This window comes from Ochotona princeps, chromosome 16 (assembly GCF_030435755.1).
Source record: "Ochotona princeps isolate mOchPri1 chromosome 16, mOchPri1.hap1, whole genome shotgun sequence".
Lineage (NCBI taxonomy): Eukaryota > Metazoa > Chordata > Mammalia > Lagomorpha > Ochotonidae > Ochotona > Ochotona princeps.
This window is the reverse complement of record NC_080847.1, coordinates 56863876-56981982: the sequence shown is the minus strand read 5'-3', so window position 1 is coordinate 56981982 and position 118107 is coordinate 56863876. Positions and strand designations below refer to the sequence as shown.

At 54.0% G+C, this 118107-nt stretch overlaps 3 protein-coding genes across 3 annotated transcripts; 2 read left to right on the top strand and 1 right to left on the bottom strand.

Moving 5' to 3' along the window:
• Positions 1–1442: 1442 nt before the first annotated feature.
• Positions 1443–38650, top strand: LOC101528355 (NACHT, LRR and PYD domains-containing protein 9). Its single transcript, XM_036492716.2, has 9 exons — positions 1443–1722; positions 25092–26637; positions 27276–27434; positions 28194–28361; positions 31251–31421; positions 33559–33729; positions 35328–35498; positions 35910–36080; positions 38500–38650. The coding sequence occupies exons 1-9, from the start codon at positions 1443–1445 to the stop codon at positions 38648–38650; spliced, it is 2988 nt and encodes a 995-aa protein (XP_036348609.2).
• Positions 38651–46099: 7449 nt separating this feature from the next.
• NLRP9 (NLR family pyrin domain containing 9) lies at positions 46100–71179 on the bottom strand. The gene is made up of 11 exons (XM_058673966.1): positions 70851–71179; positions 65588–67136; positions 64401–64562; positions 63437–63604; positions 58071–58241; positions 56608–56778; positions 55227–55397; positions 54847–55017; positions 50217–50317; positions 48421–48552; positions 46100–46158 (listed from the first exon to the last, which is right to left on the bottom strand). Exons 1-11 carry the CDS (start codon positions 71128–71130, stop codon positions 46100–46102), a joined length of 3135 nt encoding a protein of 1044 aa, XP_058529949.1. The 5' UTR covers positions 71131–71179.
• A 31818-nt stretch (positions 71180–102997) lies between these two features.
• On the top strand, positions 102998–108502 carry LOC131482171 (ret finger protein-like 4A). The gene is made up of 4 exons (XM_058673965.1): positions 102998–103069; positions 103158–103241; positions 106912–107206; positions 107925–108502. Exons 1-4 carry the CDS (start codon positions 102998–103000, stop codon positions 108500–108502), a joined length of 1029 nt encoding a protein of 342 aa, XP_058529948.1.
• The last annotated feature ends 9605 nt before the right edge of the window (positions 108503–118107 follow it).

The window sequence follows — 118107 nt, the reverse complement described above, 5'->3', positions numbered from 1 at the left end:
ACTTGTTACCTTGTGGTGGATAACTCCCATCCTGATGGACGTGAAGCTGTGTCTTGCTCGAGTTCCAACCTGCATCTTCCAATGAGTGTTGTGCGTGTTTTCATGGCTGTACCAGACACTTCATTATCACCACTGGAGAAAGACGGGTCTTTGAGACGGGTCTTTGTGGAGTGTTACAAATTCTCTTTAATCTGGGTATGTCAGGTGTATGATTTGCAAATATCTCCTCCCACTTCATGGGTTGCCTCTTCGTCCCGGTATGGTCGTTTGCACAAAATTGAATTGTTTTTCCCCACCAAACCCAGTCTATCATTTCGTTCTGTTGACCATGCAGGTGACCTTGGCACCATACCCAAGGATTACACTAAGAAATCTAACAACTTAAAGTCTGGCCCCTGTGTTGCAGAATGTTTCCTCGCCTCAGCCCTCACGTTTAGATCTTTGATACACTGGGCTTTTGCATCTAGGCTTCAGGAAGAGCACTGTCGCTCCTTCTGCGCGTGGCTGTGGACGGCAGCGTTGCAGGCTTGTTTTATCTGCAAGGTGTAAGCTGTGACTTGCTGTGTGGAAGCTGGTGTGGGGGCGTAGGCCTGGGACTTGAGCCAAATGCCTGATGTCGGTGGATTCTGTGACTGGGCGGGTCTCCCAGTGAAGATGCTGGGGAGGACTCTGATTTGGTGCCAGTGTTGGCATTTTAGGGGGCTCTGAGAGTTGGGTCACTTTCTGATGTGCTCTCTGTGTGTCCTGGGAGTCTCACATCCCAACATGGAAGAACTGTGGTTTACTCGACACGGATCTTCAAGTGATACATACTGACTACAACCAATATTTTTTGCCACCTGTTGCCATTTAGCACCTACACTTACTTCATATCCTGCCACTCATTGAATTGTAATGATTCCTTGGAGGGTTTCTCCTTGTATGGAAGTTAAAGAATGGTCTAGCTGCATCTGTAAGTTGCAAGGTGACCTGATAAAACTCCCACAGCAGAACAGTCATGGTGTCCTGGGACAGTCGTGTTCCGAGCAAGGGCCATGTGAGCTGTGGCTTCCTTGTCTGGTCTGTGATTGCAGTAGAGTTGCAGTAACACAATGACCTATTGAAAACTACAAAGTTTAACCATAGTTTTCCTGTTTGCCAACATTCCATTATCTTATTTGAAACAGATTTCGATCTGTTGGTTCATTCCCCAAATGCTGGAAACAGCCAGAGCTGTGTCCGGTTAAAGCCAGCGGCCTGGAATTCAAGCCAGGTCTTTGTGGGTGGAGGACCCCAGTACTGGCAACTAGGGTTGTCAGCTCCAGGATGAAGCTGGGCAGAGATGTTCAACTGTGTGCCCTTTATTTCTGTGGTAACTAGGCCATCTTGTTTCTCCCCAGGTGTCACACCTTGATATTTTTGGGGGGCAAGACTGAAGTCCAAGCTCGCCATCCTGGGGCAAGATGGATGAACCCTCCACCTCCAGCTTGAGCCTGATGTGGTGCCTGGAGCAACTCCAAGCTGAGCAGTTAGGACAGTTCAAGGAGCTCCTCACCAGGAATTCTGAGGAGCATGGTCTTGAGACGATTCCCGGGAACGAAGTCAGTGGGGCCTCCAAGGGCGAGCTGGCCCTGCTGCTGGAGAAGTGCTACCCAAGCCATCAGGTGTGGGAGCTGACAATGAGCGTACTCCAACAGCTCAACCGGACAGACATCTGCATGATGGTGGAGGAGGAGCTGAGGAGTGAGTGTGGGGCGGGGGAGGGGCAGGGATGGGGCAATGTGGAGGGTGGGGGCCTGGGGGAGGGGGAAGCTGGTGGAGGACTTGGCTTGCTAGAGGCTTCTGATCACAGAGGGACACGTTTGGTGATGCGGCGGGCACTGCTTCTGTCCCCCGCTTGGTAACAAGGTCGCGCCTCGACACCCCAGCTGCACACAGCCATGCACCAGGCGACTGTCCTGCCATGATGCTGGGGATGCCTGTGGCACACCGTGTACACTCTGAGCGTTGGTATTTGTGTGGCTGGGGACTTGTGAATGACACACTCGACTGCAAACACTGACCCAGACCAATGCTTGAACGAGATGGGTTTCTCCATGTGGCACAGTCATAGGTCTCCAGCCCATTTTTTTAATATCTTTAGTGGAAAGCCAGACTCGGAGAGGAGAGACAGAAGATCTTCCATCCGATGATTCACTCCCCAAGTGGCCTCAATGGCTGGAGCCAAGCCGATCCAAAGCCAGAAGCCTCTTCCAGGTCTCCCACTTGAGTGCAGGGTCCCAAAGGTTTGGGCTGCCCTTGACTGTTTTTCCCAGGCCACAAGCAGGGAGCTGGATGGGAAGCCGGGCTGCCGGGATTAGAACCAGTGCCTATATGGGTCCTGGCGTGCTCAAGGCGAGGACTTTAGCCACTAGGCTACTATGCCAGGCCCCCCTGCCCATCATTTGTAAAAGACTAATTTTTATTGGAAAGGCAGATTTTAGAGTAGAAGAGACAGATCTCCAAAGATCTTCCATCTTGTGTACTGCACAGCACAGCCAGAGCTGAGCTGATCAGAAGCCAGGAGCTTCTTCAGGTCTCCCACATGTGTGCAGGTCCCAGGGCTTCCAGCCATCCTTTACTGCTTTCCCAAGCCACAAGCAGGGAGCTGGATGGAAAGTGGAGCAGCCGGGACGTGAACTGGTGCCCATATGGGCTTCTGACGCTTGCAGGTGGAGGATTAGCCTGTGAGTCATCACACCAGCTCCTCTCCAGCCCACCTTGATTAAGCACAGTGAGCCTGAGCCCACTGGCCTGGCTTGGACAAGAACTGCCCGACGGAGCCTAGATGACTCGGGCCAGGGTGTCAGTAGTGGTGGTGCTGGCCAGGCCAGTAGTTGACCAGATGATGTGCTGGGCTGCCGGCTCGGAGGTCTGGCCCTGCCTGTGCTGGCTGAGGCCTTCCAGAGAAGGCTGCTTGACCACAGCTCTTGGTGGGGCCGCTGGGTGAGCCGCCATCATGTGGAAGGAGGATGGAGGGAGAGGGCTGAGGGAGTGGGCTTCTCTGACATGGGTATAACTGGGAGAGTGAGGGGGGGAGTCGGGTGGGTGAGCTGGCTGTGCTGTGGGCAGGGGGGAGTCGGGTGGGCGAGCTGGCTGTGCCGTTGGTGTCGAAGGCCTCAGCACGTGGCAGGGGACCAAGACGGTCTCTTGGCACTAAAGCCTGAGCAGGGACAGTGTTGGCTTTGGCCCAGAGGTGCGGTCCTGTTTGAGCATGCTTGCTGCGACGGGCTCGGACCCCTTGGGCTTGAGTTCTGCTGCAGTGTGTGCGCGGCACTGCCACGTTGTCTCGCCCCGGGTCTTTGTTGCATGGACACCTGCAGTGGTCACATCTTCTCCCTGAAGGGTGGTTCTCCGTGGCCCGGAATGACGCTTTCCTTCCAGTGTGGGTCTCGTGGAGTAAGGCTGCTACTCCTGCGTCTGTGGGGCTCCTGCTTGTCTGGCCTCCCACACTTAACCCTTGCTCTGTTCCTTCCAACAGACTGAATGCAAGTGGAAACCAATGGTAAGATAAGCCCGTCCCCAGAGGACAAACATGAGTTCTGTTGTGGTAATAACCACACCCCTGGGACTTGTTTTTGGCCCAGAGTACGGTCTTGTCCATTGTCCCGTGTGCCTGTCTCAGTTTAGATCTACCATCAGGCCCAGGGTCACTGAGGGTGAGCCAATGGTGCTCTTCGGCCGTAAGAAGCACCAGAGACAAGCTGGTGAGGAATGTCTGTTTATTCAGTACAGATGCCAGGGTTATAAAGCTCCAGGAAGGGGTGGGCAGGAGGATGTCTTCGGGCCGACCCACCCATCATCCTCCCTAGGCCACGCACGTGGCGGGGTCATGCAGTGTTGGTCTGTTTGTGACTGGCTTATCTCTGATCTACAGTGTCCTGTTACAGAAAACGTTAGTAATTGCTAGCAGGGTTCCCCTGCTCAACTCTGCTTTTCCCTCTCGGCTTGCTCACTGACGGGCAGACAGCGTGGGTGCTGCTGCTTGGATAGTGTGAGACACACATGTGTTCTGTGTACTGAACTCAATGTCCTTGGTCACACACATTTAGAACTTGGACTGCTGATGATACGGTAGCCTAGCTTCATGAGGAACCTCCACACTAACTATTGTGCTATCCTGCACTCCAGCAGCGTGCTGGTTTCACTCTCGACGCCCTTGTCAGCATCTTCTGTCTTCATAGTCCATAAAGCTGGAGTGGTTTTGCTTGTTAGGACTCCTTTTCATTGGAAAGGCAGCTCGGAGAGGATGGACAGAATGATCTGCTCACTCCCAGTGGCCACAGTGGTGGGAACTGAGCCGACCTGCAGCGAGGAGCCAGTGGACTCCTCCGTCTCCCACACGGGTGCAGGGTACTTGGGTACCAGGGCTTTGGGCTGCTTTTCCAGCCACAAGCAGGGAGTTGGACGGGAATTGGAGCAGCTGGGATTAGAACCAGCGCCGTATGGGATCCCGGCACGCAAGGCGGGGATGTAGTTGTGGAGCCATTATTCTATGCTTGTGGTTTTGCTGCTTATTTTCCTCATGATGAAGAATGCTGAGCTTTTTCCCATGTACCCAACCCGTGGGCGTGCCATCCTCCGAGAAATGATTGGGTTTACTGCCCATTCAGATCAGGTGTGCGTGTGTGTTTGAGTATAATTCCCTTCCGTTTCTAGGTATTAGCTGCTTGTCCGGTATAACCTCGCATGATTTCTGTGGTCTAACTGGTGCCTTTCCTTGGAGATCCCGTGTCTGCAGTGTTGCCAAGCTCCAAACACCCCCGGCTGCCGCAGCGTCTTGACATGCTTCTCCCTGGGGCTTGCGTGGCCGGATCTCTCTTGTTCCTGTGCATCGTGAGTTGGCTGGTGGGTGTGCTCTGGGATGAGCACTCGGTCCTCATACCAAGTCTCCGACTGTCTAAGCACCAGCAGCTGACCTTCGAGGCGCTTTCACATCATTGTCGGAAGTCAGCGGGACACACCGGATTACTCCTGGGCTCTCTGTTCTTGCTGCTGGACTGTTTTCATGCCAATGTCCCACTGTTCTAGTATAACTTGGCCATATATTTTAAATCGGCATAATGCCCCCTGTTTGTTCTTGTCCAAGGTAATTTGATTGTCCTGGGCTTTTTGTGCTGCTTCTAGACCTGTGAAAATAGGTTGTACTGATTCAGCATTGTGCTTGCCAGTTCCTTTGGATAGCAGGACCATTTTAGTAGTCAATTCTATCAACATGGAATGCCTTCTCCCATCATTTTTTCCCAATTATCACTAAATCTTTGACATACTGGTCAAATTTATTCCTAGAATTTCACTTTCAAATTTTATTTAGTTGAGAGGATGCCCTCCCCCCACACACGTCGGTTGGGGTTGGGTCAAGCTGAAACCAGAAGTTTCTTTTGGGTCTCAGATTAGGTGCAGGAGCACAGCACATGGCCCATCCCCCACTGCTCTGCGGGGTGCATTAGCAGGGAGTAGGATCGGAAGCCGAGCATCCAGGACGCGAATTGGTGCCCACATGGGATCACAGTGTTGCAGGTGGTGGCTTTATGTGCTAAGCCACCGTGTTAGCCCCTAAATGTCTTTTTTCTTCAAGACATTTACTCAAAATCGAGTTAGATAGACGAAGATCTTGCACCCCTTCATTCCTGGTTCAAGCCTCAAGTGGCCACAGTGGCTGAGCTGGGCTGATGTGTCGCAGGAACCAGGAGCTCCTTCCAGATCTCCCACGTGGGTGCAAAGGCCCATGCCCTGAGTCAGTTTGCACTGCTGGAATGTCCAGGGGACATAGTGTAGCCCAGGGCCCAGCACAGTGGCCTAGCAGCTAAAGTCCTTGCCTTGAGCACGCCGGAATCCCATATGGGTGCCGGTTCTAATCCTGGCAGCCCCACTTCCCATCCAGCTCCCTGCCTGTGGCCTGGGAAAGCAGTCGAGGACGGCCCAGAGCACTGGGACCCTGCACCTGCGTGGGAGACCTGGAGGAAGTTCCTGGCTCCTGGCTTCGGATCGGCTCAGCACCAGCCGTTGAAGTCACTTAGAGTGAATCTTCAGATGGAAGATCTTCCTCTGTCTCTCCTCTCTGTATATCTGATTTTGTAATAAAAAAATCTTAAAAGTGTAGCCCAGACTCCAACCTGTGGCAATACAGGTTGTGAGCTTTATTTTTTAAAGATTTCTTTTTATCACAAAGTCGGATGTGCAGAGGAAGAGACGGAGAGGAAGATCTTCTGTCCATTAATTCACTCCCCAAGTGACTGCAATGGCTAGAACTGAGCCCGTCCGAAGCCAGGTGCTTCCTGTGGGTTGACCACGCAGGTGCAGGGTCCCAAGGCTTTTGAGGCATCCTTGAATCCTGGATATTAATTCCACTTGAGCACCGTGAAGAACAGCTAAAACTTGGTGTTGGACTTGGGTCCGCTGTGGTATTGTACGTTTGTTCATGGAGGATGCTGACCTTACAGTTTGCTCACGTGTCCTTGCCTGGACGTCCGATTCAGGCCTCCTAGACTGAATGTGGAAGGAATTGGCTACTTTGCAATTAACAACAGTGGCTATTCTTGAGTGTTGTAGCATTCAGTACTGGAATCATGTGTTCTTTGTTTTTTTTTTTTTAATTAATGGTTTATTTCAAACTCTTGGCTAAAATAAATGAATGTAACTTTTAATGTTACTTTCATAAATGATAAATTTGTTAATTTGTTAATTGGGCCTGGCGAGGTAGCCTGGTGGCTAAAGCCCTCACCTTGTATAAGCCAGGATCCAATACAGTTGCCACTCGTGTTCAGGCAGCTCTAATTCCCATCAGCTCCCTGTTTCTGGCCTTGGAAGCAGTACAAGATGACCTAAAGGCTTGGGATCATGTACATACCTGGGAGACCCGGAAGAAGCTCTGGGCGCCTCGCTTGGGATCAGCTAAGCTCTGGCCGTTGCAGTCGCTTAGGGAGTCAATCAGTGGATGGAAGATCTTCTCTGTTTCTCCTCCTTTCTGTATATCTGATTTTTCCATAAAAATAAATATATCTTTTTTAAAGAAGAAAGATAGGTGAGTCCATCAGATAACTAGCATGTGTCCATTCATTTATTTGACAGACTGACAGACAGAGAGATATAGAGAGACTGGAAAAAGAGGAGTTGGAGAGAAAAAAAGAGAGAGAGGGAAAAGGTAAGGGAGAGGGAGAGAGAGAGAGAGAATCTTCTATCAACTAATTCACTTCCCAAATGGCCACAGAAGCCTGTGCTGAGTCAGTTTGAAGCCGGTAGCCAGGAGCTTCTGGGCCTCTCTCATGCATATAGCCGTCCAGGAATTGGCCCATCCTCTCCTGCTTTCCCAGGTACATTATCAGGGAACTGGGTCAGAAATGGAACAGCCAGGACTTGAACTCGCGGAATCATGTGTTCTTAAGCGGTCTCCTCCCCGTAAAGATTCAGTATTGTGCTGACATCCTCATGACTTGATCTTTAAGACCAAGGGGGTGTTTGGGAATTCACCCCTCCTTTCAGGTTGTCAATGTTTGTAGTGTCAATGTCTCTGTGGTCAGTTGTGATGTTTTCCTTTAAATTTCTGGACTTGCCTTCTGGGCCCGGCACAGTAGCCTAGTGACTAAAGTCCTTGCTTTGTGTGCCCCAGGATTCTATATGGGTGCCAGTTCATGTCCTGGCTGACCCCCATCCCATCCAGCTCCCTGCTTGTGCCTGTGGCCTGGGAAAGAAGCAGAGGATGGCCCAAAGCCTTGGGACCCTGTAGCTGCGTAAGAGACATGAAGGAAGCTCTTGGATCCTGGCTCCGGATTGGCTCAGTTCTAGCATTTGAGGCCCCTTGGAGTGAATCTGGAGGAAGATCTTTTCTGTCTTCTGTAAATCTGCCTTTCCAATAAAATAAGTCTTTAAAAAAAGCTTGCCTTTTTCCTCCTCAAGAACAGATTCATGGACTTTTTTCTAACTAGTATGTTTCTCACTTTTCTGGACTTGATCACCGCTTTAGCTGGACTTGGTGTATTGGTTTCCCAGCTGCTTGGGGTGTAGTACAGGTGGCTTGGTGTTTTTATTTGTGTAAGCCTTGACTGGTGAAACATTCCCTCTTCCTACTGCATTGCCTGTATGTTATAGGTTTTGGCACAGCTTCAGTTTTCAAGAGTAAGACTGCATAATGTCCTGAGTAGTTGGCAGAGTTTCCCTGGCTGTGTGCGGTTTCATTGGACCGTGTTCAGAAAAGACTGTCGGTTGTAAAAACTCGTGATCTGTCGTGTCCCCTACAGGACAGAACTTACCCTGCAGTACTGAAATCTTTCTGTTCTGTCAAGGGGCGCCCTGTGGGCGTCAGGTCCTGCTGAGCTTAGGAAATGGACTGTGGTGGTTCTAGCTGTCGCTTGTCGAATGCTTCATTGAGCCGAGGGTTCTGCTTGCGATGGCTGAGCAAGTTGAACGTGTCATCCTGGGATCAAGAAGTCGGGAGGGGGCGTGGCGGGAGGCAAGGAGGCGGAGTGAGAAGTGTCACTGAGCTCTTCAACTTGTTTCTCATTCTGTCCTAACTTCACCATTTCACTTACTGTGTGTTGCAACCTTCCCTTGCAAGTTTGAAATGAAGTCTGTTTCTGTTGCGGGCTTGTGCTCTTAAGAAATAAGTACTTGGCACGTGTGCATTCCAGTTTTGTCAGCACCGTTCAGTGAAGATTCTTCCCAGGGCATGTTCTTGACGCTATTGTCAAACCCGGATGTACGTGTTCAGTTCCTTGCTGGGCTTCCACTGTGTTCCATTGGCGCATACGCCAGTTTTTCTGCAGGTCTCGTGCTGTTGGCATGACCACAGCTTTGCGCCGTGCTCTGGAACTGGGTATTGTGAGCCCTCCGGCTGGAACACCATCCCTGCACTATCCACCCCCCGCGCTATCCACCCCCAAGATGGCTTTGGCTAATCTGGGTGTTTTATCAGTATTACAGGAACTTCAGTGTTACTGGTATGAAGATGGTCACTGATGTTGGAAAGGATTTTGTCATTTTCTACAGGCAATGTAAACACCTTATTGGTAGCTTTTTAAAAGATGTATTTATTGGAAAGTCACACAGGAGGAGAGATGGGAAAAAGTTCCGTCCACGGCCACTTGGGGAGTGAATCGGCAATGGCCAGAGCTGAGCTGATCCAAAGCCAGAAAGTGGGAACCAGGAACTTCCTCCGGGTCTCCCACGCAGGTGCAGGGTCCCAAAGCCTTGGGCCGTCCTCGACTGCTTTCCCAGGCCACAGGCAGGGAGCTGGATGGGAAGTGGAGCAGCCGGGACAAAACTGGCACCTTTTTGGGAATCCAGGAATGGAAGGAGAAGGATTAACAAATCAAGACATCACACTGGGCCTAATGATCTGTTTTTTAAATTTTGAATTTTATGGTACAACTGCATAAGGTCTTGGATTTCTCCTAAACCCTTCACCAAATTCCCTCCCCCCAGTGATTTTCCCCGTATCACAGTAGCATAGTCCTTCAGGAGCAGTCGGGAGTCCACCATGGTGGTGTTGCGTCCTGACATTGCTGGGAATGTTATTAAAATCTGTGAGCACGTTTATGTCCTTGATTTCTTTCATTAGTGGCTTACAGTTTTTTATTATGAATCTTGGGTTAAATTGAATGCTAAATTTTTGTAGCTGTGTAAGTAGGATTTCTTTTTCAGTAAGATGACTTGGTGCATGAAATAGCTATGTTGGTTCTTTCTAAATTTCTATTTGAAATTTGTCATACAATTATGTATTGTCTGGGATTCCCCTCCCCCCACTTTCCGCTCCCCAACTGACTTTTCCCATACTGTCTCACTGCTCATAAGGAGTCACTATTCCAGTGTGCCCCAACGTTGCTGGTACACTGTCGGACAGCCCATCATCCCATTGTCTAGACACATCCAACACGTTCACTGGGAGTCCATCTCTTGTTTGCAAGTAGAGACGCATGTTGCGTTGTGTCTTCACTTCTGGGTATGGTAGTCTCCATGACTCCACCATACATTCCAGTTTGCATGATGGTTTCCTTGCGTAGAACATATGGTATTTGTCTTTGGGGGACTGACTTGTTTCATTGAGCAGAATGGTCTCTAATTGGGACCATCTAGTTGCAAATGGTATAATTTCATTCTTTTTGATGGCTGAGGAATATTTAATGGCTGAGTAATTCATGGAGTAGATGTGTCAGTTTCTTTAACCGCTCCTCTTTGGATGGGCATCTGGGTTGTTTCCATGTCTTTGCTATTGTAAATGTAGGATTACAGATCCCCTTCTCACATGTAGTTTCTATTGGGTATATTCCTAGGAGCGGGATAGCTGGATCATATGGCAGGTTTATTTGCAATTCTCTAAGCATTCTCCATACTGATTTCCATAGAGGTTAAAGTAGCCTGCACTCCCACCAGCAGTGAGGGAGGGTGCCTTTCTCGCCATACCCACGCCAGCAGCAGATGTTAGCGTTTTGAGTGTAGACCAATCTCACTGGAGTTGGGCGGAGTCTCAGTGTGATTTTCATCTGAATCTCTCTGATGGCTGGGGAGCCTCAGCGTCTTTTCCAATGTCTATTAGCCATTTGGATCTGGTTTTTTGGAAAACGTCTTCACTTCCTTCTCCCATTTTTATTGCCCATTTTTTTCACTGGATTTTTTCCTCTTCCCTGGGTTTCTGAAGCTCTTTGTAAATCTTGGGTGTTAGTCCCCATCCCTTGTGTAGTGTGCAAAAATTTCTCCCATTCTGTTGGTTGCTTCTTCACTTTGTTAATCGTTTCCTTTGCTGTGCAGAAGCTTTCAGTTTGATGTAGACCATTTGTTCATTTTGTCTTGGAAAAGTTGCCAAAAGCACAGGTGGTCAAAGAAGTCTTTCCCCATTCCTATTTCTTGGAGTGTGCTTCCTATGTTTGATGGTTTCTGGGTGTAGATTTAGGCCCTTGGACCATTTAGAGCTGAGTCTTGTATGATGTGACACATGTGGGTCTTGCTTCTTAATTCTACAGGCTGTGATCCAATTGTCCCAACAGCATTTGTTAGACCAGGCTTTTTTTGCCTGGATTGTTTTCCGTTTTCTGGTCAAAGATTAGTTGGCTGTGTATGTGTGGGCTCCCTTCTGGGGTTGCTATTCTGTTGCATTCATCTCTGCTTCAGTACCAGTCCAGACTGTGTTGATAATCACCGCTCTGCAGGACGTCTTGACGTCTGGAATTGATTCCTCAAGCTTGAGTTTTATCAGGATAGCTTTGGCTATTTGTGGTCTTTTGTGTTTCCAGATGAACTTATTTTCTATTTTTGAGAAGAATGTTGGGATTTTGATTGGGAGTGCATTGAATCTGTGTATTACTTTTGGTAATATGGACATTTCGATGTTGATCCTGCCAATGCAGGAACATGGTACATTCCTCCATTTTTCAATATCTTCTATTTCCTGTTTAAATATTTCATAGTTTTCATCAGTTCTTCCACATAGTTTAATTCCTAGGTATTGAAGGTTCCTCTGCAGTATTTTGAAGGGGACTGCACTTAACCATCTCTTAGCCATGAAATTATTTCTGTACAGTAGTGTCATTGATTTAATTTTGTATCTTGCTACCTTGCCAAAGTCCCTTGTGAGTTCCAGTGGTCTCTTGACTGAGTTTTTGGTTTTCCTATGTAGAGAATCCTATAATCTGCAAATACAGATCATTTTAGTTCCTTGTTTCCAATTTAGATTCCTTTTAATTCCTTTTCCTTGCCTAATAGCTCTGGGAAGGACTTCCAATACTATATTGAAGAGTAGTGGTGACAGTGGACATCCCGTCTAGTTCCAGATTTTAGTGGAAAGGCTTTCAGTCTTCATTTAGTATGATGCTGGCGTTGGGTTTGTTGTAAATTGTTTTGTGCTGTAGAATGTTCTTTCTCTGCCTATCTTGCTTAGCGTTTACAGCAAGAAGTGGTGTTGGATTTTATCATGCCTTCTCTGCATCTATTGAGGATCATATGATTTTATTTTTAATTTTATTGATGTGATGTATCACATTTATTGTTTTGCGAATGTTGAACCATCCCTGCACGTCTGGGAGGAATCCCACCTGGTCCGGGTGAATGGTCTGCCTGATGTACTGTTGGATCCTGTTGGCTAGTATTTTATTGAGGATCTTTGCATCTGTGTTCATCAAGGATATCGGTCTGTAGTTCTCTTTTTCTGTTGTTTCTCCATCTGGCTCTGGTATTAAGGTGATACTGGCTTCCTAGAAAGAGTTTGGAAGAATTGCCTTATTCTACTGTTTGGAAACACTTGTGGAGGATTGGGGTAAGTTCCTCTTGAAATGTTTGGTAGAATTCAGTGAAGCCGTCTGGGTCAGGACTCTTCTTGGTTGGGAGGGCTTTCACTTCTGATTCAATCTCAAGTGCATGTTATTGGTCTAGTTAGATTGTTAATTGCTGCTTGGTTCAATTTTTGTGGGTTTTATGTGTCAAAGTCCATTCATCCCATCTAGGTCTTCTGATTTGTTGGCATATAGTTGCTTACAAAAGTTCCTAATAATTCTCTGTATGTCTGACGTATCTGTTTTCTTTCTCGTCTCTGCTATTGATATGTATTTTTTCCCTCCTGTTTTTGATTAGTTGGGCTAGTAGTCTGTTTTGTTGATTTTCTCAAAGAACCAGCTCTTTGAGTCATTGATCTTAAAGATTTATTTATTTTTATTACAAAGTCAGATATACAGAGAGGAGAGAGTACAAGATCTTCCATCCGATGATTCACTCCCCAAGTGACTTCAATGGCTGGTACTGCGCTGATCCAAAGCCAGGAGCCAGGAACCTCCTCCAGGTCTACCACACAGGTGCAGGGTCCCACAGCTTTGGGCCATTCTCAACTGCTTTCCCAGGCCACAAGCAGGGAGCTGGATGGGAAGTGGAACTGCCGGGCTAGAACCGGTGCCCATATGGGATCCCAGCTTGTTCAAGGCGAAAACTTCAGCTGCTAGGCCACCGTGCTGGGCCCTGATTCATTGATCTTATGTACAGTTCTCTTGGTCTCTATTTTTTAATTTCCTCCCTGATTTTAATGATTCGTTTTTCCTGCTAACTTGGCATTTCTTTGCTGTTTTTCTAGGTCCTTCAACTGTAAGGTTAGCTGACTCACTTGATGCCTTCCTAATTTCTTGACATGAGCAATGACTAAGATGAGCTTTCCTCTTAACACTGCCTTAATTGTGTCCCATAAGTTTTGATATCTTGTGCTGATGCCTTCATTTGTTTCAAACAATTTTTTAATTTCCCCTTTGATTTCCTCTGTATTCGTTTGTTCATTTAGTAACATTCAGTCTTCATGTGTTTGCAAGTCTTCTTGGGTGTTTTGACTTCTTGGTCTCTCACTCACTCCATGATGGTCTGAGAAGATGCATGGTATAATTTTTTTTAAATTTGCTGAGGCTTGTTGTGTGACCTATAACATGGCCAGTTCTGGAGAAGGGTCCATGCACTGATGAAAAAAAGTGTATTCTCTGTCTGTAGGATGAAAGCTTCGGTAGATATCAACTAAGTCCATTAGATCTAGAGTTTCGGTGAGTTCTGTTTCTTTGACTTTTTTTTTAATCTGTCCATTGATGTTAATAGGGTATTAAAGTGGCCCACTATGATTGTATTGGAATCTTTCTTCGTTTAGGTTCGTTAATGTTTGTTTCATGCAGCTAAATGCCTTGGTGTTTGGCACACATATCTTATGGTGATCTTGTTGAATGGATCCCTTGAGCATTACATGGTATCCTTCATCTTTTAATGTTTTTCACACTGATGTCTAAATCAGCTAAGAATGGCCACCCCCACACGTTTTCCCTTACCATTAGCTTGGAATATCTTTTTCCATCCTTTCACTTGCAATGTCCTCTGATCTTTATTAGTGAGATGTGTCTCCTATAAGCAGCAGATAGATGGGTTTTGGTTTTTAATCCAGTCCTCTAATCTATGGTATTTGAATCTAAACCATTTACATTCAATGTTAATATGGATAGGTGGCAATTTGGTCCTGTCACGTTAGCAATGGGTTGTTCCTTGAGTCTTCTGTTGGCCTGTTAGTGAGATGTTCTCCACGTCTGCCTGTGGCTTTGGTAGCTGCTGTTCCTTTTCTCTTTCACAAGAACATCTTTGAGTATTAGCTGTAAGGCAGGTTTGGAAGACACATTCTTGGAGTTTTCTTTGCTGTGGAAGAATTTTCCTTTTCAGAGACAAAGGAGAGCTTTGCAGGATACGTTATTCTGGGCTGAAAATGTTTCCTTTTAGAGTCTGGACTATGTCACTCCATTGTCTCCAGGCCTGCAGTGTTTCCTCTGAGAGGTCAGCTGTGAGTTTGGGGGTTCTTCTATATGTCACTTGATTTTTCTCACGTGCGCATATAAGGGTTTTTTCCTTATGTTCAACCGAGGAGAGCTTGATTATCATGTGTCTTGGTGAAGATCATTTTGTCAACCCTGGTGAAGGTTCTGTGCCCTTCTTGGATGTTTCCCAATTCTTTAGGGAAGTTTTTATTTCATTGAATATACCTTTAATCCCAGTTGCTCTTTCTGCGCCTTCTGGAACTCCCATAATTCTTATGTTGGGCCTTTTAATTGTATCTTTTAATTCCTGGATACTTCTTTAGCTTGACCTAGCTCTGCTTCCAGCTTTTTGTTTCCCCCTGGTGACAGGAAAGATCTTCCAATTCTAATCTGTCTTCATTCATTCTAGTTTTTAGATTCTCCACTGGATTTTTAATTTGCTCCACTGAATCAACTTCTGAAATGTCACCTTTCATTTGATTAATTTCCTGTGTAACATTCTTAATTCTTTGAACTCTTTAAAAAATTTTTCTATTACAAAGTCAGATATACAGAGAGGAGGAGAGACAGAGAGGGAGATCTTCCGTCCGATGATTCACTCCCCAAGTGAGCCGCAATGGCCAGTGCTGCACCGATCCAAAGCCAGGAGCCAGGAAATTCTCCCGGGTCTCCCACGCGGGTGCAGGGTCCCAATGCATTGGGCCGTCCTCGACTGCTTTCCCAGGCCACAAGCAGGGAGCTGGATGGGAAGTGGAGCTGCCGGGATTAGAACCGTCGCCCATATGGGATCCTGGTGTGTGCAAGGCGAGGACTTTAGCCTCTAGGCCACGCTGCCGGGCCCTTGAACTCTTGTATTATGTGCTTCTCATTGTTGATCAGAAGCATTATAACGAGTTTTCTGAATTCTTTGTCCCCCATTTTTTCAGTGTCTTCCTCAGTTAACTCTGAGGGTGGTGGAGGCTTTTCTTGCTTCACCAGAGTCCTCAGTAACATTCACTGTGCCTCTGTCTCTCTAACTTTGACATTGCAATCCTGTTTGGTGTAGTTTTCTCCTTAGTGCAGTGTTTTAAGATATATTACCTACAGGTCTACAAGTCAACTTTTCTATGTAATCAGTGTCCTGGGGTAGGAAGACGCCAACTGTCCCAGATAACTGATTGGTCGGCGGCACTAATCTTTCTAGACACACAGGATGGCGCCTGGTCAGGCACTGCCGGAGACCCGGGGCCCACACAGATCCTGCAGGACGACGAAGCTGGTGCTGTCCTCCCCGTGGGATGAGCCGGGTGTGACTAGCCAGAAACGTGCCCACTCCGAGCTTTGATCCCTGTTCCGACCTGCCACCAGTCAGCCCCTTGGAGTCTGCAGCTCCCTTTTCGTTGGTTGCTGAGCCAAAGTGTTGGGCAGGATTGGCCAGTCCTGGCCTGCCATCACCTCCCGAGTTCCCTGCATGAACCCAAGCTGCCACCTGGCTGCCGCAAGGGCTGGTCTGTGGCCGCTGCTGGCCCCCTGTCGCTGGTCTGTGGCCGCTGCTGGCCCCATGTCGCTGGTCTGTGGCCACTGCTGGCCCCCTGTCGCTGGTCTGTGGCCACTGCTGGCCCCCTGCTTGTCGCCAGAGCCGGGCTCACAGCTCACAGGTGGCTGCTGTGGTTTCTGTTCCCTGTAACACCGCTCGGCCGTTGTCGCCTCTGAGGGAAGAGGATTTTAGTTTTTCATCCTGCAGGGAGATGCTGGCTGTGGAGTCATCTACAGTTGAGGAGCTCACCTTCTGGAACTCACCGAGTCTGTGGTTTTCGCTGTGGAAGTCTGTTGTATCACATGAAGCACTCGCTCGGTCCTGTGGCCTTCACCCAGGGTGTTGGTGAGCCTCTGGACTTGATGTTGACACACCCTTGCATCCTGGCTTAGACCCCGACCTCTGGGGTTTCGTCTTGATGTAGCGTTGGGCCCGTTGGCTGATCGCTCAGCCAGGATGCTAGGCTGCGGCTTCCTGTTGCGTCTTTAGCAGCATGCTGGTGACAGTCCTGCAGTCTCAATATCTTGGACACTGTCGTTATTTGAGGTAATTCGCTAAGTATTTCAGGCGACTCGGGTGTGAAGTCATGAGACCCTGGACGACTCTGAGGTTTTTTTCAGTTTGTTCACATAAACCTTATGGCCCGCTCCGTTAATGTTGCATGAAAGCCTCCACTCGGAGTCGTGCTTGGCGGCTAATGGTGTGCCTGTTGATGCTTTCATAAAGCAACTTCTCACTTTGTTTCCGTTTTTTGCTTAACTCTGTGCCTACTCTGGCTGTTTTTAAATCTGGTTTAATTTCTAAGTCCTTGGTGCTGTCCGCACACTCCTCCTGTCGCTTGATGCTGCCTTTGTGGGGTCCGAGCCATGTCCAGGCAATACTGTAGCTCCCCTGAACTCTTTCAAAGTTCTCACTGGCTTCTAGCTTGTCTGCTGAGACCACGGATGGTTAAACTTCCAGTATTTAGAAAGTTTGGTGGGGTTTGTGGCCTAGTTGTAGTTATTGCAGTAAATAACTGGTAAGAGGAGTGTGTTCCGTAGCTGTAGGCATAATGTTCTGTAAAGGTTGGGGCGTTGCTGTGGCGTGTGGTTCAGCTCCGCAGCGTCTCTGGTTTTGGGGGCGGCCGGAGGGGAGGTATGAATGCCCACTGACAACAGTAACATGCCCACATTCCCCGCTGCTGAGTTGAGGTCTGGCTCAACTTCAACACGTTCCTGGGAGGTGTGTGCCTGTTTGCTTGCCGGCCTGATCCTCTTACGGCGTATGATGTCTTCACTTTGTGCACCTCCTGTCAGCGCCATTCCGGGAGTGTAGCTGCAATGGCCCATCTTGTCTTTGGCTTTCCGTGTTTGTTTTTGCAACCCTTCACTTGCAGTGTGTGAGCAAGTGAACCTGCGAGGTGAGTGGCCAACAGCAGCATGCCGTCAGGTTTGAGAATTGGCAGACGGGCCCAACACAATGGCATGGCAGCTAAAGTCCTCGCCTTGAACGCACCGGGATCTCCTACGACGCCAGTTCTAATCCCGGCAGCCTGCTTCTAGGAAAGCAGTCAAGGACGGCCCAAAACCTTGGGACCCTGCACCCGTGTGGGAGACCCAGAAGAGGCTTGTGGCTCCTGGCTTCGGGTTGGTGCAGCTCTGACCATTGGTGCCACTTGGAGTGAACCATGAGACAGAAGACCATCCTGTCTGTCCTCTCTGCCTTTCCAATGAAAATCAGTCTCAAAGGTTTGCCAATTTTCTTTTATCTTCTGGAGTTCAATCCGTTTGCGCTCAAAGCTGATATTCACAGGTAATGATTCCTGCTTGCCATCTGACGTATTGTTAGATTCTGCCTCTGCTTTGTTGGCTTAGCTGTGCTGAAGGCCTCTGCGTTGGTGAATTCCGACTGTGCAGCTCTGCTTGGACTGCAGCACCCTGCTCAGGACCTGCTGGCCTGGAGCTGATGCAGCCCCTTGGCTGGGCGAGGACTCCTCCCTCACCTCTGGCGCAGGTTGCAGTTGGAGCTGCAGTGCCCGCCGCGGCCTTGTGGGCCTTCAGGACAGGCTGCCTCAGTGCCCTGACCGACCTGCACGTGGAGGAGCGGTGTCGTCACTGTCACTGGCGCTCGCTTGGATGTTTGGCAACTTGTAATGTGCCCATGGAAGGTCTTCCTTGGTGGAGTCTGGCCGGGGTCCTGGGACTTCGTGTGTGTGAAATCTTGTAGTAAATTTTTCAGCTCTTGAGTGATTTCTCAATGTCTCTTCCCTGCTATGCTCCCTCACACATCCCTATAGTGCAAACATCTGTCTAATGGTACTTCCTGCATCTCCTAGGCTTTCTTCATTTCTTTAATTCATTCTGTCATCTCTGCGCGTCCCTCTCTGCACCCAGTCCCCCTTTCTCCCTGAAGCCCCCATCCCTCTCCGTGTCTGTGTGTCTGGTCGGTGTGTGTGTCTGTCTCTGGTCTGTTGCACGGTGTCAACCCCTTCTCTCTGTCTGTTAAAGGTAGAACGAAACATTACCTGAGTGATGGAGTGATGGAGGCATGACCTTCTAACAAGTCGCGCCCCAGCTCACCAGCTCTGTGCACCAAGAGCAAGTTGGTGAATCGGATGGTGTGTTTCGGGGCACGTGGCTTCCTGGAGTCGGTCCAGCTTTGGTGTGGTACTTGTTACCAGTGAAGCCCAGTGGGTTCTTTCCCAGCTTAGCACAAGAGTGAAAAGCCAGGAAACAGGTGCAATGGTAACAGACTTTTCTTTTTCAACCAAAAACCAGATTGATTTGAACGGGGAGAGGGAGTGCTTGCCTGCTCTCGTTGGCTCCCTAAGTGGCGCAGTGGCTGAGCCTGGAATGGGCTAACGTCACGAGCCTCCACGCCATCTCGCTCGTCCGCGCGGGGGACGGGCTCCCACGTGTTGGTCGTCACGCATTGGCTTCCCAGGCGCATTCACGGCCAACTGGAACAGAATCCGCACAGCGCGCCCAGTGCGGTGGCCTAGCAGCTAAAGTCCTCACCTTGATTTCATAAAGACGCTGGTTCTAATCCCAGCAGCCCCGCTTCCCGTCCAGCTCCCTGCTTGTGGCCTGGGAAAGCAGTCGAGGACGGCCCAAAGCCTTTGGGACCCTGCACCTGCTTGGAAGACCCGGAAGAGGCTCCTGGCTTCAGCTCGGCTCCAACCATTGCAGCCACTTGGGGAGCGAATCATTGCACACATGATCTTCTGTGTCTCCTCCTGTCTGTGTATCTGACTGTCCAACAAAAATATTACAAAGCAGACCAGTCAGAACCGAACCATCACTTGAGTATGGGATGTTTATCTCAAGTGAAGGCTTCACGAGCAGTGCTACAAACACCAGCCTCCTCAAATGGAGCTGTTTTTCTTAAGGCACATTTTGAATGTCAGAATTACTCCAGCTATTGAGTGAAAAATGTTCAGAACAGAAAGACTAATATTCTCCCTGTTTTTCCTATGTGAGTTGTCTTACCTTTTTGCTTACTTTATGATATCAGTTCCATAGGCCCTGGGATTTCCCTTCCTCCCCAAGGCCCCTCTACCCCCCGCCCCATGGAGTTCCCCTATAGTACTGCAGTATAGTTCTTGATAAACAGTCAGTCATATGTCCACTGTGGGCATGGACAATGGCAGAGAGTCCAGCATCCTACTGTCCAGATACAGTAAGCAGTTTCACAGGGAGTCCATCTTTGTCTGGAAGTAGAGAGGCAGCTTGCATTGTATCCTCACATCTGGATAGGATAGCCTGCATCACAGTTACTGTACATCCCTTAAAAGCCACAAAGCAAAATTAACAGGAAGAAAAATTAATATTTATTTTTATTGGAAAGTCAAATATACAGAGAAGAGGAGAGAAAAGATCTTCCGTCCGATGGTTCACTCCCCAAGTGACTTCAATGGCTACAGCTGAGCCAATCCGAAGCCAGGAGTCAGGAGCTCTTCCTGGTCTCCCAAGTGGGTGCAAGGTCCTAAGGCTTTGGGCCGTCCTTGACTGCTTTCCCAGGCCACAGAGAGCTGGATGGGAAGCAGGGCTACTGGGGTTAGAACTGGTGACCATATGGGATCCCGGGCATGCAAGGCGAGGACTTTAACCACTATGCTATCGCATCGGGCCCGGAAGAAAAATTAAAAATGCCATGAAGTTAAATAACCTGCTACTGAATGACTAATGTGTCACTAAAGAAATGAAAAAAATCAAGAACCTTCTTGAAGAAAATGCCACTGTATGATCTGTATGTCAGTAGAGAATTTAATGAGTTTTGCAGAGATGAAACTAAAAATCAAATCCATGGGTTTACGCTGATCTTGGAGAAGTGTAGGCAACACATACATGGATTTAGCTTTTAATCCAGTCTACTAAACTATGACGTTTGAGTTTCAAACATTCACATCCGGCGCTAATAAGAATGGGTGGTAATTTGGTCCTGTCGTTTTAACAATGGGTTAATTGATTTAGTCTTCTGTTTTACTGGGATGCTCTTTATATTTCCCTCTGGTTTTGGTGGGCGTTCTTCCTCTTCTCTGTCAAGAGAATATCTTGAAGTATCCTTTGCAGGGCAGGTTTGGAAGAGGCATATTCTTCTAACTTTTCTTGAAATAGTTTTTGCACATTAATTTTCAAAGACAAAACTTGCTGGGTACATTATCCTGGCTGACAATTTTTTTGCTTTTAAAATCTGGAATGTGTCACTCCATTCTCTTCGGGCCTGTAGTGTTTCCCCTGAGAGGTCAGCTGTGAGTTGAACTGGCATTCTTTTATATGTCAATTGATTATTTTCACGTTCCCATTTAACAAACTTGATTACCATATGTCTCGGTGAAGATCGCTTTTGGTCAGCCCTGTTGGGAGTTCTGTGCCCCTCTGGGATGTTGTTTCCCAATTCTTTCTCTAGATTAGGGAAATTTTCCCTTATTTCATTGAATACACCTTTAATCTTTCTCTTTTTGCACCTTCTGGGACTCCCGTAACTCTTATATTGGGCCTTTTAATAGTGTCTTTGAATACTTTATTGAGCTTGACCCATCTCTGCTGCCAGCTTTTTGTTGGTTTCCCCCTGGTGACAGGAAAGATCTTCCAATTCTGAAGTTCTTTTTTCTGCGTTACTCTATTTTGGAGACTCTCCACTGTACTTCTGCTGCGCTGTGTTCTTCATTTCTGGTAAATCAGCTTTCATTTGGTTCATTTCCTGTGTGACATATGCCTTGAATTCCTTGAACACCTGCTTTACATGCTTCTCGTTTTTTTTTTTTAAAAAAAGATTTATTTATCTTTATTACAAAGTCAGATGTACAGAAAGGAGAGACAGAGGAAGATCTTCTGTCTGATGAGTCACTCCCCAAGTGGCCGCAACGGCTGGTGTTCCGCAGATCTGAAGCCAGGAGCTTCTTCCGGGTCTCTCATACGGGTGCAGGGTCCCAAGGCTTTGGGCCACCCTCGACTGCTTTCCCAGGCCACAAGCAGAGAGCTGGATGGGAAGTGGAGCTGCTGGGATTAGAACCAGCGCCCATATGGAATCCCCACGCGTTCAAGGCGAGGACTTAAGCTGCTAGGCCACGCCGCTGGGCCCATTTTCGTGTTTTTGATTGTTGGTTGTGCTGCTATGAACATAGGAGTACATGTTGCTTTGTCAAGTAAAAGGTCTTTTGGATTTATTCCTAGAAGTGGTGTTGCTGGCCCAAATGGTAGGTGGATTTTCAGTCGCCTGAGTGTTCTCCATTCTGACTTCCACTGTGGCTGTACCAGCCTCAACCCCACCAGCAGTGGAGGAGGATTCCTTTTCCCCACAGCCTTGCCAGCAGGTGGTGCTAGTCCTCTGGATTTGTGCCATCCTTGCTGGGGTTACGTGCAACCTTGGTGTTCTCGTTTGAATTTCCCTAAGGAACTTGAGCCCCTTTTCATGTGTCTGCTAGACATTGGAATTTTGTTCCTTTGTAAAGCGTCTGCCCGTCTCCCTGGCACATCTCGACTGGTTTGTTCTGTGGTTTTTCTGGAGTTGATATTCTGTGAATTAGCCCCTTGTCTCCTGTGGAGTGTGCGGACTTTCTCCCGTCCTGTGCTTGCCCTTCTGCTTTGTCTGCTTTGCTAAGCAGAAGCTTCTTTTTGATGTAGTCCCATTTGTTTATTTCGATCTTGACGTCCCTTGCTTTTGGTGATTTTCCTGAGAAGTCTCTGCCGATGCCTATGTCTTGCAGCGTTTTCAACTTTTTCTTCCGGAAGTCTGGTTTCTGGGTGTAGGTTTCGATCTTTTCTCCATTTGGATTTGATCTTTGTGTACGGTGAAAGGTGTGGGTCTCGCTGCTCACTTGTGCAGGTCATTAACCAATTGCTCCAACAGCGTTTACTGCAGTCTTCCCTCTCCCCCTGGGTTCTTTCCTGTTTTCTTGTCCAGGATTGGATGACTGAACATGTGAGTATCCTGATGCTTCTGTTTACCGTTGGCCGTCCTGTTTCTGTGCCAGTACCAGCTGTTTTCGTAGTCGCCACCCTACAGTATGCCCGAAGGTCTGGTGTTGGATCCCGCCCATTAGAGGCTTACTGTTCAGGGTGTTTCTGGCTATTCATGTTTGTTTGTTTGTTTGTTTGTTTGTTTCCAGATGAGTCATTGCATCCTTTTCCCAGCTCTATAAATGTTCTTGGAATGTTATCCACCTCATGTGACGCCTTTCTCCCACTTAGGGTTGGAGCAGTCCCAGGATTAGGGAGACACCGGGTGTCCTATATAGCTAGGGTGTTGGTGGTGCTGAACTTGCCAGAACCTGTTGGCTGTTAGGTCTGAGTGCCGCATGGGCCTATTTTGACTCGTATGATGCCATAGTGGGTATTTTCCAGTGGGACCAGTGTAATGCACTGAACTCAGTGAGTTTTCGCAGGCTCGGTGCATGCGCGGTTCACTGTTGTCCCTGCAGTCTAAAAGCCTTCACCACACTGTACAAAACTGTACCCGATGGCCAGCAGATCAAGAACTCTAGCAGTGGCACATCAGGTCTGAGGGCTACCTGGACCTGTCTTGGGTGGAGCCTTTAGGATGCCATGTTGTTGCAGTCTGAGGCAGAAATGAGTTCACTCCCAGCTCAGTACATGCGCAGTATTATCCATAACCATTGCCTCCTTTGAACAACTTGGCACCCGATTCGGCTCTAGGAAGTGGACTGGGCTATGAAATCAACCCTCTGTCTCTGCTCCTGGTCAAATGAAACAGACCAGCAGGACGGGCAGGTCTTTTTCTGGGTTCACCTCCTGAGCTCCCAGTGAAAGTCCCTTCCCATCTGGTTGCTGGTGGAGTTCAGATCACCGCTTGCTGAAGGCTGCTGGGCTATCAGTCGCTGCAACACCACCCCGCTGTGTCCGCTGCTTTCCCGTGTCAGTCTCCACGTACCCCTCTGCTGCCATCCTGTTCTGTTTCCTGGAGTGTTCCCTCTCTGCTTCACACTGGCTGATGTTTTGCCATCTGCTTAAATGTGTTCTTACCTTATTCCGCCATCTCGATTCCCTTGTAACACTCTTGATTCAAAGCAAAGGTGTAAAAAAGCAAGAAGTGGCATAGTGAAATGTCAGACTAGACACTGGCTTTTGGGGGAAACGGCTTGAGCGTTTTCAGGTTTTTTCTTTGAATGTAGGGAGGGGATAAGGGGACCCAGAAGCAAGGGCTGATAGTGCCTTGAAAGAGCATCAGGGGATCTCTGGTCCCGTTTCGGAGCATGGGCTACACTGTCCCATTCCCTAGGGCTGGGCAGAACAGGGAAACTCCCCTCGCCTTGGTTGCGTGGGCAACTCCAGTACAAGCAGACTGAACTGAGATGGAGTCCAAGAATTAGGCACCCCGTCTTCCGCTCCAGGGCTCTGGACTCGGCCTCAGAGCTTCCCTCCAGGAGGGGCCTAGGGACACCGCCTGCCTTCGTGCTCCTGTTTCCCCGTTGTCAGCCGTGACTTAGGCTGGCCATTGAGGTGTCTGCACTGAGCTGGGCTGAGGGGTGCACGGGGCACCCTGACAGGCAAGGTCTGAGGGTGCCGTGTCCTGTGTGCCTTGGCCAGTGGTAATGAGCACGAGGCTTTCTCACAAGAAACAGGAGTTGCACCCAGGCAGAGAGGAAAGCGGGTTTGGGGACCTTGATGCTCTGGGAGAGTCATCAGGGACCCGTGTCTCCACCTCCGGGGAGACAAGGACCGGGCAGTTGGCTCAGGTCTGTGTAACAACGCGTGAGTCCCGGAGAGCCACTGGGGGTAGTGGAGCCCACCTTGACCCTCTAGGACCAGTTTCTGATTGGAGTAACTCTCATGTGGGGTCAGCTGGGGACTAAAGGACTGACCGACACTGTCCACGTCCATTGCCGCCCGTGCAGGGCCCAAAGCCCCGCTCGCCCCAGGACCACAGGTCAGACGCTCCTCGGGGCGTCCTTGCTCTGTGGTGCCAAGAGCACTGTAGCTCTTCTCCTGGGGTAAGTGTCTTGGAGCTGGATCTTACACGCCTGTAGATCGTCCCCGGCGCATCTATTGTGGGGCGTTACAACTTCAGGGCCGGGTATCGTCTGTATGCGGAGCTCAGTGTAACCTCCCTTGAGATAAGCCGGGTGTGAAATGGACGCAGCAAAGCCCACTGGACAACACAATGGTCCAGGCGTGCACTGCAGTGGGCACCATGGGCCAGGTGGAACCGAGACCTTCTGGTCTCAAGTCGGTGTAGACGCATGATCATGGCCATCCGCCAGACTGAACGAAGGTTTCACAAGCAGTGCGAGAGAGGCTGCACAGAGCGTGCGTGCTTGCGTGTGCGGAGAGTTCGCATAGTGAAGCTTCCTGTCCTGCTGGCCAGTGCTCAGTGCTGTCACCTGCCGGGGACACCAGGGAGCAGCCGTGCTGGCGGCCCCGCGGTGCGGCCATGTCCGCGAGCACTCCCCAGGTCCGTGTCTGCACTTCGCTTCGGCCTCTGGCTTCCAAGTGAGCCTGCTGGTTCTGGGCAGGACTTCTAGCCACTGCGCATTATGTCTGTTTGGGGCTGACATGGTGGAGTAGCAGGCCAAGCTTCTGACTGTGGCCCTACGGCATCAGTTCTCTGCTTGTGGCCTGGGAAAGCAGGACAGGACGGCGCGGGTCCTTGGACCCTGCATCTGTATGGGAGACCTGGAAGTTCAGATCGGCTCAGCTCTAGCTGTTGTCGCTGCTTGGGGAATTAACCAATGGATGGAAAAATCTGTCTCTCCTCCCCTCCCCTCCTTAGCTATTTCCAAAAAAAAAAAAAAAAAAAAAGGGTATCAAAGTTCTGAAGACTAAAAGGATGAGGCTGTGTGTTTCACACGTCTTGTTTTGTTAACTCAGGGAGATCAGAGGCACACAAAGCCCAGATGAGGGAGAAGTTCGAGTTGATCTGGACCCAGGAGACCTGCCTCCCAATCCCGGATTGGCACTACAAACATTCTGTGGAGAAGGATTGCAATGCACTGCTCGCGGCCGTTGGCCACTTCCCGGGGCCCTGCACTGTGGTTGTAACCGGCCGCGAGGGAGCCGGCAAAACCACCCTCCTGAGAAGAATCACGCTGGAGTGGGCCAAGGGAACCATCTGGAACAACGTGTTCACACATGTCTTCTTCATCCATGTCTTTGAATTGAATGGCCTGGAGGAGACCAGCCTGCTGGAGCTGCTTTCGGGAGACTGGCCCCTGGAAGCCGAGGCCCTCGAAGATATCTTCTTCAGGCCAGACAAAGTGCTCTTCATCTTGGATGGCTTTGAGCAGCTCAAGTTTGACCTGAAGCTCAGGACAGACGCATGCGGTGACTGGAGGCGGCGATGGCCTACGGCCGTGCTCCTGAGCAGCCTGCTGCAGAAAACCATGCTTCCAGAATGCTCGCTGCTGCTGGGCTTCGGAGAGCAGAGCATGGCCAGGCACGGCTCCCTGTTGCAGCATCCGATCCAGCTGCGGCTCCTGCCGCTCACAGACATCCACAGAGAGCAGTACTTCTCCCACTTCTTTGAGGACAGGGACCAGGGCAGTCGGGCCTTACTCTTTGTGAGGAGCAGTCGGCCTTTCTGGATCATCTGCAACAACCCCTTAACCACCTGGCTGGTATGTACTGCTCTGAAGTGGCAGATGGAGCGCGGAACAAACCTGCAATTCTACCCTCAATCGTGTGCCTACCTGTACTCGAGCTTCTTGAGCTCGGCCCTCCAGACAGCAGAGGCAGCCGGAGTCCCACCGAAAACGAACAGAGCGCGCCTCAAGGGGCTGTGCAGGCTGGCCGCAGAAGGCATGTGGACTCAGACGTATGTGTACAGCCGGGCAGACATGATATGGCACGGGGTCTCTGAGGAGGACATGGCCATGTGGTTGAGGCTGAAGTTCCTGCGGCCCAGAGGGGAGCGCTTCACGTTCAACAACAGGTCCCTGCAAAGTTACTGTGCTGCTCTGTTCTACTTCCTCAGGCAGCCCAGAGACCCACCCGTGGGCAACATCGGCACAGTGCCCCACCTGGTGGCGGCGAGTATGGGGCGTGCACACACGAACCTGTACCTCACAGGGATGTTGCTTTTGGACCTCTCGGTCCGGGAGATCCTCGGCTGGCTGGAGTCCTGCCTGGGCTTCCCGCTGTCCAAGGCCATCAGGACGGAGATCCTGGAGACCCTGAGGCGCCTGAGCGCAGTAGCTGCCCAAGACATCAGTTACCTGGAGCTGTTCTTGGCACTGTTCGAAAGCCAGGATGAGCAGTTTGTCCTCAGGGTGATGAGTTTCTTCGAGGACCTCTTCCTCAACATCCAAAACACTGACGAGATGGTCATCGCGTCCTTCTGCCTGAGGTATTGCCGCAACCTGAAAACGATGCAGCTGTGCGTTAACAACGTGTTCCCCTACCACAAGACGGACTTCAGGTGAGGCCACCCCCACGCAGTGCCTGCACCCCTCTGACTTTGGGGACCCGGGAGTATTCTGTGCATCCTTATGCTTAGATGAGTAGCACTGTGGGTAGCAGTCGGCTTTTGAGCCCCGTGGCTGCCACCTGCTACACGTGGGACCCTGAGCAACCACTCAGTGATCTCCCATCTAAAGAGAAGGAAGCTTTGTGCACTCAGGGTTCTGGTATGAGGGTGAAAGTGGGCGGTTCTTACTGTCCCTTGGTGCCACGCCTCCTGGCCTGTGCCTGTCTGTCTGCCTCTGGATTTTCCCCTCGTCCCCTGCTCTTGTCCCTCCCCCACATCCTGCTGACCTGCTCTGCAGTTTAGCTCTTGGATCCCTAGCCCCAGGCACCGTGTTTCTGGAAACTGTCCATTGAGGAGTCAGCAAATATGAACCTGGTTTGCACTACAACCATATCTCCTCCCAACAAGTGTAGAGTAACCTTGAACTGCGTGTCCAGGGTCACCCAGCAAGTAAGGGGTTAAACGCCAACACAATGCAAGCTCCTCACCCCAGCCTGCGTTGGTGGGTTTCGAGGGGCCTCAGTGTCCATGTCGAGGGGGTCTTGGCTGGACTCCAGAGGCTGAGCGTCACGACATTTTGCTCTCTGTAGTGAAGCGGAAACCATCCAATACTGGAAGGAATTTTGCACAGCATTCCAGGGAGAAAAGTTCCAGGTGCTGAAACTGGACAGCAGCACGCTCGACCACGTGTCCCTGTCAGTCCTGTTCAAAGCCGTGGCCCAGCCCACGTGCCGACTCAACAGCCTGTCGTGAGTCTGACGCTGGCGCGTCTGGGGAGCCGGGAGTTGAGCCCTGCCCCTGGGGGCACCCACGCACGGCGGCAGTGCAACCCTGTGTGGGCAGGCAGTGGGAGTTATGGGTGCAAACACATTACTGTGGTAGGAAAAAGTGTCTCCACACTTCTTACACCAGAATCGGTCGAGTTTTAATTCCATTTCCCCGGACCTTTAGAAATCATGCATATTAACTTTTATTTCATTTATATTTGCATAGAACTAGTTTATAAATATAGACCTGGTTTATAAAACTGAAAACAAAGCTAACAGGATTGACGTATTTTAGGTACCAAATATTTTTTTGAATTACTGGAAAGTCAGGGTTAGAGAAGAAACATGTCTTCGCCCCACGGATTCCCTCCCCAGACGGCCATGATGCTGCAGCTGAGCCAGTCCAGAGCCAGGAGCTTCTCCCGGTCTCTTCCAGGTGCCCAGGCCCTTAAGCCGTCCTCTGCTGCTTTCCCAGGCCACGTGCAGGGAGCTGGCCCGGAAGTGGAGTGGCCAGTACTTGCCTTGTGTACAATATATAGTATGTCAAGTAAAGTGGAGGGATTGTGTAAGCCGTAGGCAGCGCGATGCTCTGTTGGTGCTGTCTACACAACTTGGCCAAAAATAACCCACAGGCAAGAGTTACGTAGAGAGAACATGGTGTGGGTGTGTGTGGGTGTGTGGGTGTGTGTGGGTGTGTGTGTGTACACCCTGCTGCCTAATGCCACTCCTCGCCACTTGCAGGTGTAATTTTGTCAATAACTTCGGACTCGGGTTGGAGTTCTGTAAGGCGGTGCTTCACAGCTCCCACCTCCGATACCTGAGCCTGTACGGCACCAGCCTCTGCCACGCGGCCGTCTACTTCCTGTGTGAGGCACTGAGGGCCCCGTCCTGCCGAGTGGATGTGCTCATGTGAGTCACGGCCCCTGTGCGTGGGCTGCTTTTCTCCCCGAGGGGGATGTCACCTTTGCTTTCTTAACCTGGAGCCCTCAGCTTCAGCTTAGGTTTGTCCTCTATCTTGGGAGAGGTGGGGTGGGGGGCCTCCGGGTCCTGCGGGAGGTGGCAGGAGGGTAGGGTGCAATCCAAAGGGAGGGCTTCCTCCAGGGTTCATTGGCTGTTCCCTGTCTCTGCTGCTTGGCTTCTCCTGGATGTCTTAGCCGTCTCCAGATTGTGCCCTCAGCAACACGTGCACCCCATTTGCTCCCAAAGCTATTCGGAGGACTTTGGATTGAGGGTGACGTTGAAGGTGTCCAGGGTGGTCTTGGAAACCAGGGAACAAGACTGGCCTGGAGTGATTTCTTCCCCTTGAAGAGTTGTCACCCCAGCGGGTGACTTCACACAGGTCCGTCTGATGTCCAGAAGGAGCAGAGGGGAGCCGGACAGCTGCTGGGGCGGTTGGCTGTCCTCTAGGGTGCTCTGTCTGCAGATGGTGAAGATATGGACGGAGTTGGAGTTCACCCAGGAAGCTGTGCGGACGCTGACCCGTTGCGCAGGCATCGAGTTCCTAAGCTACAAGGCTTGTCCTTCAGTCTCTGGATTAGAGCCAGCTTGCTTGTCTTTCTACTCAAACACTTGCCAGGAGAATGTGGAAGACTCGTGGTTTTTCTGTCGCATAGTTGGCGGCATTTAGCTAGTTTTCACTGTATGTGAACGTCAGTTGGGTAACAGACATAAGGATAGCCAGGATCAATTCCTTCTTGAGAATTATTTGAAAGGTGGAGTCAGTCAGAGAGCAAACTCTTCCGTCTGCTCCTTCACTCCTCAGATGGCCACAACAGTTGGAGTTATGCTGATCTGAAGCCAGAACTGCTTTGGGTCTCCCACATGAGTGCCAGGGCCCAAGCACTTGTCCCATCTTCCACTGCCTGCCCAGGATATCAGCAGGGAGCCAGGACTCGAACCAGCACCCATAATGCCAGCAGAGGCTTGACTTCCTATGGCACAGTGCCAGTCCAGCCAGGATCAGTTTTGGACGTTGGGAAGCTGGAAGTGTTACTTGGTTCAGACTTCAGCTTGCGGTTGGGATTAAGGTCTTTAGTCAGCTCTCTGTAACTCAGCAGTTGGCACCGGGCTGGGGTGAGGGATGGGGGCTTGGTCCTCGAAGGGTCAGTGTCAGCAGACGTCTTGGTGGTCAGACTTCCTTGGTGACGGCTCTTAGCACCTAGGAGGTAGAGCCGGAGACGCTGACCAGCATGCTAAGTCACAGTGACACCTGTAGCGAGAAGAGACTTTCCCCCAGTGTCCCTGCGGGGGGAGAAGCCTGTCCTCACCCACAGCCCCGTTCCAGGGTCAGTCGGTCGGCTCTGGCCAGGGAGGGCCAGACTTGACTAGTTCAAGGGGCTGGGATTTGCCTGGCAGCCTCGCGTGGGCGGTACTGGCCACTCCCATTTGGCACTGTGCTGTGGCTGCAAACACACGATGAACATTCCACTCTATTTCCTGCACAATTGATCAAGCTTTTGACCCACACCTGTTTTCCTAAGAGTCATTGTATTTTATAATTACCTCTAGGACTGTACACTCAATAGTACAGAAAGGGCACATGCCTAAGGAAAGCATCTTCTAGAATGAAAGCCAGGAAAATCCACCAACATGATACGAGGTGTCTGCTTTTTAACGAATATGATTTTGAGATTTCCAGTGGATAGATCCTATTGCTGTTCTCAAGTTTCATAAATTGCAACTGAATATAAATCCTGCATTTTCTTCTGTCTTTAGGCAATAGTCTTTACAGAAGTTCTAAACTTTACATCTAATACTGCCTGCCAGTGTCCTTGTGTCTTGGGGCAGATCTGCTCCCAGTGGGTGCTTCTCAATTCAAGGACGGACATGGTGACTGAAACATACGATTGTCCCATCTTATCTCCATAACCCAATATACAACTTCAGAACGAAGCAACTTAATAGATAAATCCGGACCAGTAATATAGATGCTTAACATTTTAACATTAGTAATGGAAATAATTATAGCAGAAAAGCCAGTGGGTAAGTTAAGTCGACCAATTCCCTGCCACTCCACTGCCTACAAAACCTTAACTCCTTTGTTAAGGAAAATAAAGCAAAATTGAAGAGCCCTTGCCTGACCAAAACAGTATCTTGTTGGGCAGAATTTGGCATTGACAGATTGTGAAATGAGCCATTCCAGCGGGTCGGGAGTGCAGGGCTCGCTGCACACTTGGCTACACGGGGCTCCTGCTGCTCCTGTGCTGCGTGTTAGGGGTCTTCCCAGGAATTACACAACTGCTCTCTCCATTTTAACACTTGCTTCTTGGTAAGTAACCCACCAGTTTCTCGGAGTTTGTTCGCAGAATGCGTATGGGGAAGTGTAGATTTGACTTCCGGAAATAGTGTGAGATTGTGCCGAGGTACACTGGTGCCCCGCTCGTACCACTCCTGCCACTCCTGCCAGCTAATGCTGATGTGGAACTTCTAGATTCTAGCCATTCTTGCTGGGCAGAGCTGTTGGGATGGACATGATTTTTATTTTCCCAGGACTCTGGGCCTCCTGTTGTGCTGTGCTGTCCAGATGGACCAGTGAGGCCCCTCGGTGGGTCTGTTGTCTGGTTCTAGTTGAATCTGTGTTAGCATCCTGGACTGGGTCTCCCATCTCTGCATCAAACAATAGGAATGTGGCTGGGAACGTGTTGCCTGGTCACGGGGGAAAGCCCTAAGTGATCAATGGGGACAGTCTGGTCTGATTATGCTTCCACAAAGTTGGGGGTGTAGACAGGAGTTGTAGATCGGAAGCGTGGCTGTTACTGCATGCCTCTGGTCACATCCTACCCTGTGTCTCCCATGTAGACTGGGCAAGTGTGACATTCAAAGCCAAGCTTGTACAGACATCAGCTCCCTGCTCAGCTACAACACTAGGCTCAAGTGCCTCTCCCTGATGGAAAACGCACTGAACAACGAGGGAGCGACCACGCTGTGCAGGAACCTGGGGAAGCGCCAGTGCGCCCTGCAGAGGCTCATGTGAGTTGCGCTGGGGGTAGGGCTGGGGCACAGCTCAGCAGCCTACGTGTAGGGGCGTGGATGCCTGGGAGGTGACGCTGACCATGGAGCATGTGGGTGGAGCTGAGCCGCATCTGCGGTCCTCAGCTGTCTCCACGGTGAAACGGAGCCAGTGCCCACAGGGGAGCTCGTTGTGCAGGGCTGGCCCCGAGATGTCGCCTCTGCCTTGGCTCCTTGTGCATCTGTTACGAATGCCAGTGTTGTGGTAGCAGAGGGGGCAGGTCAGCAGAAGGAAGTCGGTTGTCTTCTAGCTGGGTCATTCTAGGGTCCCGCAGTGTCTGCTCCACTTCTCCTGGGGGTGCCTTACCAGGGCAGCCATGGTGCTGAGGGTCTGTTTTCCCCAGGGGTGGGGGCGCCAAGGTTGGAAACCTAGTTGAAGTAAAATAATAATAATAATAATAATCCTGCAGTGTCCTAACATAAGGTCGTAGTAGAAGTCACATGGCAGACGACTAAGTTCGGGGGGCACTGTGCCCGTACACGTCTCTGGGTTTGCATTTGCCCAATTATCTGAAATTAGCGGCTGTTGGATTGCTCTTGGGATTGTAAGTGAATGCCAGGGTGGGTCAGATAGTCCTTGTCCAAAACCCCGGGGCCCGAAAGCCTGTGACATGGGGATATTTGATACTGAAGTATTGACGTGGACATACTAAGTAGCTTGGGAATGGAGCCAGCCAGGCACTCGTGACAGCTTGAGGTCACACACCATTTCTTTAGCGTGCCTACATCCTTACCATGATGCGTGACATGAGGTCAGGTGTAGAAGTTTCTGCTTGAGCTGTCATGTCAGCATCCAAAATCCCAGATTCTTTTTATTATTATTATTATTGGAAAGGCAGATATACAGAGAGGAAGATCTTCTGTCTGATGGTTCACTCCCCAAGTGGCCACAACAGCTAGAGCTGAGCTAATCCAAAGCCAGGAGCCAGGAGCTTCTTCCAGGTCTCCCACATGGGTGCAGGGTCCCAAAGCTTTGGGGCATCCTCAACTGCTTTCACGGGCTGCAAACAGGGAGCTGGATGGGAAGTGGAGCTGCTGGGATTAGAACCAGTGCCCATATGGGATCCCAGCACGTTCAAGGCGAAGGCTTTAACCACTACACTATCGGGCAAGGCCCCAAAATCCCAGATTCTTGAATGTTTCCAACTTTGAGTTTGAATGTGGGATGCTCAACATTGCAGTAAACCATATTTTAGAACATTGAATGAAACCAAAGAACCTGGGAGTGATACCATGAGGTATTACAGTTGGATAAAAAGCAATAGAAAAACAGGTTTGGTCCTTAACTGTTCAATATTATAAATACAATCGAAATGCACTGATACGTAACTACATTGGGATATATTGGTCCAAAACTTACGATTTAATCAACATGAATGGATTTATTTAAAAAGTTAGGGTTATGAGGGTCAAAAGAAATCACTAGTAACGGAAAACATCCCATAGAGAATGCCAGTTTTGCAGCAGATTTGCAAAATTTAGAAATTACACCCAGCCTGGAATCTATACACTAGACACATTTATATGGGAATGCATTGCTTGAGTGTCTTGTTAATGGGAGGTAGATGAAGATGCTGAAATGAAAGTCTAGTAACCATTAAAGGACTTCAACACTTCAAAAAAGCTGTTCATGGAAGACAGTAATATCGTAGAAGTGGCAGAAGCACAAATGGCAGCGGGTCGTGACCAGGGTCGGGCTGAGCAGCCAGGGGCTGTGCCTCCGCAGGGCTGAGCAGCCAGGGGCTGTGCCTCCGCAGGGCTCAGCAGCCAGGGGCTGTGCCTCCGCAGGGCTGAGCAGCCAGGGGCTGTGCCTCCGCAGGGCTGAGCAGCCAGGGGCTGTGCCTCCGCAGGGCTCAGCAGCCAGGGGCTGTGCCTCCGCAGGGCTCAGCAGCCAGGGGCTGTGCCTCCGCAGGGCTCAGCAGCCAGGGGCTGTGCCTCCGCAGGGCTCAGCAGCCAGGGGCTGTGCCTCCGCAGGGCTGAGCAGCCAGGGGCTGTGCCTCCGCAGGGCTCAGCAGCCAGGGGCTGTGCCTCCGCAGGGCTCAGCAGCCAGGGGCTGTGCCTTCGCAGGGCTGAGCAGCCAGGGGCTGTGCCTTTGCAGATTAAACTTCTGCTGCATCACCACCGCGTCTTGTAACGCCGTTGCCGAAGCCCTCGTGTATACCACGACGCTGTGCATTCTGGACCTGGGTTCCAACATGCTGGGTGACGAAGGGGTGGCGATCGTCTGTGAGGCCCTGAAGCAATCAAGCTGCAGACTGCAGGAACTATGGTAGGTCTGGCCCGGCACATCCACTTCGCTGTTGGCGTTTGGGAGGGCACGGGCAGATGAGCAGCGGAGAGGTCTGTCTCCATGTCAGATCCCGGGAGCGACCCCAGAGTGTGCCCACCCCCTCCCCAACGTGAGGACGGCAAACAGGAGCCACCTGACCAGCAGGGAACAGACCCTGATCCATCTACCAAAACCAGAGACTTCTCAGCCTAGAACTGGGAGAGACAGATTCCGGGAGGTGGTCAGCCACCCAGTCCACAGTCGTCCTGTCTGTCCCAGCCACTGGGCAGCGGGCCCCATGTGGTCCTGGCAGGGCACTGCCTCAGGTCTCCACTCAAGGCAGAGTTGGCCAGCATGCAACCGTGGTCTCAGGCCCATGCTGGAGTCCCAACACCAGGCTCAGGTGACCCCCTAGGGCACAGTGTAGGTGAGGCCAGCTGTCGTCCTGCCCTAGGGGGTCAGGATGAGTGGCTGGAGTGACACCCGGGGGTGCTTGGCGGGGCTGGGCCTTGCTGTGTGTTCCGTTAATGTCAGATGTGGTGGGAGACGCTGCTGGCTTCCTCTAGGGCCCGGACACGCTTCAGCTCAAGTTTAACTGGGACCTGAACCTTCAGCTCAAGTTTAACTGGGACCTGAACCGTTGCCCCACTCCTGTCCCCGAGGCCTCTCCTCCATGGGATGTCAGACCCACGTACTCGGGTGCTCCTGCAGGGAGCTGTTGGATTCCTCATGTAATTGGGCACCTTCTATAATTTGGACCCAGATTTTTCAAGGTTCCATGGCATGGAACCACTTCCTTGCCACCCATCCCCTCGTAGCACCTTTTGGGGTGTGGTAACATGTTTTCAGACGCTGCCAGATGCCCCTTGATCATGCTTGAAGAGAGCTACAGGGGTCGGGTCGTGTGAACATGGGTCTGTGTACATGGTTAGTCTGCCTATGTGGTCTGCTTGCCTGTCCATAATTTGCCTACAGGGTCACATGTCAGTCATCTGCCCATCACTTCCATCCCTCCCCCTCACTGTTAGGAGGTAATGGAGGGTCTGGGCACTTGTGAGCTGGGGTCTGTCGGAGGCCTGGGGAGACGGTGCCCCATAACCTGGTCACAGGGGCCTCGCTGAAAGGTGACATTCGTGTGAAGATTGAATGCAATGAGGGGTGGTCCTGCTGATGGCTTGAGCAGAAACAAGTAGCCAGGGAGGCTGAGAGCAGATTTGGATGGAGATGGCAACAGGCCAGGGCCAGGAGGAGCTGAGCTGCTGGCCAGGAGCGGGGACGGGCTGAGCTGCGGGCCAGGGGCAGGAGCTGAGCTGCTGGCCAGGAGCGGGACGGGCTGAGCTGCGGGCCAGGGGCAGGAGCTGAGCTGGTGGCCAGGAGCGGGACGGGCTGAGCTGCGGGCCAGGGGCAGGAGGAGCTGAGCTGCGGGCCAGGGGCAGGAGGAGCTGAGCTGCGGGCCAGGGGCAGGAGGAGCTGAGCTGCGGGCCAGGGGCAGGCTGCAGGGAGCTCGGGAGGCTAGAGCCCAGTGGGGAAGCAAGGATGGTCGCACCCTCACCACCACGGGATGTCCTGGGGCGTGTTTCCATCTGCTTCCTCCCCAGGCTGACGAGCTGTTACCTCACTCCGGCTTGCTGCCAGCACCTTGCTGCTGTTCTCATGTTCAGTGAAAATCTCAAGACCCTGAAACTTGGCAACAATAGTATCCAAGATGGCGGCGTCAAAGTCTTGTGCAAAGCCCTGAAACAGCCCAACTGCCACTTGCAGCGCCTTGGGTAAGTCCGCTGTGGGTCCTGCGGGCCCCACCTCCTGGGGGGGAGGAGCTGGGGAGCTGCAGCACCTTGGGTATGTGTCAGCTGACCGCACCTGTGGGGTGGCCCTCCGCCTCCCCAGCAGGGAAGCTGGAGACTCGGAGTTCAGGCTGAAAAGTGTGCCTACAGCAGGCTGATGACCCGTGTATCCACCTGGCTGTGTGGGACTGGATGGCACTCGAGGGACTTGGTGGGGGCCGACTGCCTAGTGCGTGTAGGAGGCTGCATCCCTGGCCCCTCTTAGTGGCCAGCAGTACCTTCTGGTGGCATAAATGTGTCTGCACATGTGTCTCCCTTTTGGAGAGCTGCTGGCAGGGATCACAGAGTCTCCTGCTTCGAGCAGGGACTGGCCTGCTGGGACGCTGTGTCTTCCAGCCTGGAGATGTGTCAGCTCACCGGCGCCTGCGTGGAAGACCTGGCCATGGTCCTCGCAACCTGCAGGACCCTGCATAGCTTGAACCTCGTCGGGATCACGCTGGACTGTGAGGAAGTGAGGGCGCTGTGTATGGCCTTGGCCCAGCCCAAGTGTGTGTTGCGCGTGCTCGGGTGAGTGGACACTGAGTCCAGCAGTGGCAGGGGACAGTGACTGCAGAACAATGTTGGTCCAGGTGGCCCAGCTTGAGTCCCTGGGGCTGGGCTGGGGACTAGAGACTGTCTTGGGTAGCAGGCTGGTATGCGACCCTCAGCTCTGGCCACTCCGATGCCAGCCAGTGCCCTCCCTGGCCACACAGACATCTACCCAGACATTTTGAGGGGAGCGGTGGTTCTCACGTGGGGGGTCCGTCTTCCAGGGGATGTTTGCCAAACACCATCTGTATGAGGCAGTGAGCAATGCGAAGAGGTGCTGGGTTGTGGCAGAGGCATAAGACAGGAGAGGGGAGGAGGGCTTAGGGTGGGCCCTGGGGGGCTGAAGAAGCAGGATTGTCCTGCTGAGACAGGTATCGCTCTGCTGGCCCTGCGCACAGCAGCTACCGTCCTCATGGCACCTGCAAGGGGCACTGACCACTCACTGCCCCGAGGACACGTGTGCTGCTTCCTGAGGCCACGGGACCTCCAAGATACTCCTGTAGGCTCCAGCCCCTTGGGTTTGCCAGGAAATGCCCTCCAGCAGGCCTGGGGGAGCTGTGAGTGCCCAGAGCAGAAGACACAGCAAATGTGCGGGCCCTGGGCTGGGCCAGGAGGCCAGAATCCACCGAGGCCAGCGCCCAGCTCCCTGGCTCAGGGCTAGCAGTTGGGATGTGAGCAGTGGGGATGAGGTCTTGATGTCTAGCTCTTCCACACCCACGTGCATCAGCTCCATGGGAGCCAAGCTCGACCCCAGCCCTCGCGATGTGGCCTCTGGCACCTGCCCCCACAGGAAGCTCGGCCTTCTTCCGGAGGTGGGAAAACCCACGGGTAAAGAGATGCCCATTTCTGCGTCCAAATGCCGCTGAGGATTGCAGAGTTGCCAACTGTGCTGTCTGCAGTGGGTGCTGGCAAGGGACTCGGCTGTGAGCACCCGTGAGGAAGGGCACGGCGTGTGCGGGCATCCCGGAACGTCCGGCAGCGTTACGCAAACCAGTGTGCAGGCAGCCCCGCTGTTTGTATGTACACTCCTCTGACCTGTGAGGGTCTAGCGGTTACCCCTTCGGATGCTAAAGACCGAGCCTCTACAAGGTGCCCGTGAGGAAGGGGGGCGTTCGGAGCTGCTCCTGGGATGGCTTGAAGTCTGAAAGGCAGAGCCGGCCTTCCGTCTGCTGCGTCACTCCCCCAGTGGCTGAGACGGAGTTCCCTCTGGATGGCGCAGTGGCCCCAGTACCCAGATCACCTGCTGCTTGCCCAGGCTTCTAGGGCAGGGAGGTGGATTAGCGGCAGCCGGGACTAGAACCGACACACCTGCGCTGGCTGAGCCAGCTGTGCCACAGTGCCGTCTCAGGGCAAGTCAAGCTTCAGGTAGTTTTCAAACAATTTCAAGAGCAATTATGTTCATCGCCACGTAGAAACAATGCAGTGTGAACTAAGGTGTGGAACCGGACTGAACCCGAGAGAAGCAAAGTTCCACTGGGGTGGTATCCCCAGAGCTAGGGAATAATCCAGAAAACATACTTACCGCACTGACTTCGGAGACATAAGCTTAGCAAGGATTCGGTAAGGATCCTGAAAATGGGCTTGACGGAAGCGAGCGTGTGAGACGGGGATCTGGAAGGGCCTGCGACAGCGGATAGGTGCCGCAGTGTTGGTGGGGAAGTTGAGCTTCCGCCCTGGGCTGAGGCAGCCCATGAGAAGGGGGTGCACAGAGCTGCCAGGACGCAGACGTGTCCAACTCCCGTCTCGGTCTCAACTCCTTCGACACCTACAGTGCCCAGGTATGGCCCATGCCAATGTCGGGAGCCAGCAGCTCGACCTGGGGCTCCCATGTGGGTGGCAGGGGCTCACGTGCCTGGGCCAGCACGGGCTGCTGCAGGGATGTGTGAGCAGGAAGCTGGAACCGGCAGTGAGGCCGGGAGCTGAGCCTCTGGGCGTCTCCGGCATCTGCAGCTCCAGGCAGAGCCTGGCCCAAATGCGATCGCTGAGGAGTTGAGGGGTGTATCCACGCCATAGTGTCCTTTAATAACAAGCTTGATAGACTTTCATCGTACCACCTAAGTCAGCAGTTTTGTGCTACGACTCTACAAACGCAATTCTTGGTCACTTCTTTCTTCAGGTTTGTTGCATTTATTGGAAAGGCAGAATTAGAGAAGGAGGGATAGAAGAACCTCACCCACGGGTTCACTGCCCAAATGGCTGCAAACGGCAGCCAGGCTAAATCCAGGAACCAGGAGCTTCTTCCAGGTCTCCCACATGGGTGCAGGCGGCAGATCAATGTGCTGTGCCACAGTGCTGACCCCAATTCTCGATCATTCTGGCGGAGAATGAACCAGCCAAGAATGAGGATGTAGAGACAAATAGTTGTGTGTAAAGAAAACTTGTATTTCCCTCTCCCCAGGCTGGACAAAGATGTGTATGATGAGGAGTCGCAGGTGATGCTGTCACAGGTACAGGCCAGAGTCCCCCGCCTGGCCATTGTCCATGAGCCCTGGCTCGAAGAGGAGCGCCAGATCCAGGGTGTGGTCCCCGTGGGGGCCTCGCTGACCTAGCGCATGCTCAAAGGCCAGTCCAGAGCACTGTCTCCAAGGGCTCCCGCGGCGTGGCCCGGGGCCAGGCTGCTGTGCCGGTGCTCGGGCGCGCTGGCCTCTCCCCTTCCCTCCTGTGCTCAGAGAGGCTCACCCTACCTTGCAATGTTCGGAATAAATATGCCGAGTGAATGCCGCGCAGTTCGTAAACCATGGCTTTATTTGCCTCTCGGAGCTCTTCGAATTCAGGCGCTGGAGCTGGGAGGATTTAACTCTTCAAAGGGATTCGGGCAGTTAAACTGACGGGTAAATCCATCTCATCTGTGGCTGGCCTACTCAGCAAATGATGGCAAGGCCAGGCTGGGCCTGGCGGGAGTCAGGAGCGTGGCTGGGGCCGTCCTCTGCTGCTTCCCCAAGCCCAGGCACACCAGCAGGGAGCTGGGCGGGAAGCGGAGCAGCCGGGACTAGAGCTAGCATTCAGATGGGATGCTGGCGCAGCGGCTTGACTCCAACCCCTCTGACTCTTAACTTGGGAATGAGGTGGTAGAAAGTGCCCACAGGTGGGTCGGCATCCTTGGCTCTAAACGGCCACCCAAAGCGTGCACCTCAAATTGGTCCAGTTTGGGTGCTAACTGCAAAGGCCGCACAATGTTAAATGCTGATAACCCTGGAGGACTAAAACCTCTAAAGTTTACAGTCTTAGCTCAACACTGCAGAAGTGATATCGAAATGCCCATAGCTTCTAGAAAGGGGCTTGTGAATAAGGTATCTGCACTCCACAGGCCACTCAACACAATGTAACGACTCGAGGCTGCTCAGAAAGCAAGATGCGCCAATGCCTGACGTAACCGCGCCATCCGTCCCAGTCTAACCGGTCCCCTGGCACACCATGACGGGCAGGCGGTCCTACATAGCTGACTAAACGCCATGGCAAGTTTCCGGTGGGTGCCAGTACCCAAAGATCAGCTAGTCAGGGACTGTAGTCCACAAATGACCTGTGTTGCAGTTTCAGGGTTTTACGTACACGCACAGCACTCGCACATGGGACTGGGCACTTCCCGGGAGCAGGGCTTGCCAAGAGGACACCCCGTGGATTCTCAAAGTACAGAGCCTGTCCTCAGCGTGAGCTCAGAGGTGCAGGGTGAGGTGGCGGCTGCGTAAGGCACTGTTACGACGCTCAGGAGCCAAGGGTGAGGTGGCGGGTGTTCTGTGCGTGATGGGCACAGGCTGGGCAGCTGGCTGGAGCTGGACTACAGTGGGTCCCTGCAGGTGGCACCACTGCCGCTTGCTCACTGCCGCTTCCTGCATGGTGCTGCTCTTTGGAATTCTGACTTGATGCCCGTGCCTGGGTCTGGGCCCTGGTTCTGTTCAATGCCAGCTCCCTGCTGATGGCAGCCCGGGAGACACCAGGTGATAGAGGACCTGTGCTCTTGCCACCCGCATGGGAGACCTGACTTGAGCCCCACACCGAGCTGGCCTGACCCCGCCCTCGACGCCGGAGCTTGGGGAATGACCTGGCACACGGGCTGGCACACACGTACACACCCAAGTCCTTCACGGACCAAGCACACACCCACCGAGTCCTCCAAAGAGCATGCGTGCACACCCACACACACACACACACACACACACACACTTAGAAAATGCAAATAGCCAGCTTTTTAAAGTTAAGTCCTTTTTGAAATAACATTTTAAATTTGTGTTCTCATTAAAGGCTTAATGGCTCCACTGGTTCAAGAGCTCATTAATAAAATGCGGAAAGACTAGTCGGGCAGAACAGGCAGGGGCGAGGAGCCCTGATTGAATTTAAAAAGCGTAAGGAAAGTTGTCTCTTGTGTCACTTCTGGGATTTTCATTTCAGGATTCAGATGTTAGACGTCAGGTCTCAACTGTTCAGGCGCCTCTCAGGAGCGGCGGTCATGTTTGGCCTGCGACTTGCCTAATGCACCCCGGTGATTACAGACCCGTTAGGTCCGCCGGGACAAGCGCCAAGCACGCTGCTGGCTGTACGCGGGAAGGACAGTCAGGATGCGGGGACCATGACAGGTGCAGAGGACGGCCATACAGGGGCGCTCCGGACCCCAGGACGGAGTGGGCGAGTTGCAATGCTCATCTTGGGGTTTCAGGCGACATGCAGGTCACATGCAGGAGATAGTCTGGGTGGGATCCCAGGTCCTAACTCTTAGAAATCAACTTGGAGCTGGTATGATGGCTCAATTGGCTAATCTACTGCCAAGCACCAGCATCCCGTATGGTTGCTGGTTCTAATTCCAGCAGCTCCACTTCCCATCCAGCATCCTGTTTGTGGCCTGGGAAAGCAGTCAAGGATGGCCCAAAGCCTTGGGACCCTGCACCTGTGTTGAAGACCCGGAAGCAGCTCCTGGCTTGCCTTTGGGTTGCCTCAGCTCTAGTTGTGGCTATTGGGGGGGAGGGCGCGTAAACCAGTGGGTGGAAGATCTCCCTTTCCAATAAAAGAAGTCTTTGCTTGCCTCACTGACAGCTGGTGCTGTCCCCTTGGAGGCCAGAGGGCAGAAGGGGGCGCACAGCCCCCCAGGGGCTGCTGTGTCTCTAACTTCCACAACAAGGAAGGGAGACACGCTGTCTCCGGCGGGTACTGCTCTCGGTGGAAGCTGGCTGGGTTCGCTGCTTCGGCAGTGAGAGCCAAGGTTTACATGGAAAGTGCTGTGGTCTGGTGGGAGGTGTGGAGGTGGGGCAGCAGGTAGCCCTCGGGCCACATGGGGCCCTGCCCTTGGGAGGGCTCAAGGTGCTGATTGGGTGACCCCTTGGTAGTTCTTGCAGGAGGATCTTACAGGATCCCAAGGGATCAGTGGTGGAGAGAAGTCAGCCCTCCTGCCCGAGCTGCGCCGGCGACACTGGCCGTGGGGTCGTCTCGGGAGCCGATGCTGTGACGTCTGGATGCGGGCGTGCGAAGCTGTAAGTTTTACCTCTTCGAGATTTTTGCACCTTGGGACCCAGAACAGTGGCTCAGCATGCTAATCTACCTGCAAGCAGTGGCGTCCCATATGGGCGCTGGTTCTAATTCCAGCAGCTCCACTTCCCATCCAGCTCCCTGCTTGTGGCCTGGGAAAGCAGTCGAGGACGGCCCAAAGCCTTGGGACCCTGCACCTGTGTGGGAGACCCAGAGGAAGCTCCTGGCTCCTGGCTTCAGATAAGCTCAATTCCAGCCATTGCGGCCACTTAGGGAGTGAATCAGCATGTGGGAGATCTGTCTCCTCCTTTCTGTAAATCTGCCTTTCCAATTATATATATATATATATTTTTTTTCCTGAGGTTTAGGATTTGTTAAATTTACTGAACAAAATGAGTTCCCCTAAACCTCACACCCAACTTCCCTGATGTTCACACGTTGCAGGAACCACACCCAGCGTCTGCTTCTTTTTTTTTTTTTTTTTTTTAAAGATTTTTTCATTTTTATTGGAAAGCCGGATATACAGAGAGGAGGAGAGACAGAGAGGAAGATCTTCTGTCCAATGATTCACTTCCCAAGCAACCGCAACGCCTGGAGCTGAGCCAATCCTAAGCCAGGAGCCAGGAACCAGGAGCTTCTTCTGGGTCTCCCATGTGGGTACAGGGTCCCAAGGCTTTGGGCCGTCCTCCACTGCTTTCCCAGGCCACAGGCAGGGAGCTGGATGGGAAGTGGGGACACCAGGGTTAGAACCGGCGCCCATATGGGATCGCGGCACTTTCAAGGTGAAGACTTTAGCTGCTGGGCTACCGTGCCGGGCCCTACATTTCTGATATTTAAATATGGAATGGCATATTTAGACATAGGTAGAAAACCTGATATCATAATGTAGAGACATATTTGTAAGTTTCATTGGCGTGCTGCTTTTATTCAGAGTTAGAGACGCGTAGAACATAAGGCCTCTACTTCCCAATGTGCTGGTCTTCATACAGTTCGTGTGTGTGTGTGTATATACTTATATGTATTCCTATATAAATATGTAATTTGGGCCTGGTGCGGTAGCCTAGCAGCTAGAGTCCTCGCCTTGCATGAGCCGAGATTTCATATGGGCGCCGGTTCTAATCTCAGCTGTTCCACCACTTCCCATCCAGCTCCCTGCTTGTGGCCTGCGAAAGCAGTAGAGGACAGCCCAAAGCCTTGGGACCCTGCACCCACGTGGAAGACCCAGAAGAAGTTCCTGGCTCCTGGCTTCGGATTAGCTCAGCTCTGGCTATTGTGGCCACTTGGGAAGTAAACCAGCAGACAGATCTTTTTTTGTTTGTTTTGTTTTGTTTTTTTTTAAAATTTATTTATTTTATTACAAAGTCAGATAAACAGAGAGGAGGAGAGACAGAGAGGAAGATCTTCCGTCCGATGATTCACTCCCCAAGTGAGCCGCAATGGCCGGTGCTGTGCCGATCCGAAGCCGGGAACCAGGAACTTCTTCCAGGTCTCCCAGGTGGGTGCAGGGTCCCAGTGCTCTGGGCTGTCCTCGACTGCTTTCCCAGGCCACAAGCAGGGAGCTGGATGGGAAGTGGAGCTGCTGGGATTAGAACCGGCGCCCATATGGGATCCCGGGGCGTTCAAGGCGAGGACTTTAGCTGCTAGGCTATGGCTGCCGGGCCCATCAGACAGATCTTTATATATCTTCTTTCTATGTATCTGCCTTTCTAATAATAATGATTTTTTAAAGATTTATTTATTTTTATTGCAAAGTCAAATGTATACAGAGAGGAAGAGAGACAGAGAGGAAGATCTTCCGTCCGATGATTCCCTCCCCAAGTGATTGCAACGGCCAGTGCTGCGCTGATCCGGAGCCAGGAGCCGGGAGCCCAGAGCCCACAGGTCAGGAGTGCAGAGAAATTCTCCACCTTCTTGGAATGTTTGAGGAAGACTTTAAGTGTAACTTATTATTTATAGATAAATTCTTAACGGCCTTAGACATTAGAAAAACCATAGAAATGTGTGGTGGGATCCAAGAACAATCCTGACACCCTCTTAAAAGGAGGTTTTGTGTGCAGGGCAGGAGGATAGGAGGGGGTCTGTATCCTGGGCCCGGAGACCCCCGGACGCCTCCCAAGTGCCTTCGCCACAGAAGCGCTGGATACTTCGTCGAGGATTGTCCGAAAGGACACGGAGAATCGTATCCGACTGTCAAGGAGACCACAGGGGATGTGAGTGCCCTCGGAGGCTGAGAACTCTGAGGTCAGTCATGTCCTATTGGATCTCCCACACGGGATGGTAGCAGCCCCAAACACTCTCATAGGGTTTGGTGACATCTGAGCTACAGCGGGTGGCACTCAGAGAGACAAAAGGATTGTAAATTTCCTTCTGGACTCAGGAGAGCAGCTTTCTCTGGTCCTTACCTAGTGCCAGCCTTGGCTCCCAGGCCTCTCTTACACCGACCGTCAGGGTTCCTTGTGAACCCCAAAATTATCCCAGACAGAGACTAAGAAAGGTCAGCTAGCTGATAATCCCGCAGCTTGGACCTACTGACCAGGCTTCCCATCTGGCTTTTCAGATACAGAGAGATACTGATATAAATATGGAAAGTGGAACAGCCAGGGGAAAGGCCAGCTGGCCTAGAATCGCTCAGCCTGTACCCACTGCTCAGGCTCCGTATTCGCTTCTCCTGCACCTTATAGGTAGGATGTAGAGTTAAATTCTTCCTCACTCACCGGGTTGTTGGGGATTTCCCTGCTCACCTGCCTAAAACTGTTCAATTGTTAAACCATGCTTAATCACTATATACTGCAAAGTTTAAATTGTGGCTTAATTTCCCCCCAAAAAAACTTTATCAATTTATGACTGTTAATGCTAAACAAGATGTAACTGCATAGAAACTTTGATGTTAAGTTTGTTCTCAGCTGTTATATACGATGGATGTTAATGTTGATCCTTTCACTGTTCCTGTGGCACTCTGATTTAGGTTAAACTCAAAAACATGTTAGCTTGGGAGAAAAAAGAAAGGGTTCATAGCAGTCAGTTGTGTATATATTAAAATTGAGATGTCAAGGACGTAGTCACAGGATGTGGTTAAGAACTTGCATTTTCTAACATTGGTCACTCAGTACCATGTTAATTAACTTCATGATGATGTTATAAAAAAAAAAAAAAAAGTCCAACAAAGCCTCCTGTGAGTCGCCCCTTAGAAGCCTGGGCCTAATACCACCCTCAGCCCATACAAAGGCCAGGACAGAGGGGAGAGGGCAGACTGCGCCAGCTAAGGGCCTGGTACCCACCACCTGTGAGATCTGGATCTGGGTGTGGGCCTGGTGGGGGAATTTGGGCAACTCACCTGGTAGGCCATGGCTCCCGCTGGTGGGCATATGGTTCAGGCCTGACTGTTGGTCAGGCTGGGCAAGGTAGCTTCACCCGTCGGCAAGTGTGGGTTGGACGGAGGCGGACTGGGCAGAGCCAGATCAACCTTAGCTCCCTGGAATGTGCAGGAGCCAGGCTGGAGTGCAGGCCATGCCGGGCTAGGCTGTCATACCTACTGGCTTGCATGAGCCAGGGGTGGGAGCACACTGGGCAGGACTAGGACATAGTACCCACCAGCCAGAGTTGGGACTGGGGGCAGACCAGGACAGGTCAGGCTGTAGCAGGCGATGGCAAAGTCCAAACTGGGGGATGGGCTCTGCCAAGTTGAGTCAGAGCAACCCCTGGCACATGTAAAATCTGTCCCCGGGAGCTACGGGGACACTCCAGCTGGGCTGTGGTTCCCACTGGTGAGCACAGAGTTGGAATGGGGGTGGCGTTCTGGGCTGGACAAGACTGCAGCGTCCCTTGGCACAGCTGCGGACTAGGTCTGGGGTGCACCAAGTTGGGCTAGAACTCGGCACTCACTGGTGCTTGCAGGAGCCAGGATGGGTAGAAGATGGGCTGGGCTAGGTCTTGGCACCTCCTGAACCACACGAGAGCTGTATCTGGGTATGAACCAGGGCCAGCTAGGCTATAACACCTAACAGTAAAAACCAGAATGGGTGTGGGCTGATTGGGCAAGAACACTGTTCCTGCCAGGACAGGAGGCAGAGTAAGCCAGTCTGGGCCAGGCACCCACTGGTGTGCCCAAGATCTGCCCCTGGGAGGAGGCCTGACAGAGGAGCTTGGGGAACTCCTTTGGCAGCATGCAAGTGCAAGAACCAAGGCAAGGAACAGCCCAGACCAGCCCAGACCAGGCCAGTTTATGGCACCTGCCGGCATAAGTGGGGATCAGGACTGGGGACAGGCCAGACTGGGCCAGTCCATAACCCCACTGGCAGAACTGAGAACCAGGAAAACCAGGAATAGGTGCAGGATAGGCCAAGTCAGGCCACAACACCAGTCAGTACACATTAGGGCCAGGACTGGGAGCTGGCTGGGCTGGGCTGCACTGGGATGGGTGGCAGCATGAGCTGGAACTGGGGACAGGCCAGGTCGGGCTAGGCTAGATGAGGTGGCTATGCCAGACTGGGCCACCAGCACCTACCAGCACATGTCAGACCCAGGGGTGGAGCGGTACGAGCCCGTTAGAGGGCTGCAGGGGGCTCCGCTGCCGGGCCGCTGTTCCCACTGGTGAACCTGAATACTGGAACCAGGGACAGACCAGGCCAGACAGGGGCTACAGCACCTGTTGGGCTGCATGTGAGCTGGGTAGGGGGAGAGCCAGAGCAGGTGCAGGCTGGGTGGGCTTTACCGCAGCATCAGCTGGAAGATGCTGAGACGCACCTGACAAGTGCACGCTCCGGGGCTGGGAGTGGGCCCATAAGGAACCCGTGGGCACCCCTCTGACGGGCTGCAGCTCCCACTGGTGAGCATGAGAATCTGGACTGGTGACAGGCCTGGCTAGACAGGCAGTGGCAGCCACTGGCATGAGTGTGGGCTGGATAGTAGGGTCAGTTGAGCTAAGTTTCAATACCCATTGATGTAATGCAAGAGCTGAATGGATGTGGGACAGACTGGGCCAGTCTATTGCTTATACTGGCAAGCATAGGAAGCAGGGCTGGAAGTGGGCCTGGAAGCAGTTATTAAGGATCACCAGCTTCCACTGAAGAACAGGAGGGCCGAGTGTGTGGTGGGCAGGATTGGGTAGGGCCACAGCATCCATTGGTTTACTTAGGAGATGGGGTTGGAGATAGAACTGAGCCAGCAATTACCACTGTGTGTATGCTGACATGGGTGACGGACTGAGCTGGGCCCCGCACTGGCAAGCACACACACAAGTCAGGTGTGGGATCCCACAGACAAGGTTACTATGGGGATCCTCCCAACTGAACTGCTGGACTCAGGACTCCAGCCATGGGGAGAGTCCCAGGCCCTGTGGTCTGACCGTGGCGTGCAGAGCTAGGCCTCCGCCGTGGTTCAGAGCGGTGGACAGCATGCCCAGGTGCACGTGGAGGACATGGCAGTCCACTGGGGCCTGCAGAGGACACCTGGGACCACAGCAGAGGAAGGAGGGCAGAACATACTGCTCAACTACCCCGGCCAACTGTTCACAGCAAATATCTGGGTGGATGGTGCCGGCAGACGGACCTCGGAGGGATGTCCTCGCCTTGGACCGGCAAGATCCACGGCATTTCGGAGCTTTCTAAACCACGTGAGCAGAACCCTCAGAGCATGCTGCACACGGGGGACCCTGGGATGACACTGCGTGGCCATTCCCCATGCCCAGCACTGGGGTGGTGGGAGGGCAGCTTCTCCCAGATACAGGAGGAAGAGGAAGGAAGGTTTATAAACAGTGGTCTCGCCCTGGTCAATTATGTAAACATCATCAAAAAGTAAATTAAAAAAAAAACAAAGCCTTCCTCTTCACTTCCTGTTCCTGGGGAGCCCCAGTGTGGGGTTCACAGGCACTGCAGGGGGGGCGTCCCTTCCCGGACAGGCCAGTGACTGATTTCCTGCAAGGCGGACATACTCGAGGAGCTCACCCATTCACTGTTTTTTTTTTTTTAATATTTATTTATTTTTATTACAACAGCAGATATACAGAGAGGAGGAGAGACAGAAAGATCTTCCATCCAATGATTCACTCCCCAAGTGGCCACAACGGCCGGTGCTGCACCGATCTGAAGCCAGGAGCCAGGAGCCTCTTCCAGGTCTTCCACACAGGTGCAAGGTCCCAAGGCTTTGGGCCGTCCTCGATTGCTTTCCCAGGCCACAAGCAGGGAGCTGGATGGGAAGTGGAGCTGCTGGAATTAGAACCGGCGCCCATATCGGTTCCCAACGCATTCAAGGCGAGGACCTTAGCCACTAGGCCACCGTGCCGGCCCTAGATTTTCTTAGTGTAGTAAAGTACACACAGCAAAATGTATCGTCCTAATCATGTCAGAGCGTAACGCCAGGCGTTAGTGCATTCATGAAGTGGTGTGGCCATCGGTGTGAGGAGTTGTAAGACCTTTCCATCAACCAATAGGAAACCCAGTACTCATTCTTTAGTAAACATCGATTCTTTCTTTAAGGAGAGGTTGCTCACTGTTGTAACGGAAGAATAACGCGTTGTCATTCAGTTGCTATGATTCGGTGAAACAGTCTTGACCGTATACCTAATGATGACGTCACGCTTCAGCCCCTCTCCGAGCTGAGAGTGTTTACATGTGCTCTTGGTCTTAAGCCTTTTGGCATAACAATCTCCATTTGCATTCATGTTGTTGTAAATGTCAGGGTTCTTCTTTTCTGCGGCTGAGTAATACGTGTGTGGGTAGGGTGAGTGTGTCTGCGTGTGTGGGAGTAGGGCTGTGGTTGTGGGGTCAGGGGGTGTATCCGTGTGCATGGGTGGGTGTCGGGGCGACGCGCGTTTCCTTTCCCTAATTATCAGTGGGTGGACATCTTTATGTAAGAAATAAAATGGTACCTGGGGCTACGACACCCTTCTGGGTAGGATCACGTAGAAACTTGTTCTTTTCTGAGAGCCTTCGGAAATGCTGATCTTTCTTCCAGACCCCCTGGAGGCTCTTGCACTGTGAGGACTCGGTGGGTTCCGGACCTAAGGCCCAGAACCGCAGGGCACTCCTCTGGACGGGAGAGGCCAGGGGCCTTCTCAGGCAGCAGTTCCTACTGGCCCTCCACGGATTCAGGAAACCCACGTGGGGCCCTCCTCCAAGCAGACGGCTCCAGGTAGGTGAATCCTGACTGTGACCGTGGACGCAGGCTGGGGGATGTGCCGCGGCGCCTGTCTCCTGGAGGTCAAAGGATCATTGGTTTTCAGTTTTTCAACTTGTCACTTTCAAATAATGTCTAGTTTCATGCACTTGAAATGGAATGAGGGAGGTAGAGAGATGGCTCACTCCCCCAGCGCTGGGGCCTGGCACCCGCGGGCAAGCTCACACCTCCAGCGCGAGGGCCTGGTAGCTGCAGACAAGAGCTCAGATTCCATCAGAGCCTCCAGCGTGTGCGGCAGGAGCCCGCGTTGAGCCAGCTGTGCCGCCTGGCAGGGTGCAGCAGCCGGACGCTGGGTTAGAAGCAGCGCAGCCTCCTGTTCCGTGACGCCAGCCCCAGCTCCTGTTGGGAGGGTAGCCGTGATGATGTAGATTCCAGTGCCACAAACTCTGAACCACGATGTAGATGAACAGAAGAAATGGCAGGTCTTAGTAACGCTCACGGAGAGGTGGCACGTGGCACAGCAGTGAAGGAGCCGCTGCCCGTAACGTTCACATCCCGTATGGGTGCCAGTTGGTGACTTGGCCACTCCACTTCCCATCCAGCTTTCTGCTTTTCCCAGGCCATGAGAGCGTGTGCCCCCACTGGAAGGAGCTCCCGGATGTCGGCTTGGCCCTGACCCAGCCCTGACCCAGCCGGGCCCCCAGGGAAGTGATCCCACACATGGACAGTGGCCATGCCTCTACTTCCCTCTGTGGCTCTTTCAAATAGATGGAAAAAAGTTGATGGGACGGGAGAGCCCTGCACCAACTAAACTATATCAAAAACCAATTTTTTTTTAAAGTGAAAAAAAAAGTTCATGAAAATGCATCTTATGAAAAACTGCATGGATTTCAAGTATTTCACCAAAGCAAACTTCTCTTTAAAACGGTTATTTAGTTGTTGGTGAACCCAAGTTGTCCCCGGCTGTGCACTGGCGCGCTCCGGCATGTGCAGTGGCTCAGGCCAGGCCAGGCGCTCGAGCCAGCTCTCCCCCGCGGTGGCAGGGCCACCCCGCCCAGGGCACAGTAACCGGATTCCTGGCCCACAGCTGGGCAGCCGGCCCAAGCACCGTGTTCCCCGCTGTCCCGGCAGCCTGGCCGGATGCCCACCCCCAAGTTTGCTCTAACTCAGCTGTCCAGTGGCCCACAGACCTATCCCTGTATGCGGCAGTCCAATCACGGCATGTTCTTGACAAAAGGAGGTCACGTTTTTGCCCGTCAGGTCAGTGAGATCGGGTCATCTCCCTGTTCTGGCCTGAGTTCTTCCCTGGGAACTCTGAGGAGAGCTGAAGAAAAGAACACATTGACTGGGTTTCCTCAGATTTATTAGAGAAAGTTTGTATTTATCTGAGCGGGAGGGAGTCAGGGGTCAGCTGTTGGCAGAGTTCCCACCAGCCGGTCCACGCCCTCTGTGCCCAGGTAGGGAGCTGGCAGCTCAACCCGAGACTCCATGGCTGCCTCCCAGGGCCCACCTCAGCAGGACACTGGAGCCAGGAGTGGACCCAGGCACGGCGACGGAGGACATGCGCGTCGGAGTCCACGGTAAAGACCCACCACTGGTTCCACTTCCGTAGGACCTGCCGGGGCAGCAGCCAAAGCTGTACGACAATCCTGGGCGGGGGGAGAGAAGTGAGTTTAATATCCTATAATTCATCTGTCCAATTTCTTTTAAAAACATTTTTTATTGGAAAGACAGAGTTACAAAGAGGAGAGACAAAGATCTTCCCTCCACTGGTTCATTTCCCAAATGGCTGCCAGCAGCTGGAGCTGAACTGAGCTGATCCGCAGCCAGGAGCCAGGAGCCTCTTCCAGGTCTCCCACATGGATCAGGGTCCCGAGGCTTTGGGCCGTCCTCTGCTGCTTCCCCCGGCCCCAAGCAGGGAGCTGGAGGGGGAGCTACCCCCACGGGAAGCCAGCGTGTGTAGGCAGGGGACTAGCCAATTGAGCCATCATGCCAGCTCCTGTTCGTCCAATTCATAAAACTGCAGCCACAGGGTGGAGGGACACAGGGAACTTCCTTCCCAGCCAGTGGACATTGGTTTGAATTTCACCGAGTTGCACCTACAAACTGTCTCTTCAAGTGTTCATGGAGAATGAGTGCTATGGGAACATTGTGTGTGGATTTCAGAATATTTTTGTACCAAAAACAAGAGTTTTTGAAGTGGCCTCATGTGACCACCTGAATTGTCCTTGGAGGTGGCAAATAGAGACCCCATGCCCCCTCCCGCCCAACTCCCCCGGGCACACGAAGCCCAGCTACCACCACCTCCCGCTTGCCTGAGCTCATCTCTCTGGCTGTGAGGTGGGGTTGGGGGTGAGCAGTTGCCAACGCCACCTCGGGCAGGAGACGCCAGGCCTCCTCCGTGGTACCCACACTCCATCCCTGCCGCATGCAGGTCACGGGTTGGCTGGAGCATCCCGAGACGCGGCTGGTTCACCACTGATGTCTGAAGTTGCAGAGTCTAGCCCGAGCAGAGCCGCAGGAAGAGCTGGCCCTGTGCACGGCCACGTGGTCGTCCAGAGAAGCCGAGCGCCTTCCTCTGCGTTCTCTCAACTTTCTGCACCCAAGCCACTTTGTGAGATTTATTTGAAAGACAACCCTTCCACCTGCCGAGTTCTTTCCCCACATAGCAAGGACTGGGCCGGGTCGAAGCCAGAAGCCTGGGACTCCAGGACGGCGGTGGGGGCCCAAGCCTTGGGGTGGCCTGCTGCTGCGCCCCCAGAAACCGTGTGGACTTCCCAGTACGTTAGCAGGGAGTTCCTCCCATAGGAGTGTAGACTGTCACTTGTAAAAGGACTGCTCAGCTCCGTGTTTCCCTGAGACGCACAGTGAGGCTTAGTACCGTCTCACTGTTCTAGGTACAGGAGCACAGTGCTACCAAGCTCCCTCAGGAACACTGTGGCTGCACCATTTGAGTCTGAGTATACAGACTGTGTACTGTGTGTAGTTACACACATACAATATGCAATTTTTTAAACTCTTGGGCCCAGCGCGGTAGCCTAGCAGCTAAAGTCCTCGCCTTGAACAAGCCAGAATCCCATATGGGAGCCGGTTTTAATCCCAGTGGCCCCACTTCCCATCCAGCTCCCTGCTTGTGACCTGGGAAAGCAGTCGAGGACGGCCCAATGCACTGGGACCCTGCACCCGCGTGGGGGAGACTTGTAAGAGGCTCCTGGCTCCTGATCGGCTCAGCTCCAGCCATTGTGGCCACTTGGGGAGTGAATCAGTGGATGGAAGATCTTCCTCTCTTCCTATATGTCTGCCTTTCCAATAAAAATATTCTAAAAATTTTTTTACAACTCTCCCTTTGATTTCCCTAGTGACCCGTTATTCATTCAGAAGGGGGTGCGCGTCTCGTCTCAGCTCTCGTGTCGAGCGGCTTTTATGGCTTTGAATCGCTGGAGACCAAGACTCGTGCGTGGAACAACTCCTGAGCGCATGGGGCGAAATGTTCCAGAAATGCCAGGTGCTTTGTGTCTGTAGTCCTCTCACATCTGGAGGGTCTGTCTACTGGTGAAAACAGAACTGACCGCTGGACGCTGTGTATCCCAGGAGGTCTGTTTGCTCTGAGGATTGAGCACACTTGTTCAACTGCGATCTGTTTTTTAAAGATTTGAAAGGCAGGGAGCGCGAGCTTCCCTCTGTGGATTCACTCCCCTGGTGGCCAGAGCTACGGGCCCGTCTGAGGCCAGAGCTGCTTCCGAGTCTCTCCTGTTGGGCCACCCTCTTCTGCTTTCCCAGACATATCATCAGGAAGCCGAATAGGAAGTGAAGCAGCCGGGACTCGAAGCAGTGCCCATATGGGATGCCAGCACTACAGCAGAGGCTTAACATGCTATACTAACAGCAACGGCCCCAATCAGGTTGTTTAGTGGTAAAACACTAAATTGGCACACTGGAGTAGCCCCATCGTGTGGCAACACCCAGAGCATTCCAGGTAGCGGAGGCCTGCTGCTTAGGGGCTCACCGGGTTCCTTCAGAGCCAGCTCCACCTGGTGACCTTGGTGTCCGTGGTAACGGGGGAGAACTCAGTGTTGGCCCAGGGGCTGCTGGAGTTCAGGCCCCCGCACCACCTGCCACCTATCACTCCCTCCGTGTTATCTACGTGTACAGAGCTACTCCTGTCTAGTTCTTAACAGAAACCGAAGCTGCCTTACGCTTGCCCCTCTTGGGTAGAAACCCCGAGTTCCTTGGAGGCGACGTGCAGTTGGGGGGGGGTCTCGCCTCTCCCCCTCCAGCTGGATCGGCATGCCGGTACACTGACATGCAGGTAAGAGCCCGTGTCCTTGTAACGGACGCAGCACCGAGCTTGGGGACGCAGCACCACCCCCCATGCTAAGCTTTGTGAGGGCAGGCTCCCTGGGGGGGGGGGGGGGGGCTGGCTCAGTGTAAGCCCATTCCTCTTGTTTCTGAAGGGGATTTGTCTAGTAGTTGAGGCAATGTTTTCACTCTGAGCCTGAGGCCTCTCTTGAGAACTGTTAGACCGCCTTCTCTGTAGAATTAACTGCCTTCCCGCTACCGGCCACGCCGCGCCCTCCATGCGAGTGAGGACCTGGCTGCGCACCAGTGTCAGGCCTCTGCTCCGGCACCTCTGCCGCTCCCACATTCCAGAGCGGCAGCTACGACCTACCAGGGGTGGATGGTGGCAGTGCCCATGATGTGCAGGCTCCAGGACGCCCACACTTACAGCACATGCTGTGTGTCGGCAGGTGCATGGGAGCCCAATCACACTAGAGTCACCGCCTCCTGGTCCCGTGGCTCTGGGCTCGTCCGGCTGTCACTCCCTGGCCTGGGCTCTCGGCCCCAGAAGGCATGGAAGGCTTGGAGGCTGCCAGGCATTTCTGGGGCCTCAGTTCCCCTCCTAAGCTGCTGAACACCTGTGCCCCGCCCCGCCCTGGCCACTGTGCTGGTCCAGAGTTCTCCGCTGTCTGCTCCCTGGCAGAGGTGAGTACCTCAGAACCCCCGTTTCTACTTAAACTCCACAGGCTAGGGAGGAGGCGTCCTGGAAGTCTAGCACTGGAGTTCGTTAGCTGTTGGGGATTTTAAACGGCAGGATCCTGTAGGTGGAATCCTGTTAGGAATGTCCACACCTTCACAAGGGAATGATGAAGCGCCAGATTAAGCCAGTGCCTGTGGAAAATTTGAATTTAAATGCCTGGATGGGCATTTACTAAGGGGTCGAGGTGTGGAAATGTATGTTGTATGTGTGTGTGCCTGCTGGAGAGCCTGCTCCCTGGAACCCAGTAAGAATAAAAGCACACCTTCCCAAGGCTGCGGCACACACTCGGTGTATTTTCTCAGTATTGCAAGGTAGAGAGGGGTGCTGGAGAGAGAAGCTGGGAGCGAGGGGACGTACGCAGAGCCCTGGCCGAGGCGACGGCGGCAGGCGGCGGGCGGTCACTCAGAGCATCTGGCCCTTGAGCCGGCTCTCCACCGTGGCCCAGGGTTCGTGCTGGATGGTCAGGTGGGGCTGCTTCTCCTCCACGGCCGAGAACTGCAGCTCCATCTCCCTCCCGTAGGCACATTTGTCCAGCCTGGGGCAACAGAAACCACGCCCGCAGGCCTGCCTCTGGGGCCTGATGCCTTTCCCCATAGGCTCAGCGTGCAGAGAGAAAAGTCCTATATCGGTCACCACGACCACTCCCTCATCGCATGTTGCCGCTCAGCAGCACTGACAGGTCCACGGCGGTTCCACGGCAGTAACTCAAACTCTGCACTAAACACAGATCTACCCATGAACACTCCATTGCTGTCCCACAGTTGTCAGAATACTGGTTATCTATAAATTAGCTTCACGCTAATGTAGTTAATTGCACCTCACCAGACAACCCTCTCATCTCCTAGGTAGTCTAACCCAAGAAACTTCTAGAAACTCCCCCAGGTCTGGGGAGGGGGAGAGAAAGATTGCAGCCTTGCCCGTCTCCTCCCCCGACCCCTGCAGGCAAGGTCTTTCCTTGTGAGGTTCCTACCCCGTTGCCTGAGGGCTGGAGAGGAAGCAGAGGCCCAGCCCAGCCGCTCCCATCCTCAAGGGACCTGCCCAAAGCACTCCTGCAGCCCTAAGGAGCGGAGCTTCAGAAACTGGATAGGTTACTGCACTCTGAAGTCCATCACCAGCCCCACGGCTGCAGCGTCCACTCACCCGAGCATCCTCAGACCACAGTCGGGGTGGGCCAAGGCCTCACACAGCAGCACCGCCCCGTCACAGTCCAGCGCGATCCCGTCCAGGTTCAGGCTCTGCAGGGTCTTGCAGCTTGTGAGCACCGGGGCCAGGTCTTCCACGCAGGCGCCGGTGAGCTGACACATCTCCAGGCTGGAAGACACAGCGTCCCAGCAGGTGACTCCGTGGTCCCCGCCAGCAGCTCTCCAACAGGGACATGCTTGTGGCCGTGTGCACTCACGCAGCCAGGGACGCAACCTCCCAAGGCGCGCTGTCGCCCACAGCCCCGGGACACCGGGGTCCTTGGGGTGCTGCAGGCACACCTCTCGCTTGCTGGCTTTGCGCCCGCCCAGCGCACACACCTGAGATGCTGCAGCTGGCAGCTGCGGTGCCGCAGCGCTTGGCACAGGCGCCGGACCCCGCTGTCCCGGATGTCATTCTTCCCCAGCTTCACCGTCCTCAGGTTTGCGTTGCAGAGGACGGCCGTGGCGATGTCCTCGCAGCAGCCGGGGGTGAGGTAGCAGCCTGCCAGCCTGTGGGAGGGGTAGGCAGGGCAGGAGGCTGGTCTGAGCCCAGCGAGAGCATCGGCATGGCCCCAGGCCTGTCTGCGGTGCCCTGCAGGAGCCCCCAGGCCTTGGCTCAGCCCACCAGGCTGTGCGCCCCGTACCACGTCACCAGCATGCCCGAGCCGAGGAGCGGCTACCTTCCACCCCGACGCACAAGACGTCCAAGGTCCAGTGCTGTATACTTGGGGGTCACACGAAGGGACCCCGTGCTGTTCCCCACCAGCGGGCAGTCCTTGGATTATCCGTTCCCCGCCCCCACCCATGAATAAAGCCCTTTGCCTCAGCTAACTCACCCGCCCTCATTCATGCCTCTCTCCCTTCAGCAGCGAGGCCCTGGCCAGGACAGACCTGTGCACGCTGCCCAGTGTGCAGTGTGGTTTTGTGGTCTGTATTGCACACAGGCTCAAGGAGGTCTGACCTCCGTGGCTGGCTTGTCCTCTGGTCACTGCAGCCCACAGGACCCCTGCACCCCCGGCCTGCTGCTCCCCACCAGCCCAGCCCGGCTCCCCATGGGGCCTCTGACACCCCGACTCTGCACAATCAGGGGTTGTCTGACCCAGGGACTGCAGATCCTAATCCCCACACAGGTCTCCAGCCCCTCCTCAGCTGCTAATGAGCAGGTAGAGTGAGGTAGGAAGCGTGCCCCAGCAGCCAGAGAGGAGAGGAGTCCAGGGGCTTAGCTCGACAGCTTGCAGCAAAGAGGGCGCCAGGCCAGAATGCCCAGAGGGGCAGAACCTGGAGTGCGGGCACAGGCACAGGCACACTCCTCGGCCCCATCAGCACGTGTGCGTGGGACAGAACAGAAGCCCAAGGGGATGGCTCGTTTAACTCGCCCAACTGAAGAGTGTCCGGGCCCTAGAGGAAGCCAGCAGCGTCTCCCACCACATCTGACATTAACGGAACACACAGCAGGGCCCAGCCCCGCCAAGCACCCCCTGGTGTCACTCCAGCCACTCATCCTGACCCCCTAGGGCAGGACGACAGCTGGCCTCACCTACACTGTGCCCTAGGGGGTCACCTGAGCCTGGTGTTGGGACTCCAGCATGGGCCTGAGACCACGGTTGCATGCTGGCCAACTCTGCCTTGAGTGGAGACCTGAGGCAGTGCCCTGCCAGGACCACATGGGGCCCGCTGCCCAATGGCTGGGACAGACAGGGACGCACCAGGCCAGACTTACCACAGCTCCTGCAGGGTACAGTCCGGGTGCTTCAGGGCCTCGCAGAGGGCTGCTACCCCCTTGTCCTCCAGCATGTTGGAGCCCAGGTCCAGCAGGGACAAGGTTTTGTTGCACAGAAGGGCTTGGGCGATGTACTCACAGGAGACAGCTGTGATGCAGCAGAAGTTTAACCTGCAAAGACACGCCTCGGCTGCTGAGCCACTAAACCACGCATGGCCACGACCTCGGGGAGCCCCAGCTGTCCCCAGCGTGGCGTGCTGCTGCAGAGGACCGAGGGTGGCCAGCTGGGAAAGTGACTCCAGCTCCGGGCCAGGCCGCCTCGGTCAGGTGACATGGGACAGCAGCACCCATTCTTGGCACCTAAGTCCATTTGGGGTTTGATGGCATTTCCTAGACAATGCAGATATACCAGAATTCAGTAGCCTACACAAGCAGGTTTAACAATGTATCACTCCCACACCCCCCTCGGGCGCCCAGCCGCTTCCTCCGGGACTTGCCCTGGCTGACTTCCTGGGGCAGACAACTTCAGCTTCAGTTAAGGAACGTGCTAACACTTCAGTGAACAGGTGTCGGTGGCCACACTTTCTGTAACTAAGCACTCCATGAATGTCTACACTGGGCCTCTTTACATTTTGCCAGTTTTAATACATGCTGAATCAAAATTTTTTTCAAGTTGTCAAGTCTACCTGCTTATAAAATCGATGCAATGATTGTTGTGTTATATTCTAACCTATTAACATAACTCAAGCTTGATTTACTTGCCACCGAATCACAAAAAAGAAAAGAAAAAAAAATCCAAATTGGTCCTTTTCAGAATCCTGGCTAAGTATACCTCTAAATTTTATGGATTTGTTGAGATGTTTTTAAAATGAAGCAGTGACTATATAATGTGAATGAGTGTGTTCAGGCTGTGTACGTGGGAAACGGAGCGGGATTAATCCGCTTAACGTGGGTCGTGCACCCGGCAGGCCCACGTGAGCGTTCAGCATCCTCGCCCTGTCCTAGCTTGCTCATCCCGCCTACAGACTCGCTAGTGCGCGTGGACGCCGTGGCCTCCGTGCCGTGAAACACGGCTGTGTACCTGCAGGACTCACTGCGTCCTAGGGTGCTCTTCAGGTCCCACTTTGGGGAAGTTCAGCATCTAACTTCCGGTGTGGCCTGCTCACCAATTTAGGGGGCAACACCAGGGACCCCAGGAACGACCTTGAGCACATCAAAACTTGCACCAAGCAGAGATCAAGTGAATAACTTGTTCTGACATGCACTCTGCCCAGAACGGGGGTGTCCCTCCAGGGACAAGCACCCCCGCCTGCAACCGCTGAGATGCAGCAAGGCCCCAGGTGGAGGGGGCTCTCAGGCCAGCCCAGAGACGGCGCGGCTCCACCCCCATGCTCCTTGGTGAGCATCCACAGCAGGGTGCTGGCTGCTGAGCTGTGCCCAGCACAACCCCCAGCCCCACTCACGCCAGCGTCCGCAGGAGGCACTGCGGGTGCTTCAAGCTCTCACACAGCTCTATCACCCCTTCGTTATTCAGCGGGTTCTCCCCCAGGGAGAGGCACTTGAGCCTGTTGTTGCAGGTGAGGACTTCGCCGAGATGTTGACATTTGTCACTTTTGATGTCACACTTGGTCAGTCTGGGGGAGACATGGGTAGTAGGATGTGTTGACTAAAGGGCTTTGTGAGCAGGGTAGGGGCCCCAACAAGAGCCGTGCATCTCATTATACACCTGCAACCCACTCCAAAGCACAAAACACCCCCACTCTTCTCCCTGCCTATAGCTTCCCGCCCCAGTGAGGACCCTGTCCGAGACAATGACCCAGCCGGGTGATCAGGCCCTGGGGGACTCTCGGAGTGTCTCGAGGGGTCTGTGGCTGTCATGACACAAGGCCTGCTATTAGCTTCTGGTGCAAAAAGGCCAGGACTGCTGCTCCATCCACACGCAGGAGGCCACGCTCACTTCAGCAGCCTACACTGAAGCCGGAGTGATGAGATGAGAGTCCGCAGGGCCCCGGCAACAGTGACGTGTGACCCAGCAATGAGCCCAGAGCAAAGGCACTTCTACAGCCATGACTGCACAAACAGACCAGGCTGGGAGCAAGACGGCGTGTTGCCCTTGAATGTGACACTGGTGTCCAAGCTGCTCACAGAGCGAGAGGCAGGGCCCACAGGGCCAGTGAGAAGATGCTGGGCAGACCCAGCGCGTGTCTGCTGCAGGCAGAATCGCCCGAGCCTCCAGGGCGCTTGTAAAACCCTGGGCCAGCTCCATAGCCTACTGGTTAAAGTCCTCGCCTTGCTGGTTCTAATCCTGGCAGCCCCGCTTCCCATCCAGCTCCCTGCTTGTGGCTTGGGACAGCAGTCAAGGACGGCCCAAAGCCTTGGGACCCTGCACCCACGTGGGAAACCAGGAAGAGCTCCTGACTCCTGGCTTCGGATTGGCTCAGCTCCAGCTGTTGCGCTCACTTGGGGAGTGAACCATTGGACAGAAGATCTTCCTTTCTGTCTCTGCTCTCCGTATATCTGCCTTTCCAATAAAAATAAGTAAATCCTTTTAAAAAAAAATAGCCAACCCTGTTCACAGGTATCTCTAACAGCGGAGCCACACGGTGCCAAGGGCCCTCCAGGCTCCACGTCGGCAACCAAGGGTAGAGACCAAGTGTGAGAAGAGGAGCCTCTCGTCTCTCCAGCACAAGTGAATCCACAAGGGCTTTTGGAACTCTGAGAGCCCAGGAGTAGGACCCAGGCCATGGCATTTCCTGTTTCATGGTACAGCGTCACCAGTGTCAAGGTTGGCAGGCTCGGGCCTGTGCCCTCACGCTCCCCAGCGGCACACGGGCAGGTTCCCAGCGAGCTTAGCCAGCCTCACACCGCGGCCCTGCAGATGGCTGTTCCGACACCTGCCATCCCCCTTCCAACGCATCTCACGGACCTCCTCAGCCTTCAAGGTTCTTCCCAAAGTACGCAGGGACTTCAAAGGGCCTGGAGTGAATGAATTAAAAGCTTACTTTGTTGCACAAAATTCTGAGTTCTGGCCATGGCTGTTTTCCTGACCCCCCAGCAGCAGGGATCAGGTCCATCCTCTCCAAAAGGCCACTGGAGAGAGCGGAACACGAGGAAAGGGGGCTCGGAAATCATTTCTTAGGCATTAAGCATAAAAGTGATCAAGAACTTCATTTTGGCCGGGCTATCTTCAAAGATTTTGTTTCTATTTGAAAGGCAGTGTCAGAGCAGGGCAGGAGGGGAGAGCGAGTGAGCCGTCGCGCACCTGCTGATTCACTCCCCAAACAACTGCAATGCAGGACACGGGTCAGGCCCAAGCCAGGTGCTTCTTCCAGGTCTCCAATCTGGGTGCTCAGAGATGTGATCCGTCCATAAACAGGGAATGCGACTTAAAGTGGAACAGTTGGAACTTGAACTTGTACCCACGAGATGTCGGCATTGTGGGTGGAGGCTTAGCCTACAAAACCACAAGGCTCACACCAAGAATCTAGTTTTGACAACAAGCCTCTATCGTCTAAGAACATAAAAGAAAGAACGAAACACCACCTAGCCATAAGGAGGACATTCACCAGCCTATCCACACAGGATATCCTGGAAAGGATTTATGCCAGGATATAGAAAGATCACCCTGAAAATCATTGTTAAAAACAACCTATGGGGGGCCCGGCACAGTGGCCTAGCAGCTAAAGTCCTCGCCTTGCACGCACCGAGATCCCATATGGGTGCCAGTTTTTTTTTTTTTTTTAAGATTTATTTTTATTGGAAAGTCATATACAGAGAGGAGGAGACACAGAAAGGAAGATCTTCTGTCCAACGGTTCACTCCCCAAGTGGGCGCAATGATCAGTGCTGTGTTGATCCAAAGCCAGGAGCCAGGAACTTCCTCCAGGTCTCCCACGCGGGTGCAGGGTCCCAAGGCTTTGGGCTGTGCTCGACTGCTTTCCCGGGCCACAGGCAGGGAGCTGGATGGGAAGTGGAGCTGCCAGGATTAGAACTGGCACCCATATGGGATCTGGGCGCGTTCAAGGTGAGGACTTTAGCTGCTAGGCCACACCGCCAGGCCCCATGGGCGCAGAGAAAAAGCTGCTCCATCCATGAGTTCACTCCCCAAATAGTCCAACAGCCAGAGCTGAGCCAATCTGAAGCCAGGGGCCAGGAGCCTCCTCCAGGTCTCCCACACAGGTGCAGGGTCCCAAGGCTTTGGGCTGTGCTCGACTGCTTTCCCAGGGAGCTGGACGGGAAGTGGAGCTGCCGGGATTAGAACCGGTGCCCATACGGGATCCCGGAGCATCAAGGCTAAGATTTATGTATAGGCTATGTGGCCAGGCCCAAAAATTTGCATTTCTAAAATTAGGAAAGAGAAGCAGGGAAACATGGAGCGAGGAAAGGAGGGAGTGGGGGGTGGTTGTCTGTGCGGAGCGACACTCAGTCACTCACTCATTTACAACGGCGACCAAATCACAGGACCACAGATGCCTGGTGAGACAACACACTGCAGGGGGTAGGCGGCACAGTGAGAACGGGGTGTGGGATGGACAGGACAGTGAGATCAGGCACATGTGAAGACAGGACAGAGAACAGGGTATGGGACAGACAGGACAGTCAGACAGGGGCATCGGACAGGACAGGAGAGGGAGAAAAGGATCATGGGACAGGACAGGACAGGACAGGGGCATGGGACAGGACCATGAGAACAGGATATGGGACCAACAGGACAGTGAGAACACGGGCATGTGACAGAACAGTGAGAACACATGTGTAACCGCATACAACACAGTATGAACAGGTTCATTGGGGAAGACAGTGAGAACACGGCCATGATACAATCATAACAATGCAGCATGGCCCCGTGGTGGCCTAGCAGCTAAAGTCCTCGCCCTGAATGCACCGGGATCCCATATGGGCGCTGGTTCTAATCCCGGCAGCTCTACTTCCCATCCAGCTCCCTGTTTGTGGCCCGGGAAAGCAGTCGAGGACGGCCCAAAGCCTTGGGACCCTGCACCCGCGTGGGAGACCTGGAGGAGGATCCTGGCTCCTGGCTTCAGATTGGCACAGCACTGGCCGTTGCAGCTCACTTGAGGAGTGAGTCATCGGATGGAAGATCTTCCTCTCTGTCTCTCCGCCTCTCTGTATGTCTGACTTTGCAATAAAAATTAAATTTACAGAAAGTAGCATGAGGATGAACCAGGGTGAGTTACTCTGCATGCAACCCACTGCACTCCGAGATCGCTGCACGAGGGAGCAGAGCCCTGACTAACAGGAATGTCAGCATTTTAGTGGGAACAGCTACGCATGACACCCTGGTTAGGGGAGCAGGCCAGCACGCAAAGAGCTGTGCTGTCACCCTCCCCCGGCACCACACCTCCCACGCCACGAGGTGGGGTGGACACCGAATCAGACTCTGTGAGCTCCCTGGACTTCAGGCACCTGCGTCACCGAACCTGGCACGCAGGCTGGCAGTGCCCATCTTCGTCACTCTCCCCTCAACATGGCAGACACACCACAGGACTCAGGGACAGCCTTGTGAAGCCACTGCTGGGCAGACCCCCTCACTCCAGGGATGTCTGTCATGAGACTGTCCCTGTAGGAGATGACAAGCACCTGGCGCAACAGCCCGGGACATGTGGGCACGCCAGCCTGCACGCAACCTCACGAGTCCCAGCTGTGGATCCTCTGGGCCTCACCCAGGTAACCTAGGCACTGCTTTCACTGCCCTGCCCGCAAGCTTGGGCACACAGGAGTCCTGGCACTGTGGAACAGCTGCCAATGGTCTCCTCTCCCACAAGCCCCTTCTGCACGGCTAGACCTGCCCCAGTGCCAAGTGGAGCCCCTATGCCCAGCCCGCTAGTCCAAGCACAAGCCAGACTCCCCCGGGGTTGGTGCCCATGCCTCCGGAGGGTCCTGTCACCTCAGCAGCTGACCCACCACAGCGGGGTGGGCCACACCAGCTGAGCGGGTGGAGGGGCTCCTCGTGTCAGACAGCGGCACCGTGCCATGCTACCTGCACAGACAAAGCAGTAGCCGCACGGGGACAGAGCACTTCTCCGCAGGCACTGGCTCGCAGAGCTTCAGGCTTCAAGCGTGTCACAGGACTGAACGGATAAAAGCCAGCGGAGGAGCGAGGGTCGTCAATGCCCGACGGCTGCACTGCCAAGTTCTACTCCTTCCTCAAGCAAGAGGAGGGACTCCCTCCAAGGCCAGCACACCCCCAACTCCCAAGCCAGGCTGGTCGGGAGAACAAGCTACCCATGTAACTCTAGATATACATCTCTGCACAGGTACTCAGCAGGCCCGAGCAACTCCAACTCAACACAGCGAACACACTGACCCTGCAGTGAGCACGGCTCAGAGCACACACAACTCTCAATGACCTCAGAGAACCTTCTGGACTTGAGCAGCTCTCTGCACCGTTGGCACAGTGACCATTTGGGGCCGGTCCCTGTCCATGGCGGGGCCCACCTGTTCACCACCGATGCCTTGCAGCCCGCAGGGCGCCACCTGCTGCATCTGGCAGACCCTCTCCACACAGCCAGACACCAACATTGCACCCATGGCACGGTGCCCAACGTGGGGAGAACCATGGAGCTACAGGAAACCCAGCCTGCTCTCATCACCCCAACACCCAACCAAAACCCACCCCGAGCAGCAAGACTGCACGCTATGAACGCCCACCAGCGCCCCCTCCCCTGGTCCCGTAGAACGCCCCCCTGCCTTCCCGGGCTCTGGAGAGGCCAAGAGGGACGAGACAGTGAAGGTGTGTCAAGGACTCCCAGGCAACGGGCACTCCACACGCAGCACCGCCAGCCGCTCGGCACGCACGCCCAGGGACTTACATCAGCACGTCCACGTGGCATGTCTGCTGCTTCAGCATCTCACACATGTACGTGACCCCGAAGGGGGCGATCGTGGTGTGGTACAAATTCAAGTATCTCAGGTGAGGCCGCCCAAGAACCGCGTCCCAGAAGGTCACGCCATTTCCAAAGTGTGACAAAAAATTACACCTGCGAAATGTCAGGACACGGCATCAGGTCGGGAGGAAAGGCCGCACTGCGCCTGTAGTGAGGGTGGCACGAATCCCTCCAAGTCCACACTCCTGCCCACCGTGCCAGGGCCACCCAGCACGCCTTTCCAGGCACAGGAATCCCAAGCTTGCCACGCCAGCTGTCTACAGACACACTGGCCAGTACTATCCGTAATGGGAAAACATGGTAAAAGGCAGCTTGAGGAACACAGGAAGCCTTCCACGAAGCAGTGACATTTGAAGGGAAGGAAAACAAATTCAACTGGAAAGTGCTAAGGTGGGGCCGGTGCAATGGCTCAACGGCCAAACCTTCCGAGCACTGGGATCCCACAGGGGCGCCGGTTCGAGTCCCGGCTGCCCCACTTCCCATCCAGCTCCCTGCTGGTGGCCTGGGAAAGCAGTCGAGGACGGCCCACAGCCTTGGGACCTGGGAGATCTGCAGGAAGCTCCTGGAGCCTGGCCTCAAATCGGCTCAGCTCCGGCCATTGCGGTCGCTTGGGGAGTGAACCAAGGGACAGAAGATCTTTCTCTTTGTGTCTCCTCTCTAAATCTGATCTGCTTTTCCAATAAAAATGCATCGTTCTGGGAGAGTGCTAAGACGGAAGGCGGGACTTGGATTCCCGAAGGCCCAGGGACCATGTGCGCCTGTGTTTCTGAAGAAAATATTGAGGTGGGGGGTGAGGACTGAAAGAAAATGCTGCACACAGGTATTTAAAAAACAGAAGTAACTGAACCAAGGCCAGAAAAAACGAGAGGGACACGGGGCCGGAACTTACGCCAAGCTATGGAGCTTGCAGGTGGGCTGTGCCAGCGCGTTCCACAGCACGCTCAGGCAAGCCTCGTTCAGCTTACAGTTGTCCAGATCCAACACCCGCAGGCTCGTCCTGGTGCCCAGCGCGGAGCAGAACTCCTTCCAGCAGCTCAACTCCTCGCTGCCCCTGAGAAAACAAAGACGGTGACTTCCCAGTGGCTGGATTCCACCCGAGACGTTTCTGGAACAGGCGGATGAGCCCCCAGCCTCCCAGAGAGGACCAACACCCACGTGGACGTAGTGCGGGGAGGCCAGCCAGGTGAACTCAGGGCGCCCAGCATGGTGGGCGAAGCAGCTCGTCCAAAGGCCAGAGGAACTGGGATGCAATCATGGGGGAGCCCTGTGACCCCAGGGTAGTCCCCAGGGAGCCCGGAGACATCCCCCCAGCCCTGTGACCCCCAAGGGAGCCCTAAGAGAGTTCCAAGATCCCCATGACCTCGGGGAGCCCTGTGACCCCAGGGTAGTCCCCAGGGAGCCCGGAGACATCCCCCCAGCCCTGTGACCCCCAAGGGAGCCCTAAGGGAGTTCCAAGATCCCCATGACCTCGGGGAGCCCTGTGACCCCAGGGTAGTCCCCAGGGAGCCCGGAGACATCCCCCCAGCCCTGTGACCCCCAAGGGAGCCCTAAGGGAGTTCCAAGATCCCCATGACCTCGGGGAGCCCTGTGACTCCTGGGGAGCCCTTCAACCCCATTCTTCCCCTTCCTGCCCCTATTTTACCTTTAGGTTAGTTAGCAAGGGCTGCTAATTGGGAACCCTTCAGTGATCGGGGAACTGCACGCCAGCATTCTAAAAGCTGCTACACAACCCAGAGCGCAAGTATCGGCTAGCCACCTGAACCCAGCAAGAGGCTCCACGCCAGCACAGCCACCAGGGGCATAGGCGAGTGCACGGAAACCAGGCGCTGCTGTCAAGAGCCCCGTGTGGGACAGGCACCCACAGGTGGCAAGGAAAAGGGAACACTCTTCAGTCTTGAAACTGTGTGCCTTTCAACTCCACACGGACTTCATACAAAATAAAACTTCATACTCCTCTACACAGGCAGAAAAACAAAATCCAGTGTGACCACACAGCCCTCCATGGGGCTGCGGGAAGCGCAGCCCACTCAGGAAGCCAGCTAGGAGGCGCGTGCGTGGGCGTGGGGGCGGACTCACTCCTCAGCAGGTGCACCGAAGATGTTCTCCACACACACGTGCAGCTGCCGGACTTCGCGGCAGTTCTTCAGGGAGTGTGTCGCCAGCACCAGCTGCTCCAGGCTGTCCATGTAAACCATAACCTCTGTGAAGAAGTCCATCACTTGTGTAGCAAATTCCCTCTCCTGTATCTCAAACAAGCCATGGAACAACTTCTGGAAACACAAGGCAGAATCGGGCTCGCCCTGGCTCATGCTCCGAATGCAGCCCAGGATCTCCGCCTTCAGCTCGCTGGTCGGCGGCATCCCAAAGTAGGTCTCCAGCACCTGCGAGATTCTCCCGCTGCAGACCCCGAAGAGAAACACCCCGAGCCGGGACAGGTGGCTGTGGTCGTAGCCCAGGCTGGCCCGGATCACCTGGGACACACTCCCCACGCCGGGCTGCGGAGGGTCCTCGGGCTGTCGGAGGAGATAGAACAGGGCAGCACAGAAGTCCCGGAGGGATGCGTGGCTGAAGACATAGGCATCCCCGCTGGGCCGCAGGCAGTGGGTGCCCACCCACACCCTGGTGTCAGGCACCGCCAGCCCGTGCCTCCGGAGGTCCTCCTCGCGGAACACGGATGCCTGAGTCCACGTCGCCTCGGCGGCCAGGCGGCACAGGCTCTGCAGGCGGACACGGGCCGGCGCCGGCAGCGGAGGGCTAGCCCGGCTCCCGACCTGCAGGGCACTGACCAGGAAGAAGAGCTGCAGGGAGGTGGTGGTGCTGGGGCCGACGTGAAGGCTCTCACCGCGCTCCAGCTGCCACCTGAGGCAAGTGCAGACCAGCCAGCACACCAGGGGACTTTCACACATGGCGAAGAGCGACGGGATGTCTCTGACGAAGCTGGACACTCTGAGGGCGTCGTCCCTCTCGCGGAAGAAGTGGGAGATGTACTGCTTCCTGTGCTGCTCGCTGAAGCCCGGGAGCTGCATGTGCCTGGGCGAGCGCAGCAAGGGGTAGTACCTGCGGATGCCCACGGTGCCCAAGGCCAGCAGCAGCGAGCATTCCGGAAGCATGGCCTTCTGCAGCAGGCTGCCGAGGACCACGGCCGGGGGCCGCCGCTGCCGCCAGTCCCCACACAGGTCAGCCTGGAGCTCCAGGTCGAACCTGAGCTCGTCGAAGCCATCCAGCAGGAAGAGGACTCGGTCTGGCTCCGAGAGGACGTCGCCCAGGGCCCCTGGGGACGCGGGCCAGTCTCCAGAGAGCAGCTCCTCCAGGCTGGTCTCCTGCAGCCCGTTCAGTTCGAGGACGTTGAGGAAGAAGACGTAGGTGAACCTGTCCCTCAGGAAGTTGCCCAGAGCCCACTCCAGCATCACCCTCCTCAGGAAGGTCGTCTTGCCGCGCCCTTCAGGCCCGTGCAGCACCAGCGTGTGCGGCCCGTCCTCCTCGCCCGTGAACAGCACGTGCACACTGATCCACTCGTTGCTCACCGTCTCTCTGTAGAAACTCTCCGGCACCGGAAGGCAGCTCTCTTTCTCCCACACGAGCTGGAATTTGTCCTTCATGAGATTTCTGTACGGGTTGAGTTTACCTGAGTTAAGGAGAGGACAGGTAAGGATCCACTCCCACGGCTTCTTAGAGACACCCAACAGGGCCCGTGCTCAGGTGTGCTGTGACACTGCCCTGTGCGTGTCATTCAACCAGCTGTTAAGCCCTGAAGCTGACAACTTATGTGAATTTAAACATGACGTCTCAGAGTAAATACAACAAATAATCATTATGCCTTGGGCCTGGTGCAGTAGCCTAGCTGCTAAAATTCTTGCCTCACACACACCGGGATCCCAGGTCATGTCCCAGCCGCCCCACTTCCCATCCAGCTCCCTGCTTGTGGCCTGGGAAAGCAGTTGAGGACGGCCCAATGCCTTGGGGCCCTGCACCCGCTTAGGAGACCTGTGGGAAGCTCCTGGCTCCTGGCTTCAGTTCAGCACAGCTCCGGCCGTTGCGGCCACTTGAGGAGTGAATTATCAGACAAAAGATTTTCCTCTCTGTCTCTCCTCCTGTTTGTATATCTGACTTTTCAATAAAAAATAAATTTAAAAAATCATTATGTCTCCAGGGACCCACTCCTAATCACCAGCTTTTCTGCCGATGGAAGTACCTCTGCCAGTCACCCCAAAGCCACAGCAAGGTGGGACCCAACACTCCCAGGGGCGTAACAGCGCCCCAAGCATACACTTCGGACAGGAAATATCCTGAATCAGAAACACCACCAAGAACAGAGTGGACAAAATGCAGGAGCTGGGCAAATGTAGGAAAGAAAAATACTCGTGTCAGAGCTGGATGACAAGGCGCCTCACAGGAACAGATCCCGAGGGAAAATTAAGGACCCTACGGGACGCGCCAAGCCGGCAGCAAAGCGGCGAGACATCAAGCGGTAGAAAGAATCGCAGGTTCAAGCAGGAGAGACCACGAGGGTCCAGCATGCCCCCCGCCCCCCGAGCGGGGTCCTTGGAGCAGAAAAACCAAAACGGAACACGAGCAGATGGGGCCGCTAGCAGAGAATACTGTGGAAGTAAAGAGTTAGCGGTACATCAACGTCGCCCACAGGGAAACTGAACTATAATAATTGACTTTTAAATATCATCTGGTAAAACTATTTGACTTAGAATGAAGGGTTGAAGACGCTTAGGGGTTCATAAGTAAGAAGAAAAGGGAGGGTGGTGTGCTGGCATACGACCACCTGTGGCATGAGCATCGCCCAAGGGCACTGGTTTGAGTCCCGGCTGCTCCACTTCCAACCCAGCTCCCTGCCTACGGCCTAGGAAAGGCAGAAGATTCCAATGTCTGGAACTGAGCCACCCCCATGGGAGACCTGGGAGAAGCTTCTAGATCCCAGCCAGCCCTGGCACTGCCACCCTACGGGGAGGGAACCACATAGATGAGCGCTCGCTCTCTGCCTTCTGTCTCCTCTTGCCTTCTTCGTAACTCCTTCAAACAGTGCGTCTTTAGGGGAAAGGCAGGAAGAATGGGAGGAGGAGCAAATAAAAGCATGGCTGAATGAACATCCGGCCAGAGTCACTAAATGGGCGTGATTTATCTCGGAAGCAACTGCATTAGCAGAGCACCACCCTGAGGCAAGGCAAGGCAGGGTGAGGAGCGCTTCCTTCGGCCACCTGCTAGGAGATGCCAAGTCAGAACGCTGTGGTGTGGAGGGGGATGGGGCTGCAGGGCCCGCTCAGAGTGTGACCCTCTCCTAACATCTGCATTCCTGAAAACGCCCTTCGGAAGCTCTGCTCCTTCAATTCCTGCCACTCGTGTGGGAGACCCGGGTGGGGCTCCTGGCTTCGTCCCGACCCAGCGCTGGCAGATGAACGTTTAGGGTGGGAATCAGCAGAAGCTGACTGATGGGTCAGCCTCTCCGGCTTTGTCTTCTAAGTAATGCACAGAACTAATCGCAAGCGGGAAGTACCAGAAAGAAGTGTTCCCAAAAAGGCAGCTCCAGCAGAAATAAAAAACTTTAACTATATACAGAATTCTGGGGCCCAGCACGATAGCCTAGTGGCTAAATCTTTACAGCCACCAGAATCTAAAATGGGCGCCAGTTCATGTCCCAGCTGCTCCACTTCCCATCCAGCTCCCTGCTTGTGACCTGAGAAGGCGACAGAGGACAGCTCTTGGGACCCTGCACCCATGGGGGAAGCCCGGAAGAAGTTCCTAGCTCCTGGCTTCAGCTCAGCTCAGCTCCAGCCACTGTGGCAATTTGGTGAGTGAACCAGCAGATGGAAGATCTCTATAAATTTGCCTTTCCAATAAAAATAAATGAATCTTTTAAAAAATAATTTTCAAGTTTACCCTTTGCTACACTCAAAGTACACCTAAAAATGTGGTGTTTCTGGGCCTGGCATGATAGCCTAGTGTTCAAGTCCTCGCCTTGCATGTGCCAGGATCCCAGATGGGCTCCGGTTCTCAGCCTGACTGCCCCACTTCCAATCCAGCTCCCTGCTTGCAACTCAGGAAAGCAGTCAAGGATGATTCTAAGCCTTGGAAGCTGAATAAAGACAGATAAGCAAAGATTTTTATTGTGCAAAAGGCACTGAGCCGAGCACCGCAGCCTTCTCTGAGCACAGCACAGTGAAAGCGGGGCCCTGCTTCAGCAAGGCTCTCCGTCTGGTCACCACACCCGCCTCTCCGTCAGCCACCCCACAGGACGCTGCCCACGAAGCCCTTACGCTTCTTCTCTGCTCTCTGGGAGTCTTCCCCTTGGCAGGATGCTGCTCCCACAGCCCCAGCCTGAGGGACACTGAGGAAATAGACTCAACTGGTGACCGACCTGTTCTGGAATGCTTCATCCATTCTGGGTACGGCTAACGGACAGCCAAACACCAGCTGAATGCCAGCGGTCCACCTATCACGTCATGTCGAGCACCAGCCAGCGGCAGACACGGGTAGGGCTGCCTGGCCCGGGCCCTGAGTTGTGAGAGCCGGGCTCCCGTGGGCTGCCCGAGCACGCCACCTGGAGTGGCAGGCTCAGGTACTCCTGCTTTCAGAGCCGATTCTGATCATCATGTGACCCAGAGAGGTCACTGCACTCTGTCTGCATGTGTGTTTGTCATTGACGTGTCTGGCGAATGGTGCTCCATGCCAGTACTGCCCACCACGGGGGCTCACCACGACACACGGGGGTTCTCCCGGAGTGACTGAGTTAGCCCGTCCGCTGTGAGGGTCTGCACAGCTTTCGTGACATACAGCCGCGGGCCTGAACCAAGATGCTGTTGACACATGGCGTAGGAGCATCCCTCGTTCCGGGGGCTTGACCTGGCTGGAGAGAAGCACCTCTATCTTCTATCCCATGAGACGGCAGAGGCACCCTCCTTCGTCACGACAACCTGAACTACGCCCATATACGGGACAGTCCTGGGAAGAAGCTTGCTCTGCCTTCAAGCTAGCAGCACCCGCATGTGGCAGGTGCTCCCAAGACCAACAAGCTCCCGGGCAAACGGGCCATCATCATCTCTGAATGTCTGGAACCTGCGCTGGCCCTTCTTGTGTGTGTCTGGTCCAAGGATGGCCAACCACCACAGCGGACGCCGCCTCGGCCAGCACAGCAGCTCAGCACAGGGCACGGTACGGGAGGCAGAACCCCAAGAGAGCAGCACACTGGCCGCACTGCTTCAACTCCTCCACCCCCACAAGGCTCGCACTGACCTCTGTCCAGTCTCGGCTGACAGAGGAGACGGCCAGCAACTCCACCAGCCTGCCACCTTCGTGACAGAGGCCGGCAACAACCCAGCCCCCCGACACTCACTCCTCATCTCCTCCTTCGCCTTCCTCCAGAGATCCTTGCGGTTGAGCTGCAGGAAAAGGCCCAGCGTCAGCTCCCAGGCCTGCGTGCCCGGGTAGTGCTTCTCCAGCAGGCTGGCCAGCTCGCCCTTGGAGGCCCTCTTGAGCTCCGCCCAGGGGATGGGCTTGAGGTCAAACTTGAGAGGCTCTTGCCGGAGGTGCTCCTTGAACTTCCAGAACTCCTCCCGTCTGAGCTCCTCCAGGTACCACAACAAGCCGAAGTCAGAGAAGTACGTCTCGGCCATCTCGCCCCGGGGCGGCAAGCCTGCAGCTCTCGCAGCAAACACACGGCGTAGTTGACAGCTGGGAAGGAACGGGGAGACGACCGGGTTGAGTCCAGACCATTCGTATCTGGCAGCTCAGGCTCCAGACCTTCCTGTGCGTCCACATCCCGGGAAGCCCACCCAGCCCTTCCCGGGCCCACACGTGGACTCAGCGTGAGCAGAACAGCACGGGGACGCCAAGTCGGACGCCAAGGGGAGCGCAACCCGGCCCGCCCCGGGGTACAGTGAGGTGGGAGAGGGTGGGAGGGAGAGCCGAGGGCACACCTCCCCCGTGCTCCCCGCTCGCTCTCCCACCCTCTCTGAAGAGCCGAGTCCTGACTGTGGCCTCCTGACAACCTGCAGAACTCCAACCACGGTGCTGTGTGGCCTTCGAGGGCAGTCCCTGGCCTGGCTGGACTGCACGATGGACATGGAAAGGATCCATGAAGGTGAAGTATAGACCTTCCAGAACACACCAAAGTGGGAAAACAAATGGGTCACCACCCAGCTGGCCCACAGACACAGAGAACCAACACGATGGAGGACAGAAATCCCTCAATGTGAATGGGCCGAGTTCTTCCCTCAGGAGATACAGATCAAACACAAGATGAGTGTACTTGCTGTCCACACAAAACACACTTCAAGACAGACACACGCGGGCTGAAAGTGAACGGGGGGCGAAACGCTGTTCCATCTGACAGCAACTCAAAACGAGAAGTAGCCACAGCAGCAGGCAACGCTGGCTTCAAGACGAGCAGCACCAAGAGACATGGGACAGCGTGACGCAGGGCTTGGGAGATGGGTTAGGACAGCCAGCCGAGCCCCCAGTAAGGTGGTTCCTGCCTATTTCAGGCCAGTGTTAGTGGATGTAGCGGGAGGCACAGTACAACCATGACTTCCACACCCCCACTGTCAGAGGCAGTCAGGTCAACTAGTCACAAAGTCAAGAAATGAAGCCAACTGACGCTGTTAACCAAAGGCACCCAACTGCTACCTACAGCACACCCCATCACAAAGCCGTCAGGCAGGGGGAACAATCGGAAGGGCTGTGCATTGGAAATGGGGAAGCCAAATTACCCCAACCATAGGTGGTGTGATCCTACGGACAGGGGCGCCAAAAGGCTCCTGAAGAGACTGCTGGACCTCGTCGGAGTGTAGCACACACAAAAATGAAACAAACAAAATCGTAACAGAGAAAATACTATTCACTGTAGCTATAAAAATTATCTTGGAATGAGGCTGGCGTTGCGCTGTAGTAGGCTAAGCCTCCACCTGCAGTGCCACCATCCCATGAGTGCTGGGTCACGTCGCAGCTGCTCCACTTCCCATCCAGCTCCCTGCCTGTGGCCTGAGAAAGCAGCAGAGGACGGCCCAAAGCCTTGGGACCTTGTGGGAGACCCAGAAGAAGCGCCCAGCTTCAGATCAGCTCATCTCCAGCCGGCCTATGTTGCCACTTGGGGAGTGAACCTGTGGATGGAAAAATATCTTCTTCCTCTGTAAATCTGCCTTTCCAGTGGAAATAAATCTTTTTTTACAGAGATGAAATGCAGATAACCAGCAGCGTCCTGAACGCACGCTCTGGGCACCAGCCAGCAGCAGTGTCCATAAAACCACAAGGTCTCACTTCACTCCAGGTGGCAGGGCCGTCACCAGTGAAGACATGGAGAAACAGGCGCCCGATACGCCGCGGGTGGGAACAGCAGCTAACCATGTGGACTGCTCAGGGGTCCGGAAACAGACTGACCAAATGCCCCAGGTGCCCACTCCTGGGAAGGCAGCCAGGAAATGGAGTCGGCCTGTGGAAGAGCTGTCTGAACCCGTGCTTACAGCTGCTCGGGTCACAGCAGTTAGGCTTGGCACCAATGCAGAGGTCGGTCAGCCGATGGCTGGCTGGAGGGAGTGACAGATTACACACACCAGGAAGCATCACACAGCCGCACAGACAACGAAATCCCCTTGTTGGCGACAAACCAATGAAACTGGAGACTGTTATGCTCAGTAAGTCAGAGCCCAAAAAAAGAAATTTTGTGGTAGTTAATATTACAAAAAAGTAATGAGTGCAAATCCTGATGTTCAGGACAGCTCACAGTGGAACAGTGGTCTGTGCTACTACTATTCCTCATTGAATGAAGGAATTACACTGTGACAATAAATCTAAGTGTGTTCTTCCAAAATTAAAAGGAAGAAAAAGATGAGGGAGTGTCATATGCTTATGTAAAATGCTCTTATCTGTTCTTTTTTTTAAAAAAAAAGATTTATTTATTTTTATTACAAAGTCAGATATACAGAGAGGAGGAGAGACAGAGAGGAAGATCTTCCGTCCCATGATTCACTCCCCAAGTGAGCACAACGGCTGGTGCTGTGCCGATCCGAAGCCAGGAACCTGGAACCTCTTCCAGGTCTCCTAAGCGGGTGCAGGGTCCCAAGGCTTTGGGCCGTCCTCCACTGCTTTCCCAGGCCACAAGCAGGGAGCTGGATGGGAAGTGGAGCTGCCGGGATTAGAACCGGCGCCCATATGGGATCCCAGCTCATTCAAGGCAAGGACCTTAGCCACTAGGCCACGCTGCCGGGCCCATAAAATACACTTATCTGCTCTGATACGTACATTACAAAACAAACCGAAGGTGATGGAAATGTTGGCGAATGGGAGACGAAGCCAGAGCTGTGACAGAAAATGGTTCCAAACGTTAACACCTCAGCAGGAGACCCCTGCAAGGGCACACAACGTGGAAGCGGTGGTCACCAGGGAAGCCACCTGTGGGGGGACAGGGAGGTCCTTCTCACACGGCAGGCCGCGGTGGACCAAGGGTCAAGGTGCCATCACTGTATGTCCAGCTCCAGAAATTCCACCAAGCATCCCACCAGAGCTAGAGAGAGGACAGAGAGGAGACCCATTTCAGGGGTTTCTTGTCAATCCGCTTCTCTGGGGGTCCGAGGCCTGGCCAAGCATAAGGACTAGGAAAACACAACCCAGCTGGCAGCAACGCCATGGGCTCTGCCAACCACCTTCCCCCAGGGACGTCAAGACAGAGGTGCATCCCAAGAGCCCCGGAAGCTGGGACAGCCAGCCCAGTGCCTCGCTGCAACAAGCCAAGCTGCACTGCATCAAGCAGCAGGGACCCAGCCACCCGCATCCTCCTCCTCCAGCTCCAAGGAGCCCGGCGCGAGGAGAGGTGCCTCCCTCAGGGCACAGGAAGCGGAAGCTGATCTCAGCACCAGCCCGAGCCCTGCGCCCAAGGCTCAGCCCCAAAGATGGGCATCTGAGAGTTCCACAACTAGGCAGCCTCTGACGCCCCTCTCCTAACTGCTGTCCAGCTCCAGCCATGCAAGGAGGCCAGGAGAGGGGGTTCCAGATCGTGTTTGGGAGCTCAGAGCTCAGCTTATCACCCCAAGACCCAGCTCAGGGTTAGCGCCTAGATGAAGCCCGTGGGCCTGTTCAGCATCAGGCAGCACCTGCAACCATGGGGGGTGCTTCCTGCTGGCCTATGGTGGGCCTGGGGGGCACCCCTGGGACATGCGAGGGCTCAGGGACCAGCCTCATTACTATCCCCCAGCACTGGGCAGTCAGCCAGGAGTCACAGGGCTACACCAGCAATGAGGGCCAGGCCAGCAAACAAGCCAGAGCCGATGCCGGCAGCCTGTGCCCGGGTCAGCGTCCTCAGTCAGGGCCTCCGCAGCTCTGGGCCCTGCTGCTCAGTCCTGTGCACGGGTGGCCTGCTGGGGCAGCATGGGCAGTGAGCCCACTTCAGCAGGGAGCTGCTGGTCCTACATCTGGGTTCCCCCAGTCTTGGTGGGCTGCACACTCCAGGCATGACCCCACCGTGTGGAATTCGTATAACAGGGTAAGGAAACATCTCAACCCAGGCCCAGCCAGAGGCTCCCAGGGACAGACCGCCCTGTGTTTGATGCAGTTTTCCAGTTCATTCGGAGCAACACCTCAACTGGAGATTTGGGACCAGCTGGAGTCTGGTGAGCACTGCAGGACTAAGTTCAAAACGGTAATAATTAACAGAAGGCCTGGGGCAAAAAGCCAGCGCTGAAACAGCTTTGGTTCCCACGGGCTCAGAGAAGCAATCGGTGTCCTCCAGTAATCAGATGACATCCGACGCCAAACGCAGCCAAACCTCGGGCACAGGGCGCCACCTGCACACCCCAGCAACGCGCCAACAACCAACCTCCTAGGAACTGACATCATTAAATGCCCAGAAGACGAGACAGCCTTCCCCAGAAAGTATGCCAAGTGTCAGAAACACGCAACGGGAGGGATTGACAGACTGGAGCGAGCCTGAAGGTAAGCCTGAAGGCAGCAGTCTGAAGGGGAGGAAAGCTGAGGAATGATAAAACTTTGGGGAGACCCAGACGCCGCCTGTCAGGTGTTTTCAGCAACTCCCCAGGTCCAGAGCAGACCGGCACAGCCACAGCCAGCCGCATGGTGCAGGGAATGGGGGCCGCCATCTTATCAAGCCGCACTCAGTTCCAGATGACCCTGAGTTCCCAGGGACCCACCAGCTTCTCCCTCGGCCTAGAAAGCTGACCTTGGCTGAGCCACTGCAGCCTGGGCATTCGCAAGCCACCCTGCTTTCTCCTCGGTCCACACCCACAGAGTGCACGCGTGGCCATGCAGCGCCTCTCTCCTCTGCCGTAACCAGCAGCATAGTTGGGGGTCCAGGCAGTATGCAGGGCAAAGGTCATACCCCTAGGGCCCAGCGGCGTGGCCTAGCAGCTTAAGTCCTCGCCTTGATCGCCCCGGGGTCCCATATGGGCGCCGGTTCTAATCCCGGCAGCTCCACTTCCCATCCAGCTCCCTGCTTGTGGCCTGGGAAGGCAGTCGAGGACGGCCCAAAGCTTTGGGACCCTGTACCCGCTTAGGAGACCTGGAAGAAGCTCCTGGCTCCCGGCTTTGGATCGGCGCGCACCGGCCCATTGTGGCTCACTTGGGGAGTGAATCATGGGACGGAAGATCTTCCTCTCTGTCTCTCCTCCTCTCTGTATATCTGACTTTGTAATAAAATAAATAAATCTTTAAAAAAAAAAAAAAAAAGGTCATACCCCAGTATCCTGCAACAGGAGGAGTTTGGGAGCACTGGCCCCAGAATTGTGCTCACACACTGTACGTGAGCCAGTGGGGACTTGCCTTGGCTTCCAGAGGCCAACACCATAAAAAATGCAGCTCCATCTTGGGAGATGTGGGTGATGACCCTGCTGGACCTGTCCTTCCTGGACTCTGCCTACTCCTTTGGAACTTCTCGGTGCTGCTGCACTCCACCTGGTGGGCTCAGGGAAGACTCTGCCTGCAATCCACCTCTCTGGATTCGGAGCATCCTGAGTTCGATCTGCTCGACCCAGTGGACCAGGAGCACACAGCCGTGCAGCCAGCCTGTGGAGTCAGACTCACTGTGGATCAAAGACACCCAGCCAGTGAAACCTTATCCTCTCACAGCCACATGTCTACCCATGCCAGCCACAGCCCACTAGACCATGGCATCACCTACTGATACACCCGACATGGATCAAAAGGCATCACTCAAGAGGACTTTAGCCGCTAGACCACGCCGTCGGGCCCCATCACTCAAGAGAATTCACTCCCAAAGCCAGATCGACACGCCAAGCAAGGCCCTGCGCTGCCACTCAGCCACAACGCCTGTCCCAATAAAACATACTCAGTGAAGACAGACACACAGGCCCAGACAGGCAGACTTCCACACAGGGACACGAGAGACACGAAGAAACAAGGTGGCATGCATGCCCCTAAGAACAAAGGAACCCTCCGGTCAGGTCCTGAACTGAAGGGAAGCTGAGAAATGAGAGACAGAATTCAAGAGGATGAGCCTGAGGACACTGCCCGAGCAGCGGGAGACACGTGAGGAAGTCAACGAGTGGCATGCGTGGGAATCCCGCCAAGCACGCGAGGCTCACGAGGCGGCGGCAAGCAGAAGTTGAAGATCAAATCTTCAACAAAAAATATGTGTATGAATATGTGTGTGTGTGATGGAGAGCTTAGCAGAAGAACAGATCAGGCGGGAGAAAGAATTTGAGCATGAGGACAAGAATTTTGAAATAACTCAGACAAAAAGACACACAATTAAGAAAGTCTACAAGAAAGATGCGATGCCATTAAACAGCCAAATACTCGAAGTGTTGGTGTTCATAAAGAATAAGAAAAAGGCATCGAGAACTTTCTAGATGAAATAACTGTGGAAAATTCCACAGGTCTTGAAGGAGACGGGGATATCTGGACAGAAGAAGCTCAAAGAACCCCAAGCAGACACGACCCAGACAGGCCTTTCCAGAGCACGCTGTCAAACTGTCAACAGTTCAAGACAAGAAGAAACCTACAGACTGTGAAAGTGCAGGTTACATCTGAAGGAAACCAGCCAGACTTCTCAGTGGAAACCTTACAGCCAAAACAGCATGGGATAGTATTTAAGAAATTAAAAACAAAAAAATACAACTAAGCAAGAACAGTAAACCCAGCAAAGCTATCCTTTAAAGGGAAGGAAAAACACTTTCCAGCTTAGGGAAAAACATGGAATTCAGCACCATCAGATCAGCCTAAGAAATTCTGAAGGGTGCGCTGCCTTCGAAGCTGACATAAAACACGTGACACTCCCAAATCTACAAGCAGCAGACAGGACCAGCATCCGGGCAACACTTGCCAGGTCCTCATTCCTGTCCCTGCCTGCCCTGGATACAAGTCCACCAACCAAAACACCCAGAGGGGCCGAACAGGTTAAAAAACTTTAAAAATAATGTCAGTGTATGCTGCCTACGAAGGCACAACACAGGCCGAAAACACACGAGGCAAACGGAAACCAAAGCAGGCAAGCACCCAGGTGGCAGAGGAAGCGAATACGGAAAAGAAAACAGAACAGGAGATAAACAAGGACATACTTTGATAAAAGGCTCAATTCAGCACAAGGTCACAGGTGTGTATCTTTAATATCAGCACCAGAGGCAGAGAGCCTGACCTCCAATACAATAATAGACAACCACACGTCACAAACCACCAAGGCCCAAAACAAAAGGATCCGTGAAGATTCGTGGGAGCTGAAACAGACACTGAGCAAATGAACCGAACGGCCGTCCTGGCGCGTTTCACCCAGCAGCTGTGAACGCAGACAGCTCATCAGCCCACCGACAGCCTCTAGGGGCACCGCGCACCAGGCCACGAGCCAGCCTCGGCCGAGTTGGAAAACTTTGTTGGAGTTGCCCAGCTGGCGTGTATTCACGACGCAGACCTACGGGCACCGTGAAACTTCTCTGTCCCCACTTCCACCCGCGTTCCTACCCTCCCTTCCTTTAATCAAGAAGACTTTTACAATGACATGCTTCCAGTTTCCTTAACAATCACAGGCCTAACCCTTTATTAAAGAGTTCAGCAAATAACAAGTACGGAAAAAAACTTCCTCTATAGACGAAGGTTGAAAACAATCAAGTCTCAAGATGTCCATTCTGCTCATAGAGAACTTGTACTTCATTTTAGGTGCCACATATCAGGGGAAATGTGACATTTGTCGCTGTGGAACTGGCTTATTTCACTAAGCAAAATCAAACTCAGATTTGAAAAGGCTGAAACCCTACCATATAACTTCTCAGCTTATAAAGAAATAAAACAAGAAATTGAAACCCAGCACAGATCATTCATAATTACCTAGAACCAAGGTGGCGGATCTTCTCTTTAGACATGTTCCCACTGCTCCTTGCTTAGACTAGGTAAGCCAAGACCCATCCTGGCACTCACTCGCCCACAATAACAAGCTACCATAAAAAACTGTTGGTGGGCCAAACATGGCGGCTCAACAGGCTAATCCCCAACTTTGCAGTGTCAGAATCCCCTATCGGGACCAGTTCTTGTCCCAGCAACTCCACTTCCCATCCAGCTCCCTGCTTGTGGCAGTAGAGGGTGGCCCAAATCTCTGGGCCCCTGCCCCCATGTGGGAGATCCAGAAGAGGCTCCTGGCTTCTGGCTTTGGATCAGCTCAGCTCCAGCTGTTGTGGCCATCTGGGGAGTGAACCAGCAGATGGAAGAGCCTGCCCCGCCCTTCCCTCCCACTCACTCTCTCTCAAGCACATGCTGTCTCTTTCTCTGTAAATCTGCCTTACAAATAAAAGATGAATATTTAAAAAAAAAAAAAACAACTATGGGCTAATAAACTGGAAACCTTCAAAGCAATTAATAAATTGCTGGATTCACGTAACCTACCAAGATTAAATCTAGAAAGTTCAGGCAGCCTAAGCAGACCTGTAGCAAGCAGTGGGATGAAGTCTCATCAAGGCAGAGTCTGGGATCCGACTGCTTTGCCACTGGAGTCCACACAGCATTCAGAGAGGAAGTGACCAACACCCTGGAGTATTCCAAATATTCAACAGGAGAAACTCTGCCCGACTCTAAACATCACTTTGACTCCAAAACCAAAGATGACATGAAAACTACTGCCCTGTATCCTTAACGAACACAGATGCAAAGATTCTCAACAAAATACCAGCAGATAGAACCCCAAACCACGGACAACTGGGATATATTCCAGAAACACAAGAGTGGCTCAAGACTAGCCTATCAATAAACATCACATCGGCAGAACAAAGAACCGAAGTGAACAGCGTCTCACTGGATGCGGAGAAAGCCCTGAGCCGTCGGCACCCATTCCTGACAAAATCCTTCCTCAGCCAGGGCGCACGGCACAGCCCTCCGAATGATCGAGGCCACTGTCACCTCCTTCCTCAGCCAGGGCGCACGGCACAGCCCTCCGAATGATCGAGGCCAGTGTCACCCTGGCTGGAGCAAAGCTCAAAGCACTTCCCTTCAGATCCAAAACAGGACAAGGACGTCCACCTCGGCCACTCTCAGCAGAGAACCGGAAGGTTTGCAAGAGGAAACAGGAAGGAGAAACAAAGGCATCCAATCGGAAAGGAGGAAGTCAAATTACCCATGCTGTGTGTGGAAAGTGTACACACTCCACCAAGAAGCGGTTACAACCAATAAACCAGCTCAGAGGAGTGGAAGGCTAGAAAATCTACATTAAAAAACAGCACATTTTGTATACTAATGATCACAGAAAAAAAAATTAAGAACTCCTATTCACAATAGCCACAAAAAATCCAGTATTTGGGGGCAGTAAAGATCTCTACCATGAAAAGTATTAACCACACATGAAAGAAGTCACCAAGGACACACACACGAAAATGGGAAGATATTCCTTGCCCATAGATTGGGAAAAATCAATAGAATTTAAATACCTATGCATCCAAAGCATAGGCAACTTCAACCCCATCAAAATACCACTGGCATTCTCTATAGAATTAGAACAGGCAATTCCAAAAGCCGTATGGAGTCAAAGACGACCCAGAATAAACACAGCAAACCTGAACAGGAGACCACGGGGAAGCATCCTAATACCCAACTTCGAAGAATGGTACAAAGCCTTAGCAACCAAAACCACATGGGACTGGCAGAGAGAGACGCAGAGATCATCGGAACGGAACAGAGAGCCCCGAAACCCATCCCCCTCCACGCAGGCAGCTCGGCCAAAAGTGCTCCGACCACAGAGCGGAGAAGGCCAGCCTCCTCAGCAATTGGTGCTGGCAGCCTGGCTCTGTGGAGGAGGAAGAGCGGAAAGAGAGCTGCCCTCCAACCCTACGCACCACATCCAGACGACAGGGAGCTTCCCAACCAGCGCACCATTATCCAGACACAAGGTCAAGTGTTCACACACCAGACGCATCCAGCGATACCCACTGCAACATGCATGATGAGGCCAAGATGCTTTTTCAACCAATCAACTCAAGATGGATCAAAGACATAAATGTAAGACCTGAAACTGTTGGGCAAACACTTCGGGTTACTCAACCAGGGGACAAATTCTTCAATAGGGACCCAAAACACAAACAAACGGTATAATATCAAATTCAAAAGTATTTGTACAGCAAAGGAAACTACAAAGACATGCAGTAAAATGGAGCTGTTTGCAAACCACCTATCTGACAAAGGATCAATATCCAAAATATATCAGAAACTTAAACTCAACCAAAAAGCCCTCACAAATCCAGGTGAGAAATGAACAAAGTATTTCAACAGGCAGTTCTCCAAAGAAGAAATGCAAATGACCAAACGTGTGGCAATGGTCACAGCCCGAGGCAGGAGGCAGTGCGGATCAGCACCAGTGACCTGCCACCGTGGCGGAACTCTCAGGACGGCCAAGACACGAGGCACAGGCTGGCAAATGCTGGGGAGACCATGGGCGGGGGGCTCCCAGGGCCTGGGGAAGGGCACCATGCTGTAAAAGTAAGAGGAGAAAGAAGGTGTAAATCGTATCAGCTGTCTTTTCTGATCACAAAGCAATAAAACAACAAAAAAAAATCAGTACCGAAAAAAGCCCTCTGCAAGCAGCGAACTACACGGGCACGAAGCGCCCTGCTCCTGAGAGCCAGAGGCAGGGAAGTCACGGAGGAGCGGAGCGCCAGAAACACAGCGCTCCAAACCCTGCAGGACACAGCAGCAAAACTTCAGGGAAGTTCACGGAAACCCAGCCCCTGCGTCGCCATTCAGACAAGACGTTGCAACTCTTACTACTGCGGCACCAAGAGCTAGAAGAGCAAGAATCAGATCCAACTGTAGCAGAAACAAAATTCAGAGCACGAATGACATGCAAGCCAAAAAATTGTAAAAAAAAAAAAAAAAATTCATGGAAACAAACCACTTGCTTTTTGAAGCAACAAAATTGGAAACCCTTGGACTAACAGGTCAGAGTCAAGGACACAGCCAGGCTTTGGCTTGCGTTTGGTCTCCACGTGGGACGCCGGCATCTGGCGTTGGAATGTTTGCAGTCAATGCTCTGCTTCCTTTTTAAAGATTTATTTATTTTTTGTTGCAAGTCAGATATCCAGAGAGGAGAGAGAGAGGAAGATTTTTTGTCTACTGGTTCACTCCCCAAGTAGCCACAACGGTCGGAGCTGAGCTGATCTGAAGCCAGGAGCCAGGAGCCAGGAGCCTCCTCCAGGTCTCCCACGCCAGTGCAGGGTCCCACGGCCTTGGGTCGTCCACAACTGCCTTCCCAGGCCACAGGCAGGGAGCTGGATGGGAAGTGGGGCTGATAGGGTTAGAACCGGCACCCATATGGGATCCGGGTGTGTGCAAGGCTAGGACTTTTAGCTGCTAGGCTACTGCACTGGGCCCGATGCTCTGTTTCTGATCTGACATCCCACCACACAGCGAATGACAGCTCACATGCTTGAGCCCCTGTCATCCATGTGGGAGACCTGGATGGAGCTGCGCAGCCCTGGTCGTAGCCTGGCCAGTTCCTGGCACTGCTGCGTCCTTAGCGAGTGAGCCAGCAGATGGAAGCCTGCCTGTGCGCGCCCGTTCCTTCTCTCTTACTCTCCCTTTCAAAGAGGAGCATTTAAAAACACACAAATCAGGGCCCGGCCGCGTGGCCTAGCGGCTAAAGTCCTCGCCTTGAAAGCCCCGGGATCCCATATGGGTGCCGGTTCTAATCCCGGCAGCTCCACTTCCCATCCAGCTCCCTGCTTGTGGCCTGGGAAAGCAGTCGAGGACGGCCCAATGCATTGGGACCCTGCACCCGCGTGGGAGACCCAGAAGAGGTTCCAGGTTCCTGGCTTTGGATCGGCGCGCTTCGGCCCGTTGCGGCTCACTTGAGGAGTGAATCATGGGACGGAAGATCTTCCTCTCTGTCTCTCCTCCTCTGTGTATATCTGGCTGTAATAAAATGAATAAATTTTTAAAAAACACACACACACACAAATCAGATGAAACTTCTGGAGAAATGACAACTATCACAGAAATAAGGAATGTTCAAGGGCTGGCTGTAAACAAGTACATGGCAGCGGGTGTGATGACCCAGGGTAAGTGGGGAACGTCCGAGCACATGAACCCCCCAAGAATGAGGCGGCATTGAGGAACACCTCAACATGCCAGCAACGAGAGCGAATCAGCAAGCAGTGCCTCACACACGGAGACGCTCAGCTGGACTGTCAGCCAGCGGGTGCTGGAGAGATTTCATCGCGCTTGGAACGGCGAGATGAGCAGCAATTCAGAACTGTTCAACTATCAAAACCACTGGGCAGGACCCTCGGAGCACGCCCCACGTCGGGGGCCTGCAAAGAGGGCATTGTCTCAAATCCAGTCTATGGGGCTGACGTCACCTTGACGTTGAAACCAGTGAAACGACAAGAGAGAGCCTCAGGACACCAGGACACGGAGTCCAGCAACTCGCCGCCAGACTGTCCGCCACAGTCGAGGGAGCTCGGCTCCAGGAAGCAAGGCCTGCTCGTGCTGCGCCGTGGCAAGTGCCGTCCGCCCACGGACAGCCAAAATGCTACATCAACTCGGGTCTCCCGCAGCGGGCGGCAGGTAAGGAAAACACAGCACACACGCACAAGCATAACACCAAACAGACGAACATGGGGGCTTTACATGAAAGGCGCCCCAGAGAGGCTAATGGCCTTTCACGTAAGCACACGTGGGACACGTGCCAAGCTTCATCTTCATGGGGCACAACTACAGGGAGACACGCGTTCCAGTCAGAAGGGACTCTCAGTGAATAATCATGACCAATTAGAAACTAAAGCAACAGCAAGTCATGCTACAACAATACAATCATGAAGCAGGAGGAGTGTGGCTGCTAGCCGGCTTTTCCTGCCTGCTTTCAGCTCGGGCACAGAAGGGCAAGCACATGTCGCCAACTTAGACATGCAGCGACAGACTTCAATCCAGACACGCAGAGGGCTGTCAAAAGCAGGAACACAGGAGCTGCACGTTAGAGCCACAAAATGTGCGATACATTATTCCCATGGCAATGGACGGAGAAACCGTGCAAATGCAGGGGACAGAGGGGCAGGGGTGCAGAGGGCAACCCTGGCAGCCTCTGTGAAAACCGAAAACAAGCGCTCCATTCAAACCCGCAGCTTCCCTCCCTGCGAGTCTCCTCCAAGTGTCCAGGGGTCGGTGCACATAACTGACCACCACGGGGCTGAGAACGGACAGGCAGAGCGCAGCAGCGGGACGCCTGCCAGCTGGCCTCGCAAGCACCATAGACTCGGGGTTCAGAGGGAACCCCGCGGACTGTCCAGTCCAGGGAATGATGGACCCGCCTCCCCTGCTCCGCCCAGGACCCTCCAGGGACCCCAGCTGCCTCTCAGCAGGAATGGAGAGGGTCCTGGAAGGGCCTGTCCACCAGCGCTCACAGCCTCACCGTGCCTGCGAGCCAAGCCCTCCTCAACCGGCAGATGCAACTCTGTGGTCACATTCCCATGGCTGTCTCCTGATCCGCTTCCCCACCAACAGCTGACACTCAGAAAAACATTAACACAACCTCACAAGCCAACACAACGCTGTCAGCACAAGCATAATTCGCATTAACAACCCAAGCGCCCACTGGCGGCAAACGGGTCGGTGGGCCCCGGGAATACTATCCTTGCCCTACACGAGTTCAGACCCTGACAAGCCACACTGCTGGAGGAACTTTGAAAAACGGTGCTGCCCGAAATCAGACACGACAAACCTTGTACTGCTCTGCCTACAAGCCACACCTGGCCGAGCCTAGGGCCGGATGGGAGACCGGCAGAGCACAGCCGACAGGGCCAACCAGCTGTCCCTGCTTAGCTACCTTCCCATCTGGGCTGGGAACAGGCGGCGCAGTGACTACCAAGCAGGGTACACTGACTTCCTGTCAGCACAGTGTACACTCCAAAGCAATTAACATGCTCAATTGGAGTCATGTATCTCATGCTACAAATTTGATTTTTATTGGAAAGGCAGTTACAGAGAGAGAAGAAACAGAGCTCTTCTAGCCACAGGTTCACTGCCCAAGTGGCCACTACAGCCAGAGCTGAGCCAATCCAAAGCTAAGAGCCAGGAGCCTCCCCTGGGTCTCCCATGGGGCTGCAGGCTCCCAAGCACTTGGGCCATCCTCCACTGCTTTCCAAGGTCCATTAGCAGGGGGCTGCATGGGAAGTGGAACAGTCGGGATTTGAACCAGTGCCTGGACGGGATGCTGGTGCCACAGGTGGAGGCTTAGCTTGCTTCCCCATGCTGCCGGCCCCTTGCCTCAGGTGTCCTAACTTGTCTCAACATTGCTTTCTCCTTCTCCAGCTGAAACCGGGGAGGTGTTCCGTCTCCGGCAACCATCACAAACACTGCCCACTGACTCAGCCCACCTGTCAGCCCAACACCCCCATGGACCCCATCACCTCCTACACCTCCACCCAGCGTCAGGCCTGGAGCCCACCTCCCGCCACATCCTGTGTGGCCATCTGTGGTCCCCGCACAGTCAGCCTCACCCCCTAGACCACCCCCACGCTTCACTCCTCAGACGCCTCCGTTTGTGCAAAGCAGGCGCTGCGGATGCTTGCATGGGGAAGTGACGCCAAGCCAAGGCAGAGTGTTTTAAAGCGACAGAGCAGGCCTCACGCTGAGCTCCTTCCGCCTTCCTCAGTCAGAATCAGACCCCAAGACACGCCACGCCGGGAAAAACCTTGGGTTTGGGGCACTTTCATAGTTTCTCCTCCCTTCCCCAAAACTCAAGGTCCCCGACTCTCTAACGAAATCCTTTAACTATCTTCTTTTCTGTAAAATATTCCCATACATACAAGTATACAATAAGGCAGATAAAAGCACCCAGCTTCAGCCTGGCCCAGCTCCACCCATTTGGGGAGTGAACCAGTGGATGGAAGAACTCTCTCTTGCCTTTCTAGTACATAAATAATAATAATAAAAAAGTTTAAACAGGTCAATGAATTCACAGATTCAGCAATTTTTAACATTTTGGCATATTTACATGACATATGTATCATGTAGTTACATATTCCTACCCACGCCAATTTTCTGAGAGCAGGGTGGTTCTATTAGTATCCCCGCATAATGTGGGGTTCACGAGAGAACGGGGAACCACTCCGAGAAGGGTATAATGAACACACTTACAAGGACGCAGCAAACCCGCGGAGGCCGAATCAGCCCTGCAGCCGGGACTTGATTCAGGGACAGGTGCACTTGCTCTTTAGGTACCCCAAACTGTCACCACACCCCGAAGGCAGAAAACGGGGAGGCAGAGGGGAGGTTAGTGAGCAAACTCCCTTACCGGCCTGGAGCAGGCTGCCCCGGCTGCTCTGGGCCGCTCCTCAACTCAGCACAGCTGGGGAGACCCCAGAAAAGGCCGCGCCTGCCCTCTGACTGGCCACAGGATCCCCGCCTCCCCATTGGATGTCCGGGCCTACAGCCTCCACTCGGAGGTGATCTAGACCTATCGGGGCCTGGGTTTGCCTCCTCAGGTGCGAGTGATCCTCCTGAAGGCATTGCTCGAATGTTCCACGACACTAGGAACAGACTGATAACATACCATGCTGTGCCGCCCCCCACTAGGCCACATGCGCATCTCGGGGCTCCTGTAAACCACCTTGCCCTGCTTCCAAAGAGGGCTCCGCGCGGGACCCCTTAGCTCCCATCTGACATCCTAGAGGTGATCGTGTGTCAAGCCCATCTTCTTGATGGTTCTGGATGTAAAAGGTGCAGGCGTTACCACTGGGAGGTGGTCATCAAGACCGGCACCACCATCACCACTGGATCCTGTGTGAACCTGGCCGTGCTCACCACCTCCGTCAGCTCTCACACCCACCTCCTCACCTCCGTCGGCTCTCACACCGACCTCATCACCTCCGTCGGCTCTCACACCCACCTCCTCACCTCCGTCGGCTCTCACACCCACCTCCTCACCTCTGTCGGCTCTCACACCCACCTCGTCACCTCCGTCGGCTCTCACACCCACCTCCTCACCTCCGTCGGCTCTCACACCCACCTCCTCACCTCCGTCGGCTCTCACACCCACCTCCCCTCTCGCACTAACTGGACGCTGCTGAGGCATCACACACCCCTTCTCATTTGCTTTTCTCTCTTACTGGGCAACTAAAGGACTGCACTTCCAGAAACACCAAAGCAACACTCCGAGTAGCCACTTTCTCATAAAGGACACAGCAATGCATCAAGCTGCTGGAAGAGAAAAACAACATTAATTCTACATACTCCGTGACCTTTCAACGTTACAATGTGTACTGACCAAGTCACAACCTTTCCCCATCCCTGACACAGTCTGAGAGGCCTGGGGTCTCTCTCTTCTGCTTCCTCATACAATGTGAACTCGGTTACTGTGGAGCACAGCCTCCCACCGCACTGTGGGGAGAATTCCAGAAGCGAGCTCCTCCCATCTCGCCCACCTGGTGCCCGTTGCCCAGCCCTTCCTCCTGCAGCCGCTGAGGGGCATGACTGTCTTTCAGGCTGACAACCATGATGGTGTGGATTCGCCACCACGCATGCTCAAAGGGAGGTGGAACTGTCCTGCTATCTGCCTATTTCACTTAACAGAGTAGCCTTAAATTCCATCCACCTTGCTGCTCCTGACAGCCCGTGGAACGAGCCGGCCTTCCCTGCTGCTAGACACCTGAGGGTCTTCGGACGAAGGCAGAGCCGACCACAGCCCGACGTCAGGGGCTCTCACTCCCACTGCCACACTGGGGATGGGGGTGCGTGTGTGGATGAGCGACCAGGCAGGGCTTCGTTTGGGCCCTGAGAGCAGCCAGAGACTGCCTGCGTCTTCTCATTCTAGGATTCCAGTCACCTTAACATTCCAACCCTGTCCGGCCCATCTATCTCCATCTTGATTATTGGTCCATTTAAGCTTTCCAGGTCCTTCTGGCTCAGTTTTGGAGGTTTGTGTCCATAAATCTACCCACTTCTGTTTCTTCCAAGGTGTTTGCATGTAGCTGTTGGCAGTAATTTCTGATGTTCTTTTTATCCCCTTGCTATCCACGGTAACAATTCCTCTCATCTCTGGTTTTAGAGATCTGGTCTTCTGAATTTCCCGTTTCTTTGGTTAGCTGGGCCAAAGGTGTATCCATTGTATTATTTTTCACAAATAAGTTCTCATTGTATTAATCTTATTTATCAGTTTTATTTCATCTCTAATTTTAGTTATTTGTTTCCACTACTAACTGGGGTTATAGATGAGAAGGCTCCCTAATACACTGTCAGTGGAAACCAGATTGCCACACAATTGAGGAAAGCAGTGCGGATAAAGAACATGGGAGATACACACAGGTTGCACTGTTGGCCATAACCAAGAGAGAAATCCTGACATTGGTAACGAAATAGATGGAACTGGAGCTCACTATGTAAGTGCCATAAACAAGACAGACAACGATCATGTTTTCTTATATTTACGGAGTATAAAAATTCAGTGTATGGGGCCCAGCCTTGCCTGTGCCATTCGGGCACCGGTTCTAATCCCGGCTGCCCCACTTCCCATCCAGCTCCCTGCTTGTGGCCTGGGAAAGCAGTGGAGGACGGCCCAAAGCCTTGGGACCCTGCACCTGCGTGGGAGACCCGGAAGAGGCTCCTGGCTCCTGGCTCTGGATTAGCCAGCTCCAGCTGCTGCAACCACTGGGGGAGCGAACCAGAGGATGCAAGATTTTTTTTTTCACATTCAAATATGTTTTTATTTTGAATTTTGAATTATGTGGTTCAATTTTGTATAGGCTGGGATTTGCCCCCAAGCTCCCACCCCCCGACAGAGTTTCCCCATTTTACTACAATGATGTAGTCCTGCTCAAGGAGTCATAGTTCTGTCAGTCTCTTATTTAAGTGTGCCCCGGCACTGGTGGCACAGTGACAGTCCAGCTTCCCATTGTCTGCACATGTCCAACAGCTTCGTCAGGAATCCATCTTTCGTCTGGAAGCAGGGATGCATGTTCCATTATCCCCTCACATCTGGATATGACAGACCCCAGTCCTCCAACACTGTACACTTCCGTAAGTGAGAAACCATGAAGCCAGGTCAACAACCGGTGTGAGTTAGAACAGCCACAACAACATCAACAAATTACAGCACCGTGACAAAACGCACCACTGAGCAACCAACACATGAGGGACAAAAAAGGAAACACAAAAGTGTCTTGGGAAAAAGTGATGCCACCGTGTAATCCATGAGCCCGTGATGAATTTGACAAGAGAAGTTATTTGGAATAAACAAAACTGAAATAAAAAACATCAAAACACATGCGGTACAGCCAAACAAAAACCAGTATGGATCGGATTATTGAAGTGACACTTTCCATGCTGGTTTCCTTACGTAAGCGAGAACACACGGTGTTTGTTCTTTTGTGATTGACTTATTTCACTGAGATAATGGTCTCTAGTTGGGAACACCTACTTGTAAATGGTCTAATTTCATTTGTTCTTAATAGCTGAATAATATTCCACGGAGTAGATGAACCAGTTTCTTTAACGACTCCTCTGTGGGCACACATCTGAATTGTGTCCATGTCTTTGCTATTGTAGATTGTGCTGCTGCAAATACAGGATTACAGATCCCCTTCTCATATGCAGATTTCATTTCTGTTGGGTATATTCCTGGGAGCGGGATAGCTGGGTCATATGGCAGGTCTACCTGCAATTTTCCAAGCACTCTCCATACTGATGTCCACAGTGGTTGTACTAGCCTACACTCCCACCAGCAGTGAGGGAGGGTGCCTTTCTCCCCACATCCACGCCAGCAGGTGTTGAGATCCGAATGTAGGCCAGCCTCACTGGAGTTAAGTGGTACCTCAACGTGCTTTTCATTTGTATCTCTGGATGGAAGAGCTTTTTCTCTGTCTCTCCTTCACTCTAAGATATTCTTTTCAAAAAAAAAAAAAAAAAAGACACAGATTTCTAAACAAAAAAAGTGAGCCATAGACAGATGCAGATGTGAGCATGATAAAACAAAATCCGAGTACTTGACCCCTGGAGAAAATCTCTGCGAACAGCTCTGCATACATACAAATGCCTTCCCAGAGCCGGGGGGTGAGCACAGAACAAGGGACAGAGGTGTCAGGCACTAAACTTCTGTCCCCCACCCCCAGACGAGCAGTATGCCCCAGGTGGGGGGAGGACACAGTGGTGGGCAGAGGCCTCGAACGCATAAACTGGACCTGCCAAACAAAACCCAGGGCTGGCCAGGAAGCCAGTGCCCACTGGGTCCCACAGCATCAGGATGCAAGCCCAGCCAGGAGCTTCACACAGCAGGAAGGCACCCAGGGTCCCAGCCAAGTCCCAGTGGTGCCCGTCTGTCCTGACCCACACCAGCACTGGGTGGGCAGCAGTAAGGTCCAGCTCGGTCCCCAGGGACCCGGGGACCCAGGCTGTGCACCTAGAAAAACTCAGGTGCAGAAAGGCAAACACTGTATGCTCTCACTTCCATGTGGAACCAAAAAGCACTGAATTGACTCGGGTAGAGAGTCCAGTGGTGACCGGGGGAGTGAGATGGGTAGGACGTGGTAATGATAACTTCAAATCCAGCTCCCCGTCTATGGCCTGGGAAAGCAGCAGCGAATGCCCACATTCTTGGGAAACTGCACTCAGGTGAGAGACCAACAAGAAGCTCCAGGCTTCAGATCAGCTCAGTTCTGCCGTTGTGGCCATTTGGGGAGTGGAAGATGGAAGATTGTTGTCTCTCACCTTTCAAATAGAAATATTTCATTTTTTAAGATTTATTCATTTTTATTGGAAAGGCAGATACACAGAAAGGAGGAGAAAGACAAAGATCTACCATCCGATGATCACTCCCCAAGTGGCTGCAACAGCCTGAGCTGAGTCGATCCAAAGCCAGGAGCCAGGAGCTTCTTCTGGGTCTCCCACGCGGGTGCAGGGTCCCAGGGCTTTGGGCCGTCCTCGACTGCTTTCCCAGGCCACAAGCGGGGAGCTGGATGGGGAGTGGAGCAGCTGGGATTAGAACCGACACCCATACGAGCTCCCAGAGGATGCAAGGCGGGGATTTAGTCACTAAGCTATCACGCCAGGCCCAAATGAAATTAAAAAAAAAAAAGGGACAGGAAATAGAGCATAAAGACATACTAGAAAAAACAGCAGTAAGGGTGATTAAAACCATCACTATAATCATGATAAACACACGAAACAAAATAACAGCTGAGACACACACTCAGGTTGCTTTAGTAAAATGTTACCACATGCTGTCCCAGGAGGCTCCCAGGGAATACACAGGGAGGCGACACAGGGAGGTGACGCAGCCTGCAATGCTGAGCCAGCAGGGCGGCCAGAACTTCAACAGCAACAAGCTCACAAGCGAGAACACACGCGAGTCCGGAGTCCTGCACCACAGCACAGCCCTGCGCGCCGCACGCCAGGAACTTCCACGCACTTTGCCACAGTGACAGCAAACACATACCAACACACAGCACCAACAACTGCAAGCCAGCGGGGCAGGTACTGGGACCCAACAAGCGAAGCTCCCAGCTGGGACTCCCCACCTCTAACAGAGTCCTGGTTCAAGCCACAGCTGCCCTTGGCTGCTGATCCAAAGCTTTCCAAACGCCCTGGGAGCATCAGGTGACGGCCCGCGGTTCCTGGCTGGAATTCCTAGCTCCCCACTCCCGCCTTGCCTCGCTCCAGCAGTGACAGGCGGTCTGAGCGAAGCAGAAATGCAAGTTACTCTTGAACAACTGATGGATCAGAGAAGAAATCACAAGGAAACTGAAGAAGTTTCTTGAAATAAAAATGGAAACGCAGCCTAACAAAACCAGAGGGAGGCTGACCACCACCGATGGCCACGTTGCAGGAGCAGAAATCTCAGGCACGCAGCGGAGCCTGCATCAAGCACTCGGCCAAACAAGAAAGCAAAGTCAGGGAACGTCCAAGGCAGCACACGGGTAAGTGCAAGAAAGACCAAAAAATGTGAATTTCAAATAGCTGGTGATTTTTTTCTTTATAAACATGCAAGTGACATTTGGTTAAACTAAGAAAACAGAAAGGATTCAAATAAAACCTCTAGAAGGAACACTCCAAAGGACATGACAGAACCACAAAGCATTATTAGATACACCATGAAAATTACATGGAAACGAACTCCTTGGCACACATACCTGAAAAAGACTGAACGCCTAACCGGATCAATAACGAAGCAAGAGAGAAAATGAGTCGTTAAAAGAACCTCATGAAAGAAAAATTAGGCCAGGTTGGTTTTGCAACTCAATTCTGTCCAATATCTGAAGATGAACTGAGCAAATTATTGTCAACAGTGAAGATAATTCCTTCAACCTCATTCCTCAACAAGATTGTCACCCAGCACGTCACAGGGTCGCTCACCAGCAGCCAGTGAGGTGGGGCTCAGCAGCAGCAGTCAGTACGCGCCCCACATCCAGAGTCAATGAGCAAAACCATAGCATCAACACATGCGCCAAAGGCAACAGGTGAGACCAGAGCCCTTCATACTCAACAGGAGAAAACTCTGAGCAACTCAGGCAAGGAAGGCAACTACCTCGTGCGATCCAGGGGCGAAGCAGCCAGCAGTGAGCCGCACACGGCGTGGGAGAAGCTGAAGGCCAGAGGACCCAGAACACGGTAACAGCACCTGCATTCCACAAAGCCCTGAGCGTCTTCCTTGCAGCCATGAGGCCGACGAATGGGAAAGAAGAAGTTCAGTCGTCACTGCTGGCAGATGACACGACCACACATCTGGAAGACCCCAGAGACCCCAGGAAAACCTATTGGAATGAACACACAGCAACACCGCAGACACAAGCCAACACGCCAGAAAGACCAGTCACACCAAGAGTGAGTGATCTGAAAAATCCAGGAAGCAAATCCCGTTGCCAACAGCTACATGAAAAATAATACCTGGGAACAAATTTAAAAGAAATAAAACAACTCTACAATGAAAATTCCAAGTCATTGAAAAGGAATTGAAGATGATAAAAGTTAGTGCAAAGATGCCTTGGGCACATGGTTGGAAGAACCAGTTCTGTTGAGTGTCTTGCCACCAGAGCTACTCACGGTTTCCATACAGTCACCGTCAACATTCTGACAACAGTCGCACAACTAGGAAAAAGCTGCTGCAATGTGTATTGCATTAGAACGTCCCCGAGCAGTCAAAACAAACCTTGAAGAAGAGATTAACAAGCAGAAGGCATCATACCATCTTTAAAATGTGTTACAAAGCTATTAATAAACAGCACGATACTGTCGGAAAAAGCCAATCTATGGAGAGAGGGATCAGGTGCAGACCCCGAAAGTAACGCCTACCCACCGCCCAACGGTCGTGCGTGGGGTGCCAAGAACACGCGCAGGGAAAAGGACAGCCTTTCCAATAAATGGTGCCGGAGCAATTTCATATCCACCAGCAGAATAGAATAGTCCCAATCTCCCTCCATTTACAAACCTCAACTCAAAATAGATTATATGCCTAAACATAAGACGCAGGGGTTTGACACAGCCAGAAGAACATACATGAAAATATTTCAGAGCATTGGGCTAAGAAAGGATTTTTTGGTCAGACTCCAAAGCCATAAAGAAACAAGAGCAAGGAGGGGTAAGGGGATGACGCCAAGCTGAGACACCTGCACAGAGCCAAGGAGAGGAGCGAGGTGGCAGCCCACGCAAGGGGAGACGGCGCGGGCCAGCTGCGAACCTCATGGGAGTCACTTTCAGACAGGAATTCCGCTCAACAGCAGACAAAGCACAGAAAAGGGACAGTGGCTCCAAGAAGACATTGCTCAAAGCCAAACACAGCGGCCAGGGGCATCGGTCTGCATAAGCCGCGACTGGGAAGCATGGATGCCAGGGGGGCTCCCCAAGAACTTCCAGAAGAGAAGGAGGGGACGTGCTAAACCTCCCAGATCACTTGATGCAAGCTTTGGGACCCACGGCCCAAGACAAGACGGCAACAGGACACAACCGCCTGCGCTGGGACACGCACAGCTCCGCCAGCACTGTCTGACGGCCGGACTTGGTCTCACGAGGTCTGTACCTGGGTGCTCTTTGCCCGTGTCTGGCTGCTCGGACCCAAGCCACTTGCTAACTGCACGTTCTACATTGCAAGTCCCACACCTTCCCTCTCCAAGTTGAGGTCTTCTCACTGTGCCCTCTTGGAAAGCAAGCTCACCGTCCTCAGTCAAGGCCCGAGTGTCCCAGCGTGGCAGCGGCGGCTGCTGCCCTCGAAACACTCTCAGCACGATTTACTGACTGCGCCTCCAACTCCCTCAGTGGAGACGTGACAGAGACAGTGTGACCCACCAAGCAGGGGGGCACAACTCACCCATCGCGAGAACTGAAATCCCAGCACCTGCTACGGAACCTTGATCATGCGATGCTAGCTGAACGCAGTCACATGGGCACAGAAGCTCACTCAAGACACATAGAATAATCTAACTCATAAGACCTGAAGCTACAAGGTCCTCCCATCACCCTGAGGCCAGATCACTCCCCACACATTCCACCTTAGAGCCCTCCACCGCTCCAGCCCCACCTGTCCCCCACACTGCCTGGTTGATGCCCTCCTCAAAATTCACTTTGGAGCTCCTACAAAACACACCATTTAGGGAGTGAACCAGTGGATGGAAGATCATTCTTTCAATCTGCCTTTCCAATTAAAAAAAAAAAAAAACCCACACCATCCACAATGGGATTTATAGCATCAAGTGGAGGGCTACACGTTTCTACATTTCTCCAAAGCCAATCACCAAAGCGACAAGCCCCCACAGACCAACTTGTGGGTCTGAAAACCAGTCCTCGGCCCTCGGGTCTTTGCGTCATGCCCCGTTACTTCCCCACGGCCCAAACGTCCTGGTTCCTGAGGTCTAGCAGCCACTTGTAGAGAGAAAGACGCCATTCTCACCTGGCTCGCGCCGCCCACCAAGCTTCAACAGGTGCCAATGCTGGGTGCCCAAGCTCTCGGCAAATGGCAGCGCCTCTCTCTGCGACAACACCAACAGCCTACCTTGACGCCTTCCAGCAGCGTTCGCGTGGGCCCTGAGCTCACGCTGGGGAATGAAGAGGTGGGGGAGGGACAGGGGAGACCCCCCTCACCCACTCGGGCGCCCACTCGACCTCAAAGACCGCCTCCCGGAGCCGGCGATGCTCTCTGGTTGGCTGCAGACTCTGCCCCCCCGATTGGCCTCATCCTTGGCGGGGGCTTGCTGTAATACCTCACGTCACACACACCTGACTCCACTCGGCCAAGGTGGGCAACTGTGGAGTCTTGCTACTCCTCAGGTGCAAACGATCTTTCTGCTGGCTGCTGGCTTATTTCCATGACTTCTTTTTTGTAAAACCGTGATTATTATATTAGATACATTCATCATTCCTTTGAGTTTTTGTGGGTTTTTTAAAAGATTTTTTTTGAAGATTTATTTATTTTTATTGCAAATTCAGATATACAGAGAGGAGCAGAGACAGAGAGGAAGATCTTCCGTCCAATTATTCACTCCCCAAGTGAGCGCAAAGGCCGGAGCTGTGCTGATCCGAAGCCAGGAACCAGGAACCTCCTCCAGGTCTCCCACGCGGGTGCAGGGTCCCAAGGCCTTGGGCCGTTCTCGACTGCTTTCCCAGGCCACAAGCAGGGAGCTGGAAGGGAAGCAAAGCTGCCGGGATTAGAACCAGTGCCCATATGGGATCCTGGCACGTTCAAGGCGAGGACTTTAGCTGCTAGGCCACCGTGCCAGGCCCAAGAATAAATAAATCTTAAAAAAAAAAAAAAAGAAAGAAAGAAAAGTTACCCCCAAACAAGAATCAGGTGTGGGATCACCTCAGATGAAGTTTCTTTGGGGATCCCTCCAACGGAACCACTGGACTCAGAACTGCAGGCTGCACGGTCTGACTGTGGAGTGCGCGTCAGAGGCTCAGACGGAGCAGCGGGCAGCACACCCAGGTGCACATGGAGGACGGGGCAGTCCATTGGAGCCTGCAGAGGACACCTAGCACCGTAACAGAGGACAGAGGTCAGAACAATATATCAACTGCCCCAGCCAAGGGTTGGCAGTGAGTAAGTGGACAAATGGAGACGCTAAGGTGGACTGTGCCAGCCAGTGGATTCTGGAGAGATTTCATCATGCTTGGAGTGGCGAGATGACAGCAATTCAGAACTGTTCAACTATCAAAACCACTTGAGCAGTGCCCTCGGAGCGTGCCCCACGTCGGAGACGCTGGGATGACACTGGGTGGCTGTCCCCATCCCAGGATACAGAGGCGGTTGGAGGCTGGACATGGCTTCCGCCCTTAGCTCCTCCCTTCCTCCAGATGCAGAAAGGAAAAAAGACTGTGGAAATAATGATCTCACCCACTTTCCTCTAGCCTTGACCCTTGCCACCTTAATCAACCATGTGAAAGTCATCCAAAATAATTTTTTTAATTAAAAGAAAAAAATTGGAAAAAAAAAAAAAAAAAAGCTTTGCTGCATTGAGCCCAGCACAATGCGACTGACTAATCCTCCTCTTTCAAGCACCACATCCTGTATGGGCGCCGGTTTGTGTCTGCTTGCCCTGCTTCCCATCCAGCTCCCTGCCTGTGGCCTGGGAAAGCAGTCGAGAACGGCCCAAGGCCTTGGGACCCTGCACCTGCGTGGGAGACCTGGAAGAAGCTCCTGGCTCCTGGCTCCGGATCGGCGCAGCTCCAGCCAGCGCGGCCGCTTGGGGAGTGAACCAGAGGATGGAAGATCTTCCTGTCTCTCCTTCTCTTCAAAAATCTGCCTTTCCAATGAAAATAAATAAATCCTTAACAGAGAGAGCAAAAGAGAGCAAAGCCCCGTTATGAACTGACTTCCTGAAGTGCGATCTGACTCCTTCACTCTTCCCAGCTCTCGTGGCGACACCGTCACCAAGCGCAGCTTCACCTCCGCACCTTCGTCGCTGTCTGGCTTGTCGTCACTCCGCATCCGGAAGCCCCGCTCGCCGTCACCCTGAGAAACCAGTCAAGGGACTCAGCAAAGCTGTTCTCTTTCTGCTGACAAAGCAGCACTTTGCTTGAATGATGGCAAGATGTGGCTACATCCCTCGGGCTCCTGACAACACAAATGACCTGGACGGGAAAGACGGCACAGGCGCGTGCCAGGATGGCGTTTACCATGCGCTTTGCCAGGCTCTGGCCCTTGGCCTGTCCTCGTAGCCTGGCAACCGCGCAGCCCTAAACCCAGCCCGCGTCATACAGCAAGAATCTGTCCTCCCAGTCTTCCAACGTGAGGCCTTCTCCCTCCCACCACTTGTTCATCCTTAAAGGACGCTAACGGTGCGTTAACCTCAGGCTGGCTTAGTGACTCAGGTATGGTCACAGTGTTCACCACACAGGAAATTCCAGAGTGGACCCGAGGTCACATGATGAGGTGCTGTGGCCGTGTCTCATGGCCGCAGAGCCAGGAACCAGGGACACTGGCTGACACAGGTGCCCAGCTCAGGGAGGCTTCCTCAGAGTCACCACTGTACCCCAGGGCAGTGAGCCCCCCAAAAGTCCTCCAAAGTAACCCATGTCCACTCACCTTGGCCCTGGAGAGGAAGTAGGACTTGGGAAAGAGCTGGACGGGGAGATGTGTAGCCATGAGGTGCAGCCCCTCCTGCTGTAGCGGGACCAGCTGCTTTCTATCAGTGGGGCCCTGCTGGCACGTGAGGTGCTTTGGGCCCGAGCAGGACCCCCACTGGAAATGACCAGCCAGAGAGTGTCAACTATCCAGCATGTCTCAGGCAGCAAAATGCAAGCCATAATGATGCGGTGATGTGGAAGGCCAAGAGCGAACATCCCACCTGCTGTACCTGGGAGTCCCGAGTCCCCTGCTGACCACACTGCCTGACCATGCAGGCCACAGTCTCAGCTCCCACCCACATCCCACACGCCCTCCCCAGCAAGGCTGCAGCTCTGACTGCTGCCTGAGCGCTAGGGGACCCAGGGTGCTGAGGGCCTCACCGGGTACTAGATGGCCTCCCTGGGAGCTGGGGATCCTCCCTGGGAGCTGGGGGACCTCCCTGGGAGCTGGGGGCCTCCCTGGGAGCTGGGGGCCTTCCTGGATGCTGGGAAGCCTCCTTGGGAGCTGGGTGGCCTCCCTGGGAGCTGGGGGCCTTCCTGGATGCTGGGAAGCCTCCTTGGGAGCTGGGTGGCCTCCCTGGGAGCTGGGGGCCTTCCTGGATGCTGGGAAGCCTCCTTGGGAGCTGGGAAGCCTCCCTGGGAGCTGGGGGACCTCCCTGGGAGCTGGGTGGCCTCCCTGGGATCTGGGGGACCTCCCTGGGAGCTGGGTGGCCTCCCTGGGATCTGGGGATACCTCCCTGGGAGCTGGGGGACCTCCCTGGGAGCTGGGTGGCCTCCCTGGGAGCTGGGGGCCTTCCTGGATGCTGGGAAGCCTCTTTGGGAGCTGGGTGGCCTCCCTGGGAGCTGGGGGACCTCCCTGGATGCTGGGAAGCCTCCTTGGGAGCTGGGAAGCCTCCCTGGGAGCTGGGGGACCTCCCTGGGATCTGGGGATGCCTGCCTGGGAGCTGGGGGACCTCCCTGGGATCTGGGGATGCCTCCCTGGGAGCTGGGGGACCTCCCTGGGATCTGGGGATACCTCCCTGGGAGCTGGGGGACCTCCCTGGGAGCTGGGTGGCCTCCCTGGGATCTGGGGATGCCTCCCTGGGAGCTGGGGGACCTCCCTGGGATCTGGGGATGCCTCCCTGGGAGCTGGGGGACCTCCCTGGGATCTGGGGATGCCTGCCTGGGAGCTGGGGGACCTCCCTGGGATCTGGGGATGCCTGCCTGGGAGCTGGGGGACCTCCCTGGGATCTGGGGATGCCTGCCTGGGAGCTGGGGGACCTCCCTGGGATCTGGGGATGCCTCCCTGGGAGCTGGGGGACCTCCCTGGGATCTGGGGATGCCTCCCTGGGAGCTGGGTGGCCTCCCTGGGAGCTGGGGGACCTCCCTGGGAGCTGGGTGGCCTCCCTGGGAGCTGGGTGGCCTCCCTGGGCCCAGGCTTTGGTTTCTGAGTCCAACAGGCTCCTCTTCTCTCATCATTTTCAAGTTCCACCTGTACCTCTAAATCCTGACGCCCATAGTGACATCTGTTTTCCCCACACGTATCCCTCTCCTGGACTCTGTTTCGATGAAGAACCCAATTTGCCATGTTTGACACCCAGTTAGCAGCTAGGTTTCATGCGGAATGCCTGGCTTGGATGTTCCCGGCACATTAGGGTGGGTGAGGCCCTGACATTCAGTTGACATATCAGATGGATCTTCGAGTTGAAATGCTGCCCGTGCACGAGGCGCCTGTCAGGCTCCAGCCCCGCTGTACGCTCACGGGCATGTGCCCTGGGATGGACGTCGCAGGCAAGGCCGCAGATGCGTCATCTGCCCCGCGCCCGGCCACTGCTCCGGAGACCAGCAGACGCAACAGGCTCCATCACAACCTGTCCTTGTTGGAAGGACGATGCAGTGATGCTGAGGGTACGGGTTGACACTGACAGAAACAGAGGAGGAAGAGAGACAGACACACACACCAAGGAGAGGGAGCTGCAGAGTGAGCACGACTGAGAAGAAACGACAGAGCTACGGGGACGGCTGCACCGAGACACCAAGACAGGAGAGGTTTCCATCTTCCTCCTGTTTCACTCCCTCCCCCAACAGTGGTCTGCAACAGCCAGTGCTGAGCCAAGAGCCCAGAACCCATGGTAAAGTTTCAAGGTGCTGGGCCCAGTGCGGTAGCCTAGTGGCTAACGTCCACATCTTGCACCCACCAGGATCCCATATCAGTGCCGATTCATATCCTGGATGCTATACTTCCATTCCTGCCCCCTGCCTGTGGCCTAGGAAAGTAGTCAAGGACGGCCCAAAGCCTTGGGTCCCTGCACCCACGTGGGAGACCTGAGGAGGCTCCAGGCTCCTGGCTTTGGATCGGCACAGCTCCGGCCGTTGCGGGCACTTGGGGAGTGAATCATTGGACAGAAGATCTTCCTCTCTGTGCCTCCTTCTCTCTGTATATCTTACTTTCCAATAAAAATAAATAAATCTTTAAAAAAGAGAGAGAGAGAGAGACTTTAGGCTCACCAACTCTGCCCCACAGGCTCAAGTAAGCACAATTTAGCTCGATTGACAACAGGTTCCTTGTTACACGATACAGCTGAGACAGACCCCGCAGACTCCGCTCTCTGCTGGCCTGTCAGGGGCCCATCCCCACTGAGACACATGGTGGGCAGGACTCGGCAGAGGTGACCGAGGGAGGGGCGCAGCTCGACGCAGGGTAGTTTCCCAAGAACCTCTCTCCTCTCACAGAGCCTCACAGGCACACAGCCTCACACATGCACACACACAGCCTCACACATGCACACACACAGCCTCACACATGAACACACACAGCCTCACACACATGCACACACATAGCCTCACACATGCACACACACAGCCTCACACATGAACACACAACCTCACATGCACACACACAGCCTCACACACATGCACACACACAGGCTCACACACATGCACACACACAGCCTCACACACATGCACACACACAGCCTCACACATGAACACACAACCTCACATGCACACACAGCCTCACACACATGCAGCTTTCCCAATCAAGGGTAACTGGTGAAGATTACAGCCTGAGCAAAGGCAGCATTTCCCAACTACAGTACCTGGAAGGCATCAAGATCCTCTCCAAGGAGAATTCCCCACCACAGCCAGGTAGGCATCTGGGGCTTCCAGGACCCGCCACGGCGAGGGACAGCCTCCGTGTCAGCTGAAGGAGACGCTCACCCTGGAGCTCGGACACGGGGCAGAGCCAGGGTCCAGGCAGCTCGGGAAGGGCAGATGGAGGAGGTCAGGTGGGTGGCGCACAGGGCATGGCCGGGCATCGGCAAGTGTGCACAGGGCAACAGCTGCTCAGCGAACAGGGGTTGGAAAAGTGGACCAAGGATGGGAGGCTCCCCTGGCGGAAGTGAGACATCGCATGCGCAGTGGACACTCTGGGCTTCCTAGGGTCAGAGGGAGGCCCCGGACACCGTGGCAGGATGGTAGGCAGAGGACCAGCCAAAGCCTCAGGCTGCTCCATCTCCTGTGTCTGGGAGCTCCCTGCCAGGGGAGTACGTGGCAGCCAGAGGACACTAGGTCCTTGTGACTCCATGTTCTCTCACCAAGACATCTTCCTGGCTTTGTCCCAGTGAGTTGGACTTAGCCACAACCCTACTGTTCCCCTTACCATGGGGAAGAGCTGGACTAACTGCAGATCTGGTGTGGAAACCACCAAAGAACTAAGATGGTAAACAATAAACCCCAAACTCCAGGAGAGAGATTGTCCAGACACCACGAAGGGATGGAACGCTTGCTCACCAAGGTCAACACAAGCAAACACCTGTGAGACAAGGTCATCGAGAACAGCCCCCTGACCTGAGTGGGCTGATCGCAGGCTGGCAGGACAGTGAGCACCCCAGGGGCCACAGAACCTGGGGAAGCCTCAGCCAGCTCCAGGCTCATCCTGTGTGAACGCCACCTGCCACCACCAGCACCAGACGCCGCAGAAACAGAGCGTCCCTGCCCAGTGTTCTCCGCATTGCAGTCTGGGTGGTACAAACGTCAGCCACAAAAAACAGCGCAGAGTCAACATGTAGATCATGGGGAATCCAGGAGCCAGCAACACGTGGATCATGGGGAATCCAGGAGCCAGCAACACGTGGATCATGGGGAATCCAGGAGCCAGCAACACGTGGATCATGGGGAATCCAGGAGCCAGCAACACGTGGATCATGGGGAATCCAGGAGCCAGCAACACGTGGATCATGGGAAATCCAGGAGCCAGCATGATTGCTCCACTTCAAGGGAAGCCCCAGAGGACAGAGAGCCAGGTCTGTGGCAAGCTCCACAGTATGTTCTCCCATGGACTGAGACAAGGTGAGGACGGCACCAGGCACCCGGTGAGGAAGCCACAAGCCGAGGGTCCATCTGGAGTCGCTGAGTGGACGTGGTATGATGTGAATCAGCTAAGACAGACGACGACAACGGACCAACCGTGAACACCGCCAAGGTGCCAGTTCAGGTGAGGCCCTTGGAAGGCTGAGAGCCTTTGGCCTGTTTAAGGTAACTGAGGGCATGCTGACCCCGTAACTTTCCCTTTGTCTGCTTGGGATGCAATTGCTCTGGAGTTACCAGATTGCTGCTGGTGACCACCTGCTGCTCTGCACAGAGCGGGATTTTTTTTTATTCACTTTAAAAACTGTGTTTTCCTTCCCATTAGATAGTCGCCACCCTGCTCCCAGTAAGTTCATTTTCCTTGAAGGGTTGAACACTCTATACTGAGTTACAACATTTGGCGCCTGAACGTGGAGCTCAAACAGCAGAGGAAACGAGAGGTTACTGGAGGAAAATCAAGGGACTCTTGGAACCCCAACCGGAACGCCGGGGTAAGCAACTCTTAGACAACCATGGGAACACCATCTTCAGTTAGGGAACAGGACATACATCTCTTCTGTTTTTTTTTTTTTCTTATAAAGATTTCTAAATGTTATTATTTTCTTTTTTTTTTTAATTTATTTACCTAGTTGATGAGGGTGGGAAGGATCTAGGGTTAGGGAGGAGTGGGTGTGGTCATTGTTTCCAAGCTTTCTATTTCTTCCTCCCATTTCTGGGGGGAGGGAGGAGATAAGGGGAGAGGACATACCAGCCCCCCCAACTACCCCAGTACCCGAGGATGACGAAGGGCCACCCAGTATCAACCCAGAGTCACAACGGTACATGTGCCGAAGGTTCTGCCCAGGTGGATGCGATACTTTCCAAATGCTGTTGATCTCACCAATCTATGGATGAGGTATCCCTTCCAATGTCCGTTGGCTGACACGGTCGACCTTAGAGTCTCCAGTTGCCCAGATATTTGCTGTGATTGTTCAGCTGGGGTAGGTGTCCATATGTTCTATTCCCCATTTCCTGCTTTGGTCCAGGTGTCCTCTGCAGATGGCCCCAGTGGACTGCCATGTCCTGCTGTGATTGTTCAGCTGGGGTAGGTGTCCATATGTTCTATTCCCCATTTCCTGCTTTGGTCCAGGTGTCCTCTGCAGATGGCCCCAGTGGACTGCCATGTCCTCCATGTACACCATGGTCTACTGTCCAGCATCCATCCTCTACACTGAAGAGCACCAGTTCTCCCAAGTGGGCTCATGGACCTGGAGTCAGGCAAACTGGGCCATGCCAAACCCCCCCCACCCCGGGGCTCACAGATCCAGCAATCACCTCACAGGTGCCCATGGCCTCAGGCCATGCAACCCAGGACCCACTGGACCCACCACCCCCAGGGCTCACAGACCTGGCCCCCACCATGCAGGTGAGCTCAGGGACCTGGGTTAGGAGGCCCAGGCCCCTACAGGCTCCCCCACCCCTCAGGCCCACAGATCCAGCACCCACTGCATAGGCAGGCCCAAGGACCTGGGCCACACTGGATCCCCTACCCCCAGGCCACACAGACCCAACTCCCACTATGTAGTTGGACCCCAGGGTCTGAGAGAGGAAACCCAGGGCCTACTGGACACCTCCCAAACTCCAGGACTCACAGACCCAACACCTACCATGTAGGTGGGCCCTAGAACCTGGGCCAGGAGACCCAGGGCCCTCCAGACCCCCTACTCCTGAGACTCCCGGACCCTACACCCACCACCCCCAGACTGACATGGCCGATCTTTCCTGGGCGTCCACTACCGGGTACTTCAGTGTAGTTCGATCCAACCCACCCCCAGCTTCAACTTGCGCTAGTTGGTGCTGCAGCCTAATATTTCTTAGTCAGCTCCAAGTCCCAGCTTGAGTCTGAATTGGCTGGTGATATGACCCAACTCAGCCCTTCTTGCACCCCTTCCTGGTTCTTGGATCTGCCAGTGGATGTTATTAACTGGCCCGGCCTGGCCCGCCCCCTGACATGACCCACATGCCAGCGAGCACTACAACCTGGTCTGGTTTGAGCTGCTCCTTGTGTTGGTCCTTGCACTTGCCTGCAGGGACTGCAACCCGACAAAGCAGTTCACCGAGCTCCTCTATCTGGTCTCCTCCCAGTGGCAGATCTTGTGCGTACCAGTGGGCCCCTCTTCCAGGTTGGCTTTGTCCACCTGTTGTCCTGGCAGGAACGGCGTCCTTGCCTATCCAGCCCATACGCTTTCCGGTTCTTACTGTGGGGTGTTGCAGCTCATCCACACCTGGTTAGTACCCAGACACAGCTGTCACATGGTTCAACGGGAGCCAAGACCTGGCCCAGTCTGTTCTACACCCACCTTGACTCTCACAAGTACCAGTAGGTGCTGGTCTAGCTCAGTCCAGCCCTCCCAAAACCCAGGCCGCACCTATGCCGAGGGAGATGGCAGCCATGTCCAGTCCAGAACAATGCACTGATTCTGGCACTCGCGGTCACCGCTGGGAATCCCAGCCCAGCTTGGGCACCCCCTTAGCTCCCCAGTCGGGCCTGTTCCCAGCCACAGTTCTTGCACATAGCAGCTGATCCACATGGGTGAGCCCACAGACACAGGTCAGGTTCCACTATAGCCACAGAACCAGAGGATACCCAAGCCTCAAGGGTGCTTTGAGCTCTCGGTGAGGCAAGAGGCCCTTCTGAGGTGCCACAGGACACAGAGGGCACAGGGCGTTCCCTGCTTCCTACAGCAAACAGGTGCGCCTCCCCAGGCAGGTGACGTGCTGGGTCTACCTCTGTCCCCAGCACAGAGCGCTGAACACACAGACACAAAGGGTACACAGCCCTAAAAGACTCCAGTATCCTCAGGGCTTCCCCAGAAAGAGGAAGCCTGCAGTCTCCTCCGGGCCCCCCGTTCCAACCCCAGAGCATCCCTGAGACACAAAAGGAACCATGCGGACGGCCATTTGTCACATCTGAGAGCCAAGCAGTCTGTCAGACATGGAAGGTGTGCGGGTCACTTACAATCTTCTGGCATCTCCACCAACAAAATCAGTAACGTGTCTCAGAAGTGACCTAACACAGCAATACCTTTAAAGATGGGTTTCTCTTTGCTAGAAAAGATGTATTTTTAGCATCAATAAATAGCGATACACAGACCTAAGCCATGGGAGGCCGGCAAAGAATCTTCCAATAAAATAAAACCCTCCTAACAGTCCATGGCTTGTATTTTACCCCAGCCAAAACACAGATTCACAGAAAAACACGGACTCACCAGCTCATACCACGCACTGTTCTAATCAACACTGGGTGTTTCGACCTGAGTCAGGTGCAGCCGCTACTTCCTCTCACCAGGTGGAACCCAGCTGCTGATGGTCATGACCTTCACCTCGGAGGTGGAATATCACAAACACTCCTATGTGACCGCGTCTCCTGCCCCTCCTGCTGGATGGACTCCCTCAACTCTCTGGTATGTGCCTGGTGTGACCTAACTGGGTCACCTGGTTCCTGGGAGAGGGGAGCCCAGGATTTAAAGTCTCGCTCCGTCACAACTCCAAACTTTGCAGTAATCCCTGTAAGATTCAAGATCACATGAATTACATGGCAATACCTGCTCACTATGCACAAGTGATACTCGGGCCCGGCGCGACAGCCTAGTGGCTGGGGTCCTAACTTTGCATGCACCGGGACCCCATGTGGCAGCCGGTTCGTGTCCTGGCAGCTCCGCTTCCCATCCAGCTCCCTGCTTGTGGCCTGGGAAAGCAGTCCAGGATGCCTCAAGTGTGCTGGGGCCCCTTGCACCTACGTGGGAGACCTGGAAGCAGCTCCTGGCTCCTGGCTTTGGGTTGACTCAGCTCTGGCCGTTGTGGCCATGCAGAGTGGCCCAGAGCATGACAGATCTTTACCTCGGTGTCTCTCCTCTGAAAATCTCTTACCGATAAAAATAAATATTTAAAAAAAAGGTAGAGATAGACAAAGTGCTAGTTATTTTAAGAGGTGAGAGTTCATACGATATTACGATATATATATATTTTAAACATTTATTTATTTTATCACAAAGTCAGATGTACAGAGACGAGGAGAGACAGAGAGGAAGATCTTCCATCCGATGATTCACTCCCCAAGTGAGCCTCAACAGCCGATGCGCGCCGATCCGATGCCAGGAACCAGGAACCTCTTCCAGGTCTCCCACATGGGTGCAGGGTCCCAAAGCATCGGGCCGTCCTCGACTGCTTTCCCAGCCCACAAGCAGGGAGCTGGATGGGAAGTGGAGCTGCCGAGATTAGAACCGGTGCCCATATGGGATCCCGGCGCATTCAAGGCGAGGACTTTAGCCGCTAGGCCACACCGCCGGGCCCAATATTATGATATTATTACGCGCAGCTAATTCCCACAACCTGGTTCTTTACCATGAGCTGAAAACACCAGACGCAACGAGGTATCTTAGGAGGTTTATTCCAGTGGGGCAGGAACGGGGTGGAGGTGGTGGAGAGAAAAAGGGGGGAAGAGGAAGGGGGAAGGAGGCCAGAAGAAGAGAGAGCCGCACCTGGGGGCCTTCTTGTCCGCCAGGTGTGGGGGTGGGGATTGGGAGGGACTGAGGGCAGGCCCAGGGGATTGGCAACAGCAGGTGAATGCCTAGGGATGATTGGTGAGTGGGCGGGGTTGGGGAAGGGGCTGGAAGATTGGGGGTGGGATTCTCAGGTGGAATGCCAGGTTACATCTGATTGGTGGATGGCTGGACTGGCACGAATTTCGTGAGCTTTGAGGAAGAAGAAATGGCGCCGGGTCCAGGGTGGGATATTTGAATAACTCCTTACACAAAGACTAAAAAGGGAAAAGGAGAGAGAATCTTCCTTCTCTCTCCGGGTTCCCTTCCCAAAGGAGGACATCAAGACAGTTTCCAGCTGGGGGCACATCACATTTCATCATTGTGGCACAAAGTTGCTAGAACCGCAGCTTTAAACAGTATCACAGATTCACGAGCTGTTATTGCTGCTTGTTTTGCATAGCTTCTAATTCCAAGCACAGGCCTGTGTCTGCCCTGTGAGGGGGCACAGTGCCCGACCCTTCTGGTTGTCCACTAACGTGCCTCTTGCCCTAGATCGCCGCCATGGCCGATCGCTTACGAACAGCAGCGAGCTGCCGCGCCTGTTATAACCACCTGCAGGACCCGGTGACCCTCAAGTGCGGCTATGTGTGCTGCAGGAGCTGCCTGGACACCCTGGAGAGGGAGCCTGGTGGGGACGGGATCCTGTGTCCCAGCTGCCCTGAGGTCTCCAGGCCGGAGGACATCAAGCCAGCTCGCCAGCTGAGAGCCCTGGTAGAAGCTTTGGAGGAGCTAGAACCCAGCCTGGAGGAAGTTTTGCAGATGAACCCCAACGTGCGGAAATTCCAAGGTAAGGATCCACTGTCCACCCACACACAGCCAGCTCCGGAAAAGCAGCTTTGCCAGTGAGACGGCCAGGGGCCCAGTCCCGGTACCGGAAGTTCTCGTGCTTCCTGGACAGACAAGGGGCATCTCAGCTCCTGAGACCTGGGAGAAGCCCACGGGAGGTTCAGGAAGACCCCATCGAGGCCAAGCCCCAGAGCTCGGCATCCCCTGTGGGATCCGTTGGCCGCTGTGACTGTGGGTCCACGTGGAAACAGTGTCCTGGACACACGAGGACTGCTGAAGTCAGACACGCTGACCACGGCACAGGGCTGCTGTCCCTTTCCTGGGCGCTGACACTCAGGTTAGCTGGGCCATGGGGTCTGTGATGTGGTTCTCCAGCTGAACGTCCCTGGAGGCAGATTTGGGGGTTGCAGTCCTGGGGTGTCCCGAGAATCCGGGTTTCTGACGTGAACCCCCCGGGCTGCTGGTGATGCCGGGTAAAACGGTTTCTGAAAGTAGTCGCAGCATTTCCCTTCCAATTTTTACGCTTAAAGGCAAATCTTTATCAATCCAACACCTGAAAGCAAAAACAAGTCCCGCCATGAATGAGAGGGTCTTGAGCAGAGACACTCACTCATTCTCTGGGTGCAATGTGACCAGTTAGGAGTGGGACAGAAGACAGGTGGACTGGAGGAGACGGGAGTCCAGGAGGCACCTGCTGACCTGCTCCTTTCTTTCCACAGTGGACGTGACCTTGGACGTGGACACAGCCAACAATCACCTGTTCATTGCTGAGGACCTGAGGAGCGTGGGCTGTGTGTCTTCCCCTCAGACACGGAGGGAGAGTGCCGAGAGGTTCGACACCTCCATGTGCGTGCTGGGCTCCCCACGCTTCACCTCCAGCTGCCATTACTGGGAGGTGGACGTGGGGAGCTGCCAGGAGTGGGACGTGGGCATCTGCAGCGACTCCGTGAATCGGAAAGGGCCCGTGAGGCTGAGCGCAGAGTGCGGCTTCTGGACTGTGAGCCGCAGAGACTGTGACGGCTTCACCGCCAGCACTGAGCCCCCAACCTTGCTCCAGGCCCAGCCGTGGATACAGCGTTTGAGCATCTTCCTGAACGTGGATTTGGGGAGCGTCTCCTTCTACAACACCACAGACGGAGTCCACATCTTCACGTTCACCGAGATCCCCACCGACAGCCCGCTGCGGCCCTTTTTCGCTCCTAGGAGAGCACCGGACGGCCAGCAGGGCTTCCTGAGCCTGCCTGCTGTGGCAGCTGGGGGGCACTCTGCCCGCCCCAACCCCAGCCCCTCCAGCTAAGGACGGGTCAACCTCTGTCCACAACAGCCCACTTAGGAAACGGAAACTGTGAACCAGCAGCCCTAAGATCTGTCTCTTTCTGTAAATCTGCCTTTATAATAAACACTTAAGTTCAAAAATGAACGTATCATCGTGTGATGGGATTGCTCTCAGCCCTTGTCCGTGTTCCTGGGGAACCATGGTCTTCCTGCTTTCATTTGTGGAACATTATGCTTAGTGGTGCATTCAGCCAAAAGCTAAAGACATGAAACGAAGCCAGGGAGAGGCTTGTGGGACTGAGAGAGGGAAATGCGGTTACCTTCTTAGAACTGTATGAAACACACAAACTCTGTGCTCATGTGTTACCAAAGGAAGACAAACTGGAACCAGCTCACCAACTGGTGGTTGGTGTTCCAACCACCCCACACTCCAACCCTCAAAACCTGCTCACCTCGTGACCCGGAACCCCGACTCACTGCACCAGGACCGCTGGCACCCCACCGCCTCCACCCCTTCCAGCCACCACTGTGCCTACAGAACTTCTCTAGGTGACCCTGCAGGTGCGGCCACACAGGGTTTATGTTCCGGTAATGGCTTCTTTCAGAGCCTCTTCAAGATTGAGCCCCGTTTACAGCTGATGCCCAGAAACCCAAAGAACCCTAGAAACTCCTGGGAACACCCAAGGTCAGCACATTGGGTAATCCAGAAGAAACACACTCCTAGACACGCGAGTGTGGACCATGAAGTCGACCAGGGACAGACCAGTAGGCAGGAGGGAGGCTGGCATTGTGACACAAGTCCCTGGGGTTTTCTGTAAGAATTCCACCATATGGCGTGGTAGCCTAGTGGTTAGAGTCCTCGCCTTGCAACAGCATCTACTCCCATATGGGTGACCCCGCTTCCCTTCCAGTACCCTGCTTGTGGCCAGAGAAAGCAGTCGAGGATGGCACAAAGCCTTGGGAGACCTGCGGCTCTTGGCTCCTGGCTTCAGGTTGGCTCAGCTCCTGCCGTTGTGGCCACTTCGAGAGTGAATCAGTGGATGGAAGATGTTCCTCTCTGTATATCTGACTTTCCAATAAAAATAAACCTTTTCAACAAATGGAAATAAAGAATTCTACCACATGTGAAAGGAGAATCAAACTCTTGCCAACCCTCAAAAGCCACTGTGATCAACGCTCAAGAGCCACTGTGACCAACGCTCAAGCCACGGAGAGGCTGGGAGGTCACTGTCCCCGATGGATACACACAGGAAGCCCCTGAGGCACACACAAGCAAGCCGCTTCAGTCCCACCAGTGCAATGCAGGTGGAGGTTGTTGAGGACAGCAAGGTGACGGCAGAGTGGCGGAGCGGCACGGAGCCCTAGCAGTCAGCCCCAGGCTCACAGGCGACCAGGCCTGGAAGAGGGACTAGACCCAACGCTCAACAGTCTTGATCCCCGCAGGCAGAAGGGTGGACTCGGCCCCAGCTCTCCCACATGTACCAGCTTCACCCCAGGATGCTGAAGCAGCCGGCACGCAAAGCTCTGTGACACTTGGCGGAGCCATGGATTTTTTTTTTTTTTGGCTTTGACTGGAATTCTTGGGTTTCCATAAAAAGGAGTGATCATGTCGTCATAGCAACATGGACAGCTGTGGGATATGATGCCATCAGAGTGGTCAGGCACAGGAAGACAGAACCGTGCGACCTCACACTCGTCCCGTGGAGGAGAGAATGGTGGTCATCAGGCTGGGGGAGGGACACGGGAGACACAGGCTAAGGAGGCCAAGCTTTCGAGGGCGGAAGTGCCAGTGAGCAGGGCAAGCCACAGTGATGCCGCAGCTTCACCTCGCATTGCATTGTGGGAACGGTGCTCACAGGTCTATGCCCACAGGCGTCACAAGGAGACGCCACTGCTTTTGGTTGGTGCTGACATCCCGTATGGGCGCCGGTTCAAGTTCCAGCTGCTCCACTTTCCTTCCAGCTCCCTGCTAATGACCTGGCAAAGCAGTGGAGGATGGCCCAAGTGCCTGGACTCCTGTACTCAGGTGGGAAACCAAGAAGAAACTCCAGGTTCCTGGCTTCAGCCTGCCCCAGGCTGGGTGTTGCAGCCATTTGGGCAGTGAACCAGCAAATGGAAGATCTCTCTCTCCCTTCCCCCCACCTGAAGAGACAGAGGAAGACTTTACCAGCCGAGCCTGAAGGAACCCTCTGGTCTCATGTCCCGGACATTCCCACTCACGTCCAGCGCTGCAGGAGTCAGGCCGCCAGGCTAGGCTGCCCTGAGGTCCCAGCCCCGCGAAGCCCCTCTGTTACTCCAGGCTGAGCTGGGCTCCCACACACCTGTAGAAGGGCCCACGTGTTGCACATTGCCCAATTTTGGTTTACGTGTGAGTGAAGGGGGCTGGGGTGTACTCTGGTGGCCAGCTTGTCGCCCTAGTGCCCTGGAGCTCGGTCCAGGTTTCCCGAATGGGCAGCAGGGCCCCGTGCCCTGGCTGCACTTCCCCCGGTGCAGTAGGGGAACCTGGAGCAGCGTGGGATCTCTGCGGGCAATCCCACGCAGGACGCGGGCTCCAAGCGGCATCAGGACGAGCCCGCGGACCTGCCTGCCCCCACTCAGCTTATCCTCCGCATCCTGCCCAGCGTGGGCGGCAGCCGCGACACAGGACCCGCACGCGTGAGGTTGGCAGCTCCGCCTGGGGCGCTCACCCACCCGGGGCGTGTTTGTCCTGTCCGGGCACAGCACGGGTCCGCTCTGGTGACGACCCCACCCTGCCCACGCCTGGAAGCCCCCCACCCCCACCCCCGCACCTGAGCCGCGGACGCATCTTCACCCCTTGGCAGCAGGTATCCCTGTGAGCCTCAGGCCCATCTGCCTCGGGAGCTGCCCCCAGGCCTTGAACCCCAGGTCCACATCTGAAAGCTGCTCCCAAGCAGCCCTTGGGGAGCTTTAGGGGCCGTCCCTCGCTAGGACGCAGGAAGCAGCGGCCGAGCCCATCAGTTTCCAGCGGGCCACACCTGCAGGAGCTGCACCTGGCACACTGACCCAGCTGAGTGGAAACCTGCACAGCTGCCCGCGTGGGGCTGGGGAGCAAGCCAGCACCGCGACCACCGCCCAGCAGATGGGAGGGGCTGCTCTCTCAAATCCCTTTTGGAAAAATCACCTTGAGCCACTTGCACTCAAACTGAATTTTTCTCTTCCTCTCTTACCCAGCCCTAGACGTCAGCACGAGTTTCCACGTCCGGCCTCCCATGGCAAACTGTTGGTTCCAGTCCCAGCTGCTCCACTTCCTGCTAACATCCCACCTCAGGAGGCCAGGAAAGATGGCCCAGGTCCTTAGGCCCCTGCCAGCAGGGTAGGGAGGCCAGGGTAGAGTTCCCGGTCCCAGTTCAGCCTCGTCCAGCCTCGGCTGTGGTGGCCGTCTGGGCAGTGAGCCAGTAGATGCAAGATGTCTCAGATAATCAGAAAAATCTTCAGGCGGAGTGCAGTTGCAGACCCACGGGGATCCTTCCAGAGGGAGATGGAAGCCTGGGCCACAGCCCAGCCAGCAGAGGCCCTAACCCTGCATGCCAGCTCGGAAGAAAAGCCTGCAGTTTGCCATGGGATGCTGGGCGTGGAAACTCCTGCTGACGTCTAGAGTTGGGGAGTTCCCCATCACGGGCTGAGTAGGAGAGGAAGAGAAAACTCACTTTGAGTCTAAGTGCCCGGGATGGACGCTTAATGAACAAAATGGGAACCAAAGTCAGGGGTTGATCCTCTGGGAGTACAAGCCTGGGGAAGCTACCACATAATATCCACATATTTTTACACAACATCTAATTTATATATTTATAATATACATAATTTATAAATACATTATTTATAAGTATGTATATAACATATAAATACACATGTTTTCATATCTTCACTTTCCGAAAGAAAGTATTTCTTGGGTTTCCCTGTACAAGCCGGGAGGAGCCGCCAGCCAGACCACGCCGCACGCTGCACGCTGTTTCCAGCACGCAGCAGCAGGTGGCCCGCCGGTGTTGGCTCAGACCACATGCCCTGGGCTGCGCTGTCAGCTGGACGCTGGCGTGAAGCCGGAAGGGGCTGAGGCCGCCTGCTCCCGGGCCACCTGCCGAACCAGACACTCTCTGGTAAGGACTCCTGGTGATTTCTGTCAGCAGTGATGAATGCCGGCAGCGCCCACCTACTGGCCACAACTGCCAGGGCTGCGCCGATCCAAAGCCAGGAGCCAGGAGCCTCCTCTGGGTCTCCCGTATGGATGCAGGGTCCCAAGGCTTTGGGCTGTCCTCCGCTGCTTTCCCAGGCCACAGGCAGGGAGCTGGATGGGAAGCGGAGTAGGATGTGAACCGGCACCTGTATGGGATCCCAGCGTATGCAAGGAGAGCATTTAGCTACTGGGCCAACACTCCTGGCCCTCAAATTTTTTTTTTTTTAAGATTTATTTTATTTTTATTACAAAGTCAGATATACTGAGAGGAGGAGAGATAGAGAGGAAGTGGAGCTGCCGGGATTAGAACCAGCAGCCACATAGGATCAAGGCGAGGACCTTAGCCACTAGGCCACGCTGCCAAGCCCCCTCAAATATTTTTTTACAAGAAGTAAAACTAGGGTGGTGAAGTCCACACCCACAGATATTGCTAAATACATTTTTAAAAATTCAGACTCAGAATATCAACATCGCTGACTGGAAACCCGGGCCTGGGGAGCTTTTCCCTCTCCTGTCCCTCTGGCCTTCCCAGCCTGGTGGGCCAACACTCGCACAGAGCACTCGCGCACTGGGTCCACGTGGGCTGGGTGGGGCTCCCAGGACCACGGAGCCGTGTTTTTCACCCAGTGTGGAAGCTGCGAGCCCACGCTTGCTACTTTAAAGGCTCTTTGTCCGGAGGTCAGAGTCAGCAATCCCAGGCCAGCTTGGCTCCAACCCCAGGCCAGTCTCACACCAAAGGACAGCCCGCCCTCTCCCGGGGAGCGCAGACGGGGCGGCCGGCACCCACAGGGATCCCAGCCATTGCAAAGCCTCTGGGACGCCTTGCTGGCACAGCCGCTCGCAGCCCGCGGGAGGCCCCACCCTCCGACGCTGCAGCCGCGGGTCGCTGGTCTCTGGTGCCCTCTGCCGGCCCGGGCACGCACAGCGCAGCCCTGCCAGCGCATTAACGTGGGGTAAGAGGAAAACCCGTCCTAAGGCTCAGGCGAGCCTCGGAGCTGCGGGCTGTCCCTCTGCCCCAGCGCATGCCGGCTGGGACCACTCACTCCCCACCAGAGGCCGGTGGCACACTCCCCTCACTACACACACACACAACACCCCACACCCCACATGCAGTACACCTCAGAGCCACCTCATTCCACACACACCGAGCCACACCACATACTCCACAGACCATACTCCCACGAACACCACACACACGCACACTCCACTCCAACCTCATATACCACCGCATGCTCTACGCACACACACACCTTCACACCAGGCTGCAATGCCCTTTGCTCACAGTGGTTCCCAGCGCCAGAACCTGCGGTGTAGAGCTGAGGCAGAGACGGGGGACAGGCACACCCCTGCAGCTCTGGCCCAGGCTGCCCACTGAAGTCTGAGGCATTGCAGAGATGTGTGCAGCTTCCACAGGGACGGACGGGACCGAGGGGCCAGCCGCGGCCGGGCGATGGCAGTGTCCCATACGGACACCAGCTCGAGCTGCTCCAGCGCCCTGCTAATGTGCCTGGGAAGGCAGTGAAAGGTGGCCCCGGTGCCTGGGCCCTGCACCCACATGGCAGACCACATGAAGCTCCCAGCGGCCGGCTTTGGCCTGGCTCAGTGCTGGCCGCGGTGGACAGGAGAAGCCAACCAGCAGATGAAAGATCTGCTCATTCACTCACCAGACCCACCCCTGCCAACGTGCCCCGTCATGTGACCCTTTCAAATACACAGACATGCATACATCTTTCGTTATAAAAAACCAGGTACATACTGCTTGGACAATTGAAAACCAACATTCATTCTGGGGCCAGCATCGCGACACAGCCAGCTGCAATACTAGCATCCACATCGGAGTGCCGGTTCCAGTCCCGGCTGCTCCACTTCCCATCCGGCTAGCTGACTGTGGCCTGGCACAGCCCTGACCCACCCTCTGGGGAGCAAAACAGTGGGTAGAAGAGCTCTGTCTCCTGGTGTCTCACCCTCCGTCATTCTGCCTTCCTAAATGACCTTTTAAAAAAGTTAAAATCTATTCATTCCACTAGAGATCAACATCCCGGCAGTGTCCCCAAATGTCATGTGTGAAGGTGCTGACAGAGAGAGGTTCTCCATCGGGCCACCTCCCCAACACACCAGATCACCTATGCCAAGCCCACAGCCAACGCCCTCCCGAGTGGGGGAAAGCCGAACCCCACTTCTACAACCTGGACCCACTCTTATGCCACACATTCCTGGAAGCCTTAGCGAGAGTCACCAGGCAAGAGAACTACAGACACCCTGACGGAAAGGGATGATGTCAAACTGAGAAACTGTCAGGGCAATGCCGCCTGCTGCCCACCAAGACAGAGCAAGGCCGCAACAGGCCTGTGCGGTGCCGAGCCCAGGAAGGACACTGACCAAGACACACGCACATTACGGACTGCTGAAACCTCCAAACTGGGGCTGGCGCTATGGCATGCTGGGTTAAACCGCCACCTGTTGCTGGCATCCTCATGTGTTAGCACTCCAGCTGCTCCACTTCCCACCCAGATCCATGCTAATGCGCTGGGGAGCCTTACACCATGTGGGAGACCTGGAAGAAGCTCCTGGCTTTGGCCTGGCTCAGTGCTGGCCGTGTGGCCCTGTAGGGAGTGAACCAGTGGCTGGAACAGACTTCTGTATGTGTGCATCCATCTCTCCTCCTGTTTCTGCAGCTCAGATTTGTTGTTTCTATTGTTTTATTTAATTTTCTAAATCATCTTACATAGTTGATTAGGGCACAAAGGGTCAAAGGCTACAGGAAAGTGGGTAAGACCACTGTTATCACACTAATATCATTTTTTCCCTGTATCTGGGGTAAGGGGGAGATAAAGGGAGAAGCCCCACCCAGCCTCCCACCCATCCCAGGCCCCCGATGTGGGGCACGCTCCGAGGGTCCTGCTCAAGCAGTTTTGACAGTTCAACAGGTTCGAATTGCCGCCAATCTCGCCGTTCCAAGCACGATGAAATCTCTTCAGAATCCACTGGCTGACAGTCTCTTCATGGTTGGGGTTCTGAGAGCAGCAGTTCAGTTGGAGGGATCTCCAAAGAAGTTTCATCTGAGATGATCCCAGACCTGATTCTTGTGTGAATTTGCCAGTACAGGGCCCGGCACAGTCTGTCGCCCCAATCAGCTTATGCACATGCTGGTGGTTGCAATTGCTGGGTCAGTTCTGTTTCCAGCCCTGTCTTCCACGCGAACCAATGATTGTTGCAGTCCAGCTTGAGTCCACCCAGCACACACTTGACCCTCACATAAACCAGTGGGAGCTGCAGCCTAGTTGGGATGACTCCCCATAACCCCCACCAGGCCTGCCCCCTACCCTGGTTCCCATGCATGCCAGTATGTACCGCAGGCTTGTCCAGTCTGTCCCACATCCCATTTAGCTCTCATACATGTCAATGGGCATTGAAGCCTAGTTCAACCCAACCAACCTACTATCCAGCCCACATACATGCTGGCGGGTGCCTTTCTGTCCAGCCACCCCTGCCCCCGTCCTGGTTTTTGTGCTCTCCAGTGGGAGTGGTTACCCACTAGGGAGGTGCCCACTATCTCCCTACTAGGCCACTCCAACTTCCGGATTATGCACTCTCCAGGTGGTTCTGGCATTTAACTTAACAGAATTGGTCCCCAGTGCCAGCCTCTGCCATCTGATGATGTGGCAAAGCCCAACCAACCCTCACCCACTCTAATTTTTGCTTGCACCAGTCTGAACAGTCAGCCCAACCTGACCCTTCCCTGATCTAGCTCACATGAGGCCCACGGGTGTTGTAGCCCTGCCTGGTCTGGTCTGCCCCCATCCCAACTCATGCTCTCCAGTGGGAGTGGTTGTCCAGCAGGGGAGCCCACATTCCCCTGCTGGCTTTGACCCCTCCTCCCCACCCCCGGTTCTCATGTGTGCTGTTTGGGCCTTACAACCACATCCGATATGGCTCACCTCACCTTGGCATTCCTTAATGTGCACTGATATGTGTTGCAACTAAAACTGGCCTGACCCACACTCCATGCTGGTGCTCGGATTCGCCAGCGGGTGATGTGAACGAGTTCAGCCTGGTCTGGCCCCCACCTATGCCATATGTATGATGGTCGGTATCTTCCTCCGGCCTGGTTTGGGTTGCTCCATATCATGCAGGGGCTGTGTTCTGAGAGAGGAGTTTCCCAAGCTCCTCCATCAGAACCTCTCCCTGTGCCAGGTCTTGCGCATACTGGTGGTTCCATGGGCCAGCCCTCCTTGCTGGCCTTCAATCCATTCCAGTTCTTGCTGTTGGATGTTTCAGCCCAGCCAAGGCTCGTCCATACCCAGACACTGCTCACACATGGCTCAGTAGGGACAGAGACCCAACCTAGTCCGTCCTACGTCTACCCAGGTTCTCCAGAGCTTCAGATGGTGCTGGTTGGTGTTTAACCTGGTTAGGTGTACCCAGCCCCAGTCCACACTTGTGCCAAGGGAGACTGCAGCCATATCCAGAGCAGAACACAGCCCCACTCCGGCCCCCACACCCTCCCATGGGAATCCCAATCCAACAAGTGTGTACTCTCACAGCTCCCCAACCAAGTCTGTTCCCAGCCCTAAATTGTGCACATGCCAGTGGGTGCTCCGACCCAGTTGGCTTGGCCCCTCACCCGTCTCAGCCTTTGCCTTCGATGCTGTGCCGCAGCATCCCTGCCTCATGCAGACCAGTTGGGGTAAGAGCCTAGGTTGGAATGACCTGTGCTCCATCCCGCTTTCTTTCCTTTTTTGTGAGTTGAAGTTTGTTTGGCCATGCCCCGTCTGGCCCCTTCCAGTTGCAGCTCGGCCCACCCCACATCCTGTTTTAGGATGCTCCTTCGGGTGCTGCTGCCTTGACCTGCCCAGATTGCCATCGGTTCCTTTACCCGTAAGTGATGGCAGGTGCCATGGTCACTCCTAGTTTACCCCATCGCCACCCCAGCTCATGAGCTAACCTGCAGGACTTGTATTTCCACAGGGTTGGGCCCACACTTCCCCACCACCAGAGTTTACCCCCAAAGTTCTCTCGCATGCTGGTTAGTGTCTTGACCCTGCCAAATGTGACCAGTCTACTATTCCACCACCCAGGCAAGTAATGGTACCTAGCTCTGCCAGACAGGCCCTCATCCATAGCTTTGGTGTGGACTGGTGTGTGGCGGTCAGTGATGTTCTATGCTAACTGCCCATCTCAGGATTCCTAATTTGGCTGGTGAATCAGTCTGGCCCTAACAGATCTTATGGACACTCCCCTCCAAACCATCAGGTCTCAGTCCCCACGCTTGCCCAAAAGTTTCATGACCCTGTTACTGCGAATCACCCAGAATTCATCTCTCACCTACACTAAAGCTGGCCTTATTCATGGGTGTCCCTAAAGAGCAATTTCATATCCTAAAAACCCCAGAGATCGCTGCTGGGCAGCCAGCAAGCAGAGTCTGGCACCATTTG

Coding starts and splice junctions, on each gene's coding strand:
- LOC101528355 (XM_036492716.2), top strand. CDS start 1,443: ATGGATGAACCCTCCACCTCCAGCTTGAGCCTGATGTGGTGCCTGGAG. Junction 26,638..27,275: donor TACCACAAGACGGACTTCAG/GTGAGGCCACCC, acceptor TGCTCTCTGTAG/TGAAGCGGAAACCATCCAAT. Junction 28,362..31,250: donor TGCCGAGTGGATGTGCTCAT/GTGAGTCACGGC, acceptor TCTCCCATGTAG/ACTGGGCAAGTGTGACATTC.
- NLRP9 (XM_058673966.1), bottom strand. CDS start 71,130: ATGGCCGAGACGTACTTCTCTGACTTCGGCTTGTTGTGGTACCTGGAG. Junction 64,563..65,587: donor TTCGGTGCACCTGCTGAGGA/GTGAGTCCGCCC, acceptor TTGTTTTCTCAG/GGGCAGCGAGGAGTTGAGCT. Junction 58,242..63,436: donor TGCCACGTGGACGTGCTGAT/GTAAGTCCCTGG, acceptor TGTCTCCCCCAG/ACTGACCAAGTGTGACATCA.
- LOC131482171 (XM_058673965.1), top strand. CDS start 102,998: ATGTCCTCCATGTACACCATGGTCTACTGTCCAGCATCCATCCTCTAC. Junction 103,242..106,911: donor ACCTGGCCCCCACCATGCAG/GTGAGCTCAGGG, acceptor CTCTTGCCCTAG/ATCGCCGCCATGGCCGATCG. Junction 107,207..107,924: donor CAACGTGCGGAAATTCCAAG/GTAAGGATCCAC, acceptor TTCTTTCCACAG/TGGACGTGACCTTGGACGTG.